This window comes from Dromiciops gliroides, chromosome 3, assembly GCF_019393635.1.
Source record: "Dromiciops gliroides isolate mDroGli1 chromosome 3, mDroGli1.pri, whole genome shotgun sequence".
NCBI lineage: Eukaryota > Metazoa > Chordata > Mammalia > Microbiotheria > Microbiotheriidae > Dromiciops > Dromiciops gliroides.
Genome location: NC_057863.1, coordinates 655,356,460 through 655,481,893, shown reverse-complemented (window position 1 = coordinate 655,481,893; position 125,434 = coordinate 655,356,460). Strand labels below are relative to the sequence as shown.

At 40.6% G+C, this 125,434-nt stretch overlaps 2 protein-coding genes and 1 pseudogene across 2 annotated transcripts; 1 reads left to right on the top strand and 2 right to left on the bottom strand.

Annotated features, from left to right (window-relative positions):
- Positions 1-6,387: 6,387 nt before the first annotated feature.
- On the bottom strand, positions 6,388-65,735 carry LOC122750928 (annotated as a pseudogene).
- A 1,081-nt stretch (positions 65,736-66,816) lies between these two features.
- LOC122746497 (zinc finger protein 345-like) lies at positions 66,817-81,978 on the top strand. The gene is made up of 5 exons (XM_043992138.1): positions 66,817-67,026; positions 67,720-67,790; positions 71,780-71,906; positions 73,789-73,884; positions 79,654-81,978. Exons 1-5 carry the CDS (start codon positions 66,939-66,941, stop codon positions 81,453-81,455), a joined length of 2,184 nt encoding a protein of 727 aa, XP_043848073.1. The 5' UTR covers positions 66,817-66,938; the 3' UTR covers positions 81,456-81,978.
- A 12,279-nt stretch (positions 81,979-94,257) lies between these two features.
- On the bottom strand, positions 94,258-114,737 carry LOC122748330 (vomeronasal type-2 receptor 26-like). The gene is given in 10 exon segments (XM_043993989.1): positions 94,258-94,329; positions 94,825-94,904; positions 98,450-98,462; positions 100,453-100,480; positions 101,016-101,766; positions 108,206-108,332; positions 108,975-109,196; positions 112,203-112,924; positions 112,927-112,993; positions 114,684-114,737. Coding segments are annotated over 10 exon segments (2,136 nt in total).
- Positions 114,738-125,434: the final 10,697 nt, after the last annotated feature.

The following is a 125,434-nucleotide window of genomic DNA, read 5'->3' as shown; positions in this document are numbered from 1 at the left end:
CTTCCGACGACGACGTCCTGGACGCCCTGGATGCTGCGCCCCCGTCCTCGCCCACCAGCTACCGGGTCGCCAACCACAGCCTGGCCGACCTCTCCACCCTTGCCCACGTCCTCCAGCTCATGGCCCAGCCACACATCCTGCAGCCTTTGTACTGCCTGCAAGGCCTTTTGGACGCGCTCCAAACGCCCCAGTGCTGGGCCGTTGTACACAGCCCAGTGCACCCCTGCCACTAGCCCCAGCACGCCCCCAGGGCTCCCTGCACAGCCCCACCAGCAACCCCTCCACCACCTCTGCCTTGCTTTCCCCGCCCTCATGCCTTGCTTCAAGCCCAGGGCCTTCACGCCAAACGCCCCTCTGCCCAGCTCCCATTTCACTTCCCCTCCACACACGCCGCAACTTCGGGGAAACGCAGCTGCCTCACACTGTCCTGCAAAACCAGGGGCTCATCCGTCCCAGCCCACCATTGCACCTTGCCCTAACCCACCCTCCCTGCCCCGCGCTCACCCCCGCGCCAATCACCACGCCCTAGGCAGCAACGGATCTTTCCCGCCCCCAAGAGGCTGCGTGCGGGAGCCCGCAACGCGCACACACACACACACACACACACACACACACACACAAACGCACAGAGGCAAACTCAATTGTACCCACGCACCCAGGGACACAGGCACCCAGGGACACAGGACACACGCCGATCCACGGGCACCTCCTCTAGCCACGCCCAAAGGCTCTACCTCCCCTAGCTGCAGCGCCCTGATTTGGCTCATCCTCCACTAACTTGCCAAGGATTTCACTAACCACGCCACACCCAAAGCCTTCTTCTCCTGGATCGCCCCTCCAGGACCCTGGACAAATTGCTCCCCCCAAGCCTGACCACGACCCTTTTCAACATCTCCCATCCGCCATTCGTTTCCGTTCATCATCGATTTCTTGTCGCCAGAGACTTGAACTTCTCTCTCTCTCTCTCTCTCTCTGGCTGGCTATTTGTACCGCGCGCCCTGTCTCTCTGTCTGTCTCTATTTCGTCTTCTGTGTGTGCGTGTGTGCGTCCCGCGACTTCCCCACCCGCTCCCCTAGGGGTCAAGGAGGGCACAGCCCAAGAACAGGTTTTGCCTGGGGACTCCAGGACTTGGAATGAGGTTCACCGCCCCCAGCCACCCTTGCCTCCTCCCTCAGATGCCACGCCTAGCATAGCCCTAGGAGCAGCCTGCCCTTGGATGTGTATGCCATGAACCCAGGCTTTCTGCCCTCCAGTCCTCAGGCTGCCAAGCCTGACGGTCCCCTACAAGACGTTTGTAGCTCACTAGGGCAGGGGCCCTCTTCCCTCTCACAAAGCCACCTGTGGGATATGATGGACTGTCTCCAGTGGCTGACCCCAATGCTCTGGCATCCTTCCAGTTTAGCCGAGCATGAGGCAAGTCTTCCAGAGCCTGTTTCCACTTATGCACCGGTGTCGGAGTCTGCTGTCTCAGCACAGGGAGGAGGAGTTGTGAAGAAGGGCTGTTGCTTTCCCATTGTTGCAGGCCCCAATGCCATGTCTTCAGTGGGGGACATTAGAGAATAACAGAAGCAGAGCCTTCCAGATAGAGAATGCAGTGCCACTCCCTCCCTTTGAGGAAGTTTTACAGGCCTGTAGCTTTCTGCAAGGGCTAGAAGAGGCAGACGAGCATCAGGACCTCCCCACTCTCTGGTATGAATTCCTGGACCCCCAGCCACCCTTGCCACCTCCCTCCTACTCTACTCCCAGCCACTGCAAGAGCATCAGCAGTCTCATCCAATTCTTTGATCTGGATACAATGAATCCAGGTCTTTGGGCTCGCTCTTCTACACCTGACCCAGACAGGATGCTGTGGACTCATTCTGCCAGTGGACTATGCCCCCCTCAGGAAGCTCAGAGAGCAGCAATATGGAATGTGTCCATTCTCTACCCACCACTCCTAGAGGACCTCCTATGGGAGTCCAGGATCTGGAAACTCTTCGAGAGGAAAAGGCAGAATCTCCTGATTCAGCACTGGGTGAAAGTCCTTCCAAGACATGTTTGTCTCTCAGCCGTTCCAGCAGTCAGGACTCCTCTTATAACTGCCTGGAACCTCTCTGGGAATTCCTCTTCTAAAGAGGAGAAACTTTTGTTACCTCTTTTAGAGTCAGCCTGCCAGCGAGCGAGCCAACCACAAACCGAGGCACACCCCCCCACACACACACACTCCCGCACACACGCATTGATGAATTCCATTGGGGACTGAGAAAAGGAGCAGAAACTTGGCCGATGAATGGATGGGGTGAGGCATAGCGGGAAGTTCTGAAGCCAAAGGAGAAATGGAAAGCCTCATGCATGTGGGCAAAGTCACCGGCCCTGGGAAAAGAAATTGTTTGGGTTGTGAAGTTGCGAAACTTATGGAGATTTTAGCCGTTTGTGTACCCTAAAGAAGTGGGTTCTGATGATTAGTCTTGTCACCAGGGTTACTTGAAACATGAGCGGAATGGCAAGCGAAATCTCTTCTTGTGTACGCATGAGTCCTGCTAAACTGTCCAGTCCATGAGAGGAAAGAACAGTGTAGCTGACGCTATATGGGTGCGATGCATGCAACTTGCCATTGGAGGTCAAAGCTCTGGGGACTGTCAGGGAGATGGTTTGGAGCTCTGAATTCAGTTCCAGCTGTGTGAGGCATCATGAATTCAGTAATGCAGCATTGGAGAGGAATGTGACGAGCTACTCAGAGGGTGTGTGATCCGGAAATGTTAAAGGTGGAGGTCTGTATGTGGGGAAAAGCCAGGAGGCCGACCTTGGCATTGCCTAAGGTAGGATCCTGCTGGCTTACTTTCTGCCTTGTATGGGTTCCTTGGCAAGAGGGATGTTTCCCACCTGCTTCTTCGAGTCTGGCTCTGAGGTGCATTGCTTACTGCATGATGGGTTGTCAACTGTGACTCTGACCTGAAGGCAAGGAGAGCCCAGGCTGCTTAAGCCTGCCTTCTCTGTGCCAGGCCTGCAGGACCGGTCTGATGCTCTTGTCATTATGACCCTGCTTTGTCCTTTGCTGGCAAATGTCTCTCATCAGAGCTAGTGGTCAGTCGAAGAGAGGAGTCCAGTGCTAGTAGGGGAGATCTTCCTGCGTTAGATCTGAATGTGCAGCCATTCCACATCGCAAACAATTAGGGAACTGAGTACTTGGGATGCTGATCTGTCTGCTAAGGATTGCCTCATCCTGGGGTAGATGAAGTCCTTGTAACAGCTCCTTCTCCCCCAGAGATATGGGAACCCTTGGACCAAGGGAAAAAAAGGTTCTGAAGCCAAGATGAAGATTCCAACACCCTGGGAAATCCTTAGCACCTAGACTAAAGCTGGAACACATGTGAGCTTCCCTGATAGAATGCATGTGTCAGAGCTGAGCTATTCAGCCCACCATCCCCATCCTTTCTATCCTCTAGACAAGTTCGGCCATAATGGATAGACTTTTCTCTGTCCATGAAGGCACTGACATGATGTGCCACAGAACTCGGAATAATTCCACATGGAGGTCCCATTTCCAGGCACCATTCTCTTCTTCCATGCAGTATGTCAATGGAAACCACACATGCTGCAGGGAATATCTGATGGTGAATCCACCAAAGAATTGGTGGATGAATGAATGCTTAAAAAGATAATTAGACGATGAATTAACTACAGGGAAATAAGCAGGGGAGCCAGGCAATAAAGAAAGGGGTGGATAAATAAGGAAACACAGAAACCAACCAAAAAATCAAGAGGTAAAGACAGAAATCAATAGAGAGGTCCAGGAAGGAGTGAATAAAGGAATGAATGAAACCTAAAGGGAAAGAAGACACAGATAAAGAAATGGATGGATGAGCGAAAGAATAAATGAACACAGGAATGAAGAAGGAGATGGGTGAATGACTAAAAACGTGACTATGCCTAAATAGAAGTCTTGATTTGAATCTATCTTTTCCTAAAGCGCCTGTGATTCGATGGTTTGTCCGTGGGGGAGGGAGTCTTCTCGATTCGGAGCAGTTGCTTCCAAGTTGCGACCAGGTGCGTGTTCTTAGAGGGAAGCGTGGGTGGGTGGCAGGGATTCTTCCCGTCTCATTCCTGTTCGTCCAACAAGCTGTGGCTCGAGCTCCCGTGCGGTTGAGACTGCCCTATTTCTTCTCTGGTCCGGTCTACCAGTGCTTCTGCCACTGAGGCTCTATGTCTGTGGGGGAAGGGTTTTGACCTTCCATGAATGCTCTTGCTGAGAGGCAAGTTCTTTAGCGCCAGAGTCTTCCTCCTTGGCTCTCCAGCTTCCTGAGGCAGGGGATTGAGAAAACAGCCCTCGCCTGAGTCCTTGCTAAGAATGCCTAGTGGAGCGGAGACTTGAGCTTGCCTTTAGCATCCTTGATCTCGCGCCTCCGGAAAAGGTCTGGGGCTGTGCAGCCAGAAAAGAGCTGGAAGTCAGCAGGAGCTGGGGTCAAGGCTAGCCTCCATGTCACCTCATTCCTGAGGCATAATCACAGGTCAGTCCCCGACCTTCTAGCTGCACTAGCTCATGCCGGAAGACCTCCTTCATGGCAAGGGAGGGGGCCACGTGCAAGGGAAGGAGGCAAGGCTCTGGGCAGAGGCAGGCACTAAGCCTGGTCAGAGAGGGTGACTGGGTGTGAGCCAGAATCGTCAGTGTCCGGGCTCTGCTTCGCGGGCGACGGGCCGCTGGGCTGCGGGGCTGTGACAGAGATAGGCAATGGAAGGAGATGAATGGAGACCTCGCAGACTCTGCTGCTGGTAGCGAGGAGAGGGCCCTGGCTCTGGTGGGCGCGGTCCAGCGTCTGGATACGCAAAGGGGGTGAGCAGAGGGTGCCAGTCAGCGCCCCCTGGCCTGGAGCACAAGGCGAAAGGAAGGCAATCAGGCTTCTGCCGAGGCAGTGGTGGAGTCAGGAAGGCCTGCAGTTGACCCCTGGTGGATGCCTGTGCGTCTGGGAACTCGGCAGGGGAGGGCGGGAAGCCATGGGCCCTGCCTATAAAAGGCGCCAAGGCAGGAGCCTGGGAAGTCAGTCTTGTCTCTGACGAGATGCCTCCTAGTGGCAGCTACAGCCATGGCCAAAGCAGTTGGCGTCGCAGTTCCAGCTCGAGGCCGATGGAGAGTCGTGGCTTCTAGCCAGCGTCCTCCTCAGTGCTCCCATTGGGGTGGGCGCCAGCCGGCTCACCAGTTGCTGCCTTCGAAAGCTGGTCATCCGGCCGCCACCTCGCTTCTCCTGTGTTCCAGGAAGCGGCGGGTAGCGTCGGGGGCTGCACGGCGTCCCTAGGGAGGCCATAGGCTTCTCCATAGCTGGACGCGCCATCCCAGGGGCATCCAAGACCGTGTGGAAAGGACCCTTCAGGCTTGCAGCTCGAGGGGATACTCCAGACACCGTCAAGGCAGCTCTTTTCAGAGTTGCCACACACACTCTGGTTTCAAAGATAGATCCAAAGAGGGGCACTGCTGCTGCCCCTCCTTCCGTCCTGCATCCCCACCCCCACCCTACCGCCTCCGTCCCTTGTTCCATTGGCCATCCTGGTACCTCGGGCATAGGACGTGCTGGGGCCAATCCCTTGGGGCCCCGGGTCTCCCGGCTGTCAGCCTCGTCCCTCGCCTGCCCACCACCAGTCCGCGGCAATCACAATGCCCTGAGTGGGAGGCCCAGAGCGCCACTGGGTCCACTATCACTGTCCGGGCCATGGCAGGGTACCATGACCGAGCCTGCCCCAGGGCAATTATTTTGGCACAGCCCCGGCAATCACGGCTCTCTAAGGGGCAGCCAGCTTGGGCCACCTCTCTAACTTGAGCCAAAGCCGGATGGTGGGCTGCGGGGTGCTGCTTCCTTATATAGGCTGAGGCCCCAGGAATGCCCATCCTGTGGGCCAAGGCTGAAGCAAGCTCTGCTCTACCATGGGGGTCTACTATTATTGTGCTCTACCCAATGGCAAGCGCGAGGATTTCAGAAAAGCCTGCAAAGACTCCCAGGAACGGATGGATAGCAAAGAGAACGTGGTGCCCAGAGAAAGCTATATTGTTGAACGAACAACTGTAGATGACTCAACTATTCTCAACAAGACAAGGAGGCAACAAAATCCCAGGGGACTAGGGAGGAAATTGACTATACTCCTCCAAAGAAATAACTGCTATGGATGAAACACACTGAAGCAGGCTCTGTCTCACTTTCTTTCATTTTGCTCCTCTGAATCAAGTTTTCTTCTGAAAAATGATCAAGGTGCTAACATTTTCCATCATCATAGGTGTAGAACCTATATCTGAATGCTTGTGGACTCACGGATGGGGAAGCACAGGGCAAGAAAGAAGGAGATAAAATAGAACTCAACACTATCAATAAAAATGTTTATTACACCAAAGTTAAAATTCAAATTTAAAAATTAGCTATCTAATGAAATTGAGAATCTTTTAGAGATTTGACAATTAGACGTTGTCCAGTTGTTACATATGAATCTCAGATACAGTCAAAACAGAAAATTAGAAGCTCTTCTTCCTTCTACTTGTTCTCCCTCTTCTTCTTCTAACAATTCTTTCTTCTACTACTGCCTCTTCTTCTTCTTTTCTCCTTATGATGATGATTATTTTTCTTGACATTATTTTATTCCCTCTCCTGTTGGGGGAGATTCCACTTCAGAATTTCAGAGTCCTAGTTATGGGTTGAACTACAACACAAAAAAAGAACTCAAAGTAAAGCTGTCTCATTGACCTCTGTTGTCATAACTGCTAAGAAAAGTTCATGTCTCTTTAAGGCATTGGTAAAGGAATGCAGAGGTTGTGCCGAAATGGCCTTCTGTAAGACAGGACTGAGACCATTGTGATATTGTCTAAAAAAAGGATTCCTAACCTAGTTTCATCATTCTTTGTATCATTTGCCTCATTATCCACCCCCCATGTCATTAGGAGAAATGGAAGAATCTATCTCACCTAGCTGCTAAGAGATATCAAGGCCAAATCCCATACTATGTTCATCCTATGGCATCTGAGATGATTACAGGAAGTTGCCACCAAAGAAGAGGGAAGTAACTCTCTATATGGTAAGGGAGGATAAATCGTGGCCAAACTTCATGATAGTTGCAGGCAAAAGTGGTGCAGACCGGCAGGTGTGCCGAGTTTGGCTCAAAGTCAGCTAGGTGGGGTGTGTCCACTCCACGTGTCCTCCTGGGGAAGTTAAATCAGCAGAATAGTACCTGGGCCCTTGCCAAAGTCCTTCTCCCAGCCTTTCCCAGGACACTCTACCGCCTGCTCCTGGTCAGACTCAGGAAGATATCGATTCCTAGTCCCACAAGGACTGAAAGACTATGTTCCAATAATCAAAGCCTCACATGGATTTCAGGGTCGAGGATAATGATGATGACCAAAATGGTGAATTGGTTTCTTGACTCAGGATACAGTGACAACATACAATCCCCAAGAATACCACAGCTATGTCATTATTATCACAGAAAAATAAAGGACAAATGGGAATTCTTTGTTTGTTTGCTTGGAGGGGAGAGGTGAGGTAGAAGAGGGCATGAGAAAAGGGTTATGGGGTGGGGGATACAGAAGGTATCTGTAGGTCTAGTCTACTTAGTTTTTGTACTGAAAGGATTCTTCTCCTGTCTCACTGAGGAGACAGGTACAGACAAGTGCTTCTGTCACTGAGTAAGGGTCACCGTTGGCAGAGGGGCGGCGATCTTCAAAGTAGCCCTTCTTGTCCTGCCCAACCATCCTGGGAATTCAGATGCTGGTGCCATGGTTGGCTCCACCAGCAGAGAACTCATTGATGTTGGATGTCTCATGGAAACCAGTCAGGTGTTGGGCATCGTCCAGACCCCCTTTGGGGTCTGAGGCTCAGATGTGATACTCGTGTTGCTTACTTAGTCTCTTGATGGCTTCTTCAACAAACTTTAGACCATCCTCTTCTGGCCTGGCCTTGATGCTGAAGTCAGTAGGGCAGCCAGTTCCATTCTAGTTTCCAGGGATTAGCTTGGGGTCAAATGTCCCAGTCATCCCAAAACCTTCACACACTTGATGGAGGATGAAGTGACAATGCAGAGGTGATCCCCCATTTCGATCCCTTCACATGGTCCTATCTGGAACTTCCACTGAGCGGGCATTACTTCTGCATCTGTCCCCCCCCACTTTTGACTCCAGAATATAGGCAAGTATTGTAAGGAGCTTCAGCTCCATAGGTGCGATCAGCTCCCACGCCACAGTAAGAAGGACCCTGGGGCCCAGAGAAAACAAACCATTGGAAAGCCAATGAAAAGGGTGTCCATCTGTTCCCATGAGAGTATACTCTTGCTCCCTACCAAACCAGGGTTTCTGGTTGGTCACCATATCCATTATCCTTTTAAAGATATGCCTCAAAGTGGTCGTCTTTGCAGGCTTGCAGTTATATTTCAAAACTTCACAAAGAAGCAGTTTGTTGGTGTCCTCTCTGAAGGGGTCTCAGGACAGAGCAGCAGGAATAAGGTCCATATCACTGTTAGAGCCTTCAGACCAAAAAGTGCTGGAGCCATCAAAATCCCATTCAGATAGTTCATCAACATTCTTTGGTTCACTGTCTAGGGTGCGAGTTCTACAGTGCAGTCCCTCACCAGTACCATCAATCCAAATGTACACGGTTCTGGTACATCTGCTTGATATTTATGTTCAAGAGGGAGCTGGCTGAGGTGGCCATGTTGGAAGCTGTCCTGGGCCTTGAAGGGTGCAGAAATAAACTGTCAAAGTTGATGGTGTGGGAATATCTTTCTGTAGGCTGGCAGACAGGTGGGCAGGTTGGCAGCTCTAGCTGGTGGTGGTGGTGGAGGTGGCTATGGCTGTGGCCAGGATAGCAACTTCCATTCTCAGTGACTTCCAGATCTCATTGGAAAGAAAATTGAAAGAGTTATTTTCAACTTGATGAGTCAGCTATAGTCTCTAATATTTCAAATATTGAATATACGAATGAAACTTCTTTAGCATCCTCTTGGGATGAAATCACAATTTTCATCAGGATAAATGTTCTAGAGAGGAGCCTATCCTGGAAATGTCACTGAGAAAGATAATGTGCAAACACAGTAGTAATAATTTATTTTATTTTATTATTTTTTTTTTTTAGTGAGGCAATTGGGGTTAAGTGACTTGCCCAGGGTCACACAGCTAGTAAGTGTTAAGTGTCTGAGGCCGGATTTGAACTCAGGTACTCCTGACTCCAGGGCCGGTGCTCTATCCACTGCGCCACCTAGCTGGCCCAATAATTTATTGCAAAGATTAATTACCTCCAGAAGAGACTATGCATATACATGTAGCCAGACTTCATCATTTATACTATCTATATGGAAGGGGAGTAATTACATGTTTTAAGCAATAAGAATAAAATGATGAAGCAAATCACTAATCACTTCTCTTCTAAAGAAATAATTTCCATAATTTACCATTAGCAAAAAGCAAGTCAGCATTTTGAGAATAACTGACTTCAATATTAATTGCCATTAAAATGGGAGATGGAGGGAAAAGAAATGGGATGAACCTGAGTTTACTGTGTATTAAATAATAATAGGTTATAAGAGTCCATCTAGGATAAAGCACTGGCCTTGGATTCAGGAGGACCTGAGTTCAATTCTGGCCACAGACACTTGACACTTACTAGCTGTGTGACCCTTGGCAAGTCACTTAACCTACTCTGCCTCAAAAAAAAAAGAAAAAGAAAAAAAGAAAGAGTCCATCTGCTGAAACAAAAGATGGCAAAATCATCAGACTTCGTCAAGAAGCCTCATATGGCAAGCAACTTGCTTCCTTTCTGTAAAGCTGGTCATAGAGTGAAATAAAAGGCCCTAAACAATATTTCCCAGATAAGCAATTCCATTTTGAGGGGCAGTTTCAGGAGCAAGGAGGAGTAATATTTCCTGTACGATTCTTAAAGCACAACCTCTAAACTCTGAGAAAAACTCATGTTGTCAATTAAAATGTGGGCAGCTTTGGAAATGATAGGAGAAGGACACAGGCCCACTTTGTCCTTCTAGCCAGGACTATCAGTTTTGTAGACACCCACTCCAGAATGCACCGATTTTACAGAAAGATCAGGGAATATTCAGAGTGGCTGCCCATCTGTTCTTTACAGAGATAAAACCTCCTCTCTTGATCACTTCCCACCCACTGATTGCATCACGCTCTATTTTGTCAGTAGCCAGTAAAGACAGAGGACTAATAATTTCTACATCTCAAAACTGAAAATATATTAGGTTTTATACTTCTGCAATTCCAGAAAGAACCAAATCAAGAGTTCTCCATGTTACACAAAGAGGGTGAGGGAAATAAAATTTCTCTTTCATGAACTTTGATTTCTAATCGAGAGAACCCAGTGGTAATTGCTGTTGAAAAAAATCTAAAGCATTTACATTCTTTAATTTGAAATGGTAACATCTGACTTTAATTGTTCTGATCAATGCAAAGGTTAACTAGTCTAACAAAGGAAAGCTCAGGAAGGATTCATGCTCTGAAAATTACTGATTTATGTCAACACTAATCCAGAGGTTTTTTTCTTCTGATTTATCATGATGAGGTAAAAGACAAAGAGAGCATTATGAAAAAAAAAAAACACTTCCCATCAGGAAGGTAAAAAATTTGATTAAACCTTTATATCCCATTTTAAAGATCACAGGAAAAAAAACCCAACACACATTTTGATTACTTCAGAAGGAATGGAATCTTGAGATTATTCCCTGATTAACGTGTTGGCAAAGTCCTATTGATTTTGGAGGGGGGAGGTTGGGGTCCAGGAGAATGAATCATATATTATTATAGTGTGGTTATAATCTTTTCATTGTCCATTCACCACATTTTGTAACATAAGTTCTTAGAAGCCACTTGCAATTCAGCTGTATGAACTAGAAATCCCCTATGGAGGGTGACCTTCAGTGTGCTTTTGGTCTGCTTAAGCAGCCACTGGCCATTGAGAAGCAAATGTTTGGAGTAAAACTCCATGCCCATCTCAGAGAACAAAATATGCACATTCTCCATGCCCCATTCTGAGACAGTCAGATGTCTATAGCTTGAAGTTTCTGGAAACTGCAAAGTCAAGAAAGGGAGACTGTGCTTAGTTGTTCACGATGTTATAAAATCATAGAATCCCATAATGTTAGAGGTGGATGTGGCCCTTACAAGAACAACTTAAGCACCTTAAATGGTTCTTTTTATAATTTTTTTTTTTTGCAGGGCAATGAGGGTCAAGTGACTTGCCCAGGGTCACACAGCTAGTAAGTGTGTCAAGTTTCCGAGGCTAGATTTGAACTCAGGTCCTCCTGAATCCAGGGCCAGTGCTTTATCCACTGCACCACCTAGCTGCCCCCACCTTAAATGGTTCTAATCAATTCATTCAGATTTATTCACTTGTTCATTTGTCAATCCAGCACCTTCTATGGATTCACTTCTGTTTTACTGTTTGATTTGTGAAACTTACATTTTTAAAAGGTGTAGTCTGATACTTTGGACTTGACAATGAAATAAAGTTTTTCATCCTCCCAATACAGGAAGTGAAGATTATACTTAAAATGCTGGAATGACATACAATCTGGAGATTCTAGCATACCAGAGGTAAAAGAAACCTTAAAGATCTTTTGGCTGAAGCTTCCCATTTCAAAGTACTCTTTAATTCAGTCATTTTAACTCCCTTTTTCCTTTTCCTGACTTGATGCTAAGGTGTCAGGATAAAAAAATGAGATGCTACTGAAAAGCTTAGAATATCATAGAATCTACAAACCATAGAATGTCAGACATGGAAAGGCTCTTAGAGGTCATTTGCTCTAAGGCCTGCATTGAACAGTCAGCTTTTGTAAGACTGCTTATCAACCTCACATCTCACAACCACTCCTTGGTAATTATGACACATAAACCATCCCACTACCACAGGAGCTTGTGTGTCTATTTTTCTGGCTCACAATCCATCTTACAAAGAGACTGACCATAGAGGGGATAGAATGGGAAACGGCCACATTTAAATCAACAACAAAAATTCATTAGGATAAAAGTTTACCTCAGGCCAGCCTTGTGTCCCTTTCCGTGACACATGCGATCTCTTCATGAGGCTTCTGAAATCCAAAGGGAACAAAAGAGGGCCCATTTTAATAAACAGTTAAGGCTGCATGGTAGAAACTGAGTCAAATTTATAATATCATTGAATCAAAGAACTTTATCTGCTCCAAGTGCTATATGTCTAGCATGAAAGGGAAACATGTACATTAAAAATCTGTGTTCCTTTGTGTGCATGCATGTGGACAAATGACTAAGGAATTCTTGCATGTTTGGGCTCATTGACCAATGATTTCTTTCTCCCCCTTCATAAATTCTTTGATAATGACCCCAGGGTTGGATGGCACTTGAAACTGTCCCAATCACTTTCTGAGGTTTCAGTCCTGACCACAGTCACAGGAGTGTGTCTGCTGGCCCACTCACACTGTGGCTTGGCAGAAGAGAGGAATGCCGCACTTTGAGATGTTGGGTGTCATTCTAGTCCTATTCCCTGATGTTTCAGATGAGAAAATTAAGTCTAAAGGATTTGGAAGCCTCTTGCCTATGGGCAAACAGGAAAAATTGGAGGAGCAAGGTTTGAACCCAGCTCCTCTACCTGCCCACAATCAGAACTCTAGGTGAATGTGGACAGGATTCTAAGAAAGAGAAAGGAAAAAAGATGGTGGCTATACAATTAAAACCCGGCAGGACCAAACAATTGTATTCAGTTCCTTTTTGGCTATCCATCTACAAGACAGGTCTTACGGTAAAGAAGGCAATCCCCAGCATCTGCAAGTGGCCTCTTCAATCAATGATTCGGCAGGTCAATATCTTTCATCATCATTATCTAGAAATAAGAAAAATTAGGTGAGGAAAACACTGTAAGTTACCCCACTGATTAGCAAAGGGTAACAGCAACTTGTACTTCACTCATATAAGCACAAGTGTAGTACGGGTGGTGTAGTATCATGACCTCTGTATTAAAGGTCTAGAATAACAAGGGAATTAATGAAAAAAAAACACAGAGGAAGGTGTCCCAGCTGTACCAGTTCTAAAACTACATTATAAAGTAGCAATCATCTAAACTATTTGATACTGGCTAACAAATAGAGAGGAGGATCAGTGGAATAGGTTAGTCACAAAAAACCCAGCAGTAAATAAATATAGCACTCTTCCTGTTTGATAAACCCAAAGACTAGTCTCCAGGATAAAAACTCACTATGTGGGGCAGCTAGATGGCACAGTGGATAGAGCACCAGCCCTGGAGTCAGGAGTACCTGAGTTCAAATCTGGCCTCAGACACTTAACACTTACTAGTTGTGTGACCCTGGGCAAGTCACTTAATCCCAATTGCCTCACTAAAAACCAAACCAAAACAAAACAAAACTCACTATGTGACAAAAACTGCTAGTGAAACTAGAAAACAGTAAGGCAAAAACTAGGCCCTAGGCATAGACCAGCATCTCATCCCATACACCAAAGTAAAGGCAAAATGGGTACTAGATCTACTTATAAACGGTTATACCACAAGCAAATGAGAAAAGCGAGGAATAGTTTGCTTGTCACAACTGTGGAGAAGGGAAGAATTAATGAGCACAGATGAGATAGAGAACATTATGAAATGCAGAGTGGATCATGGTGACTACATTAAATTCAAAAGTTTTTGCCCAAAAGGAAATCAATGCAAACAAGATTAGAAGGAAAGCAGAAAGGTGGGAAACAATTTTTATAGGCAGTATTTCTGATAAAGGCTTCATATTGAAAAGATATAGAGAACTGAATCAAATATCCAAGAAGACACATCATTCTCCAGTTGAGAAATGGTCAAAGGATATGAACACGCAGTTTTCAGATGATGAAATTAAAACTGTCTATAGCCATATGAAAAACTCTTCTCAATCACTACTGATTAGATTAATGCAAAGTAAAATGACTCTGAAGTACGACTTCCCACCTATCCAGTTAGGTAGTATGACAAAAAAGGACAATGACCAATGTTGGAGAAGATATGGGAAAACTGAAACACTGATGCACTCTTGGTGGAGCAGTGAACTGATCCAACCCTTCTGGAGAGCAACTTGGAACCCTGCCCAAAAGGCTTTCCAACTGTGCATACCCATCACAGCTATCTATTGACATATGAAGAAAATTATCTCAATCACTACTGAGTAGAGAAATGCAAATTAAAACAACTCTGAGCTACCACCTCACACCTATCAGATTGGCTAATATGACTAAAAAGGAAAATAACAAATATGGGAGAAGCTGTGCAACATTTGGAAGAGTAATGTATTGTGGGTGGACTTCTGAACTAATCTAACCATTCTGGAGAGCAATTTGGAACTATGATCAGTGGGCTATGGGGACTGTGTATAGCCTCTGACCATGTAAGCAACACAAAACCAGACCAAGCAAATGGGGATAATTGTCTAGATATAGATCGTTCCATAACCACATGCCTGTTTTGCTAGACAAAATCTACCTACATGGCCATTGTAAATTAAGTCTGTCACCACTCCTAATTTCTCTGATATTTCTCTTGTTGACCCTTAATCTGATCTTGAGCTACCCAAATATTACTGCATCTCCCATTAGCTGAGGCCATGATAATTCCATTTTACATGAACTGGATGACTCTTGGATTTCATTGCAATTGTACATCATTCTGCTGCTTTTTTTGTTGATAATCTGAAGTCCTGAAATATACTTACTTCTTTCCTTCTGCTTATTGTCTCTGGTTTGCAATCCTGTTTTTCACACAGAGTTTACCTGAAACTTTTCAAAAGAATTCTAATGAGATTTTCACAACTTAGGTTCTTGAGTCTGAAATATACCACCCATCTCTGCACTATCTGCTCCTCAATAAACGTGATTATACTTATTCAGTCACAATCTGTTTACATGCAAGTTGCCTGTCTAGCTAATAGGACCTTGATTAACTTCAAAGACATGGTAACTCTACCTCCTTTCAGGAAGATGTAATCCCATATGAGATGGAAGAGATCAACACCACCAATGAAAAGAAAACCGTTGAATGACTTTAGTGTTGTGTAAGTTTAGAAAGAGAAATTACCAGCTGGGGTGCTCCCCCCAGTGATGTGGGATGGAATTTAGGGTCAAATTGCTCTTGAGTCCCAAAAGAAATACAAGACTCAGTGACTAAGTTTCCCAAGTTTTAGTGCAATACTGTGAGTGACCACAGGGAGGGAATTATGGAGGTGTCTCTGGAATAGGGAAAGAAGAGTTATATTTATAGTATGGATAAATTGATTATCAGTCTCATTATAATAATCTCAACTTTTGGGAGGTACAGGGGTGGGCTTATCCTAATTTGGAGTTCCTGGGGGCTTGAGCCAACCCCAGAGGTGGGTGCCTTTTTCTACGGAGGTGTGTTTTGGGGGGTTACCAGTCATAAGGTGAATCTGGGGACAAAGTGAGATAAACAGATCCAAGAAAGCAATATACACATTAACTACATCAAATTAAGTGGAAAGAACAACAGCTTGGTCTAACCTGAATGTTGCAAAATGATGATGATCAAACTTAGCTCCAAAGAAGAAGTATGAGAGGTATCTCTTCCACTTCTTTCCAGATGTGGGGGACCAGGAATATAAAATATTTCATACACAATCAGATTGGTATTGTGTTGCAGAACTTGTGTTTTATCTTTAATCCTCCTTTCAAAAAAGTAGTTATTATAAATGATGGATGTCTCATAGGGAAAAGCAAGGAAATACAATGGGAAATGTAGATGATGTAAAAAGAAAAGATAATAAAAATGTATCTTCAGAATGAATCCAGTGCCTTTGTCTGTGGAAACCCATGGGGACAAGAGCAGCTTGGGCAGCAGGGAGAAGTTCCAAGATATAGCTTTTATACTGTGCCAGACCTGCTAAAACTGTGAAAAACTATTTCCTCTTTGATCATAGGCAGCTCTGTCTAATCTCACAGACTGGACCTCTCTCTGCAGAATGAGATGACAGGAAGTAAACATAAAAGTTTTCTATTTTAAATCCACTTTCCTGAGCTTTGTCATGCCCACAGATTTGTTGTCATAGGAATGTGCTGGTTGCATATTGTTGTCTGTGAGCCGTGTAGACAACTCCAAATTCTTGTGAGATACTCAAGTTCTTCCCCATGACTTCGAATAAACTTCTGGAAAGAATAATGGAGGGGCGGCTAGGTGGCGCAGTGGATAGAGCACCGGCTCTGGAGTCAGGAGTACCTGAGTTCAAATCTGGCCTCAGACACTTAACACTTACTAGCTGTGTGACTCTGGGCAAGTCACTTAACCCCAATTGCCTCACTAAAAAAAAAAAAGAATAATGGAAGGAAAAGAATAAATGGAGAGGAGCTACCATACAAATTCAATGGAATCATTCCATCCATGGGCATGTGAGCAAGAAGCAGCATAAAGAGCAGAAGTAGATGGTGGAGTCAACTGGATTAGAATCAGAGCATTAGATCTTTGTTGCTGTCTGGGTTTGAGCAGAAAGGGTACAATTTTGACTCTTTCATCCTCTACCCCTTCCTCCCCCCCCCCCGGGGAGAAGTTCATTCTATTTGTTCTTTGCAAGTAAATTCCTTCACTTTATTGTCCTTCCCAATCTTTCCGAAGCAGCTTATGGCATTTAACTGTCTGATATGTATGAGTGTATGTGGAAACATACCTATTAATATCCATATACTGAATAATGGCTAAGCAAATGGCAGTATGTACATTTAGTGGAATAAGACTGTGTTGGAAGAACCAATAAATACTATGAATATGGAGAAACATGGAAAGTGAAGTAAGCAAAACCAGAACAATAATATATACACTAACACAATGATATCAAAGGAATGAGTTCCTTGAAAGCATGGACTGACCTGATTGTTCTGTCTGTATCTTGGGTGCTTAGCACATTGCTTGATACATGGCAGGTGCTTAGTAAATGCTTTTTCATTCTTTAATGGAAGTGCGGGAGCAGGTCTCAATGATGACTCGTAAAAGAAGGGAGGAGTTAGAAATGCGGAAAAAGTCATTAAAATCTTCATTCCCTTCAACTCAGAGATTCCACTGCTAGTCATTAACTGTTCCTTCTCTCTCTCTCTCTCTCTCTCTCTCTCTCTCTCTCTCTCTCTCTCTCTCACACACACACACACACACACACACACATCCCTCTCAGGTCTTCTTGGGCTTATCTGCACAGTGTCAGATAGTTATATGATTACATAATTATGTGTATATACAAAATCTTCAAAGGCTATCCAACTTGAGCTGTTTTCAGTGGCTAATAAATAATATACATGGATATAAGAGGAAAGCAACTCCTACTTAAAAGGAGAGGAGCCTCCTTTCCTTTCTCTCTCTCTCTCTCTCTCTCTCTCTCTCTCTCTCTCTCTCTCTCTCTCTCTCTCTCTCTCTCGTGAGGCAATCGGTGTTAAGTGACTTGCCCAGGGTCACACAGCTAGCAAGTGTTAAGTGTCTGAGTCTGGATTTGAACTCAGGTCCTCCTGACTCCAGGGCTAGTGCTTTATCCATTGCACCACCTAGCTGCCCTACCTCCTTTCCTTTCAGGGCAAGTTGGAGGGAGGAGATGAAGAGAGAGAGAGAGAGAGAGAGAGAGAGAGAGAGAGAGAGAGAGAGAGAGAGAGAGAGAGAGAGAGAGAGAGAGAGAGAGAGAAAGAATGTGTTCACTATTTTTATCCACTTTTAAATTAATCCCTTTCCAACTCTGGACCCACATAAAGCAGGGACTTGGTGATGCTGATCCTGGGGGTACTTAGGCTGTCACAATGACTGAAGGGATTGGAGCTTTCTGCCACCAGAGTCTGGAGCATCTAGGCTACAGAAATGCTAGAGACTTTCTGTTGCAGCTGTTAGCTCAGACAGCACTTGAGTTCCCTGCTACACATACCCGACAGACCCATTCTTCCCATAAGGCACCCCCTGGACTCTGTCATTAGGTGAAGTGGTGGCAATTGGCTCAATGGCCTCTCTGGAGGAAGCACTGGGTGCCCATGCCACCAGAAGGGCACAGGTGGCTAAGAACCATTGCTCTGTCTCAGAGAGATCTCAGGGGATGCTCACCATTGGTAGCACATTTGGAAAGCACGAAGAACACTTTCCCCAGTGAACCCTCCATTCCCAAAGCTTCAAGAAGGAAGAGAGGGGGAAGAAACAAATCCCTGTAGTGACTGTCAAGGGGAGTGAATCCTACTGGGACTCAAGGCCTAGGTCCCAAACCAACTTGAACTCATTCTTCCCTTCAGAGAAAGGAGTAGAGGAGCCTCTCATCTTGCAACTGGTATTCCCAAGTGTGTCTCTTCTTGGCTCACCCATTACACCCCTGAACCTATGTGTTACAGCTGGGATGAAAAAAGTCCTTGAGGATAGAGATAAATACCTGGTAGCCTCACTGTGGTTTTGGTATACAAGTGTTGAAAGAAGTACTGGAAATTTTCCTCTCCCAATCCATCCTGCCTACAGAGCTCACAAGAAAAGTACCCTGAAAATGTTTCTCTGTTCACTGATTTCTTTTCTTCTGGGATCTCTGTTTATTTGCATTCCCACAGTGCCACAGGGTCTAAGCCCAAAGATGGAAAACCTGAGGTTTGAGAGGATGGGGGATGTAATAGTTGGAGGCATCTTCCCTATTCACACCACCAGTTTTTCATCTCTGCCCTCAGTCACCGCCCATCCTGCTGAGACATACCTTACACAGTGAGTATCTGCATATTTTCAGGAGTCACTTTATAGTGAGATTCGGAGAATTGTGAGCTCTTTTCTATACCTGCCATAGATATCTTCCTGCTCCAACATTACTGTGGAACCTATTGGTTTTGATCTTAGACCTATAACCAGTTTTGGTTTGTTTTGGTATCCCTGCTATGTAGTAGCATTTGTGTTTTATGGCTTTCTTGGCTTCCTGTAAGTCACAGCCAAAATTCTACCTTATACAAGAAGCCTTTCCCTATCTCTCTTAATGCTAGTGCTTAAGTGACTCAGACACTAAGTAGAAGAATTGAGATTTGAAACCAGGTTTGCTGAATCCAAATCCAGTGCTCTTAAAAACATATTTTTAAAGCTTAAAAACATTTAAAATTACAATTACAGTACCTTCTCAGATTGCTATTTTTCTATGCATGAAAATTCTTCAATGACCTTCTATTCCTTCCTTCCTTCCTTCTTTTTCCTTTTTTTCCCCAATGAAACAAACATTTATTTTATTTTTTCCAGTTACATGTAAGAGTAGTTTTCAACATTCATTTTCATAAGATTTAGAGTTCCAAATTTTTTCCCCTACCTCCCTTTCCTCTCCCTGCCACAAGACAGCAACCAATCTGATATATGGTTACATATGTATAATCCATAAGTGCTCTTTTTATCAGTTCTTTCTATGGGAGTGGATAGTATGCTTCATCATAAGTCCCTTGGGATTGTTTTGGATCATTGTATTGCTGAGAGTAGTTAAGGCATTCATGATTGCTCATCGAACAATACTGCTGTTACCATGCATAATGTCCTCCCAGTTCTGCTCACTTCACTATACATAAGTTCATATGAGTCCAGGTTTTTCTGTGATCATCCTGTTTGTCATTTCCTATGGCACAATACCATTCCACTACAATCATGTACCACAGCTTCTTCAGTAATTTCCCAATTGATGGGCATTCCCTTGATTCTAAATTCACAAAGAGTTGTTATGAATATTTTTTGGTACAGTTTCCCCCTCTTTTCTCTTTTTCATGATTAATATTGTTAACTGTTTCCCTCCATCCTATTCCCTTCCCCATTATATTTACTTTATTATCTAGCTTATTTCATCCTATCCCTCTTTCAAAGGGATTTGCTTCTGTTTGTCCCCTTCCCCAATCTGCCTTTCCTTCTTTTGCTCCTCTCTCTTTATCCCCTTCCCCTCCTATTTTCCTGCAGGATTAGATAGATTACACCACCCAATTGAGTATGTATGTTATTCCCTCCTTGAGCCAACTCTGATGAAATTAAGGTCTTTGAGCCAATTCTGATGAGTGTTAGGCTCATTTACTGCCCAGTTTAAATAGATTACTCCACCCAATTGGATGTGTGTTAATCCCTATTTGAGCCAACTCTGTTGAGATTAAAGTTTGTGAGCCTATTCTGATGTGTGTAAAGTTCATTTACTGCCCTGCTCCTCCCCCATCTCTTCCCCCACTCCATAAGCCCTTTCCTGTTTCTTTCATGTGGGATTTTACCCCATGCTACCTCTGCCCTCCTCCCTCCCCCAGTACATTCCTCTCACCCCTTAATTTTACCCTAAAGATGTCATCATGGGGGCAAGTAGGTGACACAGTGGACAAAGCATCCAACCCAGACCCAGGGAGACCCCAGCCAAAATCTGGCCTCAGAGACAAGACAGTCACCCACTGCATGACCCCAGGCATGTCCCCTAACTACAATTTTTTATGGTTCTCTAGGGTCTTGTATTTGAAAGTCAAATTTGCCATTCAGTTCAGGTCTTTTCATCACAAATACATGAAAGTACTCTTTTTTATTGAAGTCCCATTTCCCCCCCTGAAAGATTATACTCAGTTTTGCTGGATACGTGCTTCTTGGCTGTAATCCCAATTCCTTTGTTCTCTGGAATATCATATTCCATGCCTTCTGGTCCTTTAATGTAGAAGCTGCTAGATCTTGTGCTATTCTGACTAGGGCTCCACAGTACTTGACTTCTTTCTTTTTGGCAGCTTGCAATATTTCTCCTTGACTTGGGAGCTCTGGAATTTGGCTATAATGTTCTTGGAAATTTTCCTTTTGGGATGTCTTTCAGGAGGTGATTGGTGGATTCTTTCAATTTATATTTTTCCTTCTGCTCCTAGAATATCAGGGCAGTTTTCCCAGACAATTTATTGGAAGATGATATCTAACTAAGCTCTTTCCTTGATCATTTTTTTCAGGTAGACCAATAATTTTCAAATTATCTGTCCTGGATCTATTTTCCAGGTCAGCAGTTTTTCCAAGAAGATATTTCACATTGCCCTCTATGTTGTATTCATTTGGATTTGCTTTATTGTGTCTTGGTTTCTCATAAAGTCACTAGCTTCCATTTGTTAAATCCTAATTCTTAGGCAATTATTTTCATCAGAGAGCTTTTTGATTTGCCTTTTCAAGCTGTTGACTTTTTTCTCATGTCTTTCCTGCATCACCCTCATTTCTCTTTCCATTTTTCCTCTACCTCTCTAACCTTATCTTCAAAGTTCTTTTTGAGCACCTCTATGGCCTGAGACAAATTCATATTTTTCTTAGAAGCTTTAGATATAGGGGCCCTGATGTTGACATCTTTTTCTGAGGGTGCACCTGTATCTTCCTTGTCACTAAAGAAACTTTCTATGGTCCTCACCTTTCTCTGCTCATCTTGCCTTTCTTTTACTTGACTTTTAGCTTCTTAAAGTGGGGCACTGTTTCCAGGCTGCATTATCCCAAGCTTCAGGAGGTCCCAGGTGGTATGATTTAAGGAGGAGGAGGTTCTTCACTCACCTGGCCCATTCCCTGGTCCGCAGATGACTCCAGACCAACTTGCTAATCAACCAGCTTTGTGTGCTGTGGTTGTCAGCTCCAATGAACCTGTGCCCCTCCCCCACCTGGGCCACTGCTACTCAAGCCTAATTCCTGGTTCCCAGCAGGGGTGAAAAACCGAAGTTCCACCTCAGCACCAGCAGAGACCCCTGTAATGTCCCTCCTGCAAAGGGCTCAGCCCTCTCACCAGACTGTGAGCTTAGTTCCAAATGACCCTGGTGCTGCAACTGATTCAGAAGTTCTGGGGGTCTCTTTCTCTTCTGAGGCCTTCCTGGGACTGGATCTGTATCAGTGTGACTGTGGGGTTGGGTTGCACTCATGTCTCAGCAGAGCAACTCCCTCCTTCCAACCTTCCAAGCTGTCCTTGGTTGGAAAATTATCTCAGCACCTTCTTCTGTGGATTTGCTACTCCAGGAATTGCCCTATAGCATTATTTGGATGTTTTTTGGAGTGATCATATTGTGAGTTCGAGAGCTCACTGCCTCTCCTCCTCCATATTGGCTCCACCTCCCTGCTTCCTTCTTCCTTCCTTCCTTCCTTCCTTCCTTCCTTCCTTCCTTCCTTCCTTCCTTCCTTCCTTCCTTTCTTTCTTTCTTTCACAATACTATGGCTAGATCCTCTTACCTCAAATTTCCCCAATGGAGAAAATTCCCACTATTCTTGTGAAAATTAAGACTAGTGAATCAAAACAAATATTTACATTTTCCACATCCAAAAATGCATATCTCATTTGGCACCTTAAGTCCATCAGCCTTCTATTAAGAAATGAGTAATTTGTTTCAACATTGCTCATATGGAGTCATGTTTGGTCATTATATTGATTAGAGGTCTTAAGACATTCAAAGTTGTTTGTCTTTAAAATGTTTTTGCATAAATTGTTTTATTGGTTCTGTTCATTTACTGAGCTCAGGTCTTACAAGTTTTTTCAGGTTTCTCTCTGTGGTTGTTTTGTTTTAGCTTCATACTGAATTCATTGGCTGAATTCATTGCCTTCATCTACTCTTTTATTGATGAACATGTTTAGAAATATAAACTTGACCCAAAGAACTGCTTTAGATGAATTTTAAAAGTTTGGGGATGTTGTCTCATTGCCATAATTTTCTGGGATGAAATGATCTGCTGATTCTCAGATTTTTTTTCTAGGTAGTTCAGTGGATAGAATGCCAAGAATACCTTAGTTCAAATCCAGCCTCAGATATTAGCTGTGTGACCCAGGTAAAGTAATTTAACTTCTGTTTGCCTCAATTTCCTCATTTATAAAATGGGGATAATAATAGTACCCACCTCCCAGGGCTATTGTGAACACCAAATGAGATAATAATTGAAAAGGGTTAGCACAATGCCCAGCACATAGTATGTACTATGTAAATATTAGCTATTATTATGAAATTATTTATCCTCCCTTTAAGTTTGAATCCTTTTCTCCAATGCCTTTATTGATTATACTTTTAAAAAATGATGTTGTGGTCCGTAACATCATGTTAAACATTAGTGTTTTGAAATGATATTTTATGATATGGTAAATATTTCTGCATTTGTTTGTAAAGATTTTTAAGGCCTAACACATGGCCAGTTTAAAAAAAAAACATGATGCACATTTGAGAAACATGCTATTGCTTCTCATTTTGATTCAGTAATTGTCAGTAATTGATAATAATCAGCCTTTCTAAAATTCTGTTCAGGTGTTTAACCTTTTCCTAGTTTATCTTTTTTTGTTATATTTGGTAGATCCCTTGGTCTCAACTGCATTTGGATCCACAACTCTTAGAGTTTTACTGTCTGTTGCTCAATGTACTTTTCTTCTCTTTTTTCTTTTTTTTTTTTCTGATGAGACAATTGGGGTTAAGTGACTTGCCCAGGGTCACACAGCTAGTAAGTGTTAAGTGTCTGAGGTCGGATTTGAACTCAGGTCCTCCTGACTCCAGGGCAGGTGATCTATCCACTGTGCCACCTAGCTGCCCCTTCAATGTACTTTTTTCAATTTTCCTTTACATATTAGCGACTTTCCAATTTGATGCATACACGTAAATTTTTTTTTCTCTTTGGTGTTTTTAATAATTAAATAGTTTCTCCACATTTCTCTTCTATTAGATTCTTTCTAACAAGTTAGGCTAACAGGACCTGATCTATGGAGCCCTTTCCTTTTCTCTACCCAGAAATATGGTTTGAACCAGTTTTGGGACCTGAAGAAATTTGGTCTGGAATGGAAGGAGGTTAAACACACTGTTCTCAGATTCATTAAACACTCACTTGACACCTTAGGGATGATTTACTTATAGCTTAGGAACTAACCACTCATTTCAAGATCTCAAAAGTTTCAGCCCTGGCTTCTCCAGCATGTGCATTGCTTCTAATAGTGGACCTACCAAGTTCACTTTCAGTACACTTCAGGTTAACATGACAGCTTCCACTTGCTCAAAAAACAACACTGACAGTCCCCACTACAATAAACACAACTACCTCTGCATTCTCTGAATTGTGAGGATGAAGGAAGCAAGGGCAGGCAGTTTTATGTTTTGCCTTTACCTAAAGGAAGCCAGTGCAGATTTTTTGAATGGGCATTCTGTAACCATAGAAAATACTCTATCATTAGGACTCTGTTGAAAGTTGGTCCTAGTATTGGAAGATACTTTTTTGTGTGTCCTCTCAGGAAGGATAAAAAGTGTGATTTCTTTCAGTGGGCCCCAAATAGACCAGGAACAAAGATTATCCCAGGATGCTAATTTTTCACAATTAAATTTTCCCCAAAGTTGGGGAGAGGGAAGGAAAAAAAGATAGTTGACATGAAATAGGAAGTAGGTATTTATTTCAATACATGAAATAAATACTAAGCAAAAACACAGCAGGCATCAACAGAATGACTTAAAATGGGATTTCGGAATTTAATTTGAGAGACAACTAGGTGGCCAGAGCACTGGATATAGAATCATGAAGACAGAATGTGGATGTTGAAATCTCTATGGTTGATGCTAAGTACCAAGTACTAAGTACTAAGCCAAGTACCGAAGTCATGGAAAAAGAGTGATGAGATGTGGTCAATACCAGCGGTAAGGATTAGAAAAGCACAAGCTAGTTAGATGATAAATTCTTCCAAGGAGAGATAGTTGAGTGGAGCGGCAGGGGAAAGAATTGGATAGGAATGTTTTCCAAAGGCAACATGGAAAATAACTGGTATTTCTGACCTAGAAGGGAGATATCATTGTGAGGCAATGTGGACAGGTCGCTTAACCTCTGTGTGACCCAGGCAACTCTCGAAGACTTTAAGTTGAAGAGAAAGTGATGATCTGCTTGAGTTGAGAAAATTTCCCAATCTGGGAGTTCTCTTTATTAATGAAATCACAGGTGCAGTCCCTATCACCATCAGAGGCAGAAGATCAGTTGAGGAGTGTGTGAATTGTGTATATTTTTTCTCACTTGGGTTACTCTCCTACATCATGGTATTATTTTTGGTTAGGAGTAAATACCAGTGTTCTTTTTTCCTTTCAGATTTTCAATGTGGGGTTACCAGGTAGCTCGGGCTTTCATCTTTGCTATTGAGGAGATCAACAGAGATATGAAGCTGTTGCCCAATCTCACCTTGGGATTCTCTATTTGGGATTCTGGGAACTCTGTATTCAAAGCCCTTCAGGGAATTGTGGGCCTCCTGAATGATCAGGGGGATCCAGTTCCCAATTATAGCTGCCGGTCCAGCCCTCCTCTGGCTGCTTTTGTTGGAGAAGCCCATTCTTCTCTTTCTATCCCCATGGCCAGATTGTTGGGTCTTTATAAATTTCCTCAGGTAAGTGACTTTGGAATCTTTTTCTATTCCCTGTTATCTACTATCCAACACATTGAATTGCCTCATGCCTCCAATATCATTAAAGAGACTTCTTGTTTTCCAATCAATGTGACCTTACCTACAAGTAGCAGCTTTTCTCAAATTAGATCATAATGTTTGTTATATGGGTTGCCATAGACAGAAAAAACAAACAAAGCTCCTTATTATCAAGTGGCCAGCCCTAATTGCAGTTGGACATCAGCCCTTGAGTATACCATCCTATCAAATTCAATGTTTTAAAAACTTACCTCATCATCTCCTTTTCATCAACCTTTTTTTTAAACCTATAGACTTAGTTATATGTTTCTTTGTTGTCATTTTTATCATAGTGCCTTGGCTGAAAATCTTTGACTATTTCCAAAAACCAGATTTTATTTTAGCTTGGATTTAGATTAGGAGCCCCTTTGGAAGTCTAGGAAAACCTGTGGATCCCTTATGTGAATAATGTTTTTAAATGCATAAAAATTTGTAATTATAAAGGAAATAAATTATGTTAATTTTTTAATTTAAAAAATGCCCAAGCTAAGCTCACAGACCACAGGTTAAGAACCCATGTTCTAGAAAGTAGAGAGTGGTCCTTGTAACATAACTCACCATTTCATTTTTTCATGATAGGTTACCACCCCATGAACTTCTTTGATATTACAACTTGGGATCATTAAATAGATCTGTAGAAGTCTTGCAACTACAGGCATAACAACATTATAGAACTTTAATATGTTAAATTTTAGTGTTCTGTAGTGATTTGCTAGACCAAATGCACATCTTTTGACTTTTTGCAGATATAGATGTAGTAAAATAATGAATGGGGGGTTAAGAATGATCAGATATCACTGAATTCTTTAAAAAATATAAGGACTTAAATTTTATAGGTACAGATGCTAGAAGATATAATGCCATGGCTTGATGTAGTAGGAATCTATTTAATTCTTTCCCATAGAGGTCAATAAGGATCTCTATTTATTTGTCAGTCAGTCAATAAACATTTACTAAGCATCTACTATGTGCCATTCACTGTGTCTATAGTGTACAGGATTCAGAGAAAGGTAGAAGACATTCTGTTCTCAAGGAGCTCACAGTCTAATATAAGGAGTAGGGGCAGGTAGGTGGCGCAGTGGATAAAGCACCGGCCCTGGATTCAGGAGGACCTGAGTTCAAATCTGGCCTCAGACACATGACACTTACTGGCTGTGTGACCCTGGGCAAGTCACTTAACCCTCATTGCCCTGCAAAAAAACCCCCCCAAACACAAAAACTAATGTAAGGAGTAACAAGATGTGAACAACTACGTACAAACAAGACCAATAAAGAAATAAATTGCGGGCAATTTTAGAGAGAAGGTACTATGATTAAGGGAGGCCTGGCAAATTTTCAGAAATGGTCATCAGAAGTGAGCAGATCAGCTCTTTGATCCATGGTTTGTTGGCAAGGTTGTCTTAACCCTATTAAAGTGCCTCCTAGCAATATTTAGCTGCCTGCTTTCTCTCATTCTGGCTTGTCAACTTCGTGGAGCTGTAATGAAGAGAAACCCTTTCCTTCCTTATTCCTGTGAGACAGCACAGAAGTGTGCCCTGGTTTTGGAGTCAGAGGGCATGGGTTACTACATGGGTAACCTTGGGAACCCATTACCATTAAGCCTCAGGTGTTCATCTTTAAAATGAGCAAGGCTCACTAGATGGCTTCTGTTGTCACTTTGAGCTCTAAATATACAATCCTATGACATTTCCTAGAAGTGGGAAAGATGAATTCTTCTGACATCACAAAGATTAATGAAAAACTGCTTTTCATGGTTTTAAGATAGTCCAGTCTCTGAAATGCAGGTCAGAGAAATGTCCCCATTGGGGTAAGGGTATATGGGAGAAGGGAGGCCACTGAGGTGAAAATATAGTAAAGAGCACATGGCACGTGTTCCTGAGCATTTTCTTTTTTTTGGAGCAGCAATGGGGGTTAAGTGACTTGCCCAGGGTCACACAGCTAGTAAGTGTCAAGTGTCTAAGGCTGGATTTGAACTCAGGTATTCCTGAATCCAGGGCTGGTGCTTTATCCACTGTACCACCTAGCTGCCCCATAAAGGTTTTTTTTTTTTTTTTGGCCTGAGCATTTTCATCAAAGATTGCAGTAACCAAAAGATAGAAGGAAGGCAGACCCCAGGATGACTACTGGTATATTATTTTGACATTGTGATTGAGGTCACATTTTGTGAGAAGCACTCAGAATGAGTTGTGAGGAGAGAATGAGATGTATGGTTGATGTGTTTGTGGGATGTGAATGCAGAGAAATGGTCCACCAGTGAGAGTCCTTGATGTGTCCTTCCTGGATGTGGTTTTACCATTTCTGTGATTCCTTAGATCAAAACTCCTTTCCTTTGCCACCATTCATTCCCCTATATCCTTTTTTAGAAGGTAAACTCTTTGAAGGTAGGGATAGTCTTATTTTTTATATTTGTATGCCCTTTACTTGCCATACTTCCTGGCATACTGGGAGGTCTTGATAAATCCCTTTGTATTTATTCATTCATTAGGTTGTGGGAATGCATAAATGGCAATGGATATAGTCTAAGCATAATTCCCTAGTCTAGGAATCAAATGAACCATTAGCAATCCAGTGCTAATGTCAAAGTCAAAAATTCACAAGCTAAAAATGTCCAGGTGGCTAAAGGAAATCATAGTCTGAGTATGAGCAAAAGGCCCAAACTAAGTGGAAGGGGGTGGGTGCTCAATTATCCCAAATCATTTTATGGCGTTTTGCTAACCCTATTATTCCAAATCATTTTATGCTGTTATGCTAGCCATGAGACAATGTAGCATGTGGCTAGAGAGCCAACTTTGGATTAATGAAGATTTGGGTTCAAATCTTCCCTCTGACTTATAATTAACTCTTTGACCCTAGGCAAATCATTTAACCTCTTAGGGGCTGCAAAGCTACTCCTGACTCGAAGTAAGGGAGAAGGGCATTGAGGTGCACGGTTAAAAGGAGTTCTCTATGCCAATAAAATCCAATGAGATAACTTTATGTAAAGTGTTACGCAAACACTAGCCATTATCATTATTCACAGGGATGATCTCATTTTAGCCAGGCTTCCTTTCCCTCACTCAGTATAAAGTAACACATCTGAGGGCTTAGGCACTGAGATCCAGGTAGTCCAGAAAGAAGAGGCTTTTGCAGAAAGCATACGGGGCCAAGAAGAAAGACAACACCTTTTCCCTCTAACATTGCAAATGTCTTACAAAAGGTGATTGGAAAGTTCTCATTGGCACAATATTTGACACTGTTTTAGTATCGACAACATCTTCCTGATGGGATATGAATCAATACATTTGGGGGAATTGCTGGTCTATTGACAATATATTGAAAATGATGGATTGAGTCAAGGCAGTTGAAACTACTTAATTGTGTTCTAGGCAGTCAGGAAGCTGAGCTGTGCCCTTGAGGTTGTCCTTGAGAAGGATGAGCCAACAGAGAGTTTAGAGCTGAAACAGTCAGAACTGAGACACACTGATTAGAGAGGGGTTACTAAGACTTGGCTTCTGTTTCTCAGAGGGGAAATCTAAGCATCTTGGGATCCCCACCAGGGAACCATGGCTCCCAAGAGAGAAGGAAAAAAGAAACAGGTGTCTACAGAAATGGCAGTAGGAAAGCAACAGTTATTTTTGTGACAGTGGAGGAACCCCAGAACCAAATCTTCTTGAGAGAAGAGGAAAAGCTCCCAAACAACGACAAATTCATGGACCAAGCTCAAGTATAAGAACCTATGAGAAACAGTGTTGCCAAGTAGAGAAAACCTTGATCTGGTTTTATATTAATATTGTGAGTTATGATGATAATACCTAGCATTTATATAGACTTTAAGGTTTTGACAACACCACATAAATATGGTCTCGTTTGATCCTCACAACACTGGGAGGTAGGTGTTATTATTATCCTCACTTTATGAAAGAGGAAACTGAGGCTGAGAGAGTTTAAGTGACTTGACCAGGGTCATAAGGATGGTAAATGTTGGATACTAAATTTGAATGCAGGCCTTACTGACTGGAAGTCCAGCCTTCTATTCACTGGGTTACCTAGTTGCCATATGTGTACTAAATGGGGAATAGGAAGATATATTCTCTGGCATTGCCAAATTGCTTTCCCGGTTCAAAAGACCTTTCAACCACACGATAATACTGAAATTTGGAGAATTGCTTAAGTCTTTAGGGGACGCAAAGCTCATTTAGGAGGGGAAGAAGAGTAATTCTGATCATTTATAGGCTTAGGTATAAAACCTTTGTGTTTTTTGCTTTCTGTTCAAGTATCATTGACTTGACTATTGGGTGAATAAATTCTGTCCTGTATTTGATATACTTTTACTTAAGGCTTGACAGCTGAGGATGTAGTCAATCAGTCAATAAACATTTGCTAACCTCCTACTATGTGCCAGACACTATGGCTGTGTGACAAAATTTACCACCCTCAAGGAACCTCCATTGGGGAAAGTCAAGACACAGAAACTGAAAGGGACAGGGGAGGAAGAAGGCAGGTACTTACTGTCCTTGAACAGAATTGGGGGCGTGGTGGAAAAATCAGAGCAGTCCTAAAGTAGTGAAACCTAGTGAGAAATGAGGAGATCGAGCCCCTTCCTTAAATGAAGACATTGAAATTCATGTATCTGCCCTCCAATGAGAGTGGCAGAAGGTAGTAATGAGGTGTGAATACCAAGGCTGATTTGATCTTGCAGGATAACATCAGAGAAGACCCAAAACAGTGCAGCCATTTGGGAAATGAGCAACATTAGGACATTAGCTATGTTCTGCTATTCCTAGGGAAGACCTTAGATGGGGCCTGAGATAAGGTATAGGCCATGTGAGAAGCCTCTGAAGACTACAGTCATGCAAATCCATAGTGCCAGTTCTGGGTCTGGGCTTAGACTTAAATGCCACATTCCAGCATAGTAATAATTATAATAACAGCTAACATTTACATGGGACTTCAAGGTTGGCAAATCACTTTACAAATATACTCTCATTTGTTACTCTTATCAATCCTGGGAGGTAAGACTAACATCTATTTTACAGATTGGGAAATAAAGATAAAAAGTTTAAATGACTTGCACAGGGTCACACAGCTAAGTATCTGAGATAGGATTTATACTCAGGTCTTCCTGATTCCACACACAACCCACTGTGCCACCTGTCACACAGAATATAAATCCTACTGGGCTTTCTGTATAACAATTTACATTAATCTCAGTATTAATTCCTTCTTCTGAGAGTGACTTACTACCTCATCTATAAGAATATATTTTTTTTTCAGGTCAGCTATGCATCCAGTGTAGTCAGTCTCAGTGACAAAACTCAGTTTCCTTCCTTTTTACGGATAATACCCAATGATCAAGCCTGGTCTCATGGTGTGGCCTTAGTGCTGCAATACTTTGGATGGACCTGGGTGGGGATTGTGGCTCAAGATGATGATTTTGGCAATCAGGCCAGCTACCTACTTAGTGATGAGCTGAAGAAGGCTGGCATCTGCAGAGAGTTTCTCCTGAATATTCCTACCTCAAATTTTCATGAAAAATTCCAATGTGTTGCACGCACAATGGAAACTATCTCAGCCAAAGCCATTGTGGTAATTCTGAACAGTTTCAGCTTCTCCCTCATGTTAAAGGGACTCTCAGGAAGAGATATCACAGGAAAGATATGGATAAGAAGAAACATAGATGAGAGTGATATTGCCCTCTCCTGCCCAAACATTTCCCAAACTCTTGCGATTTCTAGACAAAGGGGAAAGATTCCAGGGTTTTCCCAATTCCTTGACAACCTGCATATAGATGAGACTCCAGAGAATGATTATATAAAAATATTTTGGGAAAAAATATTTGACTGTAACTGGCCTATCCAGGGACTTCCTTGCCTAGGTAACAGGACAAAACTAGAAGGATCCAAATTCTGCACAGGTAAAGAGCATCTGCAAGGACAGACCATCTCTTCACTGACTTGGAATACCCTGAGTGAGACCTATGGTGCCTACACTGCTGTATACAGTATTGCTCATGCACTCCAGGATCTGAGCTCTTGTGATATTAGAGAAGGGCCTTTTGGGAATGGGGCATGTGCTGAGATCTGGGATTTCCAGCCATGGCAGGTGAGAAGACAAATACAATTACAATGATATAGATAAAGACAAAGATTAATGAGTATGATCTTATCTGTACCTAATTACTTACATGTTATTTTCTCCAATTACAACCTAAGTTCCTTGAGGACGGGACTGTTTTTGCCTCCAGCACATAGCACTTAGTGCCTCAAACACTATAAGCTTTTTTTTTTTTTTTTTTTTAGTGAGGCAATTGGGGTTAAGTGACTTGCCCAAGGTCACACAGCTAGTAAGTGTTAAGTGTCTGAGGCCGGATTTGAACTCAGATCCTCCTGACTCCAGGGCCAGTGCTCTATCCACTGTACCACCCAGCTGCCCCAAACACTATAAGCTTTTAACATATTCTTGTGAGAAATGAGGAGATGCTTGCCTGGAGCCTCTTCTTTAAATGAAGGCACAATTTTGGTGGTAGAAGTAACAAGGTGTGAATACCAAGGACATACAGTAGCAGGTTAAGGAGAATGGGCTGTTAGGAAGGCTAATAAAGGAGTACTTTCATTCTCAGATATAGTCCTTGGCTTTAGGACTTTCACAATTCTCAAAAGAATCTGGAAGTTGTGGAAGATTTCATAGGCCATTGAGTCCAACCCCCTACCTCCTAAGGATACCTTTCCACAGTATTGCTCTGCAGTGGGCATCTTACCCCTCATTGGACATTGCCAGTATGGCAAACATGGAAGAATCTCTTTTAATTCTGGGACAACTATCACTAATGATCTGAAAGGTATTCCTTATACTAAACCCAATCCATTTAATCTACAATAAACAAATGAAGCTTAGAGCCAATGATTTTAAGAGTTGTGTGGTGTTTTTCTATTGAAGGCAGAATTAGCTCCAATTGAATGACTGGCTTTGAGAGAGGGGATTCTATTCAATTCAGATTTATTGGCCTGGAGTCATGAAGACTCATTTTCCTGAGTTCAAATCTAGCCTCAGACATTTACTAGCTATGTGACTTTGTGCAGATCACTCAAAACTGTTTGCCTCAGTTTCCTTATCTGTAAAATGAGGTGGAGAAGGAATGGGAAGCTGCTCCAGTATCTTTGCCAAGAAAATCTCAAATGAAGTCATGAGTTTCACATGACTGAAAAATGATTCAACAACATCATATGCAAGTTACTATGTAAAGTTTGTGAGGATGGGGAATCCAATATTTCTGAAATAATGAACCTGACCCTATGCAGATCAGTATAAAAAGTACAGAGTTCAGGGGCAGCTAGGTGGCCCAGTGGATAAAGCACCGGCCCTGGATTCAGGAGTACCTGAGTTCAAATCCAGCCTCAGACACTTGACACTTACTAGCTGTGTGACCTTGGGCAAGTCACTTAACCCTCATTGCTTGACCAAAAAAAAAAAAGTACAGAGTTCAGCTGGCCTCAAATGCTGTGTACAACTGATCGGAAGAAATTTGTCTTCCTAAATTCCCTGCTTCTCTTGAAGGGGACTGATATCCTTTCACTCACCTAGGTATGTAGTCATGACCCTTCAATCTCCTTCACCCTCTATCTCCCATATCCAATGAGGTATCAAGTTATACCACTTCTGTATCCACAACATCTTTTGCATTTTTTCCCAATTTTAGTCCAGACCCATATAATTTCTTGCCTAGACTATTGCAATAGCCTCTATTTAGCTCAACCATCAGCTCCTAATTAAAGCTTTTCCCAATCTCCTAGCTTCTGGTGCCCTCTTGAAGTTAATTTGCATTTATTTAGCATATATTTTCCATTTTCCTTTATGTATTTATACTGTTTCCCTTTATAGAAAGAAGCTCCATAAGGATAGGTATGCTTTCACTTTTATCTTTTTATTCTCCGAATTTCACCCTGTGCCAAGAACATAGTGTTAGGAATGAGATCTATCATTTTAATGGCATAAGGAATGCTTAGATGAGGAATTTCCCAGACCACTGCACACTGGCACTTTCTCTATCACTTACGTTTTTTTTTTTTCAGGGTAATGAAGGTTAAGTGACTTGCCCAGGGTCACAGAGCTAGTTAAGTGTCAAGTGTCTGAGGCCGGATTTGAACTCAGGGAGTCCTGAATCCACTGCGCCACCTAGCTTCCCCCTCACTTATGGTTTTTAGAGGGTTAAATGAGTGGCACTGAAAGTCTGAGTGACTGGTCTAGGGTCATATAGCTAGCATGTATCAGAGGCCAAATGTGAAGCCAAGTCTTCATGGCTTGGGAGCCACCTCGGTAGCCACCATGCCAAGCTGTTTCTCACCTGTCAGTCACTTAAACGCTTATTGATAAATGGACTGCCTCTAGTTCTCCAAGGTACATGAAATGAGTCATTTATTTTTTCTCTATGGATATATAGCAACAGAAGACCAAGTCAGGGAACTAACCTGAGTATTAATTACCAAGTTTAGTTCAGGGAAAATGAGCAAGGTGACCATAATTCTATCTTTTTTTTTTTTTTTGGCGGGGCAATGCGGGTTAAGTGACTTGCCCAGGGTCACACAGCTAGTAAGTGTCAAGTGTCTGAGGCTGGATTTGAACTCAGGTCCTCCTGAATCTAGAGCCAGTGCTTTATCCACTGCACCACCTAGCTGCCCCTCATAATTCTATCTTTTTTTTTTTTTGCGGGGCAAGGGGGGTTAAGTGACTTGCCCAGGGTCACACAGCTAGTAAGTGTCAAGTGTCTGAAGCCGGATTTGAACTCAGGTACTCCTGAATCCAGGGCCAGTGCTCCATCCACTGCACCACCTAGCTGCCCCCACTAATTCTATCTTGATATCTTAGAGTAAGTGAAAGCTGAAACCTAATAATAATCTCCCTTTCCTCTGTCAAGATCAAATAATGTTTTTCTTTTAAATTACTAGCTATTGTACTATATGAAGAAAGTTCGTTTCTGGGCCCACCATGGAAAAGAGGTTGCTTTTGATGCCAATGGAGATGCCCCCACTGTGTATGAAATTCTAAATGGGCAAGAGACTCCACAAAAATCATTTTCCTTGGTGAATATTGGTGTTGTTAATACCACAGGCCCACCAGGAAAAGAACTAACTATCAATGGAAGTTCCATCATTTGGAGAGGAGGCCGGCCACAGGTGATGTATGGCATATGGAAAGAGTAATTGACGATTGTAAACAATCAAGGAATGAACATGGACGTTTCAAGGGCCTACTATGTTTTAGACACTGTGCTAGGTGCTTAGGATACAGATACAAAGAATGAGTCAATCCCTACTTTTTGTTTTGTTTTGTTTTGTTTTGTTTTGTTATTTTTGTTATTCAAAAAAATTTTTTTAGTCCTTACTTTTATGGAGCTTACATCCTAATGGAGGAGTAAATACAAATACACACAAGAAGTTAAAATCCAGTGATGGTTAGAAATAGAGAGACCAAGCAGTTGAAATCATGAAAGACTTCATGCAGAAGGTGGTGCCCTTAATGAATAATGAATGGGATTGTAAGATGTGAAGGTGAGAAGGGGGAGAATTCCAGGCATCAAGATGACCTATGCAAAGGCCTAATAATGGGAGACAGTGTAATGTATAAACCATAGGATACAAAATCTGTAACTTATGAAACTATCCATTAACTCTTTAAAAACAGAGAAGTTAGGAGATTTCCCCCACATAACACATGAGTATTTTTGGAGTATCAAGTTAGCTTTTGGTTCTGTCTGTGAGAGCCTCAGTGGACACATATGCTTATGCATATGTGAACACTACTAATGCTAGGCTCAGACATATGTTCATTCCATGGGTCTACTCTGCTTCCTTTGTCCAGTAACATTTCCCTGGATCAATGTGATAACACCCTGAAAAAAATAGTTCAGATACCCCTTGTGGACCATTCTTCTGATCTAGCTGTCTCAGAAGAGATTTTTTTCCCAAAGGAAAATTGAAGGATACAATTATCTCTGTGCTCAGTTTCTCTCTCTTTTCTCTCTGTTCTTTCAGGCTCCTCATTCTGTCTGCAGTGAGAGCTGCCTTCCTGGATCCAGTCAGATTCCACGACAAGGTTGGCCCCACTGCTGCTTTGACTGTACCCCCTGCCCAAAGGGATATATTACAAAGAATAGAGGTGAGGTATTTTAAAAAAGGAATCCAGGGGGCAGCTAGACGGAGCAGTAGATAGAGCACTGGCCCTGGATTCAGGAGGACCTGAGTTCAAATTCGACCTCAGACACTTGACACTTACTAGCTGTGTGACCCTGGGAAAGTCACTTAACCCCAACTGCCTCACAAAAAAAAAAAAAAAGGAGGCTTGGTTTGTAAAGAGCATTGGCCTTGTCTTCTTAGACTTCACTATGTTCTTGCTCAAATTCACTTGTAGCTAACTAATAATCGCAAAAATGTTTAAGAATGTCACAGTCCTAAGATTAGTAAGTAAGTTATTGGTAATGTAAGCTTTTGATCTTCACTCAAAGAATAGGGGTTTAAAAGGAAGGACATTCCCTTAAGGATGCTTTACCTGGCTTCTGTCAAGTAGATGCTACAGCTGTGACTAAAGTGCTGTTAAGCAGCCAATTCTAGACAGGGGTTCTAAACTTTATGTCTTAGCAGACATCATTATGCCTTGAAATAGCTTGGAAGACTCAGAAAATAGGAAAGGAACATACAGAAAATGTGTACGGACCAGCATAATGCAGTGAAGTAACATGCTAATTAGAGACACCATGCTCAGGGAACATCAGGTTCAATAAGTCCAACTGAACAAAGCACCCAGGCAAGGTGCTGAACCCAGTGAGCAATAGCATGATGACATCACCAGAAGACTTTAGTGGAATTGCCCCTCTGCATACATTCCCTTTGTGTGAGCCCCTTGTGTAAGCCTTCACTCTTCACACTATCGGTGTGTGTATTTGTGGGACAGTGTGCCTAGTGCACACGGGGGAACTGTTCTATTGCAAATAATCTTACTGAAATATTCAACTTAATATCGTTGTAATGCATAGATTTTGTTCTCAGGCTGATTAGAGAAAAATGAACACCAAGGTGGAGGCAAAACCTCCACCTTTGCATGGCTGTGGGCCCACAGAATACTTTGAACTGTTCTTGACTATCTATGTTATAGGCGTTGAGGGGGCAATGCCATCAGTGCTACAAATATGCATATACATATATAATTTGTGTATGTACATGTGTATATGTATAGTGCCTCACTGTCTCTAAAATTTTAAGTCCTTTTCCTCACTCAAACATTTCTGAGGTAGAAGAATGATGTTCGACCAAAGCAAATTAATATAGTAGACACCCCCCTTTCTCCTTTCTGGATTGAAAGATGTCTGTGGTGGATAAAGTCAAACCTTCAATGTAAGAGATAAAGCTTATAGCATAGTGCTCACATGGTAGATTAGTATGAGTTGATAGAGGCTTTTTAAAGTCTCCAGTGACAGATGCATAGTTTGACAATTTGTCTAAAATATATTTGAGTGCTTTAGCGGATTGTAAGTTCAGTAGGTGTCAACAGTGTGATATGATAGCCCTCCAATGATAATATAATCTTGGACTCCTTTCGGTTGGTCTAAATCAAAGCTTCTTAAACTGTGGGTCATGACCCCCATTTGGGGTCATGTAGCTGAATGTGGGTGTTGTGAAAAATTATATACCTGTTTTATATATCTATATACCCAGGGTTGTGTAAAAATTTCTTGGGTGAAAAGGGGTTGCCAGTAGAAAAAGCTTAAGAAACTCCGGTCTAAATAATCATTTATGAAGTGCCTACCATATTTCAGAGACTGTGCCAAGTTCTGGGGATACAAAGAAAGGCAAAAATAGTCATTGCTCTTGATGGTCTCACAATCTAATGAAACATAATTTCTAGGAATAAGATGATAATAGTGCCACTGTACTTTTGTCTGGATCAGACCATCTTTGTAATCTTAGTTTACTTTTAGGTGCCACATTTCAGGAGGGCCAATGATAAGCTTGTGTTTATCAAGAGGAGGGCAACAAGAAAGGGTGAAGGACCTCAAATCTAGACCATGTAAGAATCATTTAAAGGGACTGGGGGGTTTTACTTTAGAGGAGAGAATAAGAGTTTAAAATAACTGTCTTTAAGCAGTTTAAGTACTGTTTCATGAAAGATGGGTGAGATTTTTCCTCTTTGGACTTATACGGCAGGGCCATGAATAATGACTGGTAGTTTCATGGAGGGAAATTTAAGCTTGATGTCAGGGGAAAAACTCTCTAAAATGAAAAAGATGGAATATGACAATTGTAGAGGGAGTGAGTATCCCTCTCATTGGAGGTCTTCAAACAGACTGTGTGACCACTTATTGGATATATGTAGTGGGGGAATGTCTTTTTTAGATATGAGTTGGACTCAGTGGCTCTTAAGTTCCTTTCCAATGCTAAATCTTATTAATCTGCAACCAAGTGGGACTCCAACTCTTTACTGAGATTCCCAATAAAGGTAATTTTTTCTTTGGTCTGCTTTAAAATTTGTACAGTTATTGGCAAGAATTTACCTTTAGAGTCACACTCCAGACAAAGGAGAAGGGTAACTTCTTCTTCTTTTTAAAGTGAGGCAATTGGGGTTAAGTGACTTGCCCAGGGTCACACAGCTAGTAAGTGTTAAGTGTCTGAGGCCAGATTTGAACTCAGGTACTCCTGTCTCCAGGGCCAGTGCTCTATCCACTGCGCCACCTAGCTGCCCTGAGAAGGGTAACTTCTTATAAACTTAGGGATGGCATTGTTAGGGAAAAAATTGGGCGGGGTTCTGTGGAAGAGACGGATGATTTGATAGTGTCACTAACCCAGCTGACGTAATTATTTCATAGGAAATGTTGGACTACTATTCATATGAATCACTGAAATACTTCCTTTCTTAGATATGGAGCAATGTGAAAAATGTCCTGAAGATCAGTATTCAAACAACCACAGGAATCATTGTGTCCCCAAGACTGAGGTCTTCCTGGACTATGAAGAACCCATAGGCATGGCTATGACATGTGCTGCTCTTTCCTTCTTACTCCTTACAGTTTTCATTCTCGGAGTCTTTGTGAGGTACCGAGACTCTCCTATAGTCAGAGCAAACAATGCAGTTCTAAGTTATATTCTTCTTATCTCCCTCGCTCTCTGCTTCCTTTCCTCCTTGCTTTTCCTAGGTCATCCAACCAAAGTCACCTGCCTTCTTCGACAAACCACTTTTGGGACTGTATTCACTGTGGCAATTTCTTCCATTTTTTCCAAAACTATCACTGTGGTTTTCGCCTTCCAGGCTACCAGACCAGGGAGCACAATTAGGAGGTGGATGAAACCCCGAATATTTAACTCTGTGGTCTTTATATTTTCCTCCATCCAAGTCACCATTTGTGCTATCTGGCTTGGAACATCTCCCCCTTTTCCAACTGCAGACACCCATTCTCAGCCTGGGTACATCATCCTTGAGTGTAATGAGGGCTCTGTCATTGCCTTTTACTGTGTCCTGGGCTACATGGGCTTCTTGGCCACTGGTAGCTTCATTGTGGCCTTCCAGGCCAGAAACCTTCCTGACACCTTCAATGAAGCCAAATTCATCACCTTCAGCATGCTAGTGTTCTGCAGTGTATGGATCTCCTTTCTTCCCAGCTACCAGGGCACCAAGGGGAAGGCCATGGTGGCTGTAGAAGTCTTTTCCATTTTGGCCTCCAGTGCTGGATTACTGGGTTGCATCTTTATACCCAAGTGTTATATGATTCTATTTAGGCTCAATGGGCACACACAGAAATGGTTAAAGAAATCACCAGGTGGCACCAAAGAGATCCATTTGCATACTCTTCCCTCAGCATCTTATTCTTCTGCTTTATCCAGGGTTGGCAGGAAGCCAATAAAGTGAAAAATATCATAATATCCACTTAAATGAAGACACTTCTATTGCCTGAGGGTTGTCAATAATGGGAGCTTGGTACAGCCATCTTCTTTTTCCATTGATGAAATTCCTGACAACTGAAGGAGTAGTAGCACAAGTGGTACTGCTGGATTTTGAACTTACAAATTGAAGTGTAATGTCTGCATTAAAGCTGCTAAGGTTACCCTCAAACATACAATAACTCCAATGACTCCGGACTCACAATATGCTGTAAAAAGTTAACAGATGTTTCTGATATGAAACATGAAAGAACTGGGCTTGATATTACCTGGAAACACTTGACACACAGGGTCATTTCCATGTATCCTAAAGCCATTGTTTCTTGACTTATCTCTCCTTAGTCAATAGGACCATTGGTTTCCACAAGTGGCTATCTTACCAGAAAAGAATCATGAACCTTGGTAAATGAACTAACATTTCATTGCCTGTTTTATAATTTTAATCATAAGATTAATAATACAGACAGTTCTTGTTTTAACATATCTTATGAAAATTTGACTTTATGTAAAGAATTCTGAAAGAAATTCACATTCCAAAAAACCCACATATATTAACTTCACTGTACTGTACTGTGCACTCTCTGCTCTTGCCGCTCTGCTAGTTCCATGTCCCTCCCCCCAAATCCTCCAAGTGAAAACAGAAGAACAGATTTATGGAGAGACCACCACTTAATTAGGGGGGTCAGCTTGAGACTTCCAAAATTTCAGCTAAGAGGAAACCTTTGTTGTGCTTGGCTGGTGCTGGTCCTCTGCTGCTCTGTTTATGTCTGTGTCTGGCCCCCACATAATCTGTCCCCATTCCCTGTCCTCCCCCCCCCCCATGCTCTTTCTTTTGGTTCTGGCCAGGACCCCACATAACTGGCCCTGCCCCCCCCCCCATCCTCCCCTTCTGCTCTCACTTCTCTATCCTCAGTCCCCAAGTGTCCTTGAACCTTATGCCTGCCCCCTCCCTCCACTCACACTTGGCCCTCTTTATGCCTCCCTCCCTCCCTTCCCCATATCCATAGCAAATTTGCATGAAGAAAAAATGGCTTTTGTAGAGTTCTTTGGAATTGTCTACTTATGTAGATTGAAACCTGCTTGTACTAGTCCTTGAACAGGATGTAAATTAAGACAGTGTGAAAGCTATCTCATCTCCCTACCTGTATTATTGAGACCTTCTTCCACCCCACCCCCTCTCCCATTCAGAGATTTATCCACACCTCTGGGGATTATAAGAGACAAAAGACAATCCATAACCTCAAGGAACTCACAATCTAATAGGTAAGACAGCAAGTGAACAAATATATAACAACAAGCTATATATATAATATTAAAATATAGTTTTTGTGTCTGCCTGTCTCCTAAAAAAACAGATCAGGGAAAACATAAATCTTTAATCTCTCCTACAAAATTAATAAAAAGATCAGAGAAATTATATCTTATAATATCTCCTATAAAACTGATATAGTGGAAAATGGGGTACGGGTTGGGGTTGGGGTTCTTGGGAATTCCTCTTTAAAGAATTACACCCTCTTGCACACAAAACTTAGTTAGAACAAGGTGATAGTTTATTTAGGAGCAAGGGAAGAGAAGGGTGGGGGGAGGGAAACCATGAAAGAAATCCTTAGACTTTTCATGGGGAGATTTGGCATAAAGCACATGGCTCAGAGGTACCAAATCTCCTCGAACAGGAGACCGGAAGGTACTTTTATAGATGACTGATGGGGGTGGACCATCCCCCACTGGTGGTAGCTGGGGGAATTGGGTGAGGGGTGGCTACGGATCCCTCTTCAGAACACAAAGGCCGAAGCCACACCCAAATTTATCTCCCCAGGATAAGGGAGACCGGAATGAAGGGTAGGAATCCCAAGCTAGCTCAGTCCGATTTGGTTCCTCTAGGCCTTATCTGTCCTCTGGTTTAGTTTCTCAAGGAGAAGATTCCTCGGTGTGCCCCAGAGAAATTCTGGGGTGCTCTGCGCCCCATGACATTCCCCACTTCTCTATATATAAGGAAAGGGGACGAAGATTCTTCTGAAACTGCTTCATGCTGACCGGGGGTCGAAGAAATCACGGCGCAAGGGAGGGGGAGGGGAGAGAAGTGGAGAAGGCCTGGAATGCACGGAGTTGTGAGGGGCCCAGAGAGTCCAGAGGCAACACGTAGGCACAGTGCCATGAATCCTTGAGCCTAGATGGAACAGACTTAAACAAAAAAAATTAAAACTGACCAGAGCAAAAAAGGAAAAGGGACTTTATCAGATCAGGAGTCAAGTGGGACCTTTTTGCAGGACAGGGTGTGGCTTGCTTTACAGGAGGGAGTTCAAGCCTAATTCTGTGATAGGCAGTGTCTGTCTACATTAAGGGTCCTTTTATCCCATCCCTACTTTGTGCCTTGATTGCATGCTAGGACCTGAACCAGAGAGTAAGACAGAGGTCGCCCCAAAACCATTCCTACGCTTGCCTCCTATGTCCAGCTTGGCCATAGGCCTGACACGATGCTGGTCAGGAGAGCAAGCTGCAGAGCCCTGGATTTTTGCTAAGCCGATCTCTCGGGTGCTGCCCTGGGGACAAAGAGGTAGGAGAGCTGACCTCACCTTCGTGCGGCGTCCCCTACTTCTGTGTCCCGGTTTACTGCAGCTGCCAGAATCTCGGCCAGCCGGAGTTCTGCTGGTAGCAGATGTGGTGATGGCTGCTGCTATTATATGAGCTTGGTCTATGGAGCGGGCACGAGCCATCTTTTCTCTCTCTTTGGCTACTGCAAGGTCCCTGTTATTAAAAATCTTAAAAGCAATGTCAAGGAGTTGTGAGGATGGGATCTGGGGACCCCAGTCTAACTTCTGGAGCTCTCTCCTAATGTCAGGAGCAGACTGGCTGATAAAATGAATATTGAGGACAGTTATTCCTACATCTCTTTGGGGGTCTAGGTTGGTATATTTCTTCAGAGAGTCCACTAAGCGGCTCATGAAGACAGCAGGATTTTCGTCAGACCCCTGTGTTATCTCCCTCACCTTTCCATAATTGACTTGTTTCTTAACCCCCCTTCTCATTCCCTCAACTAGGCAGGTGATCATGTGATTTCTACAAGCTCTATCTTCCCTGTTATCATAGTTCCATCTCGGTTCTATGACCGGGACAGCTGTAAAACCAGGGACCCCAACCCAATTTCCAACCTGTGAGTGTTCATCCCCAACTTGTACCGCCAGGTCCCAAATCTGTTTTTTCTCATCAGGGGTACAACAGCTGGCAAGAATAATTTGCAAATCAGTCCAGGAAAGGTCAAACTCCAGTGTCACAGACTTAAAGCCATCTATGAACTTTGTGGGGTTCTCTGAGTAGCTCCCCAATTTCTCTTTAATCTGAGATAACCTGCTTATAGAAAAAGGGGCATGCCTTACTGTTGTGCCCTTCCCAATGGGAAATTCCCTTAATGGAAGCAGGGAAGTAGTGGGAGACGCTGGTGAGGACCTGGGTTGGGGAGATAGCTCAGGTGGAGACAGAGGATTGGGCGCAGGGCCCAGTGGGGGAGGGGTGACAGCCTTTGGCTGTGGAGTAGCTGGGGGAGGGGAAACAGTCTTTGGCTGCAGCATGGGTGGAGATGGGGAAAGGGAGATAGCCGTAGGTAACTGCAGATTAGGTAAAGCAGATGGGGTCGGCTGAATGGAAAAAACAGGAGAAATGGGAACATATTGGAGTTCCCCCCGATTGTAAATGGGGTAGAGCAGGATAGAAGGAGACTGATATCCACTCCCCGTGTGGCACAGGGAATTGGTTCTGAGATCAGCCGGTGGGCAAGGAGAGGTCTCAGTCATAGAGTGATATGACTGTGGTTGACCCATAGGTACAGAAGCAGGCGGAGAAGGAGTGGAATGAGAAACAGGTAGGGAATGAGTTTGAGGAGGAGGGGAGGCTGAGGTCTCAGAGTAGGTGCCCCAAGAGTTAGCGAATTGCTTGGGCTTGTGGTGATTCTCAACCGGCAAGGGGACCTCATCCTTTCCCTTTGACTTCTGGCTCAAACTCATAAAAGCCGATACGTATGGAATCTCTGTCCATCTCCCTTCACGCTTGCAAAACTTGTCCAATTGCAAGATGGTATTATAATTAAGGGTGCCGTGTACAGGCCAATTTCCTTCACTTCCTAGAGGATAATGTGGCCATAAATTGTTACAAAAATGTATCATACACCTCTTTCTCAGGTTTTTAAGTTCCAATTTAGTCCAATCTCTTAGGATGCACCCCAGAGGTGAATTTTTCGGAACACTCCCTTTCTGTCCCATAACTACTGTCTAAGGAGAATAGTCTGAACCAAGAGCAGAGAGCTGGTAAGGGATAGACACATAAGCATAAATGTTCTTACCCAGAAACGTGTAGTCTGAGAGTCCGAGCGTGGTTCGGACATCTAGGAGTCCCAGGCTGCTCTCTGCTGTCGTGCAGACGCCGACCGTCTCTACCTCTCTGTGACTCAAACGGGAGGTTGAGTCCGGTGGGAGAGGGAGAAGAGAAACCCAGAAGGTAGGGTCTTACCTCCAGGTTCTGTGCCAAGCGTGGTCCAGACGTCTGTTTGAGCTTTCAGCGAGGGAGGGAGACTCAGGCTGCCCTCCACTGTCGCGTGCGAAAGCTAACCCTCTCTCTACCTCTCTGTGACTCAAACGGGAGGTTGAGTCAGGCGGGAGAGGGAGAAAGGAAACCCAGAAGGGAGGTTCCCACCCCCCAGTTTTGGGTGTTAAGAGGAAAGAGGAAAATCCCACGTCCCTACAACGTTCGGGCGCCAGATGTTATAGTGGAAAATGGGGTACGGGTTGGGGTTGGGGTTCTTGGGAATTCCTCTTTAAAGAATTACACCCTCTTGCACACAAAACTTAGTTAGAACAAGGTGATAGTTTATTTAGGAGCAAGGGAAGAGAAGGGTGGGGGGAGGGAAACCATGAAAGAAATCCTTAGACTTTTCATGGGGAGATTTGGCATAAAGCACATGGCTCAGAGGTACCAAATCTCCTCGAACAGGAGACCGGAAGGTACTTTTATAGATGACTGATGGGGGTGGACCATCCCCCACTGGTGGTAGCTGGGGGAATTGGGTGAGGGGTGGCTACGGATCCCTCTTCAGAACACAAAGGCCGAAGCCACACCCAAATTTATCTCCCCAGGATAAGGGAGACCGGAATGAAGGGTAGGAATCCCAAGCTAGCTCAGTCCGATTTGGTTCCTCTAGGCCTTATCTGTCCTCTGGTTTAGTTTCTCAAGGAGAAGATTCCTCGGTGTGCCCCAGAGAAATTCTGGGGTGCTCTGCGCCCCATGACAAAACCAGATGAGAGACTTAATCTCCTACTAACTAGATAAGAGAATATGATATCCATATCTGTCCTCCTACAAAACAGAATCAGAGACAGACAGAAAAAACATCATACCAATTTAATTTTGTCCTGAGAAGAAATATGGATCATGTGGATACTCCCCTCCTGAGAAGAGAGCTCAGAGACTCCTCATTTCTAAGGGTATATATGTTCTTTTTGTCCACTGATTACAGGGTGTTGTCAGTTTCAATACTATGACACAGAAGTAAAGGCAGTTATAACAAGTAAAGGCAGTTTAACGATTTAAGTTATAACAAGTATAACAAGAAGAATCATGATAAGATTACAGGATTTTTAAAAAAAAGGGTTTGACAAGGATAAGGATGCTCAGATGTTACCATAAGATAGTGATTTACTATCCTGAGGGAAAAGAAGTCACTAGGTAGGGTCTTTTATCTGCTAGCTATCCGGGTTCAGTTTGGAATTCAGTTGAAGGACATTTTACTCCTATTAACCCAGGGTTTCATAAAAAATACTTTTGGATAATAAGGTACCTCCATCAAATTCAAGTGATCCTTATATTAATATTAACTTATATATACATATAAACATATATACACATATTACATATATATATATACATACACACAATAAATAAGAAACAAATTTTGTACAGACTACTGTCAGATTTAAAAATTTTGCTCTTCAGAAAAATATTGCTATAAGTAACTTTGCAATGTTATTCTTTTTTTATAAAAAACATCCTTAGGCTATTGTATCAGTAGTGAAAATGTTGGCTTAAATGGTAAGAACATTTTTATATCTCAAAATAGCTTTCTAAAATTGTTGGGTCAATCAATTCACAACTCCACTAGAATTTTTTTAAATTGCCTATTTACTATAGCTCCATGACAGCATAACAAAATTGTTTTAATTTTCTTTTATCTGATTATTATAGAATCTCAATGACTCTCCAGGTTGCTTTTCAGAATTTGTTTCATTATTGGAGGGCTGCCTCTTTATAAGATTCTCTTTTAAGTTTGTGCTTATTCCTTTGAGATTGCGTGTCAGACTTTTACATGAAATTATGATAGATTTTTCCTCAATGTTTCTTTCCTATTCATTAAAACATTGATATTTTAGGGGCAGCTAGGTGGTGCAGTGGATAGAACTCCAGCCCCAGACTCAGGAGGACCTGAGTTCAAATCCAGCCTCAGATACTTGACACTTACTAGTTGTGTGACCCTGGGCAAGTCACTTAACCCCAATTGCCTCACAAAAAAAAAAAGACATTTCAAACAGACATCTCAAATTCCACACGTCCTAAACAATTCATTATATGGAGCAGCTAGGTGGCGCAGTGGATAGAGCACCAGCCCTGGAGTTAGGAGGACCTGAGTTCAAATCTGGCCTCAGTCACTTGACACTTACTGGCTCTGTGACCCTGGGCAAGTCACTTAACCCCAATTGCCTCACTAAAAAAAAAAAAGACAACCCCCCCCCAAACATTGCTATTTTCAAAACCCAATCTTTACATCAAATTTATATATTTTCTCCTATAGTTTCATCTGCTTTTTTAAAACTTTATTTTATTTCTTTTGGTGGGACAATGAGGGTTAAGTGACTTGCCCAAGGTCACACAGCTAGTATGTGTCAAGTGTCTGAGGCAGGATTTGAACTCAGGTCCTTCTGAATCCAGGGCCCGTGCTTTATCCACTGCGCCACCTAGCTCCCACCTTCATCTGCTTTTTGAATAACTATTTGCTCCTTTTCATAATTGTGACACATGTAACATTATGCCATCTCCTATTCATATAATTCTTTCATTTTAATTTACTGTAGCTGATATTATAAACTGTGGCTCTTTCTCCATTTTTTATCATGTTGCTATTCAAAGGGTTTGCATTAATTAATCACCTTAGATTTATCAAATGTTAGACCCACTATCTATTCTCCTAATTTTGAAATTCAATACCAGAGAGCTTTACAATCACTGATTTAAAATGGAATTCAAAATCTGGCAGAGCAAGTCTATTATTATTATACCATTTTGATACTTTATCTTGCTATTTTGTCTATCATTCTTCCATATAATTAGTTGACACTAATTCTATGAAGTATTCTATTGACATTTTAACTAGTATGGCATTAACTGTGAAGTATGTGGTTTATATAAGTATTCTTTTATTATTAAGGCAGCTAGGTGGAATAATTTACAGTGCTAGACTTGGAATCAGCAACATCTGAATTCAAATCTTATCTCAAACACTTACTAGTTGTGTATTCCTGGGCAAGTCACTTACATTGTGTCTCCCCTTGTTTCCTCATATGTAAAGTGGGGATAAAAATAGCACACTTCCAGGATTGATGTGAAGATCAAAAAAGATAATATCAGCAAAGCAGTTTTCAACCTTTAAAATGTTTCGTAAATGCTAGCTATTCCATTATCAAAGGTAACTTTTAAGTATAATAAAATTAGTTGCTACTCAGAGGTAAAAGCCATAAAATTTCAGACTAGTCTTCTGGTCTAATTTATAATCACAAAGAATTCCTGATATAATATAGCCAATTAGAACACAGTCAGCTTTTTCTTGAAGACTTCATTTGAAAGAAATTTAAGTACCTTCTGAGGTAGCTAAGTTCACTTTTAGATAGCTCTCTTTTAGGAAGTTAGACTTGATGCAAAGAATAATTTTAGATTGGATAACTTGGGGATTCTTTGGACTTCTATTTATTGGGACACTGGAGATCTGAGGGAAGGAGTTGAGAAATAATAACATCAAAACAATAATAAGGAAAAGGACCTTGCAATCTCAAAGACAGAGATCCTGAAAGGAATTTATAGTAACACAATCAAACTCTATTTATTTTATTTATTTATTTTAAAATAAAAGTATTTTATTGTTTTCCAGTTACATGTAAGGAAAGTTTTTCAACATTTGTTTTCAAACTATTTTTAGTTCCAAATTTTTCTTCCACCCTCCGTTCCCTCCCTCTCCAAGACGGAAAGCAATCTGATATATGTTATATATATGCAATCACATTAAATATATTTATGCATTAGTCATATTGTGAAAGAAGAATCAGAGCACAAGGGAAAAACCTCAAAAAAGAAGGGAAAAAAGTAGCCTCAAAGTAGAAACAGTATGATCCAATCTGCATTCGTAATCCACGGTTTCTTTTTTCTGGATGTTGAGAACATTTTCTATCATGAGTTCTTTGAAATTGTTTTGGATCGTTGCACTGCTGAGAAGAGCCAAATCTATCCCCATTGTTAATCATACAATGTTGCTGTTACTGTGTACTATGTTCTCCTGGTTTTGCTCCTCTCAGTCAGCATCAGTTCATGTAAGTTCTTCCAGGTTTCTCTGAACTCCTCTGCTCATCGTTTTTTATTATGCAATAGTATTCCATTACATTCATATACCACAACTTGCTTAGCCATTCCCCAATTGATAGGCATTCCCTCAATTTTCAATTCTTTGCCACCACAAAGAGAGCTGCTATAAATATTTTTGCACATGTGAGTCCTTTTCCTTTTTTTATGGTCTCTTTGGGATAAAGACCTAGCAGTGGTACCACTGGGTCAAAGGGTATGAACAGTCCCATAGCCCATTAGGCATAGTTCCAAATTGCTCTCCAGAATGGTTGGATCAGTTCACAGTTCCACCAACAATGCATTAATGTTCCAATTTTCCCACAGCTTCTCCAACATTTATTACTTCCCTTTTTATTTTGGTCATATTAGCCAATCTGATAGGTGTGAGGTGGTACCTCAGAGATGTTTTAATTTGCATTTCTCTAATCAATAGTGATTTAGAGCATTTTTTCATATGGCAATAGATAGCTTTGGTTTCTTCATCAGAAAACTGCCTGTTCATATCCTTGGACCATTTCTCAATTGGGGAATGATTTAGATTCTTATAAATTTGATTTAGTTCCCTACATATTTTATTTATTTTTTATGGTTTTTTGTTTTTGTTTTTTTTGTGTGTGTGTGTTGTTTTTTTTTGGTGAGGCAATTGGGGTTAAGTGACTTGCCCAGAGTTACACAGCTAGGAAGTATTAAGTGTCTGAGGTTGGATTTGAACTTAGGTCCTACTGACTCTAGAGCCAGTGTTCTATCCACTGTGCCACCTAGCTGCCCCTAGTTCCCTATATATTTTAGAAATGAGGCCTTTATCAGAAATGCTGGCTGTAAAAATTGTTTCCTAGCTTTCTGCCTTCCTCCTAATTTTGGCTGCGTTGCCTTTGTTTGTACAAAGCCTTTTTAATTTAATGTAATCAAAGTCATTCATCCTGTATTTCATTATAGTTTCTATTTCTTGTTTGGACATAAATTGTCAAACTCTATTTAAAATGAAAAATGTGGTTAAGTCATAAAGAAGAATATAATTTAATTACTTTAAAAAATAAACATATAGGGGCAACTAGATGGTACAGTGGATAAAGCACCAGCCCTGGATTCAAGAGGACCTGAGTTCAAATCTGACCTCAGAAACTTGACACTTAGTAGCTGTGTGAGCCTGGGCAAGTCACTTAACCCCCATTGCCCGCCCCCCCAAAAAACTCCCAAAACATATATTGTTTCATGAAATAGTGTTAATAGTTTAAATAGACTGAGATGAGTAAAAGAGATTTTCATTTCCTTAAGGAAAACAAATGTTAGCAGACAAATTACTTTCAGTACTTATGATAACAATAAAATGTGAATGCTATAAATTTTCCCATTAAAATAAAAAGCTACTGAACATATACAAAGATAAAACCTATCCATGTATTGATTACAATAAACTCATTTAATCCAAAAGGACATGTATATAACTGAATTAAAATTGTAAAAATTTATCTAAAATATGTCATGCAGCTGAAAGTTCAAAAGAAAGGTATAGCAGTAATTACAAGCTACAAAGTAGGAATAAACCCAGAAAATATTGAAAGAAAAAGCATAATATGAAAATAGAAATTAAAATAATAATCAAATGAAATAAATATTCTGGTTTTGGTATCTGGTTTCTTTGGAAATTACCATTTTAAAGGTTCTGCTTTTTAAAATAAATTTTATGAATGTTACTTCAATTGAATCTTAAACTTATTGCATTATGTTATGAGAAAACAGTTTTTATTCAAAAATGATTTCAACAGTGAAGGAAACTCCTTAGGTCTAAAATCCCTCCATGGATACAGATATGGCACTCATTTGAAATTTATAGTCATAGAGAGAACTGCCTCAGAGTGCTAAGAGGTTGATCTAATTTAATTCAACTCAGCAAGAATTTACAATCACTTACCATAATCCCAGAACTTTTTTAAACACTGGGAATAAAAAGATGGAAAAAAATTCCTGTCCTCAAGCTTTTCTTCAGGAGAAAACAATGTATGTAAAAATAATTTGATACCAAACATACAAAATCAATATGAAGTTATTTTGTGGGTGAGCACTAACAACCTGGGTTGATCAGAAAGAGACCCATATGGAAGGTGGTGCTTCAGTTAAGCCCTAAAAGAACCTAGAACCACCAATGAGAGAATGTGAAGGAGAACATTCAGGTATGGGGGACAATCTGTGAGAATGTATCAAAGTAGAAGATGGAATGTCATGTTCAAGAAATATGTACTAGAAATTGATAAATTTTGCTAAAACATAGAGTTTCTGAGGGGGAGTGATATGACATATACATGTGATCTGAAAAACATACATACATGTGTACATACACTGTATGTATACAAACCTCTCTTCATGGAATTTGGATCTCTCATTCTACAAAGGGGAAGATTGGAGAATGCTAAAGCCAGTTCTCAAGATTTAAATCCCCTTCTTCCTGAAAGGGAGGGCATTTGACAATGCCGATCAAATTAAAGAAAATTTTTCATAAAGCATGAAAGAAAAGAAAAAAATTAACATGCTACATGGGTACTAACCAGCCTGTGCTGAATACGACACCAGGTAATAGATTATGTGGATTTATAAAACATTTTAAACAAGGGAAGTTAAGAAATTTTGGAGGGAAGGGTGGGCTTACAAAGAAATGAGTCAGTGGGTTCCATTCCTAGGGGAAAGGGGAATAAAGAATTCCAGAGATCAAGCAGGGGGCCTTTGTTAAAGAAATCAGAAAGCATCCTTGGTGATAAGCAGTTCACAGCTCCAGGCTTGATTAGGAGATGTCTTGATAAGGAGATCCCTCAAACACAGGATAATTCTGAGAGTCCCATAACCAAAATTGGGGGAGAGCTGAAGACAATAAGACCATAAATGCGATATGTTCATAGTCTCATAATTTGCAGTCAGATAAATCTTTGAAGACAGGAATGTCTCGAACACCCATAAACTACCATCATCAAATAGTACAGGATCTGCTTCAGTGCTGGTATGAGCTTAATTGGCTTCAGAGTTACTAATTTTCCTGCTAGGTTTACTCTGGTTACTGTAAAGGATTGTTAGCTTGTTAGCCAATGCAATCAGTCCTCATAAGTTGTTCTGATTACCTGGATAATTGGGGGATTCAAGCAAATCGAGGTATCCATTTTCACAACACAATCCCACATATGTACTATATAGGCATGTATATATGTACATATATCTATAATATGGTTTTGGTATGTCACATAGATGCATGTGTATATACACACACACACACACACAAATAGGGCAACTAGGTGATGCAGTGGATAGAGTGCTAGGCCTGAATTCAGGAACACTAATTTTCCTGAGTTCAAATCAGGCCTCAAATACTTACTGCTCTGTGACCCTGGGTAAACCACTTAATCCTGTTTGTCTCAGTTTCCTTATCTGTAAAATGAGCTGGAGGAGGAAATGGCAAACACTTCAGTATCTTTGCCAAGGTGTCAACCACATTAATGCACTGTTGTTGGAGTTATGAACTGATCCAACAATTCTGGAGAGCAATTTGGAACTATTGCAAAGGGCTATACAATTGTGCATACCCTTTGATCAGCAAGGTTTATATCCCAAAGACATCCAAAAAAGGAGAAAGGACCTATGTGTACAAGAACATTTACAGCAGCTTTTTGTGGTGGCTAAGAATTGGAAATCAAAGGGAGGTCCATCAATTGGGGAATGGATAGATAAGCTGTGGTATATGATGCTGTGCTATAAGAAATGACAAGTTTCAGAAAAACCTGGGTAGTCTTTTTTTCAACTCCCTAAATACCCTATTTCTGATTTTACTCTGTTTAACCAGACAAATCAGGGATAAGATCATGAAAATGCTTTGTTTTTGTGGATTTTCTCTTTTAATTTTTGTTAGAAGAGCCAGCAAGGTGCTCACACAAGGGAATATAGATAAACTCCATGCCTTTTCATGCCTGGAGGCAACGACCCAGCCTAATCCCCTAGCAGTGGGGGAAGGAGAAACCAGGCCTGAGTTCAAAATCAAGTCTGATTCAAATTGCCCTTGTCCCTCCCCTCCTCTCCAGACCCCCACCTTCTACCCCTCCCTTGGCCAAGGCCCTTAATCCCCCTGTCAGGGAAGTCCAGAGATCTAATGTGCATTTGCAGCTTTAGGCTCAGCCCTTCCCCAGCTTGGCTGTGCTTCTGACTCAACCTTCAAAAGCCCTTTAAATTCCAGATATGCTTGTTTTGTTCATAATTTTGCTAATCTGCTTTTGTCTTTAATTAGTAACCTTATAAAGCATTTGTATGGTGAAAGGACTGACAGACAATAAAGAGGGGTTAAAGAAGACAAACTTAAGCTGAATAAAAATGACAATCATCATCATAGTTCAAGGCTCCACTTCTTTTGCCATGGAAGAGTACATATTTTACAGAAATGTAGAAGTAAGCAGCAAGGTATTGTGATAAAATAATGGGATTTAGCAGATACTCAAAGACCCACCTGGAGATTAATCTAAACTGATTGTATCAAGTACCAACCTCAAAGAGTCGCATTCATGCCCCTCTGGACAAAACTTTTCTCTCTCCCTTTTTCTATGTTGATATTAACATATTATTAGCTAGCATAGGATATTATTTTTGGCTGTTTCATTGAGCAAACTCATTCGTTTTTCAAATGAAACAAAGGGGGGAATGTGGTAAGAAAAACAGAAGTTTTAGCTGAATCATTTGAGAGTTGAGCGCATGCTACTGAAGTGGCTTTTGAAGGACCTTCCTTTTGGGGTGGAGTCCGTGACCAACTTCTGGCATGCCAGTTTAAAACTGAGGGTGGAATGGAAGTTCGGTCTCTGGCTTTTCAGCTTAGCCCTGGCGGCGCACGTGTTTGGTGCTGGTTCTCGGCCTGGCAGGCAGTTTGGGATTCAGTGAGTTTTATAAAGGAATACAGACTAAGCTTAGATCTAAGATTATTCATTTGTATTTCTACTTTCCTATTTCCCTAATTGGTATCACCTTTTGTTGTCTAATTAATTCCCAAACAAAAAAAACGAATCCCTCACTGATTAAAGCTCAGAGGCTTCTTTTTCTTAGTGGTCTGGGAGATATATAAGGGAAAAGTTAAAAGGGGGAGTTTAATGCTCATATATCCAATTTTAAATCTTACAGTATTGATATGAGTATTGGGGATTTTAGATACCAGAATCAAAAGTATTCTGAATTCAGTCAGAGTAATAGTATCAGTTCAGAGGTTACATAGGATTTCTATGCTATTACATCTACATTTTGAAATTAATGGTATGGGTCTATTTTCATAGAGATTTTCATGCTTTTGAGATTGTGTTTTATACTTAGTTTAAAAAAAGGGACTATTGGTAAAAGCTTTTATAGTCATGTGATCAAGTTTATATTTTGTAATACTCTTATTAACGTTAAGTTCAAATTCATTTAGATTTCCCTAGTTTGAATTTCATTGTCTTTTATTCTTTCATGTGTATTTTCTTCTATTCATTCATCTATCTCTATTTTGAAACATTGCAAGATGGTTTTGATTTCATAATACAATGTTAATTCTGAGAGTATTGTGCTCCCATATTCTGAGTTGTTTGTTTTTGTTATTTTTTCTATCAACTGATTATTTGATTGAACTCTATAAAGCATTTCCCTGGCAAATTGGTTGCCATGGCAAGTGTAAATTGATTCTAGAAGTATTATTTTTGATAAGCATATTCCAAAAATAAAAGAGGGGAAAATTTGTAAAAGTTTTCTTTTTTCAAAAAAAGTTTTCTTTAGGATTGTGTTGCGCTTTAACTTGTATTTAAATATGTTCTGATTTTTCACATAAGTAATTGTATACTTAGTAAAAAAAAAGGTATTATTTGAAATTGTTGCATAATTGTATATTATATTCTGAGTCAAGGTACAGTCACATTTTTTGGTGATCATTTATTATCCTCAATTTTTAAATCCATATGAGACTTGGATTATGGGAATTTATCATTTAAGACATTAATTGCCTTTATTCTGAGTTATCAGATGCCAATTGGCCAAGATGCCATCTAATCACAAGAGGAATACATGCAAGAGCAGACACTGAACTGTCACATGAGGGGAGACATGCATGAAGTCAAGGTATGGCTGAGGGAATGGTTTTTGACAAATGTTGAGGTCGGATTCTCTTGGTTTAATTTTTTATTTTCTTTTCCTCCCACAATACTGTACAGATGGCTGGAAGTTTTGATCCCACCCATCTCGTTCTTCACCTGGGTTCTATGCCCCCTCCTATATGCCTGATGCCATGGACATTTCAATTCCATTGTTAAGGGCTAAAATTCTAGCTAGTCTGTCTAAAATATCTAATGAGTGGTCGCCAATAAATTATAAGCTTTAGCAAGAGTTAGACCTTTAAGCGTTTATTAAGGAAAACAAGAATTTGGTAAAGAGAGAGAGAAAGGCCTAGATTCCTATCTATTAAAGGGAGAGCACATTTCTAGCTCCGCTCTCCACCAGAGTCCAAAGGAAAGAGAGTGAGACTGAGCGCCAGTCTCTTCCTTCCTCCTCCCACTAGCCCGCGTCAGGAAGTGACGCCAAAGAAAAGACTCCTGGTCTTGCCCTCAAAGACCTTCGCTTCATGGGCAGAACTCTTCTACAGTTAGTATCCAGCAGGTGGCGTTATTCCAATCGTTACACCATGCATCTGATTAAGTCTGACCCAGTTTCCTCTAATATGTTCGGTGTCATGGACATCCACCTATTTTAAGCCTGGCATACAGCATGGGCAGCATATATTGCTCAAGTGTGGGAATGCTCATATTCCATCATTTCTCTGTTCTTTTACGGTAACCCCCATAATTATCTCAGGTGTCATGATAAATACAGTGTTGCATTTGGCCTTGACATCTGTTACCAATTATATTAGATTTTTAAAATTTTCTCATAATGGCATGAGGATAATTAGGCAGATGATGCAAAAAGTGATGAAAGAAAGATAAAAATTATTTTAAAAAATTAATATCGCAGCAATTGTCTTCTCAATTTCCCCTCCACAAGGGGGGACTATAGTATTATTAATTTTAAAGAATGTTTCAATTTTTGTTTTATTATATGTTTCATGTGTAACAACTAAGATTCTGAATTCCCTTAGACATGTTTTTGAGAACTTTCATTGTTTGATTTGATTATTGACAAAACTATTTTAAAGTTGTGTTAAACTCAATTTTGTAGGAAATTTTCCTGTCTGATTACCAGCATCCACACATCAACCCCTGAAAAGACTTCCATTCCATGACTACACCTAGAGGACATCTGAGAAAAGACTTTCAGAGACTTTAAATGAACAGTTTTGTTTTGCTGTTGTTTTTTTCTTTTCTCTTTCTGTTATAATATACACCATCTGTACTCTCTGCAGAGAGTAGGGTTTTCCATTCTATGAGATCTGTTCTCACGCCCTCTCTCTTCACTAACTTCTAATACACTTTAATAAATACTTAAAAGCCTAAACTCTTGCTGAATTTATCAGTAATCTTAGTTTCCCCCTCAAAACTGGGGCGGGGCAGGTAAGGACCTCATTACATTTTAAATATCTCTCTGCTTTTGCACTGGCTGTCCCTCATTCCTGGAATACTCTGCCCTGCCTCACTTCAACTTCTTATTTCCCCTGGCTTCCTTGAAGGCCCAGTTTAAATTCTATTTTCTACAAGAAGCCTTCACTTTTTTTTTGTTTGTTTTTAGTGAGACAATTGGGGTTAAGTGACTTGCCCAGGGTCACACAGCTAGTAAGTGTTAAGTGTCTGAGGCTGTATTTGAACTCAGGTACCAGGGCCGGTGCTCTATCCACTGTGCCACCTAGCTTCCCCGAAGCCTTCACTTTTGATATGGCCCACTTATGCTTTGCATACACACACACACACACACACACACACACACACACACACACACACACTTACCTGTGTAGTACATATATGTATACATACATACACAAATACATACATATATGCATATATGTATAAAGGATACATAAAGAGGATACAAAACACACACACGTGTGTGTGTGTATTCTTTGATGTGTATATTATATATGTGCTTTGTATCCTCTTTCTACCTGAATATTTATGTTTTCTTCCCCATTAGAACATACACTCTAGGAGAGCAGGGACTTTTTTGCTTTTATCCCTAGAACTTAGCACAATACAGGGCACACTGCAAACATTTAATAAATGCTTGTTGAGTAACTGATATTCCCAAGTGTCACCAGGATGGCTATACAAAGGCAGAGACTATTTGAACTGGGACATCTTTACATAATTTTGAAAGTGTGGTGGGAGAGAAGATATCTATGAATCCTACATTTAAAGGTTTAAATGTAGAGAAATGACTCTAGGCTCAGTGTAGGTCTGTGCTGTCTAGCCCATGGTTCAGCCAACTGCAGTGAGATGGAGGCTCTGAGTCTGGAAAACTGTCAGCATAGCTGGCATCCTTTTCAACATTGTTAGCTTCGATATTCCTGAGGAGTTTCAGTATCTGCTGATTCTGTAATGACCCCACTTTGTCTGATGCAATGCTTGTCACTCTCAGAATCATAGAACAGGCCTGGCTTTCAGAAGAACACAGAGGTCTCACAGTCCATGGAAGCTCTAGGACCTTCTTTTCCCAAAGGTCTTTGCTAGTAATTGGAAAAGAAATACCAAAAAGTCTTTTTCCATTCGTGTTTTTCTCTTGGTGATGGGGATACAGGTGTAGTACTTCCAGGCAGGAATGGTGCCTATAGGTCCTCAACGAAAAAGGTCTGTCTCCCTGGAGGCAGGAGGACCAAGGGGATGGAAGGAGGGAGAGCCCAGGCCCTTGCTCATCCTGAATAACAAGGACCCTCATAATTATGTGTCACAGAAATCTTATAAGTACTCCCTTTTAGTCCAATACTGCCTTTATCCTGAACAAGGACTAGATTCATCGTATTGTGTTTTCTCAGGTGTCAGAGGCAGACCAGAAGCTGGGAATCATTTAAGGGAGGAGACCTTTGTGGGAGAGCTTTTTCATTGGAATGTTACTACAATTTCTCCCACTCTGAACCTTGTTGTTTGTCAGATCTATAGAGACTTGGAGCTTTGGGGATGCTCAGGATACCTTGTCCTGATGCTCACTCTGATTTTTCTGTTACTAATTGTGTAGCTGCCTTTTTCTGTATTCAGGATAGTAAAGCCCTTTTGCTTCCCACGGAGCAGTCCTGGCATCTCCCAAGATGGGGACCTGATAATTGGGGGATTTTTCTCTATATATACTGTTGAAGTGAACAGTTTCACAGGATCTGAACATCCTCAGAAGGCTTGTCATGCTTATCAGTGTGTCCATGCTATCATCTCTGAAAGGGTGGGCTTGCAGGTGACAGAGTAAATGTCTGAGGTCAGATTTGAATGCAAACTGTGATGTTTAAAATCTAAATTGCGGTTGCCTTAAATCAGAAGCTTCAACACCAGTCTAGCCTAGAGTTCCAGCCTGGTTGGGTTCTTCCTGAAGTCCTCCTCCACAAGCCTGCTTTAATCAGGAACACACTAGCAAGCTGTTTGTGGAAGCTTTTTATAGATCTGGAACAGAGGAGGTCCTTACACACTGCTTCAAGGTGATTGGTTGGCGTCCTCCAAATCCATTGGCTTTGAAGGTGTTCTCAAGTTGAGTTCACAGTCTAGTTTCTGAGAACAATACCTTCTTAAGGGATAGCCAGGTGTGATTACAATCCAATTAACTTGAAGTAGGCTTAATCAGCAGTCAATCACTCTCACTTGATTCAATCAGTATAGATTAATCTCCAGGTGGGTCTTTGAGTATCTGCTAAATCCCATTATTTCATCACAAAGGACACTATTGGATTTATGACAAAAACTGCTTACATATCTTCCCAAGAATTGGACAAGTATATGGTATATTGGGATAATTAATTAGACCCTAGGCTTCAAACATTGAATCTTTGATTTATTCCTTTTTCCCACATCCCACATTAATCAGCAGGCTCATAATTAATCTGCAATCAGTTCTTCTCTTCCAGTCTCACTGCCCCTTTCCTAGTTCAGGTTCTTAATGAGCATGACTCCTAGAATTATTGCAATACCTTCCTAATTGGTCTCCTGCCAACATCATAAACCCTAGTCATTTTACCATATTCCTTAGTAGATTAAGTTTCCTAGACTATAATTATATTGTAGCCCCTAAAAATTGCTGGCACCATACTGCCTAGAGAATAAATCTGCATATCCTTACCTGTCTAGAATCTGGTCCTTAAAACAAAACTGTACAATCTTGTGGACTACTCCTGTGTAATACAGACCTTATGTTTTAGTCAAATTGAACTCCTTGTGGTGAATGTAAGCAGAATGAGGTTAGGACTTTCATCTGGTTCTTTGTCATAATTTTTCATATATTTAGTATCTATCTATCCATCCACATACATACATTTATTTATTTAAATCAGGAACTAGGAATAAATTCCTATGACTTAAGTCAACAAGCTTAAGAAGGATGAAGTGTCAAGTCATACGGAATCAAATTCTAGGCATCAGGCTCTGGCAATTTATTGTTTCTAGTAATAACAGACTTTCACATGTTCTTATAGTCTAATTGAAAAATCTAGGATTATTTTCCACATCTTAGTGTTATTCTGTTTGCTTGAAATGAATTCTTCTTCTCTTCCTCTTTCCTTCCCTCCCTCCCTCTTTTTCTCCCCTTTCCTTCTTGTCTTCCTTTTCTTACTTCCTTTTCCCTCTCTTTTTCCTTCCTACCTTCTTTCCTTCTTCCCTTCCTTTCTCCTTCCCTCCCTGCCTCCCTTCCTCTTTCCTTTCTCTCCCTCCCAATCTTTCTCCTTTCTCCCTTCTTTCCTTATTTTCCACCTTTGTTATTGTCTCCTCTCTCTCCAATTTATGATCCTATAGTTTTTTTGTGAAACATCACACCTTTTACTCATAGGATAATAATAAATAAAATTATAGATTTAAAGTCAAATAGAAAATACAGGCCATCCATTCAAACCCCTTCATTTTTCTAGATGGAGAATCTGAAGCTAACAGAAGTTCACTGATTTGCCTGAGGCCAGGAAGATAATAGGTAATAGGTGAAAGAACCAGCATTTGGACTCTTGTCCGTTAACCATTGCCAAGCCAGTTTTCTTGCTATGGTGCCACCTTTTGTTGAGCTAGCAGTGCACTACAATCCCCAGATAGTTTTAGTTTATATTACTATCTAGCCATAGCTTGCCCACCTTCTCCTTAGGAAGTATAGTTTTAAAATTCAAATATAAGACTTTACACATATCTTTATAAGGTCCCCAGCACAGTGGGAGAACACAGACAAGATTTGTACAGTATGTTTAAGCTTTGGAGGGAACTTCTAAAACCATAATAATGGTAATTTCTTTACAATATCTACCCTTCACTACAGATGGATGCACAAAAATTACCAGCAAATACTCGCTCTGAAGTTTTCTGTGGAGGAGATTAACAGGAACCCTGGGATACCACATCTACAATGCCTATCACAGTGAAGCAAGGACCATGGAGAGCTCCCTCGTGCATCTGTCAGGATCAAGCCATATAATACCCATATAATACAGCTGTTCAGGGCAGAACAAATCTGTGGCTATCATTGGCAGAGCCACGTATTCATTGTCTGTCCAAATGGGGACCCTCCTTGAGCTCTACAGGTTTCCACAGGTAGGGATATTGAAACTGGCACCTTTAGTCTTTCAGGGCTGTCCCCTGAATTTTCTCCATATTATTCAGCTAGAAGAGAATTAATGTCATCTAGTTTTAGAACTAGAAGTGACTTCAGAGATCATTTAAAGCCTCTTCATCATTCTACAGTTCAGAAAACTGAAGAGATGGGCAAAGCAATTTGCCTAGGCTCTTACAGACACAACCCAAATCTCACTACTCCCAGTTGGCTGCTCTTTCTACTATGTTGACTTATCATTTTGCCCCTCGAAATCTCAGATGATCCTGGCTATCAATAAATTCATTTTTTTTAATTAAAAAAGAATATTTAGGTAGGCACTACTGAGTGCTGCATGAGAATATGCAGAACATTTTGGGAAATGACAAAAGAAACTATGTATTACATGAAAGGGGACAAGGAGGACTATGGGAAGGAGACATATCCTACACTCTTCAGAAGTCCTTACATACATAAAACATACATATATAAAATATTTTAGATTTACCTTCTGCCCCCTTGCTATAGTGACATATATTGATGCATCTAGTATCAAATGAATGAAGTTGTTAGGGTGATTTTGTCATATCTGTCACTGCTTTGGTATTGAGTCAAATGAATAATTCCTCTCCATTTTGCTACTAAGCATTACATAGAACAGCTTTCTGGGTGGTATAGAATGGCTTATAAATTCAGATGTCCCCATAAAAAAATCGGTGTTTGACTTTTTATGATCTCGAATTCTTCTCAAACTTAGAGAAATCCAGGCAGTCACTTAAGAGGTAAGAAGACAAGTTAGTGAATAATTTCCATCCATTTCAGAAAGAGGTCTCTAAATTTTCAGGTGGTGCTCTGCAAATCCTCTTGAGTCTTGCTTCCATGTAGTATGTATACTGTCATTAGACATAATCACCATCATCTATCACTTGAAGTTTTGAAAAATGCTTGAGGGGGCAGCTAGGTGGTGCTGCAGTGGATAGAGCACCGGCCCTGGAGTCAGGAGGACCCGAGTTCAAATCTGGCCTCAGACACTTGACATTTACTAGCTGTGTGACCCTGGGCAAGTCACTTAACTCCCATTGCCCCGCAAAAAAAAAAAAAAAGAAAAAAGAAAAATGCTTGAGATACATTTTCTCATTTGACATAGACATACCCTGTAGACCCTTCCCAGACTTTGTTGAACTGAACTTCCAAGAGTCTTAGAAACATAAGATTTTCACGGAATTTAGACCTGGAAGGGAAATTGGAATATTGTATTTGCTTTGTTTCTATTTATTTGTGTAAATAATAGTTGCTATCACTACTAAGTCTTCTACAGAATGTAGGTTTCTTGGTGTAAAAAACATGTGTGCATGTGTGTGTGTGTTTATCACTAAGCATTTCTCTTGCTTGTTGTTCAGTTGTGTCTGACTCTTCATGACCCCACGTGGGGTTTTCTTGGCAAAGATACTGGTGTTTGCCATTTCCTTCTCTAATGGCTTATGCAATGGAAGGATGGGGATGACGCCACCTGCTGGAGACTTACTGTAGAAAAGCTGCGCCATGAGGTGAATGTCTCTGAGGGCAAGACCATGCGTCTTTTCTTTGGCGTCAAGAAGTGACGTTTGCTGGTGGGAGGAAGAATGGGGAGAAGGGCGCTTTGACTCACGATTTTTCCTGAGGACTCCAGCAGAGAAGGGAGTGAGAAATGCACTTAATAGATAGATGAATGTAGGCCTTTCTCTCTCTCTCTCTACCAAATTCTTATTCTCCTTAATAAATGCTTAAAAGTCTAACTCTTGCTAAAGCTTATAATTTATTGGCGACCATTCATTAGATATTTTAGACAGACTAGCTAGAATTTTAACCCTTTAACAGCAAACAGAGGTTAAATGACTGGCCCAGGGGCACATAGTTAGTGAGACCAGATTTGAACTCAGATCTTCGTGGTTAGACCCAGCACTCTATATTCACTGAGCCACTATGCTAACTGCAGCCATTTCACTTAGAAGATACTTAATAAATGATTGTTGAACTGAATTCCTAATATCCATTTTGATCCATCCTTCTCAGTCTGAAGAGAAAAGAAAGAGCTGAGCAGTTGCCCTTTCTCTTTTTTCCTCATTATCATTCTGTCCAAAATCCCTGAACTTCTGAGTTAAATGGGGCCTCTGAGAACATTTAATCCATGCCATACCGGAACACGAATTCTCTCATGTGTTACATACCTATTAACTCCTCCTTATGGATTTTCACGAAGGTCTCCAGGGATACAGAAAACTCACTGCTTCCTGAGAAAACCTATGAGAAGGTACCTTTATCTTTTTAAATTTTTTTCTTTAGGTAAAGCTTACATTTAAGAATGTTCCAAATCATTACTAATAAAAAGAATATAAAAAGAACTGTGAGGTTTTACTTCATAAAATGGGTATAATCTGCCAGAATTTGGTGCACAGGGAGACTGTTCATCCTCCCTCAAGAGAAAGGGAATGAATAACAGAGACCCAGAAAAGTGGGAGGGTATGGATCCAGGGAGATTTTGAGGCAGATGGGAAAAAAAAAGATCAAGTAGAGGGCAATGGTCATTTATAGGTAAAGGGAAGATAAAACCATCCCTATCTGATAATGATATAACAGCATATTTAACAATTCCTAGGAAATCAGTAAATACTAACCAAAACAAAGATGCAGCAGATTAAATAAAAACTCAAAAATCTATTGAATTTCTAAATAATAACAACAAAATCCATGAGGAAATAATAGAAAGGGAAATCCCATTCCAAATAACTGCAAAATGGAAAAATTATCTAGAGATCAATCTACCAAAGCACATAATCTAGAAAACTGGATGCAGAGAGACAATATAAGAATTACACATTGAATTAAAAAGTGCTCCTTGAAGAAATAAAGAACTTAAATAGCTGGAGGAATATTCGATGCTTATGGCTAGGCAATGACAAAATAATAAAAATGACAACAGTACCAAAAATAATTTATGTTTTTAATGCTATGCCAAAGTATCAAAGGAATACTTTGTAAGACTTGATAAAATTATTTTAAAAAATCATTTAGAAAAAGTTCTAAAATACCAAGGGAAATGACTAAAAGAGGCAGGTATAGAGGGGAAGTAGAACTTCTAGACCTCAAACCATGTTATAAAGCAGCAGCCATCAAAACCATCTATTATTGGTTTAAAAAATGGAAAGAGGGGCAGCTAGGTGGTGCTGGGGCAGCTAGGTGTCGCAGTGGATAGAGCACCGGCCCTGGAATCAGGAATCCCTGAGTTCAAATCCAGCCTCTGACACTTAAGACTTACTAGCTGGGTGACCCTGGGCAAGTCACTTAACCCGGAAAAAAAAAAAAGGAAAGATAGGCCAATGGGACATACTAGACATGGGAGAATCAGAAAAAACAGAACTCAATAATCCAATGTTTAATAAAGTAGAAAATAACTCCCTATTTGATAAAAACTGCTGGGAAAATTGGAAAGAAGTGTGGCAGAAATTAGGATTAAACCAACATTTCATATAATTTTCCACAATATGACTTTAATATTAAAAATAATTTAAAAAATAGAAGAGAAATAGATCATATACCTCTCACAGCTATGGGAAGGAGATGATTACAAGTAATTATGGATGATAAAATAATTAGATTTTATTACATGAATTCGAAAAGCTTCTGCACAGACAAAAATAATGCACCAAGGATAAAAAGGGAAGCAGATGAATAGGGGAAAAATCTTTGTATCAAATTTCACCTCAAGAGATAGAAATAATTCATTGTTTGGTAGATCTGTGAATTGCTAAAAATCATTTTGGAAAGCAATATGGAATTATGCAAATAAAGTGACATAAAATATTTATACTTTTTGACACAAAGACTCTATTACAAGGCTTATCAGTTATGCTTATTTTCCCTCCTTTTTTAAATACTATTTCTATATTGGATAGATGGCTCTCACAGAGGAGGAAATATACTGGTGAAATTATGACAATGTAAATACACCAAAAAAAAAGCAATAAAAATGTTTTAAAAGAATAAAAGAACCACAGATTACATCATCTCTATTCACACTGTTACTTATGCCTGAAATGCCCTCCCTTATCCTCATTTACTATTAGAGCTCTACCCATCATTTAAAGTTAAAACCAATTGGCATTTCTTCCATGGAAGCTTCCTGATCTTTACACCCAGCAAAGTTGATAAAGACCATACCACTCACAAGTCTTACACAGCAATGTTTTGCTCTCCTTTAATGTAGTTATTCTATAGTACTTTGCATTTTAGCTGTCATATCTCCTTACTAAAATCTTAGTTCCATGAGGGCCAGAATTTATACTTTCAGTTTCTACTACAGTGCTCTGCATATACAGTAAGTACTTAGTGTTTATTCCAACGAAATGAACATTTCTTTCTCATCATCCAGCTCTTCCATCCTCATTCCCCAGAAGTAAGTTTTATTTCTGTGGACCTGAGAACTCAGGGAAAAGAATGATGTAGGAGGCAAAGCAAGGGTTAACAGAAAAAAACCCAAGACCCAAGCTCTAATTTAGATCTGAGCTCTACGAGGGATTCAGACCCCAGTTAATGGATAACTTCAGACTTGAGTCTTCATTAATACAAGTCAGGGCCTAGGTTATTAATTAGCATCACATTAATCAGCACTCATTACAAGAACATAAAGAGGCAGGTCACAGAGACCTTAACTGTAACAATGATATACAGACAGCATATAGAAATTCTAACTGATAAATGAAAAGTATTTTGAATCTAGACATGGGAATCAGAAAGAGATATGGGCGGAAAAGGCCAAATTTGTCCTCAGATTCACCTTATGACATGTAACCCTCCCAAACACACCTCCATGCAAAAATGCCTGCGCTGGGGGGTTGGCTTAAGCTCTCAGGAACTCCAAATTATGATAAACTCTCCCCTGTATCTCCCCAAGGTGGAGATTATTATAATGAGACTGACAATCAATTTATCCATTCTATAAATATAACCGTGTCTTTCTTTTCCCTATTCCAGACACACCTCCATAGTGTTCTCCTTGGGATCACTTTCAGTATTGCAATAAAACACTACCTGTTTTAAGGGTCAGTGCAATAGGACTTGTCCCAATTTGTCAAAATTTACCCCAAACTACCCTAATTTCTTGACCCATTTGTAATCTCCTGGAGATTACTTGACACACAGCACCTGCATCCACATGGGCAGCCAGGACTGCCATCCAGGGCATCCCCCAGATTATCTCCGAGACTTAAATCTGAACTCTTAGTAAATTCACAGATTTAGAGCCGGGAGAGACCTTAGAGGTCCTCTCCATTTTATCTAGCCACAGAGAAATTTGGTGACTTACCCAGGGTCACACAGCTTTGAGGTGGCGTTTTCTTGACTCCAAATTCAGTACCCTGGCCACTCCACCAAAATGATTCTTCAGGTCAGCATGGAGCCCAGGTCTTCAGCTCTGGTGCCTAACTGCACAGCCAAACATCATTCAATCAAACATTATTAAGGCCCTATAATGTGCTAGGCTAGATCCTCAGGATGCAAAGACATAAGAGCAAAGAATCTTTGCTCTCACGAAACATACATTCTCGGGGGGGGGGGGAACCTCTGTTTCCAGGACCCTGCAGAGGCCTGTGTGGGCCAAATTTAATATATGGGTGACTCGCCGAAATATTGGGGTCCTGGAAATGATGAGGGACCTCTAGGTTCAAAGCTCCCTCCCCTCCAAACTGCCTTTTTAGATATTTCTCCCAGGCCAATAAGAAAGGAAACTTACAGCTTCTTTTCCACAAAAGGATCAGATTTTATTACTTGGGAATTAATTAAACAATAAAGGTAAAATTAATAAAAATCAAAGATAAGGAAATGGGGAAAAAGGAATACAGATAAATTCTCCTAGCTCTAACCTAAGTCTATACAATCCCCAGCTCATTTCCAATTAAGCTAATTCAAAGGAATGCAGGGCTATTGTGTTCACTCACCACACCTGGGAAGTCTGCTAGTTGCTTGAGCCATCAGGAAGGCAGAGGAGAGAGAGAAGAGAAACCAGCATTGTTCCAGAGGCGACTCAGCTTCCCCTCAGCAAGGGTTCAATCTTCCTCCCCCAAAAGGGGAGGTCCTTCAAAAACTGCCTATGGAGAGGTTTCTCCTTCTGACCTCAGTAGCATATGTAACTTCAGGGTGAGCCAGGTGTGACCCCTCCCAAATGAGTCAGCTCAACTCCAATCATTTTTCTTTTTTTTTTTTTTTTTTTTTTAGTGAGGCAACTGGGGTTAAGTGACTTGCCCAGGGTCACACAGCTAGTAAGTGTGTCAAGTGTCTGAGGCCGAATTTGAACTCAGGCACTCCTGACTCCAGGGGCCGGTGTTCTATCCACTGCGCCACCTAGCTGCCCCTACTCCAGTCATTTTTACCACAGGCCTGAGATGCTTCTTCACAATCAAGGGTCTTCGGTCCCATTCAGACAATAGCAATTATCCTGGAAAGGACTTGGGTGTCTGAGGTCCACTGGCGCACAAGGCTCCAGTAGCCCTAACACAGCTCTGCATCTTTCGTGCCAGAATCCAGGACCTGTAATGAAGAAAGCGTCTTGAGAGGGTCAGTATCACGAAAGACACTCATGGGGGCTCCTGTGCCAGTGCGACCCCTGTTGGCTGTTGGAGATCGCATTCAGGGCCGAGAAGTCAAGAGTACAAAGAGTAGTCTCTTACTGTAGCAGGTTAGATCAGTTTGGGCCTGGTCAGCGCAGTGCCATCCGGCATCTAGGAAACAAACACTTCTCTCGCTCCAAGGGCAGGTAGAGTTCTTAGTACTAGCAGGTGAGTTAAGTTCAGGAATGGATTCTGTACTTCATCTGGCTCCCGGGGCTCCTTACAGCTGGGCACTGCGCCTGCGCAGCCACAACCTCCGGACTGCATTTCCCAGAGGCCTCTGGACAGACTCCCTTTCCCAGAAGCCCTGCTAATCTGCATTTCATGTCCAGCAGCTAGCGGCCCTGGTCAGGGCAGCCCTGACGCCTCCTGGGAATCGTAGTTTTTGTAGTGGTGGGGTCATTCTGCGCAAGCGCAGTGCCAGGGGTAGGTCTCTTTACTCCTTTGGAAGCTTGGAGGTGACGGGGTTGGTAAGTGTGGCTCCCTCCCCACCCCTACCGCGTGGGCGTGGCTTTTAGTGGGGGCATGAGGTATTTTGTGTTTGTCGTGTTGTTTATATGCGTGGTTGTAAGTTTAGCTGTCTGTCGTTTGTGTGTCGTGTTTTGTGCCTAAATTTGTGTTTATCAGCGGGTGTGAGTTGTGTTTTTTCAGTGTTTGTTAGTGTTCGTGTGTTAGGGATCTGTGATTGATTCCTGCGCGTGGGAATTCCCTCCACCCACGCGTGAGGATGAGCAGAGCAGGCTCAGACCAGGAGAAGGGGCTTGCCGGGCAGGGGCTCCCAGCTACCAAGGGTCGGAGGCAGAGTCTTCCAGAATGTAGTCGTGGCCATGCTGTGCATGCTGCCCTACTGTGTGTGCGTGTGCGTGTGCGTGTGAATGAGAGAGAGGGAGACAGAGGGATGCATCTGTAAAGGCTGTGGCCAGATCCTGCCCTGAAGGAAGTTTAACGCCTGCGTGAGGGGGAGGTACCTGGCCAGGGGGCAGGATGGAGAAGTCAGGAAGGCCAGGCCCAGCCTGGGCACTCTCCTTAAAGGGAGATTCTGAGAAGAGCTCTTCACCTTCCAAACGGAGGGACCCTAGAGTCAGACAGTACTTGCTGTGAGAGGAGCAAGCCCTAACTGGGGGTGGGGTTTGGGTTCAAGAGCACCTAGCCTGAGAATCAAGAAAACCTGACTTTAAATCTAGCCTCAGATGCTTTCTGGCTGTGTGACCCTGGGTGAGTCACTTATCCTCTGCCTCAATTTCCTCATCTGTAAAGTGGGCATAATAACTGAGCCTACCTACCTCCCACAGTTATTGAAAGGATGAGAAGGGATACATTCTGTCCCCTCCTTTTCTCTAAAGGAGAAATCAGTGCCTGCACAGACCTTAGGCCGTTGCCCCAGTGCCCAGAGAGTACCAGGGGAATGGAATCCAGTTTCGCCCAGGGTATGGGGAATTCTACTTGGGAAAGCTTGGGAGCAGCGGGGCTGGATCGCCCCCCTCATGACTTCTTTTCTCCTTCCCCAGCTCTACGCCCTCTGGAAAGAACCCTCAGGGAGAAGAGAATGACTTCTGGGCTCCTGGTAGCCCACTTTCAGGTGAGTCGGCATCTTCCTCTGTGGGTGCTGGGCTTGGGCATAGGGACTAGACCTGGGATTTCTTTGGGATGAGGAACTTCTCAATGAGGAAGATCCTTCTACCAGTAGAGCCCGGCACCTCTCTGCATCTTACAGTTCTAGAGTTGCTGCCCAGGTCACACAGCTAGTCTAAGGCAGAAGGACTTGCACCCAAGGCTTCCTTGCTTCAGTGCTAACTCTTTATCCGCTACACCTAGCTGCCTTTCATCTGTGGGTGATAAAAACAGAGAAATTAGGTCTCTCCCTGCACAGAGGCACGTGATCATCGAGCTTGCTACTTTAGAATGGAGAATGGCTTGGGGGAAAGGATCGAAATGGCTCAAGTGCCCCTGCCTCTGCTTTTCTGTCTTTAATTGGAAGGTTAGGGGGCAGATCTGGGATTTCAGTAATATAGGGGATTCTCTGGTGAGGAAACAGCTCCACCAATGCATGTCGGAACCTTCCTTACAATTCAGTCTTCAGTCATTGCCTAGTGGTCTAGATAACTGTCTGGTGGTTCCCTGGTGGTCTAGTGGTTAGAATTTAGCACTTTCACTGCTGTGGCCCCTGTTCAATTCCTGGTTGTTGTTTGTCTTTCATTCTGGAAGAGGACTGTAACATTGGGGTGATGTCATGACTTGCAGAGAATTGGATTTAAGTGAGGGAGAACTGTGCAAGGTCACCAACATCACTGTCTCCTCTAGTGGTGACTGGAATTAACCCCAAATATTTAAGGCAATGGGGCTTAAGTGACTTGCCCAGGGTCACACAGCTAGTAAGTGTCTGGGATGAGATTTGAACCCTGGTCCTCCCAACTTCAGGGCCAGTGTTCTATCCACTGTGCCACCTAGGTGCCCCTCAGTTTCTGTTTAGGGAAGGTTTCTTGGGCAGCTAGGTGGTGCAGTGGATAGAACAACAGGTTTGGAAGCAGGAAGATTCACTTCATGAGTTCAAGTCTGGCCTTACTTCACTGTTAAGTATAGTGTGGGAATAATATATATCAAGGAGAAAAAGATGGGCCAGGTGTTGTGAAGGGTTTTGGATTGGATGTTAGAACTTAAAGAGTTTAAGGAACAGAGGGGTATATAAGATGGCAGTGTGATGTTTAAAATCTAAATGTGTTGTCTAAAAAAATCTAATGTGTGGTTACTTTAAATCAGAAGCTTTAGCACCAGTCTTAGGGCATTAAGCATTTTTTTGTTTTTGTTTTTGTTTTTTTTTAATTAGTGAGGCAATTGGGGTTAAGTGACTTGCCCAGGGTCACACAGCTAGTAAGTGTCAAGTGTCTGAGGCCCGATTTGAACTCAGGTACTCCTGACTCCAGGGCCGGTGCTCTATCCACTGCGCCACCTAGCTGCCCCGCATTAAGCATTTATTAAAGCATGCTAAGTATTAGAAAAAAGAGAACACGTGGAGTTAAGAACAGGCCTCTCTAGCCTAGAGTTCCAGCCTGGTCTGGTTCTTCCTCAGATCCCCCGCCACGAGCCTGCTTCAACTATGAACTCCTCTCAAACTGAGTGTGGAAGGTTTTTATAGATCTGGAGCAGAGGGGGTCCTTACACACGGCTTCAAGCTGTCATCCAAATCCATTGGACTTGAAGGGGGTCTCTTGCTGATGTCAGTAGTACACCGCCTCCGAGAACAACAGGTCACTCAGGGCCAGCCATGTGTGGTCCCCATCCAATCCCCCAATTCAAACAATACTAAATCAATCAGGTGGGACCCCTGGGCATCTGCCAAATTCCATTATTTTATCGCAGCAGATTATCCTGCCCACTAAAGCCAAATGCAAGGGGCGGTTCTGTTCTGCCCTAATGATGCCAAATGTAGGGTGGCATGCCCTCCGAGAGAATACTGAGATCCTAAAGAAAGAGGGGCTCGGGGCAGCTAGGTGGCGCAGTGGATAGAGCACCGCCCTGGAGTCAGGAGGACCTGAGTTCAAATCCGGCCTCAGACACTTAACACTTACTAGCTGTGTGACTCTGGGCAAGTCACTTAACCCCAATGGCCTCACTTAAAAAAAAAAAAAAAGAAAGAGGGGCTCATGCCAGCTTGGTTATTAATACCTTTGATTAGGGTTGATTGGGCCCTCATAAGAAGCTAATCATCCTGGGCAGCAGCAGGACAGAGTGACACTGTGGATCCTGGGCCAGGTCAGGGATTATGTAGAAACAGAACAAAGAAGGCAGAGCGCCAGGGATGGCTCAGCATCGGGAGCAAGTTTTCCCACTGGATAGTTAGAGCTTCTTTTACATTTACTCGAGGTAGTTTACATTTTCCTGTGGAATCATCCATCATTTTCCCATTCTGGCCTAGGCCTATACAGGCCAACATGGTGGAGGATGGTGGAAGGAAGGCGGAGGAACAGGCATTTCTTAAGCACCTACTATGTACCACGCGTGTGCTGCTAGCTTCACAATTATCTCAACTGATCCTCGCAACCACCAAGTACCCCTGTGAGCTAGATGCGACTAGGATTCCCATTTTACAGTTGAAGAAACTGAGGCAGCGACTAGCTTAGGCTCCCACAGATACTAAGTGTCCGACGCTGGATTTAGCAGGGGCATCTTTTGGGAGTCTTTCTAGTGTGGTCTGTGCGTGTCCTTTTTTTGCCAGGATCCAGGCCTGCTCCACAGCTCCTTCCCCTGGAGGGTAGGAGGCAATAGTGTATTTTCTGCTTTCCCGGTTCTTCAGGATCTGAAGGTTCATGAAGGAGTTTTTCCTCTTTTCTCCAGAGACAGGGCTGTTGTGAATCAAAGGGAGCCTGCCCTATTCATGAAAGCAGGTTGTGTCCTCATTCCTTTCAGTGTGACTCATCAGGGATCCCTATTTCTTTAGATCTACTGGACTGCTTAGAACTGAGGAAGGGATGTAGTGGGGGGAGAACTATTCGTGTCCCTTTCCAAAAAGCTCAAAGATGCACCTTTGTTTATTGCTGTTGTTCAGTCACGTCCAAGTTATCGAGTCCCCATTTTCTTGGCAGAGATACTGGAGTGGTTTTCTCTTTCCTTCTCCAGTGAATTAAGACAGAGATTCACTGCCTTGCCGAGGGTCACACAGCCAATAGGGGTCTGAGGGCAGATTTTAAGTCAAGTATTCCTGCCTTCAGTCCCGCTAAGCCATAAGCCGCCTCCTCAAGATTTTCTTACGAAATGATAACTCATGGGATTATCTAAGATGAGAGGTCCAGACAACAGGCTTTCCATTTTTTTCACCTGCACATAGTAAATGACTAATGCATACTGTTTGAAGAAGCTAAGGGAGAATTTTGCACTGTTGAGACCTAGAATAAAGGAAGCAGTGGGCTTGTGGGGGAGACACCAAAGTCGTATAAGTGGTTGAAGATGGGGAGACCCTCCCACCCTTATAATTTGTGGTCTGCTTTTTGAATATTCAAGTGTGATTAGTAAGGAAAAGTGACTGCTGTGAAAGAGATAATTGGGATTTAATGTTGTAGTGTGATCGTGGATTATTTTCAGGTTCTAGGGTTATATTGATCTTGGGAACAAAGTTTGAGGATTGAAGAGCCAAATGCAGGATCTGCTTGGGCCTTAGTTTGGAAGCTGATTTAAAGGGGTCAACTAGAGGTTGCAGAGTCTAGACCAGGGGTTCTAAGCTTTGCATCATTTTTATGAGGTCCATGAATTTAGATGGGAAAAAATATATCTTTTTTCCCATTAATCTCCAGCTGAAATTTAAATTATTTTAAAGCTTGGTTTTGAGAGGGGGTCCATAGGCTACTAGACTGACTATCAAAGGAGTCTCTGAGAGAAGAACAAAAAAGGTTAGGGGCCACTAGTGTAAAATAACTTGAGGATACAGCAAGTATTCAGTAAAATTAGACTTTCCCCCCCAAAATTCTAAATTCTCAATGCTTTGAAAAAACATTCCCTCTATGTCTGATCCCCTTGAATCCATAGTGTACGTGAGGGATTGTCTCTGGGTAAGCAGAAATATCTTTACTGTTTCAGGAGTCAGTGACATTTAAGGATGTGGCAGTGGACTTCACCTGGGAGGAATGGAAGCAGCTGAACCCAGCTCAGAGGGACCTGTACTGGGATGTGATGATGGAGAACTATAAGAATCTGGTCTCCCTGGGTAAGGATGGCTTTCTCCTGGGACTCAGAATCTGTCCATTGCTGAATCTTTGCATTCTCATTTGTCAAAGGTGGCATGGCATCTAAAGTTCTTATCTCAGTTAGACAACAAGCGATTTTGGGAGTCAGGCCCAATTCTGAGAGCTGGGCATATAGAGAAAGGCTAAAACACATTGTGTTCAGGGAGCTTGATTTCTTTTCTTTTTTCTTTCTTTTTTTTTTTTTTGCGGAGCAGTGGGAGTTAAGTGACTTGCCCTGGGTCACACAGCTAGTAAGTGTCAAAGTGTCTGAGGCTGGATTTGAACTCAGGTCCTCCTGAATCCAGGGCCGGTGCTCTATCCACTGCGCCACCTAGCTGCCCCTCTGAGCTTGCTTTCTAATGAAGGAGACAATATGCCGACAACTATGTGAGAGAGAGAGAGAGAGATGACTTGGGGGGGGGGGTCACCCAGATGAGTTAACTTCCTTTAAGTAGTCAGGAAGGTCAATATACATTTCTTTTGCAATTCTTCTGACTCTGGGCTGGTCCTGAAAATCTAACCAGAGTTCCTGTGTGTGTGTGTGTGTGGGGGGGGGGTCTCTGAGTCTCCCCAAATACCCCATTATTAATGATTTTCTCACATATCCATACATATACATGTACACATATGTTCAGAATAATGCTTGTTGCCCACATTCATAATGGTAGGAAATACTGAATTTCAATTAAGGTTTTTGAAAGTAAAGGTATATTTTTTTCCTGGCTAAATTCCTCCATCTCCCAAATCTATCCACAGACCCCCATGTCTGGAATTCTTTCCCTCTTCATCTCTATCTCCTGGCTTTCTTTGTGTCCTGGCTAAAATCCCATCTTCTATGGGAAGCCTTTCCAGATCCCTCTTCATACTATTGTCTTCTCTCTGAGGTTATCTCATTGTATTTTTTTTTTTTTAGCAACAAACACTTATTTTATTTTTTCCAGTTCCATGTAAGGGTAGTTTTCAACATTCATTTTCATAAGATTTAGAGTTCCAAAGTTTTCTCCCTCTCTCCCTCCCTTTCCTCCTCCCTCCACAAGACCACAACCAGGTTATATATGTACAATCCACAAGTGTTCTTTTTACCAGTTCTTTCTATGGGGGTGCATAGTAAGCTTCCTCATTAGTCCCTTGGGATTGTCTTGGATCATTGCATTGCTGAGAGTACTTAAGTCAGATGCTATTGCTCATTGAACAATACTGCTGTCACTATGTATGATGTCCTCCCAGCTCTGCTGACTTCACTATACATCCATTCATGAATCTTTCCAGGTTTTTCTGGGATCATCCTGTTTGCCATTCCACCACAATCATATACCACAGCTTCTTCTGTCATTCCTCAATTAATGGACATTCCCTTGATTCTCAATTCTTAGCTTCCACAAAGAGTTGCTATAAATATTTTTGTACAATTTTCCCCTCTTTTCTCTTTTTCATGATTATTATTGTGAACTGTTTTCCTTCCATCCTCTTCCCTTCCCCATGATATTATCCTATTATCCTTCTTCTTTTATCCTATCCGTCTTCAAAAGGTATTTGCTTCTGTCTGTCCCCTCCCCAACTCTGCCCTTCCTTCTTTTGCCCCTCTCTCTTTATCCCCTTCCCCTCCTATTTTCCTGCAGGGTTAGAGAGATGACTCCACCCAATTGTATCTCATTGTATCTTGTGTATAGCTTGTTTGTACATAGTTGTTTGCCTATGGTATCCCCCATTAGACTTTGGGCTCCTTGAGGATAGGGACTGTCTTTTGCCTTTCTTTGTATTACCAGTCCTCATCACATTGCCTGGCACATAGTAGGTAGTTAGTAAATGTTTATTAACTGACTGAATTTCTTAGCATGTTTCTCTTTCTTTCCCCATGAGCAGGACTTCCAGTTTTTCAACCAGATTTGATCTCCCAGTTGGAGAAAAGAGAAGTCCCCTGGATACCAGAGGGAGAAGTGTTGAGAGGCGCCAGCCCAGGTGAGTGAAAAACAGACAGATGGAAATGAGTTCAAGTAGACCGGGGGTTTTCCCTTTAAAATTATGGTTAGAACGCTCTTTTCTGAGTTGCTGGGGCCTGTAGAACATGCTAGGGACTGTCACACATGCACTCTCACGGATCCTCATTTTTCACTTCTTTAACATCTTGCCTTATACAGAGAAAAGAGTGTGCCTTCTTTTCTAATACTAGACCCTTCCCCCCATGCTCTGAATTCCATCCTTCTTTTGCCTCCTCACACAATAATTTCCTTCCCTTCATGCAAACTTACTCTTTCCCTATTCACAGGTCTCTGTCTTTCTGCTTTCAAGGGTGCTTTTCCGACATATACTTGTAAAAAAGCAAGATGCCTTTGCTATCTTCTGCTCTAGGATTTTTCTCCTGTAAATTCCAGGCTGCACAAACGTGTCATTCCCTTCTTCAAGTAAAATCCTACAATTTGACTTCTCTCTGCTTGCTATAGAAAATGCTCTGTCAAGTCATCACTAACTTTATAATTCTAGGAAGGACACAAAGAGTCAGTCGCACATTCTCAGTGGGAAGGCACCTCAGTGTTTTTCTAGTTGTTGAAACTACACCTGAACAAAGTCCTTTGACAGAATACCCCCAGCGTAGTTGCCTGGCCTCCAGGGAGGAGGGATGCGCTGCCTCCCAAGGTGACCTATTGCACTTTGTTTAGCTCCTCTTTGTAGAATGTTTTTCTTGGCATTAAGCCTACAGTGTCCTCTTAGAAACTTTCCCTCACTGCTTCCGGAGCTAACTAGAACCATTCTGACCCATCAGGATGTGACTGCCTTTAAAAGTAGGGGCAGGGGGCAGCTAGATGGCGCAGTGGTTAAAGCACTGGCCCTGGATTCAGGAGTACCTGAGTTTAGATCTGGCCTCAGACACTTAACACTTACTGGCTGTGTGACCCTGGGCAAGTCACTTAACCCCCATTGCCCCGCAAAAAAAAAAAAAAAAAAACCAAAAAAAAAAAAAGTAGGGGCAGCTAGGTGATGAAGTGGACGAAACACTAGCGCTGGAGTCAGGAGGACCTGAGTTCAGATCTCACCTCAGACACTTATTAGCTGTCTGAACCTGGGCAAGTTGCCTTAAGCATCTGGGGCCATCTCTAGTACATCCTGATGTACATCTTGCCACTGGACCCAGATGGCTCTGGAGGAGAGAGTGAGTTTGGTGACCTTGCACAACCCTGCCTCACTTAAATCCAGTTCAGTGCAAGTCATGACATCACCTCCTGATGTCATGGTCTTCATGTGATAAAATAATGGGCTTTGGCAGATGCCCAGGGGCCCCACCTGAAAATTGATTTGGAATTGATTGAGTTGGGTGAGACTGAAAAACTGACTGAGAACCTAATTAAGGATGATTGAATAGAGGGGGCAGCTAGGTGGCACAGTGCATAAAGCACCAGCCCTGGAGTCAGGAGGACCTGAGTTCAAATCTGGCCTCAGACACTTGATACTTACTAGCTGTGTGACCCTGGGCAAGTCACTTAACCCCAATTGCCCTGCAAAAAAAAAAAAAAAGGATGATTAAATTGAGACCACACTTGGCTGGCCCTGAGAGGGGTGTTCTCAGAGGCTGTGGACTACAACATTAACAGGAGACCACCCTCAACCACTCAGCTTGAAGGACCTCCCCTTTCGGGGAGGGAGAGTGGAAGTAGCAAGGTGAGGTGGGCTCCCTGGATCAGCCTTTTTCATTTGGGAACCAACTTGTGACAGAACTTCACGTATTAGGTAAAGGCAAGGTTTTCTCTCTGTCTATCCTGCATAGATCTAAGCTAGAGTTTTCCATTCTATAAGAGATATATTCTCACCTTCTCTCTCTTCACTAACTTCTAATACACTTTAATAAATACTTAAAAGCCTAAACTGTTGCTGAATTTATCAGTAAACCGTAGCTAGTTTCCCCCCCAAATTGGGGGAGTTGGGCAGGTAAGCACCCACATTAGATTTTAAACATCACATTCAAGAATGAAGGGCAATGGGGTAGCTAGGTGGCGCAGTGGATAAAGCACCTACCCTGGAGTCAGGAGGACCTGAGTTCAAATCTGGCCTCAGACACTTAACACTTCCTAGCTGTGTGACCCTGGGCAAGTCACTTAACCCCAATTGCCCCACTAAAAAATAAAAAAAGAATGAAGGGCAGGGGGGCAGCTAGGTGGCAAAGTGGATAAAGCACCAGATTCAGGAGGACCTGAGTTCAAATGCAGCCTCAGACACTTGACACTTACTAGTTGTGTGATCTTGGGCAAGTCACTTAACACTCATTGTCCTAAAAAAAAAAAATGAAGGACAAAAAACAACAATCATGGCCTTTCAAAGTCAATTGCCATTCGCCTGATCTACTGCTCTATTAACCATCTGGGGGAAAAAAAGGAAATGAGGCTAGCTCTCGTTCAGTCTATTCTGTATGAAGATCTGTTGTTCTTGATGACCACTACTTCCCTTTCTCCCAGCAGTGCCCTCTCTCTTCTTGGATTCTCCTTTTTTCACCAGGAGAGGTACAAGTACACCCTTTTTGTTTCCTCTGGCTTTCTTTTCTAGCCTCATTGCATCCCAACACTTTGCCCTTCTGACACTGTCCTAACAGGACCACGCCATGCTGTTTGTCCATGCTGTTGTGTATTTCTTAAAAATCTAAGTTGGTTGGTGAATTCCTTGTGTATCCTTTTAATAGTAATTATGATGCTTAATATTATTTTCCTGTTCCTGTTGAGCTTATGGTTGGCTAAAACTTCAAGTTGTTTTTTTTTTTAAATAATAACTGACTGACATTTATCTAGCAGTTTCAGTTGGATTTTGCAGATCACTTTGCAAACACTATCTTGTTGGAGCTTTATTATTATTATTATTTGTTGTTGTTGTTGTCATTTGCTTGTTTTAGTGAGGCAATTGGGATTAAGTGACTTGTCCAGGGTCACACAGCTAGTAAGTATCAAGTGTCTGAGGCTGGATTTGAACTCAAGTCCTCCTGAATCCAGGGCCGGTGCTCTATCCACTGTGCCACCTAGCTGCCCCAAAACTTCAAGTTTTATGAACATGGTTTGCTATTAAATTGTTTCCTCCATCCTCTATTTGTGCAGTTGATTATTTGAACAATATGTAAGACATTGCATTTTTTTTCTGATTAAGTTTTACCTTGTTTATTTTGGGCCTATTGTTCTAGCCTATTGAAATACATATATATTAGTATAATAACATATACATATAATATATACATATATGTATATATATGTATATGAAATGCATTTTTTATCTTGATTCAGTCATCCAGTGGATTTACTATCCCACACTGTTTAATATTATCTACAAAATTGTTATGGGTTCTATATTTGTGTCTGTGAGAAATTTCCCTCCAATAACTTCTGGAACTCAGCGTTGGTGATGTGTCAAAGGCTCATTTATTGTCATTCTCATGAGAATGGGCCACCCCGTGTCCATCTGGTGGGTGACTAAAAATGGAGGCTAGCAGGCCGGTTTTTATCTCCTCTCATCCCTAACTCGAAATGGCCCCTCACCTTTTTCACCATTATTTCAAATACTCAAAGATTACAATCTACATTTCAAAAACTAGCTAATTGGAAAGCAGTATTTCTTAGCCAATGGGGGAGGTGGTACAGGGACAATTCTTCCATTCCTCCCTTATATGGACACAGCTCAAGAGCAGACCTAATTGCAACCAGCCCAGGATTTCCCTGAATTGTGTGATTTTGTTGCGGGGAGGCAGGGAGGCCAGGTAAAGAAGGAGACCTTTTTCCTCAAACAGGTCCGTAGGAGTGTAATTTGAATGGTGACTATTATATTCTTGAGAGGACACCAATCCCCATTTCCTCATAGTATCCAGATTGACTGAAAATGTAGAACCAGAATAGGATCAAGAACAAAGTTCTGGAGTGTAACACTTAAAGAATTCCCTCGAGATTCATGTAAATTCCTTAATCATAACTACAGATCAACAAACTACAAGTCTATTTAGTCATATTATCATCCAACCCATACTTCTCTATCTTGTTTACAAAAATTTCTTGAAAAAGATTGTGAACAGGCTTGTTGTGAGAAAATGATTATTTCTTTCTTGTATTTAATAACTAATTATTGAATTAGGACCAAGGTTTTTTTCCCTTTTGTACTTCCTTATCTAAAGATTTACCCAGGCTGAAGATTGAATTAAAGACATTAAAAAAACCTCTAAGTTTAGGCAAATGAGTGGATTTATGCTCATTGTGTTTACTCAAACAGGTCTTGGGAAATGTTGATTTTTCCATTTTGTCACACAGGTGATATGGAAATGGATAAATCTCTTTAACAAAGACTTAGGGGCAGCTAGGTGGCGCAGTGGATAGAGCACCGGCCCTGGAGTCAGGAGTACCTGAGTTCAAATCCGGCCTCAGACACTTAACACTTACTAGCTGTGTGACCCTGGGCAAGTCACTTAACCCCAACTGCCTCACTTAAAAAAACAAAAAAACCAAAACAAACAAACAAAAACCCAAAGACTTAGGTGATTCAAGTCAAATACCCCTAACATTCTCATTGTAATATAGCCCACCTCTCATTATAATATTCATTCTCTATTTTTATTTGTTAGCCAATCAGAATTGATTTCACCCTCAGGTGCACCCCCTTTCTTTGCTACCTAGGGGACTATACCCCTATTTTGTTGAGTACTTTCTAGACATAGTCAATAAAATTGATTTTAATTTACCCAGAAATTCTCTCTTGGAAACTTTCAGTCATCACAACTGAGATGTCAATCTGTCTATAATATTCCCCTGATGAACCTATCATTAGGTCATAAAAGAAATAGAATTTGTAGCACATGATCTTTTCATGTTAAACTCATGTTGCATCATATTAAACAAAGGTTTCTTTTCTAAGTGTGAGTAAAAGAATTTGCTTGACACATAGATGTGTGTAGTTTGAAATTTTATGGGGGTACCTCTCTCTGTCCTAAGTTTTAGGGAACTTAGCTGGGGTTTCTAATATATTGTTACTTAGAAATTAGAGGCTATAGCACCAGTTTTGGGCATTAAGCATTTATTAAAGCATATTAAACATTAATAAAGAGAGAACACATAGCTCAGAAAATTCAGAAAGGAGAGTGAGTGAGGGCCACATGACTGCTTCTTCCTGGTCTCAGTGGTCTGGAGGAGAGGCTGTCCCTCACACACTGCTCCAAGTTAATTGACTAGCATTGTTCAAATCTATTGGTTTACTGGACTTGAGGGTGGTCCATGAGCAGTACATGCTGAGGTCAGAGTTCAGAGGACAGACTCTGGGGGTGGGGGGAGGCTTTCAGGTAGGTGTGGTTTTAAACTCTGTTGTCTGTTATTTTCTCACAGATGCTAGAATTTTTCTGGAGATTGATATCACGGTTTACCAGTATGTAGTTTTAAGATTCACCCTGTTTCCTCTTGAGGAAAATATTTACCTTTACCCTATGATTAGGCACAATGATTCCAAGTTGGAGGGTGATTAGGAATATGAAATAAAGGAAAAGAAAAAGAATAAGAAGAAAGATAATTGAGGCATGTGATAATTACTCATTTTGTTCTGAAGTTTTCAACTCATTTGGAGAAGCTAGATGCTCTGTTACTATCTCTTCACCTCTCTTGGGCATTAAATGCCTTAACAATGTCTTTCACTTCTCATATTAATGATTGATCTCCTTAGTGGAGAAGCTACCCTTTTTCCCAGCATAGACAGCAGGGCATATTGACACAATTTCATTTCTTTCAGAGTCCCTTAATCAGGAAACGATGTGTAAAATCACAAAGACCACCCTAAAGCAAGACATTTTTGTGGAGGAGTCATCCAAGAAAAGATTTGCAAGCCATGATCCATGGGATTCCAAGTTGGGAGAAGACTGGAAATGTCATGTCAGGTGGGGGAGGCAAAAGGACAGCCAGGAGAAAAAATACAGACAAGTGACAGTCACTCAGGAATGCCAGATGTTTTCAAGAAGTTTGAGACTGGGGTCAGTCTCTTTTGTACAACAGATGAATGCCACCAGGAAAATTCTCCATAGATATGGTACACGTGGTAAATGCTTCAGACCAATTTCAGACTTGGTGAAGTATAATGGAATCTCCTCAGGTAAGAAGCCTTACAAGTATAATAAAGGCAAGATCTCTTTTGATTCAGACCTTATTCAATATCATAGAAAACATAATGGAAAGAAACATGTGTGTAATGAGTGTGAAAAAGCCTTCAGCCATAGGGGATATCTTGCTGAACATAAGAGGATTCATACAGGAGAGACACCTTTTAAATGTAATAAATGTGGGAAAACGTTTAGCAGCAGCTCATCACTCAAGAAACACCAGAGAATTCACACTGAAGAGAAATCATATGAATGTAATGAATGTGGGAAAGCCTTCATTAACAGTTCATCACTTAAGAAACACCAGAGAATTCACACTGGAGAGAAACCATATCAATGTAATGAATGTGGAAAAGCTTTCAGTCATGGGGGCTATCTTACTGAACATAAGAGGATTCATACAGGAGAGAAACCTTTTGAATGTAATGAATGTGGGAAAGCCTTTAGCAATAGCTCCTCACTCAGGAAGCATCAGAAAATTCATACTGGAGAGAAACCATATGAGTGTAAAGAATGTAGGAAAGCCTTCAGCAGCAGCTCATCTTTTAAGAAACATTGGCGACTTCATTCTGGAGAAAAACAATATGAGTGTAATGAATGTAGGAAAGCCTTTAGCAACAGTTCATCTCTTATAAAGCACCAGAGAATTCACACTGGAGAGAAACCCTTTGTGTGCAATGAGTGTGGAAAAGCCTTCATACAGAGAGGAAACCTTACTGAACACCAGAGAGTTCACACTGGAGAGAAACCCTTTAAATGTAATGAATGTGGTAAAGCCTTTAGCCAAAAGGGAAACCTTACTGAACATAAGAAGATTCACACAGGAGAGAAACCCTTTAAATGTAATGAATGTGGGAAAGCCTTTGTCAACAACTCATGCCTTATAAAACACCAGAGAATTCATACTGGAGAGAGACCGTATAAGTGTAAGGAATGCGAGAAGGCTTTCAACAACAGCTCATCCCTTATGAAGCACTGGAGGATTCACACTGGAGAGAAACCATATGAATGTAACAAATGTGGGAAAGCCTTCATTAACAGCTCATCTCTCCTAAGGCACCAGAGAGTTCACACTGGAGAGAAACCATATGAATGTACTGAATGTAGGAAAGCATTCACCAACAATTCATCCCTTATGAGGCATCAAAGGATTCATACTGGAGAGAAACCCTTTGAATGTAACGAATGCGGAAAAGCCTTCAGCCATAAAGGGTATCTCACTGAACATAAGATGATCCATACAGGAGAAAAACCCTTTGAATGTAATGAATGTGAAAAAGCCTTTAGCAAAAGCTCATCCCTTAGGAAACATCAGAGAATTCATACTGGAGAGAAACCCTTTGAATGTAATAAATGTGGGAAAGCCTTCAGCAAAAATTCATCACTTAAGAAACATCAGAGAATTCATTTAGGAGAGAAAATCCTTCAGTGTATTTAATGTAGAAAATATTTCAGCCAGAGGAACATTTCACTAAACATCAGGGAATTCATAAGGGAGGAAAACCTTATGAATGTAATTACCACATACAAAACCTTTCAGATCTAGTTCATTCCTCTTCACACTTTATGAATGTCATGTCAGAAATTAATTTTGGGTATATAATAATATGGGAGAAGTTCTATTTATTTATTTTTATTTTTTTTAGTAAGGCAATTGGGGTTAAGTGACTTGCCCAGGGTCACACAGCTAGTAAGTGTTAGGTGTCTGAGGCCGGATTTGAACTCAGGTCGTCCGGAATCCAGGGCCAGTGCTCTATCCACTGCATCACCTAGCTGCCCCAAGAAGTTCTATTTAGACCTGTCACTTATTAAATGCTAGAAAGTTAAGATATTAAGAATTCCATCTGAATATAATGATTCAAGACAATCCAATACAGTGATCCAAGACAATCCCAAAGGACTATTGATGAAACATACTATCCACCTCCAAAGAAAGAACTGATATTGATGGAACAGACTGAAGCATGCTATTTTTCAATTTCTTTCATTTTTTCTTTTTTTGTTTGTTTTAAAATTCTATTTATTTATTTAAAATTTTCCCCAAGTTACATGTAAAAACATTTTCATATTGATTTTTTAAAACTTTGCATTCCAAATTCTCTTCCTCACTCCCTCCCTACCCCTCCTTAATTTTTTTCTTCTTTTAATCAAGTTTTCTTGTACAAAATGACAAATATGGTAATGTTTATATAATTGTCATGGGCCCCTGGGTACCTCAGAAGTTTTCTGGGGTGAATCAAAGAATCCTTCTCCTTGAGAAACTAAACCAAAGGACAGACACACCTAAAGAGATAAGTGGCACAGGATCAGGACTGAGTTAGTTCCAGGACCACCACTCTTCATTCCAGTCTGGGGAGATAAGATTAGGTGTGGCTGCTGCCTTTCTGGTATGAGGGGGAGAGAGATGGCTTGAGAGCCCCGGAGCCACCCTTCACCCAACTTCCTCCAGCCACCACCAGTGGGGGATGGTCCTCCTTCATAAGGGAACTTTCCACAGTCAGATGATCACCCCATCGGACCACCATCAGTCCTCTAAAAAAGTATCTGCCTGTCCCCTGCTTGAGGAGATAGGTATCTCAGAGAGCCACACCTCTGTGCCATGCCTTCTCCCCATGAGAAGTCCAAGGACTTCTGTCTTGGTTTCCTTTCCCTAGCACCTAAATAAACTATTATTTTACTTTAATTGGATTTGTGTGCAAGAGGGTGTAATTCTTTAAAGAGGAATTCCTAAGTACCCCTGCCCCAAACACCCATTAATTTCCCCTATAAATAATAATTATGCATGTATAACTCATGTCTGATTGCTTGCTGCTTCAGGGAGGGGGGAGAGGAGGAAGGTTTGGAGGGATAAAAATTGGAACCCCAAACTATAAATAAAAGTGTTTATTACACATATTGTTGCTTTCTATTTTTTTTTCAGATAAAATGATGCTAATTTATTTTATAGCCCTCTTTCCTAGAATATATATTCCTTGGAGAGTTGTAATAAGTGGTACAGGATTGGCGATAAGATCTGAAGTTTCAGGTTTCAAAAAATTCTTTTTAATAAACCCACTGATTTTTTTAGCAAAATAGTTTTATTAATTTTTTAGAGCAGAGGTATAAAAGATGGAACTCTGAATGAAGACTACTAAAGAGGCAACTGGTTGGCACAGTGGATAAGTTGCTGGACTTGGAGTCAGGAAGTTCTAAGTTCAGATCCAGCCTCAGACTCTGTGATCCTGGGCAAATCCCTTAATCTCTGTCTCCCTCAGTTTTCTCATCTGTAAAATGGGGATAGTTATAGCATGTAACCTTTAGGGTGTTTATGAAGATAAAATGGGATATTTGGAAAGCATTTCTCAAACCTGAAAGCACTATATAAATGCTAGCTGCTGCTGTTCTTGTTGTTTAAGGCGAGGTGGTATTTTTTAATGGAGGTTAACTGAAAGCTCCTCCAAGATATAAGTTAATTCTAATGGGCCTGGAGAGGCCTATTTTCTATCCTTGATCTCTCAGGGTTGGGATAACCTTGGGGTTAGGCCTGGAAGTAACTTTTTTTTAATGAGGCAATCGGAGTTAAGTGACTTGCCTAGGGTCACACAGCTAGTAAGTGTTAAGTGTCTGAGGCCGGATTTGAACTCAGGTACTCCTGACTCCAGGGCCGGTGCTCTATCTACTGCGCCACCTAGCTGCCCCTGGAAGTAACTTTTAAAAAATCATGCAATCAAATGGCTAACCAGGAGACAGAAGTTGGGAGGTTGAAAAAGGAGGAGATGAGGAATATTTTTTTTTTCCCTGATGCAAGCAAAGTTGGAGTTTTTGGGGTAAAACCAGCCTTAGAAATTATGATGATCCATTCAATGGGGTATAGAATTCTATCTTACCCTGAAGGAAAGTAGGAAGGGAAGGAGTTAAGGCGTGTGTGTGTGTGTGTGTGTGTGTGTGTGTGTGTGTGTGTGTGTGTGAGAGAGAGAGAGAGAGAGAGAGAGAGAGAGAGAGAGAGAAGGGACATCAGATTGGGAGCAGGGTGCAGTCAGAAGCAAAACACTTGAGGGACAGGGTGAAAGGAGATAGAGAATAGGGAATAGGATGGAGGGAAATACAGTTAGCAATAGCAACTGAAACAATTTTTGAAGCTAGTTTGATAAAAGCCTCATTTCTCAAACATAGAGAATTGAGTCACCTTTATTAAAATGAGAGCTATTCCCCAATTGATATATGATCAAAAATATAGTTTCAAGATGAAATAATCAAAGCTATCTATAGCCATATTAAAAAAAAATGCTCTAACTCACTATTGGTTTGAAAGATGCAAGTCAAAACAATTCTGAGGTACTACCTCATACCTATTGGATTGGATAATAGGACAGCAAAGGAAACTGACAGATACTGTAGGAGATATAGGGAAAATGAAACATTAATGCACTGTTGCCGGAGCTGTCAGTTGATTCAATCATTCTGTAGAGCAATTTGGAACTATGGCCAAAAGGCTATAAAAAGCATGATACTCTTTAACCTAGCAATACCACAATATCCAAAAAGAGATAAAAAACAAAAAGGAAAATGATGTATGTGTACAAAAATATTTTATAGCAACTCTTTTCTGGTGGCAGAGAATTTGAAATTGTGGGGATGCCCATCAACTGGGGAATGGCTGAACAAATTGTGGTCTGTGATCATGATTGAATACTATTGTGCCATAAGAAATGATGAGCAGTTTGCTCTCAGGAAAACCTGGAAAGACTTGCATGAGCTGATGCAAAGTGAAATGTACTGTGTACAAAGTAACAGCAATATTTTAAGATAATCAGCTGTGAATGACTTGGCTGTTTTCAATAATACAATGACTGAAGACAACTCTAAAGGACTTATGATGAAAAATGCTATCTGTCCCCGGAGAAAGAATTGATAGTGTCTGAATACAAATTAAAACATAATTTCTACTCTGGGCAAGTCACTTAACCCTGATTGCCTCACCAAAACAAACAAACAAACAAACAAAAACAACAAACCAAAAAAAACCAAGATAATTTCTTTACTTTCTTTTTTTCTTTCTTTTTCTTGAGTTGTTTTTTGTCTGTTTTCTTTCACAACCTGACTAATATAGAAATGTATTGCATGACTACCCATGTATAACTTATATCGAATTGTTTGCCTTCTTGGAGGGGGGGGAGTAGGAAGGGAGGGAGGAAGAGAATTGAAAACACAAAGTTTTCAAAATGTATGTTAAAATTATTTTTACAGGTAATGAGGGAAAAATAAAATGCTAAATAAAAAAAAACACAAAAAGAATTTGAGGCTCTGAAAAAAATTATAATGATCTACATGCTTTAAGTACAGCTGACTCATCAAATGAGATGTAGATGTTTGGAGGTGGTAGGATAGCAACAGATCCGGAAGGCCTTCATGAATGCCTCAAGTTTCTCACAAGGATAGCTTCCTTTTTTTTTTTTTTTAAATTATCTGATTTTCTGTTTAATCAAATTTAAAACAAATCTATACAAAGGATGACTCGAACTTTTTCTAACAAATATTGCACTGGAGAATATTATTTTTTTACAACATATATCCCAAAAAGAAAATAAATCCATACACAAGTTGAAAGGCTAATGCATGAATCTGTGTCTTCTTGACTTAGTTATCAAAATTCCATAGCAATTATTCATTTTAAATGGTCCAAACAAAGTACAAACCAGTCTAAGTACAGTGGTGCACAGATTATATCACTCTATTTTAAAAGAAACAGCTGTTTTCCCTCCAAACTGAAAACTGGATAGGGTAGCTTCCTTTTATTACATATGTTTCTGTTCTTCATCACACCTATTTTCTTTTTTAATAGTATTTTATTTCCTTCCCCCCAATTACATGGTTTTTTTTGTTTGTTTGCGGGGCAGTGGGGTTAAGTCATTTGCCCAGGGTCACACAGCTAGTAAGTGTCAAGTGTCTGAGGCCAGATTTGAACTTAGGTCCTCCTAAATCCGGGGCTGGTGCTTTATCCACTGAGCAACCTAGCTGCCCCACCCCCAATTACATGTTAAGACAATTTTAAACATTTTAAAAAAAGTTTTTGAGTTGCAAATTCTGTCTTTCCTTCCTTCCTCCCCTCCCTCCTCCCAGACATACTAAGCAAGCTAATAAAGGTTATACATATGTAATCATGTAAAACATTACTATATTATTCATTTTGTACAAGAAAGCAAACAGAAAAAAGAGAGAAAGTGAAAAATAATATACTTCAGTCTGTATTAAAACAACATTAGTTCTTTTTCTGAAGGCAGATACATTTTCATCATGAATCCTTTGGGGTTATCTTGGATCATTGTATTGGTGAGAACAGTTGTCATTCACAATTGTTCACTGTACAACATTGCTGTTACTGTGTACAATGTTGTCCTGGTTCTGCTCACTTCACTTTGTATCAGTTCATGTAAGTCCAGATTTTTTTGAAATCATTCTGCTTGTCATTCCTTATAGCACAATAACATTCCATTACAATTATATACCATAGTTTGTTCAGCCATTCCCTAATTGATGGGTATACCCTCTATTTCCAATTCTTAGGCACCACAAAAAACCCAAAAAAACTGCTATAAATATTTTTGTACAAATAGGTCCTTCCATCCCCCCTTCCGTTTTTTAGTTCTGTTTCTTTTATTATTAGTAATTTGTAGAATTATTCCATATAATCAGATATTTTGCATTTCTCCTTTTGGAAGCTGTCCTATTAATGTGTTTTGGCCAAAAATTTATTAGGGAATGTGTCTTAAACCTCCAGATGATTTTCATAAGGACCATTGTCTGAGTCCTCAATATTCTTTATTTTTTTCATTTTTTAAATTATAAAAGTATTTTATTATTTCCCAGTTACATGTCAAGATAGTTTTCAACATTTTTTAATAAGATTTCTAGTTTCAATTTTTTCTCCCTCCCTAACCCCCTCCCCAAGAGAGCAGGTAATCTGATATAGGTTATATATGTACAATAACATTAAACATATTTCTGCATTAGTCAAGTCATAAGAGAAGAATCAGAGCAAAAAGGAAAAACCTCATAAAAGTAAAACAACAGCACCAAAACCAAGAGAAATAGTATGGTTCAATCTGCATCCATATTCCACAGTTTTTTTTTTTCTTTCTGGATTTGGAGAGCATTTTCCATGAGTCCTTTGGAACTATCTTCTACCATTGTATTGCTGAGAAGAACCCCCCTTCCCTTTTAATAATTTCTTTGGGATATAGACCTAGAGCGGTATTGCTGGATCAGAGGGTATGCACAGTTTTATATCCCTTTGGGCATAGTTGCAAATTATTCTCCAGAATGGTTGAATCAGTTCACAACCCTACCAAAAGTGTATTAGGGGGGCAGCTAGGTGGCACAGTGGATAGAGCACCAGCCCTGAAGTCAGGAGTACCTGAGTTCAAATCCGGCCTCGGACACTTAACACTTACTAGCTGTGTGACCCTGGGCAAGTCACTTAACCCCAATTGCCTCATTAAAAAAAAGTGTATTAGGGTTCTAGTTTTCCTATATCCCCTCCAACACTTATTATTTTTCTTTTTTTTCATATTAGCCAGTCTGATAGGTATGAAGTGACACCTCAGAGTTGTTTTGATTTGCATTTCTCTAATCAATAGTGATTTAGAGCATTTTCTCATGTGACTATAGATAACTTTGATTTGTTTGTCTGAAAACTGCCTGTTCGTATCCTTTGGCCACTTATCAATTTGGGAATGATGTGTTTTTATAAATTTGATTCAGTTCTCTATATATTTGAGGAATGGGTTCTTTATCAGAGGTAATTGTTGCAAATCCTACTCCCCACCCAGTTTTCCAATTTCTTTTTAGTATTGGTTGAATAACCACATCCATTTTCTAGAATGTTACAGAATGTTTCTGAGTGTTCCTCATATAGAGCATCGCTATTATATGGCATAACCTAACATTTCTCTAAGGATTATTTTATATTTTAACACCCACCCACCCTCCCTAACACCTATTTCTTAAGTCCCAACAGATATATAACAATATTGTATCAATTTGCTGAATGATTCAACCTTACTTGCACCATTCCCTTCTGCCAACACCTTTGCAAACCAAGTTCAAAATTCCAGCCACCATGTTGACAGCCACAATGATTTAGTGCTCCAGCAAAAGGCTGATGTCACATTTATTTTGTAGCATTGGGGAGGAGGGGAGGACTCTCCTACTTTCCTCAATTTATGGACTTAGGATATATATACTTATATATATATTTATAAAATATATTTTTTATATATGCTATATATGTGTGCTTATGTACACACACAACACACACACACACACACATATGGCAGGCCATCCCACCAGCAGCCTAACTGCTGTGACCAATGCTACCATTTTATTTTTGGCTCATTTCCAGATATGGAATTTCTTCTTGACTTTGGGAAAATACAAACTTATATCTACAAAATCTGAGACCATAGTGTTGGCAGAATGATTTTCTGCCCCCCAATCAATGAGAGAGAATCTGTTGTCTGCCTCCTGTGGTGACTCATTCCAGGCAATCCTTGTGATGTTATAAATGCCCTGTGTATTACACCACAGGAATGAGCTTTGTGATATTTCAAGCCACAGACTCTGTCATCTCCAATTTCCACCAAGAGGATGACAATTGTAGTATACAGGTCATGATCCCTAGCGCACAGGTAATGTTGAGGCAGAATATGCTCCTTCCCCCAGGAAAATATCTACCAAGAGTAGATTGTCTTTTCTTGAATTCTTGCTCATCTTCTGAATTCCAATCTAGCTGCCACCTACTTCCAAGAGTTTTCCTTGATCCCTACTGTGTGTAAGTAAGGTCTTGATCGATCTCAAATAGCATTTTGTTTTGAACTGTAATTAATTTACCCGATTATACTTTGTACTGTTGTTATCAACTCATACAAGGAAAAGCTTGAATCTTTTCTGGTTCCTAGCATGATGCTCTGCCTATAGGAGAAGCTCGATAAATATTTGTTATTATAAGAGCAAGACATTGGGGCAGCTAGGTGGCACAATGGATAAAGCACAAGCCCTGGATTCAGGAGGACCTGAGTTCAAATCTGGCCTCAGACACTTGACAACTAACTGTGTGACCCTGGGCAAGTCATTTAACCTTCATTCTCTCCCCCCCCCCCCAAAGAGCAAGACATTTCTCTGACTTATGCATCAGAGAGCCAGTGAAAGGGCTTTCATAGGGGAAAAACATTTATGCAAAAGGAAGATTAAATAGCAGCCATGTGAAGGATCACAGAATCATAGAATTCTAAAATTGAAGATAGTTACAATGGCTATCTAGTCCAACTTCTGTCTAAACAGAATCTCCACAGTAATGTTTGCCTGCCTCTCCTTCAAAGGCCTTCAGTGAAGAGGAGCCCTTTACTACCAGGGCTGTTCCATTCCACCTTGGGATGACTCTCATTGTCAATAGGACAAGTTTCCTGATGTCAAATTTCAATGGGCCTCTGTAGCTTTTACTCATTCCTCCTAGTTTTATTATTTTTATTTTTTTTGTTCAGGGCAATGAGGGTTAAGTGACTTGCCCAGGGTCACACAGCTAGTAAGTGTCAAGTGTCTGAGGCCAGATTTGAACTCAGGTCCTCCTGAATCCAGGACTGGTGCTTTAACCACTGTACCACCTAGCCGCCCCCCTCCTCCTAGTTTTATTCTCTGTGGCCAAAAAGAAATCCAAGTCCTCTTCCACATTAGTGGAGTGGAAATAGAAAACCTTTCTAGTGAAATGAGAAAAAAAGTTGTACTTAAAGACTGTCACCTCATTTTGGACATACTGTGACAAAGATACCAATGGGGCATCCAGGCCAACCATTAAATATGTGCCGTCGCAGCTATAAGTGGGCACAGAAGCCAAGACATATTCAAGAGTCATTGGAAGTCAGTCAACCAGGTTTTATGATAATTGAAGCCATGGGAGTGAATGGAGTTTTTACGGGATAAAGCGTGGAAACAAAAGACATCCAAGGGAAGACATGTTTGGAGAGTAACAGGATGGGAATTAACAAAGAAAACTCTTCAGTATCTTTGGAAACTTGATCAATAGGATACTTTCTATTCTTTCTACTTTAATGATAATTTTATTTCTTGTTTCTCATTTTCCTTAACCTCATTTGCTTTAAAATTATCCATATATATTTTGTCCCCTAATCATAAGTATGCCTTATCTATTATCTCCATATCCTTTTCCAAGTAACAGTTACCATTCTTACCTGGACTGTTGCTACAACTGTCTTATCTCCCTTGTTCAAGTCTCTCCTCTTTCCAATCCATCTTCCAAAAACTGTGTATAGCCAATTAACCTTCCTAAAGCACAGGTCTTAGCACATTAACCCTACTTAAGAACCTTCAATCTCCCTGTTGCCTCATGGATAAAATACATTATATCAATTGTCCTCTTGATTCTGCTTACTTCGCTCTACATCAAGCAAGCCACCCAAAATTTCCCTGAATTCTCTATATTCTTTATTTCTTACTTTGTGATAACATTCCATTCCATTTTTATACCACAATTCAACCAATCCCCAGGTGATGAGCACACACTTTGTTTCTGTATTCTTGCTACCACAAAAACTATTACTATATATTTTTTGGTTTTGTAAAATTGTTTTTTTCCTTCTGTCTTTGACCTTTCTAGGCATATACCCCAAAGTGATTTCATAGCCAAAGGATAAATCTAGTTTAGCAACTTTTGTAGTATATTTCCAAGTTGTTTTTATAATAGATTATTTCAGGATTCAATCAAGAGTACATTAGTTAGGCCACTAGGTGGCGCAGTGGATAAAGCACTGACCCTGAATTTAGGAAGACCTAAAATCAAATCTGGCCTCAGACACTAGACACTAACTAGCTGTGTGACCCTGGGCAAGTCACTTAACCCTCATTGCCCTGCTCCCCCCCCCCCCAAAAAAAAAGTGCATTAGTCTTCCTTCCCAAAGTCCCTTCAATGTTACCCATTTTCATTTTTTTTTCCAATTTTGCCAATAAGAGGGTATGAGGTGCAATCTCAGAATTATTTGAATTTGGAATATTTATAGGATTGGTAACAATTTGGTTCTCTCATACCTTTGACCATTTATCTATTTGGAAATGCCTGCTATTCTTCTGTGGTTTATTAATTCCCTCTGAGTCCTACATTTCCTAAGGTTGTTGGGAAAATAACATGTAAAATGTTTACAGCAGGATTAAATGTCAGTGTGCTATTATAATTAGTGGTGGCTCCCTGAGGTTTCAGAGGGAAATGATTATTTATAAAGGCATTATCATGGGGGAAGACAGCTTTCTAGAAGGTCATGGTGATCAAGCCCCTGTCATGCTACAGTATTAGTGCCATCATGTGTCAGTGAAGGCCAAGATGTAAAAGGTCCAGGAGACTCACAGGGTCGGGCAAAAACTAGCTGTGAATACAGGAAAAGAAGACAAATGGCTCTCGGCAATGTTAACGCCTGTTCTAGTACATGGTAATCACTTGCTTAAGCATCTCATAGATACAAAGCAGGAAATACTGGACAAGAGCCCTAAGTGAATTTTAATCTATTTCCCTGGTCTTATGGTGTGCTCTAGAGTCTGGAGACTGGCTCAGAAGAGAGAAGAATTAAGTTAGAAATTCAGACTACAAGCAGACTTAATGGCATCTTTGTTCTTTGTTTTGTCAGGAAACACCTTAGGAGGTAATGGCTCTTAAGGTTCTACTTTTCTTGGATTCCAGAGGAGATCAGTTACTGGTGAACAAGGAAGAGATAAGCATTCAGGAATTTGGGTACTGAGGTTAGAGCCAGACCAACCGTAAAACTGGCTTACTGATAAGTTTTGTCAACTTCTGCTCTAGGATTCCTTATATTCTCCCGCATAGGGACTATATTGGGCTCAGAATTTGAGCAGTGCTAAGCAACAGCGAGGTGGTGTGATGGATGAGTAAAAAAGACTCATCTTCCTGAGTTTCGATCTTTGTTTGTTTTTTGTTTGTTTGTTTGTTTGTTTTAGTGAGGCAATTGGGGTTAAGTGACTTGCCCAGGGTCACACAGCTAGTAAGTGTTAAGTGTCTGAGGCCGCATTTGAACTCAGGTCCTCCTGACTCCAGGGCCGGTGCTCTATCCACTGCGCCACCTAGCTGCCCCTGAGTTTAGATCTTAACTGACACTAGCTGAGTGGCCCTCAGCAAATCAGTGAACTCCATTTGTCTCAGTTCCTCATCTGTAACTCCTTTGTTGTTGCTGTTTGTCCTTCATTCTGGAAGAGGATCATGACATTAGGGTGATATCATGACTTGCACTGAATTAGATTTAAGAGAGGGAGGGCTGTGCAAGGTCACCAACCTCACTCTCTCCTCGAGAACCATCTGGGTCCAGTGGCAAGATATATGTCAGAACAACTGGAGATGGCTCCGGATGTTTAAGGCGATTGGGGGTAAGTGATTTGCCCAGGGTGGCATAGCTAGTGAGTGTCTGAGGTGAGATTTGAATTCAGGTCTTCTTGACTCCAGGGCCAGTGTTTTATCCACTGTGCCACCTAGCTGTGCCAAATGAGCTGGAGAAGGAAATGGCAAACCACTTCAGTATCTTTGCCAAGAAAACCCCAAATGGGATCATAAAGAGTTGGACATGACTGAAAATGACTTAACACCCTTTGCTAAGCACCGTGATAAAAGATGGGGATACAAATACAAGTAAAAAAGTCATTCCTTCCCTCAAAGAGCTTATATTCTAGTGGATGGGTTTCATAATCCATGGTTCTAAGGTTAGAGGGAACTCTTGGAGAGAGCCCAGGCAAGTGATAACAAGTCTCATTAAAGGAAAGAGAAGCAGTGGGGTATTGTGGATAGAAAGAGTTGGTTGTGGATGCAGAAAGACCTGCCTCTCCTTCATGCTGACTGGGTGAACCTGGGCAAGTCACAAGCTCTAGGCTACTGTCTAAATCCGTATGCCATAGAGGAGGTCTCAGGACTCAGGAGGTCTGCATTGATAAAGGAACTTCCCTATGCCAGTGGAACCACAGGACTAGAGGAGTGAGAGAAGGTGCAGAGGAAGTGCATCAAAAGAAAAAATATATAAGCCACAGCTGGGCAAAGCTTAGGTCCTCAGTTTCCTCATCTGTAAAAATAGGGACAATATTTGAACTACCTACCTTTATAGAGCTAGTATGAGGAAACTTAAAAGCACTCTAGGGGCACAGTGGGCCAAGTGCCAGATTTGGTGTGAGAGGCCCTGGGTTCAAATCCAGGCTCTGGGTGTGACATTGGGGAAATAATTTGCTCTCCCTGGGCCATCTGTAAAATGGATGAGATGAATCAAAGGTCCTCTTTCAGGTTTAAGATAATGATTCCAGGATAGGAGTTACCCATTATCCTCATTCAGAGGGGATAGGGAGACACATTCCTTTTCTCACTCTACGTCCAAGAAAGTGCGTGCTGTCAAATGACAACATTAGGAACTGATATCATTTGGTCAGTGGAATTGGCATTCAAAAAGAGGCAGGATCATCGGATTGCCTGATGCCCCCTAAGGACCATGGAATCTTTCCCTCTGACTTGGTGGTGAAACTTTCCCCCTGTGTTGTCTTCCCCGTTATGATGTGAGTTTCTTGAGGACAGGATGTGTCTTGATGAAACTTACTTAACAGAGTACTTTGCATATACTAAGTGCTTAATAAATATGCTTTATTTGTTTACTAATTCATTCACTCCCTAGGTTCCAGAGGACGGTAGGGGAAAGGAATGGGGAGGAGTCGACACTGGGTAAAGGGGATAGGTAAGGGAGGACGAGAAGGGGGAAGGGCGGGGAAGAAGTTAGTGAGAAGGAGGGGTTTGCTTGGGTTGAGCTGGTGGGCGGTGCTTCCTGTGGGCGGAGCAAGCATCTGTGAGTGACGTCCCCTCAAAGTCCAATCTCTAGTCGACTGTCCAAGGACCACTTCTTCATCAGGCCAAGGGGTGAATCAGACCTTCAGGGATGGCTCCCTTCTGGCCGGATGAGGGCCAGCTGCCCATGCATCTCCATCCCAGTTCCTTGGGCCGTGCTCTTAAACTTGGTTATAGGTTGGACTACAATACCCAGAGGCCTCTGTGCACCCACCTTGTCTTTGGCCCTACTCTAGTTTTCTTGATTAGCAGAGCAAATGTTTCCCCCTCCCTGCTTGGGAGCTTGGATCATGTTTTCCTTGGTTCTGCACGAAATTTGAAGGTCTGGTCCAGAGAAGCTTTTTTTCGGGTGGTTTAGAGGGGCGAGGAGGAAAGCTTAGAAAAATTCCAGGCCCTCCTTTTCTAAGGGATCTGTCTCCATGGCAGCAGCATCACTGACTCCTACACCCTACCCATACAAAAATCTTAGTGGGATCACATGTAGCATTTTATGTTCATGTGTACAACTCCAGCAGAAATGAAGTGTGAGATACAGTAACAACCTGTTAATAAACTTCCCAGTTGGGAGAAAATGTGAAAGAAGCTTTCCAACCAGCTTTGACCTTATCTTGGAAGAATTCAGACAGAATAAACAAAAGTACAATGGCCAGGTCTACTATGAAGAACTATATCTAAGTGACCTGGTTGTATGGAGAAACCTTTTGCTTTAAGAAACCTACAAATGAATGGAGAGATTATATCTACTCTGTTTCACAATACTGGGTGATATGCCACTGTATAAAATAACACTAAAAACCAGTGTGGGTTCTATGAAAACAATGAATAGAAAGCATCTGTTGCTCATTGAAAAGTGAGTTAGATTTCCTTGAAGAAAAAAAGGAAACTAACAATGAACAATTAGTAAGAGGACTTGAAGGAGAAGAAATGGTCTACAGGGGTTTACCAAATTATTTGAATTAGGTAATAGTTTGGAGAGCAGTCCTGATGAAGAAGACATTATGTTCAGAAACTCAACCACCTTGACTAGGATCTATGAAGAGTCTCATTCCGAAGAGGCTTAGCTGCCTGAGAGACAATTGAGCAAAGCAGAAGCCTATGGAGGGAAAGGTTCACTGGTGCTGTGTCTCTTGCCAAGAAGGGTTTTGCTGGGGAAAGGGGCATAAAGGGCTGGGAGCTGATCATAGAAAGTACAATCTTTTTTTTTTTTTTTTTTTTTGCGGGGCAATGGGGGTTAAGTGACTTGCCCAGGGTCACACAGCTAGTAAGTGTCAAGTGTCCGAGGCCAGATTTGAACTCAGGTACTCCTGAATCCAAGGCTGGTGCTTTACCAGAAAGTACAATCTTATTGAAGGAGGAGCTGGCTGGCTTGGTCTAAGTTGCAGAGTGAACTAAGTAACCTGAGGAGTTTTGCAACTCTCTGGCCTCAGGGCACTGCCTATCAGTACAAGGTTCAATACCTAGTAAGTGCCTAATAAATGCTTTTTCTATCTTCTTATGATAGTGCGATTCTCACAGCCCTGTTAAGGGTGGATGTATTAAAAGATCTCACCCTAAGTTCCAGAGTAGAAGATGATTAGAAGGACCTGAGTTCAAATCCAGCCGCAGACACTAGCTATGTGATCCTGGACAAGTTACTTAATTTTGTTTGCCTCAGTTCCTCATCTATATAATGAGCTGGAGAAGGAAATGGCAAAGCACTCCAATATCTTTGTTAAGAAAACTCCAAATGGGGTTACAGTGAGTCAGAAATGACTGAAACATCTCAACAACAAAACTGCTAGTATACCTCAAGTCTTAGTCCTGGACCATCCTCTCTTCGCTCTCTAGATTCTCTCTTGGTGATCTCATTGAGCTTCTCTGGGTTTAATTACAATCAATACATACAAATGATTCCCAGATCTAAATATGCAGCCCTAGTCTTGCTATTAGACATTTCAACTTGGACGTTTAGTAGGCATCTCAAGGTCATATACTGAACCTGAAGTTTAAACACTTTGGCTACATAATGAGAAGACAGAACTCATTGGAAAAGACCCTGATGTTGGTAAAGATTGAGGCAAAAGGAAAAGGGGATGACAAAAGATGAGATAGATAGATAGTATCATGGAAATGATGAACATGAACCTGAATAGACATCAAGAGATAGTGGAGGGCAACTAGGTGGCACAGTGGATAAAACGCCGGCCCTGGATTCAGGAAGACCCGAGTTCAAATCCAGCCTCAGACACTTGACACTTACTAGCTGTGTGACCCTGGGCAAGTTGCTTAACCCTCATTGACCTGCCCCCCCCCCCCAAAAAAAAAAGAAAGAAAAAAGAAAAAGAAAGAAATAGTGGAGAATAGAACAGCCTGGCATGCTATGGTCCATGGGGTCACAAAGAGTCAGGCACACCTGAATGCCTGAACAACAACAAAATTAACATGTTCAAAACAGAACTCTTTATCTCCTCCCCAAAAAACCCACCCCTTCTTCTGAGTTTTCCTGTTCTGATCAAGAGACCTTCCAGACACTCAGTTGCACAACCTCAGAACATCCCTTACCACCCATATCCAATCAGCTGCCAAGTCTTGAAGATTGTTCTTATGTTACATCCCTCACAGCTTTCTGCATTTCTATACTTCTGTACCCATGATCTTGCTCAGAACCTTACCCTGCTGAAAATCTTTAAATTGATCCCCTGCCTCAAGTCTCTCTTCTCTCTAAACTATCCTACACACAGTTGCCAAAGTGGTTTTCCTAGATCTGAACATGTCACTCCTGTGCTCTGTATTTATTACCTGTTTGATCAAATACAGACTCCTTTGTTTAGCCCATTAAATCTTTCATAAGGGTTTAATCTACTCTCTGATCTCACTAGATATACCTTTCCCCCTCCTCCCCAACAGCAGAGGTGTCAAACTCACAGGATCATCACAAAACTCCCAAATCCTATGAAAATATAATTGGGAAATGTTTAACAAAATAAATAAAAATACAGTACAATATAGATGTTGTTCTTGTGTGTTCTGATGGGGAAAGACCATCCATAAAAGAAAACTTGAAAGGGGGGGAGGGTTAAGTTCCTAGGGTGAGGTTCGGAGTCAGTGGAAAAGGAAGTAAGGTGTAGGATTGGTTCCAACAAAATAAAGGAAAAGCTCATCTATAAAGGAAAAGCCTAGGGTCATTACAGGGCAGAATCCAAGTTTCTGATGGGGAGTATGTGGGGATGATGGCTAGAGACATGAAGTAGTTTGATGGTGAGATTGGTTGGTGAAAGTCACAGGTGATCAAAGACCTTACATCACATACCAACCAAACTATAATACCAATTATTTGGGTATGCCTAGAACTAACCTTTTTAAAAAAATTTTTTTAGTGAGGCAATTGGGGTTAAGTGACTTGCCCAGGGTCACACAACTAGTAAGTGTTAAGTGTCTGAGGCCAGATTTGAACTCAGGTACTCCTGAATCCAGGGCCAGTGCTCTATGCACTGCGCCACCTAGCTGCCCTGCCTAGAACTAAGACTTAAAGAAAGAAGAATTTTAAGAGGTGGATATGTGAATGGATTAAATTGGAATATTCATAGGTAAAAGAGTATAATGTTAGTTTATGTTGTAGTGTGTATGAAGGAATGTTGGCCCCTTTTCTCCATCTTCAGCCTCTACCTTAATTCAGGTCCTCATCATCTCCTTACCTAGAATACTACAATAACCTCATCGATTTCCATGCTTTTAGTCTTTCTTCTCTTCAATACATCCCTCACTCAACCCTCCAAATCATCTCCCTAACCTTCAGTAGTTTTCTATTACTTCTATAGAGGCCAAATGGGGTTACAGGGGTCAAACCCCAGTAAAACCATCCAAACTATAGTTAAACCAGGTTGGCCTCAAATCAATTGGAAGTAGGCCTCAAATCAATTGGTGAGTTAAGGAGATGTCTACCCCAAGGATGTGAAGACATCCGCAAGTGCAATAGATGCATAAGAACAATTTGTTCCAATGGCCATCAAGGCAACTGAAGTAGGTGCTGTGGAGTGCTTAGAGCTTGGTCAGACATCAAAACACCATAGTCAACCTGGGCTATCATCAGTTGTCTTTATTTTTGTCTTGCCACTGGATTTCCATAACTCTGAAAGAGAGAGTGAGGCTGATGACTTCATGCAACTCTAACTCAAATCCAATTCCTGAACAAATCAAGATATCACGTGTTGTTACTGGTCATCTTCAAAAATGAAAGATGAACAATATGATAAGCTATACTGATATATGTGATATCAAAACTGAGTTGATCTTGTACCAATAACATTCTCTTTCTTCTAAGTTTTCCATTTCTGATAATGGCATTATCATCCTACTACCAATTCAGACTCATAATTGAGTCATTACTTCACCTGAGATAATCTGTTGCTGAAAGTTCTTCTTGCCCTAGTATGTCATCTCTCCAATTAATTATTTGCACATGTGATAAAATAATGGGATTTGGCAGACACCCAGTGGCCCTACCTGAAGATTGATTTGGAATTGATTGAATTGGGTGAGACTGAGAAAGTGACAGAGAACCTACTTAAGAATGATTAAAACAACCACACCTGACTGGCCCTGAGTGGCATGTTGTTCTCAGAGGCTGTGGACTACAACATCAACAGGAGACCACCCTCAACCAATCAGCTTGAAGGACTTCCCCTTTCAGGGAGGGAGACAGGTGAAGACGGCTCTTTTTCATTAGGATATCAGCTTGGTGGCAGAACTTCATGTGGGCTGCTAGGAAAAGCAAGGGTTTCTCTCTGGCTATCCCACATAGATTTAAGCTAGGGTTTTCCATTCTCTTTCTTCACTAACTTCTAATATACTTTTTTTTTTCCGTGAGGCAATTGGGGTTAAGTGACTTGCCCAGGGTCACACAGCTAGTTAGTGTTAAGTGTCTGAGGTCAGATTTGAACTCAGGTACTCCTGACTCCAGGGCTGGTGCTCTATCCACTGTGCCACCTAGCTGCCCCATCTAATATATTTTAATAAATACTTAAAAGCCTAAACTCTTGCTGAATTTATCAGTAATCTTAGCCAGCCCCCCCCCCATACACACACAAACTGTGGGGGGAGCAGGTTAGGACCCACATTAGATTTTAAACATCACATACAATTGCAGAATAATCTTCCTAATGAACAACTCTTTTTTAAAAATAATAAGAGTATTTTATTATTTTCTAGTTATATGTAGAGATAGTTTTCAACATTTGTTTTTATAAGATTTCTACTTCCAAATTTTTCTCCCTCCCTTCCCTTCCCTTTCCTCAAGACACCAAGCAATACAAGTTATATATGTATAATCACATTAAACATATTTCTGCATTAGTCATTCTGTGAAAGAAGAATCAGAACAAAAGGGAAAAACAAAAAAAAAAAAAAGAAAAACAAAAAAAGTAGAAATAGTATGGCTCAATCTGCATCTAGATTCCACAGTTCTTTTTTTCTGGATGTGGAAAGCATTTTCCATCATGAGTCCTTTGGAACTATATTGGACCATTGTATTGCTGAGAAGAATCAAATCTATCACAGATGATCGAAACACAATGTTGTACTGCGTACAGTGTTCTCCTGGTTCTGCTCATCTCACTCAGCATCAGTTCATGTAAGTCCTTCCAGGTTTCTCTGAACTCCTCTTGCTCATTTCTTACAGCACAATAGTATTCCATTATATTCATATACCATAACTTGTTCAGTCATTCCCCAATTGATGGACATCCCCTCAATTTCCAATTCCTTGCCACCACAAAAAGAGCAGCTATAAATATTTTTGTACATGTGGGTCCTTTTCCCTTTTTTATGATCTCCTTGGGAAAAAGACTGAATATTGGTATTGCTGGGTCAAAGTGTATGAATAGTCCCATAGCCCTTTGGGTATAGTTCCAAATTGCTCTCCAGAATGGTTGGATCAGTTGACAGCTTCACCAACAATGCATTAGTGTTCTATTTTCTCCACAGCTTCTCCAACTTTTATTATTTTCCTTTTCTGTCACATTAGCCAATCTGAGAAGTGTGAGGTGGTACCTCAGAGTTGTTTTAATTTGCGTTTCTCTAGTCAATAGTGATTTAGAGCATTTTTTCATATGACAATAGATAGCTTTTTATTTCTTCATCAAAAAACTGCCTGTTCATATGACCATTTCTCAATTCGGGAATGACTTACATTCTTATAAATTTGATTTAGTTCCCTATATATTTTAGAAATGAGGCCTTTATTAGAAATACTGGCTATAAAAATTGTTTCCCAGCGTTCTGCCTCCCTTCTTATTTTGGATGCGTTGCTTCTGTTTGTACAACTAATGAACGACTCTTGTCATTCTCTTCCTCTACTAAAAATAATCAGTGACTTGACATAACCTATTTAATATCACATTAAATCCTATACTGGTATGTAATGCCCTCCACAATATGATTCCAGTGTGCCTTCCAGGTTTATTTCATGTAATTCCCTTCATATTCTTTCCATTCCAGCCAAACTGAATTAATTCTCCATTTGCTTTTCTCATCATGCCATTTCTTTTCTCTGTATCTTTGTTTATTCTATAGCCCACATCTAGTACTAACTCACCCCTAACTCCATCAGATTAGGTCCCTTACTTTGGCACAAGTCATGCCAAATACTTCACAAAGCCTTCTCTGACCCTGCCTTAAGGCAGAGACTATATTTCTCTTTCTAATTTCTATTTGTAAACTTAACTGTGAGCTTTAACCATCCTTTAAATTTCTCACTCTGATTTGCATCTTAGTTAAGTGTGTATATTTCTCCCTCTTGGTTATATTTTCAACTTTCTGAGGATAGATCCTTTGTTATATCACTGTTTGTGTCCTCGTCATTTATGATGGTACATGTCACATAGTAGGCATTTTAATATTTGGGGTATTGAATTGTAGCAAAGTGAATTCCCATTGATATGTAGGAAGAATTTGCAGGCTTGAATTATAAACTTAATGTGGAGAACAAGAGACATTTGAAGTATCCCACAGACAATTATGATAATCCAGAGATGATGGTCTAGTTGAAAATAACAATAGCTATGAGAACCTGGTAAAGATTCAGATTATCACCAATGATAGCTTTCTTAAATGGATTCCAATAATTTTTTCAGGAATCTCTTATCCTGTCAGATGTACCTCCCAGTTAAAATTTCAGAATGACTCCTTCTAGAATCTTCTTTCTGCTTTAGATATTTGAAGGTATTTCTCTCTGTTTTGAAGGTGTCAGGAAGGTTCCTGGCCCAAAAAGCCACTATGAAGCTCCACAGGGCCAGAAAGCCCATGTAACCCAAGACACAGTAGAAGGTGATGACAGAACCTATTTTGCATATAATGATTATATGTCCAGGTTCTGAGTGTAAGTCTAGTCCTGGGTAAGGTGGAGAGGTTGCCAGCCAGATGCCACAGAGAATCACTTGGATCATAGAGCAGATGAAAACAACAAAATTAAAAACTCTAGGTTGTACCCACCTTTTCATCTTGCTTCCTGCTTTTGTGGCTTTAAAGGCCAGAACCACAATGATAGTTTTGGCCAAAATAGAAGAAACAGCCACAGTGAAAACAATTCCAAATATAGTTTGTTGTAGGAGGCAGGTTGCTGATGTTGGATGGCCAATGAAGAGCATGGAACAGAGGAAACACAAGGTAAGGGATATGAGGAGTGTGTAACTGAGAGTCCTGTTATTGGCTTTGACCATGGGAGTGTCTCGACACTTCAGAAATATCACAAGAGTCAGAAATGTGATGACAGAAAATGAAAGAGCTATACAAGTTAAAGTCAATCCCAAGGACTCTTTGAAAGTGAGGAAGGTCACAGTCTTTGGAAGACAGTTATCTCTCGCTTTATTTGGATACTTATCCTCTGGGAATTTCATGCAATGGTCCATGTCTGCAAGGAACAAAAAGAGTCTCATTATGTTACAGTTAATAACTTCACCTTAGCCCCAGATCAATAAAATCATTATATCATATCAAATCAATCCTGCTGGCTCTATAGAACCCTTCTGAAATAGTCAGATGTAGTGCCACTAAGTATGCAACATAATGAACAAGTTCATTTCCACATTGCCCAAATTGATCAAGATTTGGTGGATATGTCACATTCTTTCTCAAAATATATATCCTTTCAGATTGACATAGTGCTAATATATTCTCATTGTTATCATATATGAATAGAAAGTAAACACCCTAACATTTCTTTTTTCAATCTCATATTTCAGGGTGGCAGTAATTGGAGTAGCAAATGTTAATGTTTACCATAAAAGCAAAATAATTTCCTACATTACCCTGTAATGATTGGAATGACATCACCTGGAGACTTACTGTAGGAAAGCTCCACCATGAGGAGAAGGCCTCTAATGGCAAGGCCATGCAGCTTTTCTTTGGCGTCAGGAAGTGACGTTTGCTTGTGGGAGGAAGAGGGGGTGAGGCTGGCTCTCTCACTCTTTTTCCTCAGGACACTGGTGGAGAGTGGAGCTAGAAATATGCTCTCCCTATAATAGATGGATGAATCTAGGCCTTTCTCTTTCTCCTCACCAAATTCTTATTCTCCTTAATAAATGTTTAAAAGTCTAAACTCTTGCTAAAGCTTATAATTTATTGGCAACCACTCATTAGATATTTTAGATAGACTAGCTAGAATTTTAGCCCCTTACAACCCTCTTCCCCAAAGTCCCTCCTGATGATGTCTAACCAATTAATAGATTTTTAAGTAATGGTGATATGTTCAGAGGATGTCTTAAGAAAGCAATTGACAATAAATCCAATACCATTCAGGTATTTCAGTTGATAATTCAGATGCTATTAATTGATTAGCATAATTTGCAATGTTTCTTCTCTTCCTATACTAACAGCTGACAATATTAGACCCAATTTGCATATCTGAATTCATAGTATATGCTTAACATTTTGGGGAAAAAAGTTCATTTGATAGAGACTTTACAGAATAATTATTGGAATTGCCTAGGATGTGTAGTCAAGAATGTCGTATGGTTTTGAAAGGTTATACCTTATTTAAATGATCAGAATATATGACAATGACAAAGTGAGCCAGCATTTGTAATCATTTGCATGTACTTTTATAATGAAATGGGGGGGAGTGAGAAATATGGTTGAGAAGACTTGGATAAGGAAAAGCAAGATTTGGAAATGAAGAGAGAATGAGTGATAATCTAGTGGAATTATAAAACAGACAACCTGGATTGGGAAATTAGAAGATTTGGGAAAACACATATGACCAAAATTAAGTCACCATGGAGCTTCAGAGTAAGAACATATCTGAGAGGCTATTCATGCCAAATTGTATCAGAACAACAATCCCCTCCAAAAATAACCAATGTTCAGCCTTTGATTGAAGACCTATGATGAGAGGGAACCAATAGGCTCTCAATAAAATGTTTTATACATTATCCAAAAAAGTTTATCCATTGAGCATGCCCTCGTATAGATTAATTTTACATCCTTTGTTCCTAGTTCTCTTTGTGGGCAAGCAGATCATGTCTAATCCAAATTCCTGTGGACAACCTTGGAAATATCTGAAGGCATCTATAATGTTCCTTTAGGCTAAACTACCTGCTTTGACACTTAACCATTTTTCAGGTGCCTGGTAAAGACTTCGTTACTTTGCTTACTTTCCTGATCCAGATATCCTGGATTTCCACCCACAGTGACAAATCCTTTCCTGGAAAAAAAAAGACCTAACCACAGTCTGTAATTCTATTGTGGTTCAATACCATATTGACAAGTTATGAAGGCCTATCTTTCTCTGCTTCTGGATCTTCACATTTTTCTCCCAGGATAGTAAATAATCTGCCTCCAGATTCTCCTTCATTATTTAATATGTAGAATCCTCTGATTCTCTGTGACAGTCTTGGAAATTGGACTTCCAGGTCCTGTGATCAACAAGATGGAAGGCTAGACATTTTCTCTGATCCTCATAACCTCTCCCTCCTCTCCAATAGAGAAACTGTAGTCCAAAGAGAAAGCAACTTCACCTGTCTCCATGGCCTAGGACACCCAGAATCCAGAAGAAAGGAAAACAAAACAAAACTAACACCTAGCCCAAGCTGACTCAGCACACTCTCCCCCATTGGCCATCACACTTTTGGCAGCAAGGCTGCACTGGTTGAACAAAGGACCTGACATATGATCTAAGGACCCAATGCAAAGGCTTGCAAGAAAACCCAAATCCACACCCTGATATACCTTCCCCATTTCTAGTGCTGTGTGGGTATTGGCACCAGGCTTCAGAATTTTGCTCAGGCCAAGAGAGAGAGAGAGAGAGCCCTTGTCACAGTAGTGCTACAGAAGTTTGCTGGGGTCCTGACAGACCTCCATCACTGTAATTGTAGGTAGCATTTGTGCTGCAAAAGCTCTCTGCAGGAAAGTGGAAGAAAGAGGGAGAGGGAGAAGAACATATTTCTGGACCTGAAATGGATCTTGACATCATTCCCCACCTCAATTCCTCCCAGTGCCTCAGAGCTCCAAACTACAGAAACCAACCCTGCAGTCCCAGCATGGCAGCGTCTGAACTGTGAATGTGAGGCAAGATCTACAAAACAGTCACAGAAAGTTCCAAGAAGGGAGAACTCAGTATGCATATTTTTTAGGTTATGATTCCATGAGGTATATAGAGAATAGAGAGAGACTTGATAATTATGGGAGGAGGGTGCACAGGAACAGAGAATTCGGGTCTAGAGTAAATGGAAAGAGAACATAGATAATGAAGAAGGTGAAAGAATCCCTCTCTGGAAAGGAGTGCAAAAAATGAATAAGATAAGTTAAAGGGAGGAGAGAAAAGGGGAATCTGTTTGAGAGGACAAAAAGGGAAACAAAATAATCAGATAAAACAGAAAATTAAAAGAAACTAATAAGGAAAACCTCAAAGTGAAAGGGATGACAAATGGAAGAGGAGGATTTGGGCAAAAGGAAGAGAGCCAATGGAAAAAGAGCTACCTTAAAAAAAACAAATTAAGTTAAATTAAGTGAGAGGACATAGTACTGTGTTTATAGCAGAAGAGGGGAAATGCCATAAATTGAAAAATCCAATATCAGAGGTAGAGAGAAAAAATTATAAACTTGTTATAACATTAAATGGGAATGGATTAAACAATCCAATAAAATGAAAAGAGTGGCAGATTGGATAAACAAAACCCTATAATTTTGTTGCTTATGGGAAACATTAAAAAAAGACAGACAAAAATTAAAATTAGGATAAAAAATTGCTATACATCAAGTGAATCCCCCAAAGCAAGACTCACAATCATACTATCTGACAAAGCAAAAGCAAATATTCCAATAAAAGGCTATATAAAATTATACTGAAAAGAATCATAGAAAACAAGCCAATGTCAGAATAAATGTATATCCTCAAAATGCCTTAGCATCCAAATTCATAAAGGAAATATCAACTGAAGTGCAAGAACATACTGTCAGCAATGTAATAGTGACTGGAGTTTCAATATCCTTCTCTTTTGCTTGTGTCTAACAGAAAGATAAATAAAAGGAGTGAAACAAGGATGCCTGATCTCTCCGGTATTATTTTTTAATAATTCTGGAAATGCTAGCAAAAGCAATAAGACAAGATAAAGAAATTAAAGACAAAGATAGATTTAAAAAGAGATAAAACTGTCCCTATTTGCTACTGAAATGGTACTGAGGGAGTCATCAAAAATTCTGAAATGATTAATAGCTTCAGTAAAATCAACAGCAATTCTATGTAATATTAACAAAACACAAGATGGAATAATAGAAATAAAAGTTCTGTTCTAAATAATAGCAAAATTCATAAAATATCTGGGTATTGACCTATGAAAGCACAGAAAAGACTCATATGTTCAACTGCAAAGTGCCCTTGAATGAAAGAAAAAACAATTAAAGAACTGGAAGAATTATTCAGTGCTCATAACTAGGCCTTGCCAATATAATAAAAATGGCAATACTACCAATCTTAATTTATACTTTGTAAAGTTGCTATCTAGCTATACTGTCTAAAAAATCTAATGAGTGGTTGCCAACAAATTAGAGACTTTAGCAAGAATTTAGACTTTTAAGCATTTATGAAAGAGCATTAGGGTCTAATGATCAGAGAGAAAGGTAACAATCTAACTATTTCTAAGAGACCCCATCATCTGACCTGCCATGACGAGGTTAGGAACAAAAAGGACCCAATGCTTCCTTCTTCCTCCCAGAAGCCTCTCCTCAAAAACCAAAACAGCGTGTCTCCCCCCCCCCCAACACCCCCCCCCCAACAGCTCCAAGCTAATTGGCTGGTAGCTTTGATAGACAGTACCCATGAGCAAATGTCACTTCCTGACACCAAGGAGCTGACCTTCCAAGCCACATGGCTTGCCCTCAGCCACCTTCTCCTCATGGCGGAGCTTTCCTACAGTAACTCTCCAGCAGGTGGCGTCACTTCAATTGTTACAACTTTTAATGCTATTCCAATCATATTACAAAGGAGATGCTTTATAGAACTTGATAAAAATTCATTTAGAAAAGCAAAAAAAGTCTAAAATGCAAGGAGAATTATGAAAATAAATAGGGCAAATAGCACTTTCAGACCTCAAACTATATTATATACATATACATATATATATATATATATGTACACACACATATATAAGCAGTCATCAAATCATCTAGTATTGATTAAGAAATAAAGAGATAAATCCATAGACCAGACTAAATAAGGGAGAATCAGAAATACCACAACTCAATCCAGTGTACAATAAAGTAGAAAATATAACTTGCCTACAAAAAAACTCATTTTATAAAAACTGCTGGGAAAACTGGAAAGTAGTCTGATAGAATTTAGGCTTAGATTATACCTTAACCTATATTCCATAATTCAGAATGGATATGGAACCTTAATATTAAATATCAAACTATAAAAACCTAGAGGAGTAACAGATCATATATTCACATCTATGTGTAGGGAATATATTCTTAACCACCGAAGAGATAGAGACAATTACAAAAGATAAAATCAATAACTTGGATTACATGAAACTGAAAAAGCTGTAGGCAACATAATGCACCCAGGAAAAGAAGGAAAGTGGTTGGATAGGAAAAAAATCTTTGGGGATGTTTCTTGGCGAAATAACTCTATGGACTCAATTGAAAAGATATGAGAAGACACCTGCAGCCCACTCCTTAATGGAGAAGAGAGGGATGCAGGTGTCTGCATTACACATTTTCAGATTTTTTTCAATGTATCAGTCATTTTTTTCTGTTTTATTTTCTCTCTTAAAATAATATTTGTTATGTGGAATGACTCTCTAGGAGGGGAAAAGACACTGGGGATCTTCTGGTAATGTAAAAGACAGAAGAAATCAGCAAAAAACTTATTTAAAAAACAAAGGCCTGGAAATTCATTTCCAAGTACTTTAGAACATTCCTACCTTACCAGGAATTTAAGAGGCTATATCCTTAAGCAATTTATGGAAAACAGATTTTTCTTTCTCTTTACATGACTTAATACTTCATACATCACCAGAGTATTAATATCATATTTCAAAATGCTCAATATCCTTAATTGTTCAATCATGTGGCACTCCTTTAAATAGGAATCCTCTTGGGTGATCTGATTGCATTTCTAGGCACCAGTGCTCTAAGGAGAATGATATATCCATATTATGTATGCTTATAGTGGATTTAGTAAATCAATTCATACTAATACTTATTGAAACAAATCAAAATTACCAAAAAAAATCTGGTCTGCCTTGAAAAAGAAACAAACAGAAAGCTGATTTCAGATTAAAACAAAAATAAAGCACCAGCCCTGGATTCAGGAAGACCTGAGTTCAAATCTGGCCTCAGACACTTGACACTTCACAAGCTGTGTGACCCTGGGCAAGTCACTTAACCCTCATTGCCAGGCCAAAACAAAACAAAACAAAATCAAAAACAATAGTTGTAAAAACCCAATAATTATTTTTTAAAAAACCCAATAATTGATCCCTACAAAACTAGAGGATTCTTGAATGAGTGTCCCAGGTAGAGAATCTTTCCAGTGTGTCCCATCAAAAGGCAGCCAAATTTTCCCTAGACTAGTACCCACAGTGAAACAGAGCTGTTCCCCTCCCCCCAGAGTTCACAAACTCTGTGGGCTCATTCTTCATAGTTGGTCATTACTCTGTGTGTGTATTTTTAATTTGGACTTTCCCACTGGCTACCCATGTTCAATATAAAAAGAGGGCTCATGGAGTAATGTTTCCATCATTTGCATGTGACTGGAAGAACTTGGAAGAGGTTATAGTCTGTTCCCTCATTCTTATGAAGGAGAGTTATCTGGGATTTAGGGAGGAGAATTGGTTTTAGACATTTACCTCTCTGATTAGAAATTTCTTCCTCTGAGCACTGGACACAGTCAAAACAGCAGGCAGGCTTTCCTTCACAAGACAGTTTCCTGAATCCAGAACCACAACTCTCATTGCACACAGACTCTGGAGTAGTCTGAAAAATAAGGAAAGTAAATGTCATGAAGGATGGGATTTGTAATTGTTCTATCAAAGTAAATAATGTTGCTTTGGTACTGGCTAAGAAAACATTTTAGAAAGAATTTCAGCAATTATATATTATATATATGTTCAGAAAATCATTGCTATATAGACCAGCTGGTGGTAAGGGAGTATCTATTGGTAAATTCATTTACCCTGGTAGTATACTTTCCAGGGATGTATATATGTACACACACACACACACACACATAGATAGATACAACATGTTTTGTGTGCCAAAACATCCAATTAATGCTATACTCATATGTAACATACTCATACTTTGTTGTCATGAATAATGTAAAGTATAGCAATATTATCATATATAATAAAGCATAATATTACATACAATACCATATAGCTTATTTATCATATATGTCCTATATTAATTGGATACTGTAGCACATAACAAAGATTTAAAGAATTTTTAAAACCTCTATGGTTGGTTCTTTTTCTTTGATATTCATATGCTTGTTGTGAATGAAAAGTAGGTAAAAGAGAAAATCTTTTCATTATTGTGACTTGTAGAGGAACTTAAAAGGGTAAGAATAATTTTTGTGGCTAGAAATGAAAACTTGACGTTCAAATTTGTACAAACCTTTGAATCACCCCATACTATTGAATTCTCAGAAATGGTGAAATTTTGATCCAGAAGACATTTGGGAATGAACTGCCCAACTTTCACAAACACTTCATTTTGCTTGAGGAAGATCAAGTAATTCATGATATCATATTTAGCCACAGGGTTTCTTTGCTCATCCATGACTACCTGGTCTCCAGCACTATTATTAAAATGGATGTTCCTCAGAAAGGTGTGGAGCTAAGTGGGAAGAGAAATCTCAGTCACTTCCTGTTGCCTGAGAGTAGTGTGGGTTGAACATCAAGATCTGAGAGGAGTGCAGGAAATTAATATATTCTTTCTTTTTCATGAAAAATATCAGACATTGTGTAATGTTCTATGCTAGATGCGTCAAGTTGCTGGAAACTCAAGTTATGATATTTGTCATTTTTTTAAAGGGTAGGGCTTAGCCCTTAAAATCCATTTTCTGAGCAGCTACCTCCAGTGGGCAAATTCAGAAACCTGCAGAGTTTGTTTGTTTGTTTGTTTTTGTGGGGCAATGAGGGTTAAGTGACTTGCCCAGGGTCACACAGCTAGCAAGTGTCAAGTGTCTGAGGCCGGATTTGAACTCAGGTTCTCCTGAATCCAGGGCCAGTGCTTTATCCACTGTACCACCTAGCTGCCCCCCAGTTGCAATTTTTAATAAACAAGTTGACATTTATCTAGAGTGCCCTACAATATATTGGAGTTTATAAAATGAAAGGAGGAAATTCTGGTTTTGAGCAGCAAAATATGAAAAAGTATCTTGTATTTATTATTAACCACATTACCATTCTGGTCACATATACACATTGGCTACTTCATACTGTCATGGGGTGCAGAGCACCCCAGAATTTCTCTGGGGCACACCAAGGAATCTTCTCCTTGAGAAACTAAACCAGAGGACAGATAACGCCTAGAGAGATAAGCTGAACCAAATCGGACTGAGCTAGCTTGGGATTCCTACCCTTCATTCTGGTCTCCCTTATCTCCCTGGGGAGATAAGTTTGGGTGTGGCTGCGGCCTTTGTGTCCTGAAGAGGGATCCGTAGCCACCCCTCACCCAATTCCTCTAGTCACTACCAGTGGGGGATGGTCCTCCACTCCTCACCCAATTCCCCCAGCTACCACCAGTGGGGGATGGTCCTCTCTCACTAAAGGAACTTTTCACGGGCAGATGGGCCACCCCCATCAGTCCCCTATAAAAGTACCTTCCAGTCTCCTGTTTGAGGAGATTTGGTACCTCTGAGCCATGTGCTTTATGCCAAATCTCCCCATGAAAAGTCCAAGGATTTCTTTCATGGTTTCCCTCCCCCCACCCTTCCCTTCCCTTGGCCCTAAATAAACTATCACCTTATTCCAACTAAGTTTTGTGTTCTGAAGAGGGTGTAATTCTTTAAAGAGGAATTCCCAAGAACCCCAACCCCAACCTGTACCCCATTTTCCCACTATAACAATACTTACCCAACAACCCCTGTATTTATAAGAAGTAGAATGAGCTCCTTGAGGATAGGGGTTGGCTCATTTAAGTCTTTGTATCCTTAGAACCCAACTCTGAAGACTTATTCCATTTTTTAAAAAGGAACTGGCTATTTAAATAGGATTTAAATGAATTACATTTCAGAGGTAAGACGAAACATTCTTAGTCTTTCATTGATGCAGAAAAGTGTAAAATAAGGACCATCAGAACAGAACAAAAAAACTCCACTAAATTTCCATGGGCTGATTGTGAGAAATAGGTAGTTGTCTCCTCTCAATGTGGATATAACAGTCAGTCATACTCCTCCTGACCTGTTTGTAGGACAAAGGTCTCAGATCCCCTCCTCCCCTTCAGGCTAGCAAGGTCACATGGTTCAAGGAGTCCTGGTCTCAATAAGGTCCACTCAAGAGTTGTGTACATATGAGGAAGTATAAGGTCCACTCCTAAATTATGCCCATATAAAGAAGAGGGGTGGGAATGCTGCATTCTGATTAGCTAGTTTTTGCATGTAGATTGTAACCCTTGAGTAATCGGACCAATGATGAAAAAGTGGAGGGTCCATTTGTGTTAGGGACTAGGGTATAAAACAGGGCCTGTGAGCCCCCTTTCTTTGCACCCACTAGCTACACAGTAGGGTGCCTACTTCTCAGAAGGAAATAAAGAGCCTTTGACACATCACTGATGAGTTCCTGAGAATTATTGAGAAGAGGATTGATTTTTTTTCCCTCACACTGGTGTACAAAGATATCATAAGCAGGCTGTTGTGCTCATATCATTGTGTGGTTGAATGAACCTGTATTGTTCATGAATCAATTCAATTCACCTGAAAAGGCATTTTCTGGACACAAGGCATCCTCCCATGCCAAATGCCTTCAGATGCTTGAATTTCTCACCTAGCTAGATACCTTCAATAAGTAGGACTTTAATTTTTAAAAATTCATTTTATTCTGAACTTAGAATAGGATGATTGTACATGAAACTGCAAATCTATTAAGTACAACTTGCTATTACTTTTAAATATATGTGAGGAACCTGGAACCCCCCTCAAAGTTAATTGAAACTATCTGGGGAACTTAAGTGTCTGAGAGGTGAATTCAGATTCAGCAGGAAGAATAGAAAGAGGTGTTTGAGAGGCTGATGTCCACAGGTGGAGGTTAATTTAAATATAGTCCCTTTCAAAGAACTTCCCACAGGAAGTTCCTATGAGAAAGTTGATGGGGAGGGCCTGGGATATTTCCCTGATTGACTGGCCAGCACCTGAGCATAGATTGTAAGGGTGGGGGAGGAACAAGTCACCTTTATAAAAACAGGCCTGCAAGCCTGCATGTTGCCTCATTCCACTAGGGGTCAGCCCATTCTTTGGAGAATGTGAATAAAGTTTTTTTGTTTTTTAACCATTCTACACATACTTCTATTTGGATCAGCTAAAATTCCATCTGTTGCAGGGGGACCTTCCTGCCCACCCCAACCTTGCTTGATAATGCCTTCTCCCTTTCAGATTACCTTCACTTATTCTCTCTCTCTGTCTGTCTCTCTTTTTCCATTTATCTCTTTCTCTTCCCCCTTCAATACATATACGCACATGTACATACACAAGCACTTATATATGTATACACAGACATTTACATATGTGTAAATATATTGTGTACCAATATAGATCATCTCCCTCATTGGAATGCAGGGGCTGCTTTTGCCTTTCTTTGTATTCCTAGGGTATTGCCTGATTGGGTGATTTAGAGGGAATGTTACCTTCCAGGGTTGAAGTGTGACATTTTCTCCATGTCTCTCAAATCCCATTTCTCTTCTCATCAGGAGCATTTCATGTAGGGCCCATGCCACAGCATACACAGCATTGTATATGGAATAACTCAAGCCAGACATGGTCATGTCAAAATATTCCAGCGGCAGATCTTCCAATGAAGCATTTAGTGGACATTCCCCTTCCTCCAGGTTTGCAGGTTCATCTGAGCACTTGAAAGCAGAATGCCAAAAGCTCTTCAGGAATACATCCTCCGGGTATTTAACAGGGTTAACACTCTTGAGAAAATGAGAAAAACCGGGAACTTCACTAGCCTGGTGTTTAAATACTAGAGCACCGTGAAAAGCATAACTATTGTAAACATGGGCTTTCTGAGTAATATCCAAGTCAGATGTGACAACCCACAATTTAAATGCAGTAAGAGTAAGAGGTTGAGAATGTCTCAGGATCATGAGTGAATCTGCATCCCCATGAATGACGATTACTCTCGCTGATGAGGCCACAATCCTGGGCATGAAAGCTATATGAGATTCAGATTGCTGTCTCTCACTGACAGGGATCTTTTCTATAAAGGCTGCACAGATATTATTCTTGGACATCTCTTCTGCAATGTCCCAGAGGAATTTTTCTCCTCTCATGTCATCTGTAGAAATCAGCCCCACCCAGGTCCATCCAAAATGGGACAGTAGCCGAACTATGCCCACAGATAGAAAGCCATCTGATAAAGGGAAGTAAACTGGACCTTGTCATTCAGGAGAGGTTCAAATGGACCATAGGTGATCTGAATGGAAAAGGAGTGTGTGTCATTTTGAATTCCATGAAAGTGGTACTGGTGAAGGTCTAGCAGTACAGTGTATCACAAAGTTCATGGATCTTCCTTTATTAGGAGAAAATTCTATGAGTTCATGATGCACTGATCAAGTGGGAAATTCTAACCACCCCAATATTTATCCCTTTCTGAGGTCCCTTTGAAAACAAGTATTAGAGGAACTTTTGTACTGTATATATCATCTAGTATCTCTCTTCCTCCTCACCTCAATTTTGTAACTTATATTCCATTTTATTTGGAATCTGAATTGACTTATTCAATGAAAGGATTGTTTTTACTGTACTTTGTTTAAGAAAATGTTTAATGGTGACCATAAAGCTAAAAATAAGCTTCAAATAGGAATACATAAATAATTTTAGAGGTTGAATGTAAAAGCAGAAAATCATTCAAGAAGAACACTAATTTTTGTGGTTTAAGCACTGGTTTAAAAGAATGAAATAGCTATTTTTACATTGTAGGGGAATTGTGACTGTTACAAGATATCAGACAGACAGACAGACAGACAGACACACACACACACACACACACACACACAGAGAGAGAGAGAGAGAGAGAGAGAGAGAGAGAGAGAGAGAGAGAGAGAGAGAGAAACTAAAGCTAGGTTGCTCACTCTTGCAACATAAAACAACACCTAGAAATATCAAAGAGGAGAATAATGGTTAAATTGCCCATGAAAAACTATCACCAACAACCAGAATCAGTTTTTTTTAAATTGATGGAATAAAGATAGAAAATAAACTACATAAAAATTATGGCAGTATGTGCTCAGAGATTAAAAAAAAATACACATTAAAATATAAAACAATGCTAAGAAGACCACACCTAGATTTCACCCTCAGAGTAATTCTCAGTTGTTTTTTAAATACTTCCTCATTTCCCCAAACTCTATATTTATCAGGTCGTCATGTCTTTTCAGTTCTATCCCTATATCTGTCTCTTTCTTGCACAGTCAATACGTGAGTCTACACTGTGATCTCTAATTCCTTGACCCTTCAACTCTCTCCCAGGCCATTTCCCTTACACTAGCTACTCTCTCTTTACCTTGTCTTAACCCCTTAGTGAACCAATTCTTCTCTTGAATCTCTAGCCTTATTTTTTCACCAATTGTGCCCAACTAAACCTCAGCCTTGGATCACTCCCACTTTTCACCACATTTACTCTTACACACATACTATGCAACGAAAGTGGAGAAACTCACACAATCATTCTGACTGGGTCCACTACAAATTTATGTTGTACCTGCCTTATTAGTTCACTATCCCACTCTCATAGCAGCTCCTCAAACCTTTTCATTACTCCACAAAACACCCATGGCTCTACCTCCCTCCACCTTCTCATCTGAGAATATTGCTTCATATTTTACAGAAAAACAATGGAGGGAACTTCATCTTTCTCATCTCCTATAACTCATCTGTATTCTGCCACTACTTCCTCCTTCATACCTGTTACACATGATGACATTGCCTCACTCTTTTCCAGCGCTAACTGCTTTACCTTTTCAAGTAATCCTATTCCATCCCATTTACTCCAATAAACTGCCTCCTCTGACATCTCCACTCTTTATTTTCAGTCTCTCCCTCTCTAGTGGCTGATGACTTACTGCCTATAAACATGGCCATGTCTTTGCTAAATATTATCCTACATATATCTCCTGTGACTGGCTAAACTTGAAAAGGCTGTCTATAAGTTCATCCATTGTCGCTCTTCTCACTCTTTTCTTAATGCAATTTGGCTTCTTGCCATATCATTCTACTGAACCTGCTCTCTCCAAAATTACCAATGATATCTCAGTTTCCAAGTCCAGTGGCCTTTTTCAGTTCTCACTCTCTTCAACTTGTCTGTCATCAATCTGTCTGTTCTTTCTCCTCCTTTATAGTTTCTTCTCTTTAGGTTTTCAGGATACTACTCTCCTGCTTCTTCTTCTTCTTCCTATATGACTTCTTCTTCCTATATGACTTCTTCTTCTTAATTTCCTTTGCTATATCTTCATTCAGATCATGCCCTTTAACCATAAGTATCCCACAAGGTTCAATCTTGAGTACTGTTCTCTTCTCCCTCTGTGCTACTTCACTTAGTGATCTCATCATTTCCCATGGATTTAATAACCATTTGTGTGCTGATTTATGCTCAAATCTACTTATTTTGTGCTAAGTTCTCTGATGACCTCCAATCTCTCATCCAATTGCCTTTCAGATATCTCGAAGTGGGTGTCCAGTGGGCATCTTAAACTCATTTCCTCACCTCCTCCCATACGTTTCCTCTTACTATACAGGCAATATAATTTCCCTTATCCCTCAAGCTCAAATCTTGTGCATCATCTCTGACCCCTCAAATCCCTCATATCCAAGCTGTTTCCAAGGCCTGTTGATTTCACCTTTGTAACATCTCTTGAATACATCTCCTTCTTTCCTCTGATGCTGCCACCACCCTTGGTGCTGGCACTTTCCTTCTCATACTTGGATTATTGCAAACAGCATGCTAGTGGTTCTGCCTTCCTCAAGCCTCTCTCTACTCCATTCCATTCTCCATTCAGCCACAAAACTGATTTTCTTAAAGCGCAGGTCTGATTCCTAATCTCAGTAAACTCCAGTGGCTCCCTATCACCTCCACAATAAAATCCAAGATCCTCAGTCATTCAAAGTCCTTTATATCCTAGCATCCACCTACCTTTTCAGTCTTCTAAATTTACTCCTGAATACATACTCTTTGATCCTGTCACAGTGGCCCCTTATTGTTCCATCAACAAGATATTCTGCCTCGTGACTGATTTTTAAAATTGTCTCCTATGTCTGGAGTGCTCTTTCTCCTCATCTTTCCCTGCTGACTTCCCTGGCTTCCTTTAAATTCCAACCAAAATCTCATCTTCTACAGAAAACCTTTCCCAATTCATGATACCAGTTCCTTTCCCTCTTTCAATTATTTCCTATTTATCCTGTATGGGCAAATAGATGGCACAGTGGAGAGAGTGCTAGGCATGGAGTCAGGAAGACTTCCTGACGTGAAGTCTGGCCTCTGACACTTACAACTATGTGACACTAGGTAAGTTATTAACCCTCTTTGTTTCAGTTCCTCACCTATAAAAAGAGCTGAAGAATGAAATGGCACACCACTCCAGTATCTATGGCAAGAAAATCACAAATGGTATCACAAAGTCTGAGGTAACTGAAATGACTGAACAACAATAACAAATTTATCTTTTGTAAAGCTTTTTTTGTAAATATTCATTTGCTTATTATCTCCCCCACTAGATTGTGAACTTCTTGAAAATAGGAACTGTCTTTTTTTGGGGGGGGGGGGGAGGGTGGGGCAATGAGGGTTAAGTGACTTGCCCAGGGTCACACAGCTAGTAAGTGTCAAATGTCTGAGACTGGATTTGGACTCAGGTCCTCCTGAATCCAGGGCCAGTGTTTTACTCATGGTGCCACCTAGCTGCCCCAGGAACTGTCTTTTGCCTATTTTTTTTTTATCCCCAGTACTTACCACAGAGCCAGGCACATAATTAGCAGTTTATAAATATTTCTTGACTGAATTAATTAATGAATGACTGTACTAGAGCTGTCCTACATTTCTCATGGACTATTAAAGTAGCTTAATTGTTCTTCCTGCATCCTGTCTCTCCCCTTTCATCTACCCTCCTTGTTTTGTTGTTGTTGTTGTTGTATCCTCCTTGTTGATAACAAATTGACATCCCTACAGAGCATGCTATGTCACTATACTGCAACAAGCTTCAACAAGATCCCTATTTCTTCCACAATCAAGCAAAAACTTTTCTGTGGGGCATGGAGAACACTCTATAATTTGGCTTCATATCTTTCCAGGTCTAATTCACATATTTCCTCTTTAAATAGTCTATTTTCTAATGGATTCTTCGCCATACATATAATTCTAACCTTCTCTGTGCCTTTACATAGGTTCTCCCCCATGGCTAGAAATTGCTTCCTTTTTCATGTCTGCTTCTTGAAATTTTTGGTGTCATTAAAGACTCATCTTCTATATCTCCTAGTTTGCATCTTTATTGATTTGCCTCAATTGTTTGGTCTTACTCTGCCTCCAAAATAAACACTTTGTAATTATTTTGCACCTGATTATCTTTGTATCTATTGTTTTTCATCATCAGAATATAAGCACCCTAAGAGATGAAGGGATTTAATAGGGTTTTAAAAATATTAAGTATCTTAAAACAACTCTGAGGTACCACCTGACACCTATCAGATTGGCTAAAATGACAAAAAAGGAAGATAATAATGTTGGAGAGGCTGTGGGAAAATTGGAACACTAATGCATTGTTGGTGGAGCTGTGAGCTGATTCAACAATTCTGGAGAGCAATTTGGAATTATGCCCAAAGGGCAATAAAACTGTGCATACCCTTTGACCCAGCAATCCCACTTTTAGGTCTTTTGCCCAAAGAAATCATGGAAGGGGGAAAGGGACCCACATGTACAAAAATATTTATAGCTGCTCTTTATGTGGTAGCAAGGAATTGGAAGTTGAGGGGGTGCCCATCAATTGGGGAATGGCTGGACAAGTTGTGGTATATGAATACAATGGAATACTATTGTGCTGTAAGAAATGATGAGCAGGAAGAGTTCAGAGAAACCTGGAGGGTCTTACGTGAGCTGATGATGAGTGAGATGAGCAGAACCAGAAGAACATTGTACACAGTATCATCAATATTGAGTGTTGACCTACTGTGATGGACTATATTCTTCTCACCAATGCAATGGTACAGAAGAGTTCCAGGGAACTCATGATAGAAGAGGATCTCCAAATCCAAGAAAAAAAAAAAAAGAAAGAACTGTGGAGTATAGATGCTGATTGAACCATATTATTTCTTTTGTTTTGGGTGCTGTTGGGTTTTTTTTTTCTTTCTATTTTGAGGTTTTGCATCACTGCTCTGAGTCTTTCTCTTGTAACAGGATTAATGCAGAAATAGGATTAATGTTATTATGTGTATATATATGTGTGTGTGTATATATATATATATGTGTATATGTATAGAGATATATAGATATAACCTATATCAGATTACCTGCTGTCTAGGGGAGGGGGGAGGGAGGGGTGGGAGGGAGAAAAATCTGAAATTGTAAAGCATGTATAAACAAAAGTTGAGAACTATCTTTATATGTAATGGAAAAAATAAAATACCTCATACATTAAAAAAAAAATATTAAGTATCACCAGTATTTGAAGTGCTTGAAACATAGGAGGAATTTAAGAATTTAAGGAATTTAAGAAATGCTTGAGGAAGCAGATTTTTAAAAATCACAAAATCAAATTATCCCAAGAACAAGCCATGCTTTTGTATGCATCCTATTACCTTGCATCCACATTCAGTAAATTTATTTATTTATTTATTTATTTATTTAATTTTTTTTTTAGTGAGGCAGTTGGGGTTAAGTGACTTGCCCAGGGCCACACAGCTAGTAAGTGTTAAGTGTCTGAGGTCGGATTTGAACTCAGGTACTCCTGACTCCAGGGCCGGTGCTCTATCCACTGTGCCACCTAGCTGCCCCAAGCAGTAAATTTATTTTAAAACCTAAATGTATTAAAAAAAAAAAAAGATTAATCATGATCCAAGTGGATTTATACAAAGACTGAAAGGACAGTTCCACATTAAGAAAACCATTATTATAGAAATAAAAAAATTCAAGCCAAGATGGCAGAGAGAAGCTAGGAACTTGGCTGAGCTTTCCCATATTTCCCTCAAAAACAACATTAAATCAAGCCTCTAAATAGATTCTGGAACTACAGAACCTACAAAAAGAGAGACAAAATCCTGCTACATGAGATAATTTAGAAGACTTAAGAAAAGGTCTGTCTCACCTGGTGTCAAAGGGGAGGGCGGCTCACCTCAGTAAAGCTCTGCTCAGTGTGGCTTAGCATCACTTGTCTCAGCTGGCAGATCACCTTAGCAAAGCTCAGCTCAGTGGCAGTTCAACACTGTTGCAACTCAACACAGCTGAGAGTGGGGCAGCAGAGAGCAGTAAGAAGCTTGCAACCATGAACCCCAGGAGCAGACTTCAACTTGATAAGTTTAAAAATAGCCTACAACATGTGCAAGAAACAAAAAAGGACCCTTACCATTGACAACTTCTTTGGTGAAAGGGAAGACCAAAACTCAAATGCAGATGAGCTAGTCAAAACACCCACAAGTGAAGACTCAAGAGGGAAGATGATCTTGTCTTAAGACCAAAAAGCCATCTTTGAAGAGCTCAAAAAAGCTTTTAAAAATAAAATAAGAGACTGCAGAGCCAAGATGGCAGAGAGGAATCAGCAAGCTGCCTGAGCTCTCCTTCTGTTCCCTCAAAAAGAACAATAAATCAAGCCTCTGGATGGATTCTGAAACTACAGGACCTGCAAAAAGACAGAGACACAGTCTTCCAACCAGAGATAATTTAGAAGACTTCAGGAAAAGGTCGGTCTGACTCGGGCAAAAGGGAGGTCCAGCGCAGGGCAGCAGCCAGCGCCGAGGGGGTTGGGGCAAGCCAACAGGAGCTTCAGGTGACAGCTGAACAAATGAGGCCCCTGGAACCTGGCTCAAAAATCTGGTGGCCAAGCAGGACAGTGGAAAAACCTACCTGTACCAGCCGAGAGGGTAAGTTGCCAGCTGTAGGGCCATGAACAGGACAGGCGGCGACTAGGCCCACTGATACTAGCACACTCAGACAGGAAGTGCAGGGGGGCGCTGTGTAGAACTGCACACATTTAAAGTCCTCAGTGTAAAAAGCTGGTGAAACAGCACCTATACCCCTGCACAAAAAGCCCAAAACATGGACCCTGGTGCCCCCAGAGCAGACCTCAACTTAAAAAATAAATAAATAAGCTGCAATAATGATTAAGAAGCAAAAAAGAGCCCTCTCCATTGAGAGCTTCTGTATCAATAGGGAAGAAGCCAACACAAACTCAGATGAGGACAATACCCTCAAATTGCCTACATGTGAAGCCTCATGAGGGAAGGTGAATTGGTCTCAAGAACAAAAAGCCTTCCTGGAAGAGCTCAAAAAGGATTTTAAAAATCAATTGAGAGAGGTAGAAGAAAAAATGGGGAGAGAAGCAAAAGCAAAACAAGAAAACTATGAAAAAAGAATCAGCAGCTTGGAAAAGGAAGAACAAAGATTGACTGCCCAAATGGAAAAAAAAAGTGCATAATTTCACTGAAGAAAACAATGCCTTAAAAAATTCATTTGGCCAAATGGAAAAAAAGGTGCATAATCTCACTGAAGAAAACAATGCCTTAAAAAATTCACTTGGCCAAATGGAAAAAAAAAAAGGTGCATAATCTCAATGAAGAAAACAAAGCCTTAAAAATTAAAATTGGACAGTTGGAAGATAAGGAATCCATGAGACACCAGGAATAAGTCAAACAGAATCAAAAGAATGAAAAAATAGAAGAAAATGTGAAATACCTCATTGGAAAGACAACTGATCTGGAAAACAGATCCAGGAGAGACAATTTGAGAATCATTGGACTGCCTGAAAGCCATGATCAGAAAAAGAATCTAGACGCCATATTCCAGGAAATTATTAAGGAGAACTGCCCTGATATTATAGAATCAGAAGATAAAATCATCTTTGAAAGAATCCACCGAACACCTCCTGAAAGAGACCCCAAAAGGAACACTTCAAGGAATATAGTAGCCAAACTCCATAATTATCAGGTGAAGGAGAAAATACTCCAATCAGCCAGAAAGAAACCATTTAAATACCATGGAACCACAGTCAGGATTGCTCAGGACCTGGCAGCTTCAACATTATAGGCTTGGAATATGATATACAGGAAGGCAAAGGAGCTTGGATTACAACCCAGGATCAACTACCCAGCAAAACTGATCATTCTCTTTCAGAAGAAAAGATGGACATTCAATGAACTAAGGGACTTCCAAGGCATCTTGAGAAAAAGAAAAGAAATGAACACAAAATTTGATCACCAAATACAAGACTCTAGAGAAATATAAAGAGGTAAACAAGGAGGAGAAAAGGGTTGTTCAATGATGTTAAACTGCTTGAGTCCATATAAGGGAGGATAATATTTTTAACTCTTGAGATCTGTATCTCTGTAAAGGTATTGTTATTAAATCAACTTTGATGTGATGATATAAAGAAACTTAAGGGACAGAATAAAAGAAGACTAGGGGGAGGAGAGGAAGGGAGAGTTGGAATGGGGTTAATTATATCAAAGGAAGAGGCACAAAAAGAACCCATTACAACACAGGGAAAGAAGGGAGGGGTGGGCATTGTTGCAACCTTACCTTAGACTTGATTCAGGGAGGGAATAAAATACACTCCCATTTGTATAAAGAAACTTAGCTTACTCTTTAAGGAAACAAAAGGGAAAGGGGTAAAAGGGTGGTATTGATAGAAGGGAGGGCACAAGTTGGGGGAAAAGGGGCAAGAAAAAGAAGGGTAGCTGATAAAAGGGAGGGCAGATTAAGGGAGGCAGTGGTTAGAAGCAAAACACTGGTCAAGTGGAATAGGGGAAAGAAGGGGAAAAAAGAGTACAAAGGGGAAAAGAAGATAGAGGGAAATAAATAGTTAATAATTTCAACTGTGAATGTGAATGGGACGAACTCTCCCATAAAACGGAAGCAAATTGCAGAGTGGATTAAAAACCAGAATCCTACAATATGCTGTTTACAAGAAACACATTTGAAGCAGAGATACACACAGAGTAAAGGTAAAAGGCTGGAGCAGAATATATTATGCATCAGCTAAAGTAAAAAAAAAAAAAAGCAGTGGTAGCAATCCTTATCTCAGACAAAGCAAAGGCAAATAGATCTAATTAAAAGAGATAAGGAAGGAAACTATATCTTGCTAAAAGGTACTATAGATAATGAAGTAATATCAATATTAAACATGTATGCACCAAGTGGTATAGCATCCAAATTCTTAGAGGAGAAGTTAAATGAGTTACAAGAGGAATTAGACAGTAATACTATACTAGTGGGGGATCTGAATCTCCCCCTCTCAGAATTAGATAAATCTAGCCACAAAATAAATAAGAAAGAAGTGAAAGAGGTGAGTAGAATACTAGAAAAGTTAGACATGATAGATGTCTGGAGAAAATTGAATGGGGATAGAAAGGAATATACCTTTTTCTCAGCAGTACATGGCACATTTTCAAAAATTGACCATGTATTAGGGCACAAAAACATCATAGTCAAATGTAGAAAGGCAGAAATAGTAAATGCATCCTTCTCAGATCATGATACAATAAAAATTACATGTAATAAAGAACCATGGAAAGGTAGAGTGAAAATCAATTGGAAACTAAATAATTTCCTTCTAAAAAATGAGTGGGTCAAACAACAAATCATAGGAACAATCAATAACTTGATCAGAGAGAATGACAATAATGAGACAACATACCAAAATCTATGGGATACAGTCAAAGTGGTGCTTAGGGGAAATTTTATAGCTCTAAATGGTTACATGAATAAAAAAGAGAAAGAAGAGATCAATGAATTGGGCATGCCACTTAAAAAGCTAGAAAAAGAAGAAATTAGAAATCCCCAATTAAATACTAAATTAGAAATCCTGAAAATTAAAGGGGAAATTAATAAAATTGAAAGCAAGAAAACTATAGAATTAATGAATAAAACCAAGAGCTGGTTTTATGAAAATAAAACCAATAAAATAGATAAACCACTGGTTAATTTGATTAAAAAAAAAGAAAGAAGAAAACCAAATTACCAGTATCAAAAATGAAAAGGTGATGTTACCACCAATGAAGTGGAAATTAAAGCAATAATTAGGAACTGTTTTGCCCACCTGCATGCCAATAAATTTAACAATCTATGAAATGGAAAAATATTTACAAAAATACAAACTGCCCAGGTTAACTGAAGAGGAAATAAAATCCTTAAATAAGCCCATATTAGAAAAAGAAATTGAACAAGCCATTAATGAACTCCCTAAGAAAAAATCCCCAGGGCCAGATGGGTTTACAGGTGAATTCTACCAAACATTTAAAGAATAATTAATTCAAATATTATACAAATTATTTGGAAAAATAGCTGAAGAAGGAGTTCTACAAAATTCATTTTATAACACAAATATGGTGGTGATACCAAAACCACACAGAGCCAAAACAGAGAAAGAAAATTATAGACCAATTTCCCTAATGAATATTGATGCTAAAATCTTAAATAAGATATTAGCAAGGAGATTACAGCAAGTGATCACCAGGATAATACACTATGACCTGGTGGGATTTATACCAGGAATGCAGGGCTGGTTCAACATTAGGGAAACTATCAACATGATCAAGCACATCTATAAGAAAACTAACGCAAATCATATGATTATCTCAATAGATGCAGAGAAAGCTTTTGACAAAATACAGCACCCATTCCTAATAAAAACACTAGAGAGCTTAGGAATAGGTGGAGCTTTCCTTAAAATAATAAGCAGTATCTACCTAAAGCCATCAGCAAGCATTATATGCAATGGAGATAAATTAGAGGCCTTCCCAATAAGATCAGGGGTGAAACAGGGATCTCCATTATCACCCCTATTATTTAATATTGTACTAGAAATGTTAGCTTTAGCAATCAGAGAAGAAAAAGGAATTAAAGGAATTAGAATAGGCAAAGAGGAAATAAAACTATCACTCGTTGCAGATGATATGATGGCATACTTAGAGAATACTAGAGAATCAACTCAAAAATTACTTGAAACAATTTCTTTAGCAAAGTAGCAGGATATAAAATCAATCCACATAAATCATCAGCATTTCTATACATGACCAACAAAGTCCAGTAGCAAGAGATAGAAAGAGAAATTCCATTTATAGTAATGGTAGATAATATAAAATACTTGGGAGTCTACTTGCCAAGACAAACCCAGGAACTCTATGAATACAATTACCAAGCACTTTTCACACAAATCAAATCAGATCTAAATAATTGGAAAGATATCAATTGCTCATGGGTAGGCTGAGCTAATATAATAAAAATGACAATTCTACCTAAATTAATGTACTTATTCAGTGCCATACCAATCAGACTACCTAAAAATTACTTTATAGAGCTAGAAAAAATAATAACAAAATTCATCTGGAAAAACAAAAAGTCAAGAATATCAAGGAAAATAATGAAAAAAAATTCACAGGAAGGTGGGTTAGCGGTACCAAACCTGGAGCTTTACTATAAAGCAGCAGTCATCAAAACTATCTGGTACTGGCTAAGAAATAGAGTGGTGGACCAATGGAATAGGCTAGGCACAGGAAACACAGTAGTAAATGACATTAGTAATATACTATTTGATAAACCCAAAGACTCCAACTTCTGGGATAGGAATTCAGTATTGGACAAAAATTTCTGGGAAAACTAGAAGATAGTATGGCAAAAATTAGGCATAGACCAACATCTGACACCTTATACTAAAATAAGGTCAAAATGGGTACATGATTTAGACATAAGATACCATAGGTAAATTAGGAGAAAAAGAATAGTCTACCTTTAAGATCTTTGGAAAGGAGAGCAGTTTATGACCAAACAAGAGATAGAAAATATTGTGAAATGCAAAATGGATGATTTTGATTACATTAAATTAAAAAGTTTTTGTACAAACAGAAGCAACGCATCCAAAATTAGAAGAGAGGCAGAAAGCTGGGAAACAATTCTTATGGCCAGTACCTCTGATAAAGGCCTCATTTCTCAAATATATAGGGGACTAAATCAAATTAAATGAATCCAAGTCATTTCCCAATTGGGAAATGGTCAAAGGATATGAACAGTCAGTTTTGTGATGAAGAAATCAAAGTTATCCTTTACCATATTAAAAAAAATGATCTAAATCACTATTGATTAGAGAGATGCAAATTAAAACAACTCTGAGGTACCACCTGACACCTATCAGATTGGCTAAAATGACAAAAAAGGAAAATAATAAATGTTGGAGAAGCTGTGGAAAAATTGGAACACTAATGCATTGTTGGTGGAGCTGTGAACTGATTCAACAATTCTGGAGAGCAATTTGGAATTATGCCCAAAGGGCTGTGAAACTGTGCATACCCTTTGACCCAGCAATATGACTTTTGGGTCTTTTTCCCAAAGAGATCATGGAAAGGGGAGAAGGACCCACATGTACAAAGATATTTATAGCTGCTCTTTATGTTTTGGCAAGGAATTGGAAGTTGAGGGAATGCCCATCAATTGGGGAATGGCTGGACAAGTTATGGTATATGAATGTAATTGAATACTATTGCACTGTAAGAAACAATGAGCAGGAGGAGTTCAGAGAAACCTGGAGGGTCTTGGGTGGGCTGATGATGAGTGAGATGAGCACAACCAGAAGAACATGGTACACAGTATCATCAGCATTGTGTGTTGATCTACTGTGATGGACTATATTCTTCTCACCAATGCAATGGTATAGAAGAGTTCCAGGGA

Excerpts from the sequence above, each read along its gene's own strand:
- LOC122746497 (XM_043992138.1), top strand. The coding sequence starts at position 66,939 with ATGAGCAGAGCAGGCTCAGACCAGGAGAAGGGGCTTGCCGGGCAGGGG. Across the intron at positions 67,791-71,779 it reads TCCTGGTAGCCCACTTTCAG|GAGTCAGTGACATTTAAGGA; the intron begins GTGAGTCGGCAT and ends TTACTGTTTCAG. Across the intron at positions 71,907-73,788 it reads TAAGAATCTGGTCTCCCTGG|GACTTCCAGTTTTTCAACCA; the intron begins GTAAGGATGGCT and ends CCCCATGAGCAG.